Source organism: Eumetopias jubatus, unplaced genomic scaffold, assembly GCF_037043125.1.
Source record: "Eumetopias jubatus isolate StellerSeaLion01/CBP00866 unplaced genomic scaffold, mEumJub1_p1.0 scaffold_3, whole genome shotgun sequence".
NCBI lineage: Eukaryota > Metazoa > Chordata > Mammalia > Carnivora > Otariidae > Eumetopias > Eumetopias jubatus.
The window spans coordinates 192399276-192540167 of NW_028274809.1; the positions used below are offsets into that span (position 1 = coordinate 192399276).

At 50.7% G+C, this 140892-nt stretch overlaps 1 protein-coding gene across 5 annotated transcripts; it reads left to right on the forward strand.

Annotated features, from left to right (window-relative positions):
- Positions 1-11915: 11915 nt before the first annotated feature.
- Positions 11916-114585, forward strand: ARHGEF7 (Rho guanine nucleotide exchange factor 7). Of its 5 annotated transcripts, XM_028087301.2 has the most exons (22): positions 11916-11969; positions 12140-12226; positions 24855-24919; positions 39809-39893; positions 43823-43953; positions 53073-53274; positions 64062-64150; positions 76681-76775; positions 76991-77086; positions 79469-79591; positions 85212-85350; positions 86096-86155; positions 86763-86909; positions 88834-88920; positions 91320-91398; positions 91592-91731; positions 94197-94421; positions 96465-96558; positions 100928-101017; positions 112130-112229; positions 112417-112471; positions 113354-114585. In XM_028087301.2, exons 6-22 carry the CDS (start codon positions 53076-53078, stop codon positions 113474-113476), a joined length of 1941 nt encoding a protein of 646 aa, XP_027943102.1. In that variant the 5' UTR covers positions 11916-11969; positions 12140-12226; positions 24855-24919; positions 39809-39893; positions 43823-43953; positions 53073-53075; the 3' UTR covers positions 113477-114585. The 5 variants fall into 5 exon arrangements, with proteins under 5 accessions (XP_027943102.1, XP_027943103.1, XP_027943104.1 ...); XM_028087302.2 differs by lacking the exon at positions 24855-24919; XM_028087303.2 differs by lacking the exons at positions 11916-11969; positions 24855-24919 and adding an exon at positions 103815-103991 and having other exon boundaries at positions 11985-12226.
- Positions 114586-140892: the final 26307 nt, after the last annotated feature.

A 140892-nucleotide genomic window follows, 5' to 3' on the forward strand; every position in this document is an offset into this window, starting at 1 on the left:
TAATGTTCCGTGGAAGTCCTTAGTGCCCAAGTAGATCATGTAGCCTGCTAGACCATGATAAGTGCTTTGGAGAGAAGTAGCAGGATGAGGGGGTAGGGAGTGCCAGCAGTTAGGGCAGACATTACTGAGAAGTGGCACTTAAACAAAGGCTCCATGAATATGAACAAAGGAGTGATGTGAATGTCTGGGAGATGGGATTTCAGGCAAGGGGGATAGCCCGTGCAAAGGTCTTGAGGTAGGAGCCTTCCTGGCAAGGTCTGGGAAAAGCAGAGGCCAGTGTGAGCTAGGGGAGAGTAGCTGGCTGATGAGTTCAAGGAGGGAACAAGTGAGCAGATTGTGCAGGGCCTGCTCCAGCCATCATAAGGACTTTGGCTTAAAAAAAATTAAGAGGCCTTATTTTCTAGAGCAGTTTAGGTTTCTGGAAAACCAAGCAGAAAGTACTGAGAATTCCCATATACTCCCACTTTCCCCTATTAACATTTTGCATTTGTGTGGTGTACTTATTACAACGGATGAAACAATACTGATACATTATTAACAAGTCCACAGTGTACATCAGGGTTCACTTCCTTGTGCACTATGTGGGTTTGGACAAATGTCCACCATTACAGTGTCAAACAGAGTCGTTTCACTGCCCTGAAAATTCTCTGTGCTCTCTCTGTTCATTCTGCCAACCCCCGGCAACCACTGATCTACTGTCTCCGCAGTTTTGCCTTTTCTAGAATGCCATATAGTTGGAATCATACAGGATGTAGGCCTTTCAGATTTGCTTCTCTCCCTTAGAAATATGCGTTTAAGTTCCTTCTGTGTCTTTTATGGCTTAACAGATCATTTCTTTTTTATCACTGGTTTCCCACTGTCCGATGCACCACAGTCTATTTACACATTCATCACTAAAGGTCATCTTGATGACGTCCAGGTTTTGTCAAATAAACTGCTGTAGACATTTGTGTTCAGGTTTTCTCACAGTTGTGTTTTCAGCTCTTGGGTGAAGCAGATTCACCCAAAAAGCAAAATTGCTGGATCTTATGGTAAGAAGATGTTAAATTTGGTAAGAAACCACCAAACTGTTGTCCAAAGTGGCTGCGCCATTTTGCATCCCCACTAGCAGTGAATGAGGGTCCCTGTTGCTCCACATCCTCACCAGCAAATGGTGTTGCCAGTGTTGGATTCTGGCCATTCTAATAGGTGTGTAGTGGCTTCTCCTTGTTTTAATTTGCAGTTCCCTGATGACATGGTGTGAAGCATCTTTTCATATCTTTACTTGCCATCTGTATATCTTCCCTTGGTGAGGAGTCTATTCAGGTCTTTTGCCCATTTTTAAGTTGGCTTGTCTGTTTTCTTATTGTTGAGTTTTAGGAGTGCTTTGTATATTTTGGATACAAGTCCTTGATCGTATATATCTTATGTAAATACTTTCTCCTGGTCTGTGGCCTGTCTTCCATTCTCCTACAGGACTTTGGCTTTTACTCTGAGGAAACTGGGAGATTTTGGGGGTTCTGAGCAGAGGAGTCAGGCAACAGGCAGATTATAAATATGGAGGGAGATAGTCCAGTTATAGTAATATGGAAGAAATAAGAGTTCCTGAGTATATATTCGCAGCCTTATCTTTAATTAATGAAGGTCAGTTTTTCTGAGTTTTTGAAAACATTTCCCACCTACAGACACAACTCATCTTATTCACAGCTGCAGCCCATATACTCTGATACTTAAGAGTTTCAGGAGACAGCTAACGGTCTGTTTATCACCTCTTTATTATTCACAGTTAACAGGAAACTCTCAAGTGGCTGCAGAGTTCTGCAAGCATCCAGGCTGTGGTCCTCTCCTTCCCCTGGCCTTTCCCTTTAGAGAGGGTCTCAGCTGCTATTTATAGAGAAGCGCTCGCCAGTGCAGGTCCTCAGCTGTTTTCTATCCCTTTAGTCAGGTTTCTTCCTCTGATGAAGCCTCCTTTAGCTTCCCAGTTTCCAAAATCATCCAGCTCTCTCTGCATGCCTCAAACCTCCCACACTCTATCATGTGGATTAAAATAGAGTGTGTTCTCAGGTGGTCAGTGTCCAGTCTTCTGACTCTGAGGCTTTAACTTGCCTCAAATGCAGCTTCTCAAGCAGGTTGAAAATGAAAGACAGATTCCTTAGCTGAGAGGGAAGCGTCAGTGCCTTGCTCTGTAGCGCCCACCACGGCCCTTCGATTGCGCTGTGTGTGGGTAGGGGCATTCAGAAGGCTACTTCAGAAGCCAGGATGAGGGGCACCTGGATGGCTCAGTCGTTAAGCGTCTGCCTTCGGCTCAGGTCATGGTCCCAGGGTCCTGGGATCGAGCTCCGCATCGGGCTCCCTGCTCCGCGGGAAGCCTGCTTCTCCCTCTCCCACTCCCCCTGCGTGTGTTCCCTCTCTCACTGTGTCTCTCTCTGTCAGAAAATAAATACAATCTTTAAAAAAAAAAAAAAAAGCCAGGATGAGTAGCTAAGGTAAAATAAATGCGGAAGAGCAGGGCAAACATAAAAACCCTCTGGGGCATCTGAGAATATGGATTTAAGCAGTGGAATGCCATTGATGGCTGTAGGGATGGGAGAGGACATTCTAGCCTGAGGTGTCTTGGTCCAAGGTAGGGCTGAGGTTGAGGCAGCCCCATTCGGAGAGCAGAATGCATGGGCTCTCAGGGTGGGGAGTGGGGGGGGGGCGGGATTCCGCCTGTCCTAGCAGGTTTTCAGCCCTACTTGCTGCACTGATATTATAGGGATATACAGCAAGTCTTTGGATTTATTTAGCACCTTTCCATCAGAGATCACAAACCTCCTCCATAGGCTTTTCCACCGATGGACAACAATTAAAGGTATCACCAACCATTCTGAAATATGTTCAGCAAGAGAGGAAATGGAGGCCAAAGGGGCAGAAACAATATAGAAATGAAGCTGAAGAATAAAGCAAGCAGTGGCTTGGGTTTGCAAAATGCTGTGCCGTAATCCATGGGTTATTGTCAATAGATCACAAGCATGAGAATGAGAGAAAAAGAAAGATTCTTCCATATGAACCATTGAAAACTTGAGATAAGAAAAATCTCTGATGACAAGGCCCAGTTTGAGTTGTTTTCTGAATTTGTCCTTTTCTGTTTTCCTGTATCAAGATCCTTCAAAGGCATAAAAAAATGGCATCTGCTTCCAGGATGTAATGAGACATGAAATAACCATGGCCCATCCCATGCACTCGTTTCCCTGGTGTCCGAATCGCAGCCAGACCGAGCACATGCTGCCTCCCAGATCACTCTCACTTGACAATTAGTGCACACCCGCCTGTTTTGATCTAACATTGTTGAGGGAAGAAAATACAACTTCAGTGGAGAAATTTGTTCTAGGTTATCTGATGTATGTTTTATGTTCATTTTTTAAAGAATCCATTTTTGGCATTGGCATGAATTTTGGATGGTTGCCACCATCTCTGATGTCTAAAAATGTGCTTCTGAGTTTGTGGGAAGCAAGCCTCAGGGGACACACGAGTTAATTTAAGCCATGCCGTCTTGCTGGTCCTCTCCTTGACATTCCACATGTCTTGGCTATATGAATTTAGTTTGCAAACTGGAGATTTTGTACGTTCATATTTGTCTTTGCCTTTTATTTTGGCTGGTTCCATACTAATGGAGCACATTTTATTTTTTCCCAGATGACTGTAGCATCCGTACAAGAATTAGGCTTTGGGATATGTTGAAGGCGAGCAAAAGCAAAATATACTTTATTAAAGGCTTAATTTTTTCTTTCAGTAAGCTACTTCTAACCCTAGGCTATACATTTTTGGGAGATAATTTACTTATCGGGTATTTGGCAACCATGTCCTCAATTTCTACTGGATGGTTCTTTGTTTTCCAGTGGGTTTGGAGGAAGAGATGCCCAGTAGACTGCCAAGCGAGCTCTACCGACCTATATTCTCAATCCACTGAACATCATTCGCAGTAGAATGAGCACAGAGTGCTTTGGAAGAGCATAATCCCTGGTCAGGAGACAGCTGCAGTCTAATTATAATAAAATGGAGGCTACCAGGTAATTAGAGGACCCGTGAAGTGCTAATTAAGGTGACCTTAGGATTTTAACCATAGCATTGCATCTCCACATGGGGTGTGCGTGAGGGGGGGTTCTCCGAGGATCCCAACCCACCGGCAGCTGGGCTCTCCGAGGACTGTTTTGTAATGGGGAAGGCATCTTGGCCTGAGGGGAACGCTAGATTGGAGTGTTTTTCTTCCTCTTCTTTTAGAAAATGTATCTATTAGTAATACTTACGTGGTATAAAATTCACAGGGCACAAAAAAGTATAAAGTGAAAAGTTTCCCTTCTTCCCCTGCCCTCCAGGCCCCCGTTCCTTTCGCTGGAGGCAACCCCTGTTAAGGGGATCTGGCATGTGCTTCCAGAGAAATTTCATGCTTTTCTAAGCACCCATGTATATTTTTTCCTTGCCTTTTTTTTTTTTCTTTTTACAGTAAAGGTAGCATGTTACGTGTGCGTTCCCCGTGTTTCTTTTCCCTACTTAGTAGAACTAGGAGGTCGTAAGTGGTCGGTAATTAAAGCGGCCACCTTTTGAAAGGATCTGCTGGGTGGGGCTCTGTGGAAATACAGTCACTGTAATTGACTCCATCCTTTCTCTCAACGGTTTCCTCTCTGCTGCTGCGACACGAGTCCTATTTTTAACTGTCCCTCTAGAAAGTTCACTGGGTTAGGGTCCCAGCAGCAAACAGACGGCACACTGGGCAGAGGTGGCTCAAGAGTTTACTGCAGAGGGTACCGGCAGGGTGTGGGCAGGGGCGAGGACAGCCAGCAAGAGAAGCGGGGGCACCCCAGGAAGCCAGGAGCTCCCCTAGGCCTGGAGGAGACAGCGGGGCAAGTGGGTTACGGGAGCTCCCGCGCGGAGCTGTGCTCTGCGGTCACGAGCACAGCCAGCCGGCTGCTGGTAAAGGCGGAACCCTGGACTCCCTGTGGTCAGGAGCCCTGATTTGTAGCCTCTGCCCATTTCTGTGGTGTGAGTACTTGCACCACGGCCGGACCCGGCTACCCAGCTGGTGTTTCTGAACCCAGAGCTGGGGTGGGGAGCACGTGGTCAGTCCTTGGGAGCAGCTCCAGCACATCACTGTGACACCTGGTTCCTGCTCGGGCTTCCGACTGGCTGGCTGAACCCCCGAGAAGGGAGAGCAGGGGAGCCTGGTAGCTGCAGTTCTCAGAGGTCTGCCTCCCGGAGCAGGCTGGGGCCGTTCGCAGGTTGCAGGCATTTGGGCAGGTCACGTCTCCGCAGTCCCTGTTTCGTTGGTGAAGAACAGAACTGCCTCCAGTGTTCTTGGAGCCTTTCTGTGCTAAGGTCCCAGATCAGTGAGCTCAGTGACCTAAGCGGGCGGTATGCTGACCGGGTAATGGAAGATGCCCATGGGCCCCTGCACTCAGGAAGCTCATGTCTAACAGGGGAGATGAGGTGTGCACAAGCAAGGCTGGCTACAGGGTGGGGGCTCCATACCGAAGCTCCGATGTTCAGAGGAAGTGTTGCTCTTAGTAGCTGTGCTGATGAGGTTGTTGATGGGAGAGACCCAGAGACCTTTGTTCTGTGGTTCGGAATTCGATCTCTCAGTGGGGGAGAAACAGAACATTTCTCGATTGATAGTTCAGCCGGCATCTGCCACTAGTTCTCAGAGTATGGTCCTGGTACCTTCAGCATCTCCTGAGACGTCACCAGTCCACGGCCTTGGGTCCCACCACAGACCTAGGGATGAAACTCCGGCAGGGCGTAGTAATGTTACCCTGGGTGTTCTGCTGCTTGTGTTATGTTGGAGAAACACTGAGTTGTAGGATATCCGCTTTCCAGACTTGGCTGAAAGTCAGTCAAATGGGGAATTCCAGAGACCCCTGCCCCCAATTCTGGACTTTACCTCAAACCTACTCAGTCAGAATCTCTGGCAACGACGACCATGGGCAGTTACGTGTTTCCCAGATAGCCTGCCCTGTGGCAGTTTTCCATACTCTTGATCTCAGTTGTTGTGTGCATGGAACCTGCTTGAGTTAGCTGCGTTGCTGGAAGTGCCTGTTCTTTCCCGCGAAGTTTTGTAAACTCAGACTCTCTAGACACTTTTAGCGAAGGCAGCTAGCTGCCTCAGTTGGCACCCTGCTTGGACCGAGGGTGGCTAGCTGGTTGTTCCTAACATGGAGTGGGTGGTAGAGAAGAGTTGAGAGGGAGGAAATGGACAGCTGTGGAGGTCTCTGAAGTATGACCATAACATTGCTGGGATTTAGTTTATTGCAAATTCTCCAAACTCCTGACACATCCTTTATCAAATTGAGACAAAAGCTTATTCCCAAGGAAAATCACAATGGTTTTGGGACCGTCCGTGCTTTTGACTGATTAGAGTTCTTGATGGAAAAGCCTGGGGTTAATTACTGTGGGAAATTTGGAACAGGATTTCTGGGCTGTTGTTGGCCGCTGGAAAGTGGCCACTGGCGAGAGCAGAGGTGTGCTTGCCTTTGGGTTGTGGAGGCGTTGGTGATTATATGTAAAGATGCTGTGCACGTTCTTTTTGGGGGGGGAGGCAGAGGGAGAGAGAGAATTTTAAGCAGGCTCCACGCCCAGGGCAGAGCCCGACATGGGGCTCAATCTCAGAACCCTGAGATCATGCTTTGAGCCAAAAACAAGAGTTGGACGCCTAACCGACTGAGCCACCTGGGTGCCCCTGTGCACATTCTTATACACAGCTTTCTGTGGACGTGTTTTCATCTTTCTCCGGTAAATGCCTAGGGGAGGAATTGCTGGGACTTAGGTAAGTTTCACTTCTCAAGAGATTGCCAGTTTTCCACGTGTTTGCTTTCACACTCCCACCAGTCAGGTATTGGGCGCCAACGGCTTTCCATCCTTGACACTTGACAGTGTCCGCCTTTCCCATATTATCCATTCTGGTGGGTGCGTAGCGTTACCTGCGGTTTTGATTTGCATTTATCTGATGACTTGTTCATGTGCTCACTATTGCTCATATAGCTTCTTCGTTGAGGTATGCAGGGGGACTGGGGAATGTCTTCTTTTGCCTCATCTCTGATTTAGTTCTCCCCCTGCAGTCTCACCCATGACCTCAGTGGCCCTTGATTACTCACCATCCTCAAAAAACACCACTGGCTTCTCAAATGTCACACCTTTGAAATGCGGTTCCATCTGCCTCCACCTTTTCAGCTTCAACTCCGATGTCCTTTTTGTTGGTTAGGCCTCCGGCCCTCCCTTATGTCCACAGTATTTATGCTGCTTTTCTCTGTGCTTCCATGGTCCACTTGCCATGCTGTGTGTGATTCTTCCCTGCCTCATGGAGGGCAAGGCCCTTGTCTGTCTTCTTTGCAGTCATAGTGCTTATCACATGGTCTGGCATAGAGACAAGGTCCAGTATTGTTGAATTAGTTTATTATCCTCCCAACAGCTCTGTGAGAAAGGCTGAGCCTTAAATTGGGGATAATGGTGTAAACCCAGAGGGTCAAGTGACTTGTTGAAGGTCAGCATGTATGTTACAGGGTCAGGCAGTACTTACTATAGAGTTTTGACTCTTTTACATTACTGTTTTCCAAACAGGTGTGTTGTTTGAGGTACAGTATTCATGGAACAAGCTAGCTCCAGGCACCCTTGTGCACAAAGGTGGAGACTTTTAAAGGAGTTCTTGTCCAGTTGCTCAGCTTGCACATGCACTCACCTGTCTGCGAAGGTGCCTGAGATCAGGGATGGCGACAAGCTCACTGAGCTATCCCAACACCCCCTTCTCCCACTTCACGTAAAAAGGCAGACCCTTCACTCACTTGTTGTCTCCCTGAGGCATACTGCTGCAAGATGGAAAACCTCCCAGCCATGTAACCGACAGACAGATACCCATGGTGTTGAGAAGCAAAGGGCTTTAATGTCTGGAATTTTGCAGCTCAGGGGTTTCTACTTGCTCGCTTTCAGAGAGACTGCAGGAGACCCTAATCATGCTGTTAACTGATGCTTTCAAAATTTTACTTATGATTGATTAGATTGATTATATCTGGACTTGGGCTATGTAATTCAGAAGGCATCAAAGAATCAAGCTACAAAATAACAAAACTTCCATTTTTTATTTACTTATTTTTAGGAATGAGGCTTCTCAGTGTTTGCATAAAACCCCCCAAGACAGGAATACAATTAATGCTGGACTGTATTTATTTCTAGGAGTAAGTGATAGTTGTCCATGAGTAAATGAGCTAATTAAAAAAAAAAAAAACCCTCTACATCTCATTAAGATACACATTTCCAGGTAAAGTTTTACATTTTACATTTGATAATTTTCTTCAAAAACTGTAGTGTATTGTTCCCATTGTACTCATAATAGTTGTGCTACTTTAGAAGAAAAATTGTAATGATTAGATCTTTATGGCTTAATAATCTTAAAGGTAGAGCTGACTTTTGTGATTTGTGGTAGTTTGTGCTACAGTCACGGTGAACACTGAGCTAGCAACTCCTGAGCCACTGTTCCTGGGGGAAGTGCAGGGTTGGTTTCCTTGGAGCTCAGATCGCAATATTTTGTCCACCAGTGGACACATGATCTTGGTTTTCGATGTATTTCTGTGTGAAGATAGCTCGTTTCATATGTGCTCCTTACAAACAACTAGCTGTGTGCGGTGTTCCTTCATAGGGAAACACTGTCTCAGGGACAGCACCATGCAGTGCCTGCCTCCCCGGCTTAGTCGCACACATGGTGTGCAGGCGGCACACACACTATGCTGCACAGGACCGTCACACGCGAAAGCGTTACACAAAGATGAAACACTTGGGATCCTGTGAAAACATTAAGGAAAACCTTACTTGTGGTGTTTACACTGTGATGGGGCAGAGGGCAGAGTGGTTAAACCTCGTGACCTTGACTTGCACCCCCGGAAAACCAAAGGAGAGTGTGTGACTGACTTGGCCAAAGAGGAAGGCGTCAGTGAGGCTGGCATGTGAGACCTCGTGGTTCTACCCCAGGAGTCTGGCTTTCACAACTTGGTGATGGTGTCAGCAACGTTCCCTCCCGAACTGGCTTGAAAAATTCCTTCAGCCTTGTCTGCTTGGCTTTTCGCCTCAAATCTTTTAAGTGTTTCAGCGTAAGGGACGGATGCAGTGGAGGTCAGGCGCCTAAGCGTGAGGCTGTGTTCCAGCACAGGGTCACATTCTTCCATGTCATGGAAAATTTTTTCCAGGGCAGAATTCCATTCCGATATTTTGGCTGCTGTGAGAGGGACAATTCTTGGAGTCTTAGGCTGACTTTCGTCACCATCATCATCACTGACTCCAGTGCCACGCTTTGCCATCTCATCCAGGTCTTTCTTGGTGGGTTCTACTGCCATTTCTTCCAAAATTTCCTCCACATCTCCCTCCCTCATGTCTCTGAAGCCTTCTCCACTTATTTGCTGTGCAATATGCATTATGTTTTCGACACTGTTCTTTATATTTTCTGTAACACCTTCCAAGCCTTCAAAATGTTTCACGCAGTCTGGCCAAACATTTCCCCAACATTTATTAATAGTAGCCTGCTTGATGCTGTCCCAGGCTGTGCTGCTATAATCTATAATGTTGCGTATACCAACGGACTTCCAGTAGTCCATCATGGTGGTTTCCTCATTGGAAATGAAAGCATTGAAAACCTGCTCTTCCATATAACCCTTTTCATGTATAATGCTTAGCAGATACTTTTTAAATTCTTCTGCAGCTTCCTGATCTGCAGGACCTGCCTTGCCTGCAACTTTAACATTTTTCATGTGGTATCGCCTTTTGAACCGTGCAAGCCAGCCTGCACTAGCTGAGAAGGGTTTAACCTTTTCCTGACCCTGGGTAACATGACTGTAAATTTCCTTGGCTTTCAGCCTCCCAACAACACTGTCCACTGTGTTCTTTTTATTGGTTGTCATCTCCCGAATCCACAAATTTAGCCGCTTTTCCATCTTTTCCATAGCTGCATCACGCACAATCGATGTGACTTTAGCCCTTTCTGGAGCGGCCTCACGTACAGGTCGGCGAATGTCCTCTTTTTCTGGATGTACTGTATCGTTGATTCGTTGACATTGAATTCACGGCCAACAGCGCTATAACTTAGGCCTGAACGAAGCTTATCTAACACACGTATTTTCTCTGTAAGGCACATTACAGCCCTCTTGCGCTTCGGAGCATTAGATAGTACCTTAGCACTACGCTTGGGGGCCATTTAAAACAGCAAAATCAACAAAAGCACAATGTGAAAAATGTGGTGCCAGTAGACTGTGAAAAGGCCATCTGCTTATGTTAGCAGCTGAAATAAGACGGCAGAGCATGGCCTTGTGCAAGTTCAGCTAGGAATGTGTGCATAAAGGCTGTTCAAATTTCTCACCGCTCTGCACATGTCTATAAACGAGAAAGGGCCACAAGTACTGATTTGGGGTTACAAACAAACCTTATCAAGTAGGTGAATTTGCACAGAATCCACAAATGACGATGGACTATTTGTATGGGTCTCTTGCAAAAGTGTGATCAGTAAAATTTTTTAGTATAAGAATGTTTTACTTTAGGACACAGTTTTGTTGGGGGAAGTGGAATAGAAATGAGTTGGAGAAAAGGATGTAAAATTTCTGACTTTTAAATAAGAGCTTGTTGATAATTCTTTAAGACTGAGAATGGGTATTGTATTTCTCTTGTATTTGAAGTCTACTGGACATTTTTTAAAGGATATTTAGCAGTTTCAGAATGTCATCAGGACATCAGAAATTAAGGATTTTAACTACATATTTGGTACGTTTTCAAAATTCTTTACAGAGAAAGCAGATGGACTAGGAAGCAGCTCTGGTTTAGCTTGTTCACTGGAAAAAAATCTGTTCAATTGGGAGGAAATATGTTGGCAATTTCTTCTAAGAATTTTTAAATTGTAGAATTTTAAAATCAGAAAAGTCTGATTTTTGTCCTCTCTGCACCTCTCAATTCGCTGGTTCTTTCAAACTTTAAAAAGACCTTAGCTCCTTGAAATGAAACCAAAGTATTCCTGTGAGGCCTGATGGAATGTTGCGATTTCCCCCAAGGAGCACAAAAGTGCCTTGAATGTCCTCAAATGCGGGAGTTCTGGATGGTGCTTTAGAGTTAACTCCCCAAACTGAGACGTCTACATACGCATTAGAACGACGAAGGGTCCTTGTGATGTCCGGCTTCTTTCTCCCTTGACTGCTCTGTACTGTGGGTATCGCGCTCCGTTTTCTTGGCCTTTCTTGCCTGGGGAGGCTGTCGACAACACCTCACACGCGTGGCAGGTGGCCCTCACAGTTCTGTCTTGGACCGAAGCACCAGGCAGCCCGCCCAAGCCCTCCTCGCATCTCTCCGCCTGCGGTGGAGGCCGCATACGGTTTCTCCCCAGCTGACCTGCTCCCGACGTGTAAGTGGCTGTTTTGGTTAATCATTGATGAGGCACACGGCAGGTATGGGTGGGGGAGAACACACCGCACTTCAACCCCAACACGCATAATTCGTGTGTGCCAATTATTTTAAATCATCGTGATACAATACTAGTTCCACTCGCCCCAGCCGGTGGCAGGGACGAACTGAAGAAACACTGGGCTCCCTCCAGCCCCTTCGGGGTTTGCTCACCGCGGAGGCTGAGCTCTCCCGGGACCCGCTGGGAGGGCGGTGTCCACGGGACGAGGCCGAGGATCAGGTGCCGGGAAGAGGAGTCTGCGCGTGGGGCCAGGGGCGCCGTGTCCCAGGCCGAGGATCAGGTGTCAGGACTACGAGTCTGCGCCTGGGGCCCGGTGGGCCGCGTCCGCGGGCGAGAACCAGGTGCCGGGTGGGGAGAGGAGGCGGCGGCGGCTGCGGCCACGCGCGGGGCCAGGTCCGCGTGGGGAGGGCGAGGCCGGAAAGGGCCGCGCGCCGGGCGGCTGGGGCGCGGTCTGAAGACGTCACTTCCGGCGGCGGCCCACTTCCGGGAGAGGGTAGGGGCCGGAGATTGGTGCAGCCCAGGGGAAGGAAAGAGGGTGAGGAGAGGCGGCGGTCGAGCGGGCGGACGTCTGCGGCGGCCGGGGTCGCTCCGGGCCGCCGGGGCCGCCCGTCCGCGTCCTCTCGCCCGGGGCCAACTGCCGAGGCCGCCGTGGGTCGCGTCCGCGGCCTGCGCGCCGCCGCTCAGCGCCTGTGTTCTGTGTTGCAGGTTTACCCGGAGCCCCGGAGCGAGAGCGAGTGCCTGAGCAACATCCGCGAGTTCCTGCGAGGCTGCGGGGCCTCCCTGCGCCTGGAGGTGGGTGGGCAGCGGGCGCGGGGCGCGGCCCGGGAGGGGGCGGGCGGGCTGGGGGAAGGGCCCGCAGCGGTGGCGCTCGGAGGCCTGGCCCGCGGGCCGCCGCGGGGTGTGAACGCGCTCCCGGGGCGGGGAGGAGCCGCCGTGTGCAGCCCCCCGCCCGGCCTCGCTGCTGTAAGGAGAAGCCCCAGTGGCTCGTGGGCAGGTGTCCCGCGTTGGCGACAACCGGGTCGCAGCCTGATTCCTTGGTCCCCGCCTTCGCTTGAGCGCCGCGTTTAGGGGTTCCCTGGGGACCGGTGTTCAGGCCTGGGTCAGCCCCTCGGGGTTCTCAGCGGGCAATCAGGCCAGGCCGGGCAGTAATGAAAAGGGCCCGAAGGCCTCCCAGCCTCACTCCTTTCTTCAGCCAGAAATTAGGTGGCGTTTTTGCTTTAATTTTTAAATTTAAAATTTTTAATTTTTTAAATTTAAACATTTGGTGTTTAGGGTAGAGACAAGCTACGCTCTGTCTTGGGGAGCGTATTGGGCGGTGTGTCTTTTCTATGCTGGGTAAGGTTTTGTCACTGTGCTAAACACAATTTTTTGGTGGCAGCTCTCTGGAAACCTTTTTCAACTTAGTTTATTATATGATTTTTCTTGATCTTGGGGTAGTGCTTTAGATCCAGAAATCTATGCTGTTCTTTTATTTGGGAATTACAAGTCAGCGTGGTTGTGGTCAGTTCTGTGCCTAAGTCTTTCTCTGCCTGCGGTTTACCACCCTTAACCTTTGTTTCCTTATCCGAATTGAGGTGCGTTCTGCCAGGCTTGTAGAGAAGAGCGAATGAATGCATCTCCACCAACCTGTTATGTAGGATGATTCTGTAAAGGTTTCCCCTCCTAAAAGGACAGGCTTAGTGTAAGTTTCTTGGAGGAAAAAACGGAGAAACCTTCAGATCTATGAGGAAATGTTACACAGACAACTTATCTGCTAATTAGACAGGAATTAAGAGATCAAAATACCGTTCTTAGGCATGATTGTGAGCGTTAAGATATCATAGTAGTAGTAATTGATGTCTGTGATGAAGTCACTTACAGATAAGTTCAATGCTTTCTAGAGATTGCAGAGACCAGAGGGCTGTTGAGGAGGGGGCGACATTGCTTCAGAAAGCCGTTGTCATTTTACCCTTGCCTGCCTTATCAGGCTGCGAGAATATGCTTTGCTGGTCGCGATGTTTGCTTTTCCCTGACTTGTTGTGAGACTATTTTCTTGAAAGCAAGTTTTGTTTATTGTTACCGTAAATTTGAAATTCAGTTTGCACATTAGATTATAATCTCACACCTTCAGTGTGGGACTCTTCAAGAAGGTATTAAAGCTGAGTCTTAAAAATCCCTCATCCTTTGTTTTCCAGAGGTTGCTGTTGAAATTTCATCTTCCGACTATTCTTTAGAATAGTTTGAAGATGTGCTAGGAGAGGTCACTAACCTATCCTAAGCACCTAGAACGGTTCTTGGCATACAGTAGGCCTTCAATAACTTTGTAGTTGATAGTAATTTTTATTTACAAGGAAACTTGGGTGACTTCTTTTTAAAGAGTAAATTATTCTAATAAACAGGCACATTGTTAGTATTCTTCCAAGCTCAGTTGAAAGTCACACTTAAAACTCATAATTACCTGAGATAATTGAGAAAACAGCACATCAAAACTCTCAAATTGTCGTCCCCCCCCGCCCTGCGCCCGAAGTCACTCTGAGAAAGTTTTGGTGTGGTGTGAACCCAGCTTGGGCTTCCAGACTTGTTCTCAGCAGTTCATCAGTGGTGTGAAGGGGCTGGCCTGTTCCCGGAAACCTGGCCTCGCACACGGACCCTGTGCAGCGTTTCCCCAGGGGCTTTAAAGAAAATCATGTAGAAAGGGAACAGGCAGAGGAGGACCTTGCACTTTTGAGGTGTGTTCTGGGCTTTACAGGTTTCATTTTTATGACATTCTGAAAGATGAGAGAAACTGTCTGAAAGGACAACCCCAATTCTTAAAACTGAGCTTGAATTCCAGATTAGCTTTTGTTCTAGTACGTGTCAAGGTGCTTTTTCCCGAGAGTTCAGAGTGAAATGTGTTTATAATGGACTATTTTTGGTATATGTATTTTATCACCATTTTAAATTATGCTAAGATTTCTTGAAGAAAAGGGGGAATTGAGTATCAGGATTACTATATCAGTTATCTTAATTAGCTGTAGAAAACTAGGTATTTCCCCTAATAGGTGGTTCTGGTTATGAAGAGAGTTTTAATTTTAAAGGAACGTTGTATGGTTTGCATTTATTAAACCTTGAGAAGCAGTTTAGGTTTTAAGTTGGAAAACATTTTTAAACTTGGGGAAAAAAACAGCTGTAGGAAAACCACACATGTGGCTTGGGTGACCTTTTTGTTTTTCTCTTCGCTACGCATCTTGCACCTTATTTGAATCTCTCATTTCCTTGAAATAGTATGGAATTTGTTAAGAATTCAGGTTTTCCCCCATGTTCCTCCTGGTGTGGTGAGGTAAGATTTACTGAGAGATGCTCCTGTTTAGAACTGTTTGGGTAATTAAGGCTGATACTTAAACTTACTGACAGAAGGGGCCGGCCCTGTGGTTCTCCAGTTACTTTTGAGAACGTTGTTTTGAGAGCCCCTGGTTTGCCCAGTATATGTAGCAAGGACAGAGTTGTCCTAGACCTACATGCAACATGGTGAAAGCGAATCTTGTTCATGGGGACTAAGTGCTCTATTGTATAGTTTTCCGGAGTCTCCATTTGGTCTCTGGTTTCAGTTCTCAGTTGTGTCTTTATTTGTAACCTTTTCTAAAGGACTGCACATGTTGCATGTTCTACTCTGTCTTGACTTAGCACAGCTGTGGTCTGGCAGTGAGGAAGCCTAGCCCGGTGCGTCTGTTCTCAACACTTACCCGTGAAGCACTGTTGGGGCATCAGCATTAATCTTCAGGTAGGGCACTGCTAGGTTAAAGGTGTAGGGGCTTTTTACATGCTTTGAACACTTGCCACACTGTCCCCAGGGTCCTTCTCCCTTCCGCTTGCCAGCAGTCGTGGGCAGACATTCCTTGTACCTGTCGTGTGTTTTCTTTACCTCTGGAGGATAAAGAAGCTTCTTGGGATAAATGTTTGGGCTTTTTTTCTCCTATATCCTCCATGATGCCCCCATTTCTGGGTAGGTGGTAAAGCAGATGGGGGACACTGCAGATGTCCTGCATCGTGCGCTGGCCCGGGAGGACAAAGGTGCCAGACCTCACATGGGGCCCGTGTTTCCTCCTGGCCTCTTCGCGCTCCCCCGCTCGGCGGTGTCCGGGCCGGAGGGGCGGCTCTCTGCAGGACTGCGCTCCGGCTGCAGGAGCGTCTCCCCCTGCGAGGAAGGCACTTTCCCTGATGTCCAGGGAACAGAAGGGGGTCAGGCGGGCGCCCCGGCACTGGAGGCAGCGGGGGGTTTTGGAAGACATCGTCTTACGTGTCTCCAAAAACACTCTTCAAAAATACAGTGAGGGACAGATTATTCTATTACAGTAGTACGTATGGTGCTTGACGCTCTTCGAGATTTTTAGCCACGGGGTGGGGTTGAAACTTTGTCTAAAAGAATATTTAATAATAGGACCAAATTACGTAGAAAACTTGTTGACAAAGGTCCAAGAATCGATTGAGACCAAGTGCGCGTGCAGGCCTCTTCCTAGGGAGGGGGTGCCCCCGGCGGGTGTTGCTCTTGCCCTGGATGGAGACAGACGGATAGTTCAGCTGCTTACTGCAACTTTGTGCGAAGGTATACTCAAGGCCACGCGGCAGTATCTCCTTGACTAGTCCCTTCGTGTTGACCCAGTGCTGAGCCGGAAGTGCTTGGTCACCTCATAGCTCTGGCTTGTATTGATGAAACTCTGGAGGCTTCTGCACTACACCTTTGTCAGGTCTTGCCTTTTATTTAAGGAAGTTGAGTTAAATTTGGGAGGTGAGTATTCTCTGAACATCTTGTAGGTACTTAAAAGCAAAGTCAGATTCTACTCAAATATTATAGTTGTATTTAACTTTTCCGGGCAGAAAGTGTCCAAGTTGACCCTGTGTCTTAAGTCTTTGTGTCTTGCCAAATTATTTTGTGGGGTGAGCGATTAGTCACCTATGTATCCAGGCTGATTTTCCAGAGTAAACAACTAGGCTTTCCCCTCCACTTCGGCTCTGCAGGATAGCTCATTGTCTCGATAGTGCTGTCCAACAAATATAATGCGAACCACATTCATAGTTATGACACTTGGGGTAACTACATAAAGTAAAAAACATGAAGCTCATTTCAATAATCTCTTTAATCTAGGTTATCCGAAATGTTTCAACATACAGTTAACATAAAAGCATTGAGATCTTCTTTTCATGTTAAGTCTTTGAAATTTGGTTTGTATTTGTCACACTCACAGCTCTTCTCATTCCACTTCAGCCACGTTTCACATGCTCTACAGCCTGTGTGTGTGTGTGTGGGGGGGGGCAGTCTCTGTGTTGGGTGGCCTAAGTCTAAAGATCGGTTAAGAGGCTGCAGTCTTTGAAATTCAGTGGACTGACGTTTGTTGAATATAAGCCACGTGCCCATGCATTTCATATGTACTGTTTTGTTTACTCACAAATATCCTGCAGATGAAGAGCTAGATCCAGGGTGGCTGGCGGGTCTCCGGGCCCAGCCCAGCAGGCGAGTGTGCACAGGATTGGAGGAGTTAGTCACCAGGTGGCTGGCGGGTCTCAGGGCCCAACAGGATTTGTACTCTGGTCTGGTGGTTCCACTGAGCAGGCTCTTGCATGTGTGCGGCTGCCTGGAGTGCAAGAAGCTGAGCCGTGTCATGATGGCAAAGCCGTACTGTTGGACTGCTTCCTGGCAAGGGCCATAGGTATGTTCTGAGTTTAGCTGGTGGCAGGGCAAGCCTTGTGGGTATGGCCCCCGCCCCCGTAGTCACGTAGGGCTCTGTACTTGTCTTAATGTTGTGCTCGTACCATCGGAAATTCTAAAGAATTTTGAATCAGTAGGTCTGCATTTTGTTTGTGCTGGACCATACCTATTGGATGGTCTACCCTGGTGGTATGGTTCTTAGAGGTATACAATAGGTAACAGGAATAAGCTGTATTTGCTGAGTGCCGATTATGTTCTGGACCCTGTTGTAAAGTGTGTATTGACCCATTTGATCTTTAGGCAACTCTACTGGGTTGTATCTCTAGTGTTTCCACACTGTGGTTAGAAACCCAAGGCGCTGGGAGATAGGCACCTGCCCAGGGTCCAGTGCTGGTGATGGTGGAACCTCCCACTGTCCTCGTTCTCCAGAGGCCTCCTGAACAGTGACAATCCTTGTGCCCCTGTGGGGGCAGTGACCTGGAGCCAAGGGAGAGGTGACGGGGGCTCCCAGGCTGTGAATTCCTGTCCTGTGTCCTGTTGGCCTTAGGCCAGCTAAAGTCTCGTGCATGGGCCTGGCCGGTTGGGTAAGCCCAGAGTGCTGCACCCCTGACCCTGGTGAGAAGAGGCCCAATCCTGGACCTTGGCCCGTGTCTGCTGCACTGTGGGCAAGTGCCGCGAGGTGCTGCTTCAGCTGCAAAGTCAGGATCGCGTCCTCTCTGGTGCACTAACTGTCCCGGGGTCCACGGTGCCACCATCCCTGTCCGTGGGCGTAGCAGGACCCAGTATAGACCCAGGGTTTCGTTTTCCTGAAGGATCCTGTGGAGAAGGCAGTCCTCCAGTGTTGGGGTGGACGAGGGTGTGGGAGCTGGCGGGTGACGAGGGAGGAAGAGTCTCAGATTTGTATGTAAATTTTCAGTGCCTCCACAAAGGGGATTTTGCTAGATGCAGGGCATTGGGCCAGATACTCATGAGGTTCCTGCCAAGTCGGGATGGACGTTTTCAGTGTAGTATTCTGCCTCAACTAGCCACCAGTTCAGTGCTAGGACTTAGCCCAAGATGCTCCTCTCCCTTTTTTGGGCCCTTGACCGGGGGGCTGGGGGGTGGGGAGGTCCCTCAGGTCTGCTGCACCTCCTGGGACACCTAGTGAACGTCATTATGGTGTGGCTGGTCAGCTAGGCTCACCTGAGTTGTAGAACTGCCTCTTAACTAGTCAGTTAGCAAGGACTGGCGTTACTTAACACGTGATCCCACGAGAAGGCAGTTCTGCCTGACTTCACGTGAGCGCGCCACTCACGTTCTGCCGCCCCCAGCTGCGGGTGCACGCACCCATCTGCTACCCCTTGGCGGGGTGATGGGATTTGGCCTTCATTGGCCGTAGTCTTTTGAGCCAACTCACTATAGCCCGGGTGGAGGCAGAAAGCGGGGTGGGGTGGGCTGCTGTGAGGTTGCACTTGTGAGGTGTTGGAGCAGGAGGGGACATGCGGAGGTCACTGTGGTCTAGTCTCCCGTTTTAGAGCAGCCAGAGACCCAGAGATGCTTGTGGGACAATGCATATGTTCCCAGGAGACTCTGACAGAAGGGAGTTGGCTGTGCATCCCTCAGGTTTGCCTGGCTGGCTGGTGGGTGGAGGGAGGGCCCAGGACTGAGGAGGGAGCGGTGGACTGGCCCGAGAGCCTTAGCAGGTGAGCTGCTCCTGCCTCCGCTCCTCACCCCTCTCTGCCGGAGTGCCACACCGTTCCTCTTGGAACAGGTCCTCTCCACGCCTGCCGCCTGCTCTGGCCGCCAGCACCCACAGCGGCCCCGCGGCGATCGAGCCCCTCTCGTTCTTCCCCAGGCTGGTTTCTCTCAAATGCAAATCTGACTTTTGTCGTTTTCCCCTTGACTCCGATTCTGCTCTGGGTCTTAGGCTGAAACCCAGACTCTCTGGAAGTGAGTGGGAGCAGTACAGGGGACCAGGGCAGTGCTGGGCCAGAGGATGTGGAGGTCCTTGCAGTCACCCGAGGATGCTGGCCTGTCTTCAGTGATGTGGGGCTGCTGGAGCAGACCCGCTGGGTGATCTGACCAGGATCATCTTGGCTGCTGTGTGGGGTGTAGACTACAGGGAGTCAAGGGCAAAAGCAAGAAGACCAGAAGAGGTGATGGCAGAAGTCCAGGTAAGAGTTGATGGCCCTTGACCCACAGCGAGGGCAGCATCCGTGGCTGGAAGTGTGTATTCTCGTTTCATGCAGAAGGTAGGGATGACTTCCACATGGACTACATGGGGTTTGGAAGCAGAGTCTGAGAGGACCAGGCTCTGGCCTGAGCAGGAGAAACCATTGCCTTTGAGACCGGGATTCTGCTGGAGTCCTCTGTGGTGCTTAGCCTCAGACCTATTGCAGTAGAGATGTCAGTGATTTGTCGGTGGAGATCAGTGAGGTCTGACTCCCAACACAGCCTGGGCCGGGATGTCCACTTTTTGCGTGTGCATGCACAAACTGCTTTCACTGAGGGAAGCACCTCCTTTCTCAGACCGATTTTGGGAGGCCTTCTGATGAGGCCGGGTTAGGGGGGGTCTCCTCTGTGGCGGTGGGCAGTGCTGAGGTCGGCATGTGCTGGTGTGTGTGACCAGTGAGCGTGGAGGGCAGTCCCTGTGCACGGGGTCGTCTGTACTTAACATCCCCAGGGCTGGCAAATAGAAGGCTCTCGTTTCAGCTGCTGAATGTGTGAGACCAAGGAAGAATGGCGGGTGGTGATAAAGTTTAATTCACTAATGTTGAGCTTTATGCACCTAAACGACTGCTGGTTCCATCTTCTGTAGCTCCTGTCGCAGTGGCTGCTGGGCTGTTCGGACGCGCTTGGGGTGGCTGTGCTTCTGTAGGAGGCGTGCTCTCAGCTACAGTGTGCTGCTGGAGGGGGTCCGTGTGCAGGACCGTGACCATGTGCAGGACCGATGACTTTAGGACAGTGTGCTGCTGGAGGGGGTCCGTGTGCAGGACCGTGACCGTGTGCAGGACCAATGACTTAAGCACAGTGTGCTGCTGGAGGGGGTCCGTGTGCAGGACCGATGACTTTAGGACAGTGTGCTGCTGGAGGGGGTCTGTGTGCAGGACCGTGACCGTGTGCAGGACCGATGACTTTAGGACAGTGTGTTGCTGGAGGGGGTCCGTGTGCAGGACCAATGACTTAAGCACAGTGTGCTGCTGGAGGGGGTCCGTGTGCAGGATCGATGACTTTAGGACAGTGTGCTGCTGGAGGGGTCCATGTGCAGGACCGTGACCGTGTGCAGGACCGATGACTTTAGGACAGTGTGCTGCTGGAGGGGTCCGTGTGCAGGACCGTGACTGTGTGCAGGACCGATGACTTTAGGACAGTGTGCTGCTGGAGGGGGTCCGTGTGCAGGACTGATGACTTTAGGACACTGTGCTGCTGGAGGGGTCCATGTGCAGGACCGTGACCGTGTGCAGGACCGATGACTTTAGGACAGTGTGCTGCTGGAGGGGGTCCGTGTGCAGGACTGATGACTTTAGGACAGTGTGCTGCTGGAGGGGGTCTGTGTGCAGGACCGTGACCGTGTGCAGGACCGATGACTTTAGGACAGTGTGCTGCTGGAGGGGGTCCGTGTGCAGGACCGATGACTTTAGGACAGTGTGCTGCTGGAGGGGTCCATGTGCAGGACCGTGACCGTGTGCAGGACCGATGACTTTAGGACAGTGTGCTGCTGGAGGGGGTCCGTGTGCAGAACTGATGACTTTAGGACAGTGTGCTGCTGGAGGGGGTCCATGTGCAGGACCGTGACCGTGTGCAGGACCAATGACTTTAGGACAGCTCAGTTGTGCTTTGAGGGTGGACTTCCTCTCCCCTTGGGCCAGACCTCAATATGGGTGCCAGGGAATTGGGTGTATATGACACACCAGAAAGTGTGTGCGAAGGGTCAGCAGCGATGAAAGACACTCAGGCCCTTTGGGACTTGTTTTCTTTGGCAAAATACAGGGTTTGGAAAGGGTGACCCCCTAGGTCTTGGAATCTGTGTGGTCACAGAGGTAGAAGGTGGGATACTGCAGTATTTTTACATTTGACTGTGTTGATAATCTTAGCTGCTTGCTCTCAAAAGGCACTTATTTTTGAAATTCTAGTTGTTTGATCTGTTCATAGCTGTTGGGTTTTGTCAGAGCTCCCTCTTGGAGCTTCCTCATGAAAGGTGCTTATGTAAGAAGGGGAGGCTAGAGATTTTCCAGGGATGCGGCCAGGTCAGTTCAGACATGGGGCTTTTAAAGTGAGGACTTGCTTCGTTGAGTAGGAGCTGCAGGATAATGGCGTAGCAGTAGGTCCTGTTACCTTTCATTTGGTGACTTCAGTTGAGTCTGAAGATGGGTTCTGATCCATAATGTTTGTTACCCTGCATCATCTGGAAATGCATCTCCCATACTGTATTGTATACCCCCGGGGGCACTGCTGTGGCCAGCCCCGGCCTAGAGTGTAAGAGCCCACTGCTGACCTTCCTAAGCTCAGTGGGGAGAATTGATTTTAGAAGTACTTTTTCCAGAACAGCAAAAGCTGCTTATATAAGCTTTTTAAGAACAAGTTATATGTTTTCAAGATCAATAAAACTTAATTTCTGTTCGTTATAGTCTCCTGTGTTACACCAGATCTATCCACTGAAGTGAGAAATTCCTGTTTCTGCCAAAGGGAGAAATAACTTGGGTGTATAGATCTCGTAGAGAATTTTTGGTTTCAGCGAGTATATAGCTGTTTGGTAGAATTGATCTCCATCCTTGCATTTTCCCTGTAAGGTAGCCAGTGTAGTGTAGTGGCTTTGTCTTGTAGCCTAACAGATCAGCACAGATGTAAAAGCTTGGTAGCGCCGCAGCGAGGCCTGGGGTCTGGGGGGCTTGGCTGGGCTCTGTGCTCGGGGTCTCGCGGACAGAGTAGTGGCTGGCGGGGCGCTCCCGAGGTGGTCGGCATCTGTGCTCGGGGTCCCGCGGACAGACAGGGTAGTGGCTGGCTGGGCGCTCCTGAGGTGGTTGGCAGAGTTCACTCCTTAGTGCTTAGGACTCAGGAACCTGTTTCCTGGTGCTATTGGCTGGGCGTCCCTCTTCGCTCCTGGGGGCCGCTCTGGTCCTAGTCACAGGCCCTTCATCTTCCTACCAGCAGCGATGCACCTGTGTCCAGTCCTGCCGCACACCTCTGACTTTTCTCTCTGCTCCAAGCGGCAGGAGGCTGTTTGGAAGGGGCTCATAATTAGCGGGGACCCACCTAGCCTGCCTCCCTTTGAGTTCACTCAGGGTCAGCGGATTAGCATCCTGAGGCACATCTGCAGAATGCCATTTGCTGTGGCCTATGACAGCACTCCCAGGTGATGTCCTGGGCTTTGGGGTGGATTTGGAGGACCTGTTGGAATTCTGCCTTGGGTGGTACTGAGCTGCAGTATCTGGTGACCAGGGTGTAGTCCTCGCTCTGCACAGATAGATTGGTGGCCCTAGCCTCCTCTCCACCTTTAACCAAGCCTCGTGAAACAAAGTGGGGAGAATCGACTAGTAGCCTCCCCCAGCTGCGCTAAGGGATTAATTGAAGCAGGGTGCCTGAGATAACTGGTGTCCTTTCACAATTCTGGGGGTGTCTTGGTGCTGACGTGAGCATGACAGGGACGGCACTGGCTCGGGGGGGCCGTGAGGATGGGTAGAGACGGCAGGGAGTTGGTTGTGCCTCCGAGACAGAAAGAAGAGTTTGGCACGGCAGGAGAGTGGGGGCTTAGTCCTGAGCACTCCCAATGATGTCCCCCATTTTCTGACCGAGCCGGTGTAGCTGCGTTATGTATGGTTGGCTCATCATCCAGTCAGGTGAACCCACGGCATGCAGTGAACAGCACCTCAGGTCGGTCCTTCTCAGAATGACCCAACCAGGTGTGCTGTGATCCTGGGTTGTGGTCCCGGGGTGGGCAAGTGGGCAGAAATGCCTTCTCTCCTCTAGGGGCATGAGCTTGGAGGCAGCCAGGGGCATGTTGTCAGGTTGCATTTGGCTACTTTTACTCAAGTAAGACGTGTGCACAGCCTTCAGTTTGCTCTTGATTCCTCATTCTCACATTGTGCTGCCATCTATGGGATGGCCCAGGTAGCCTCCAGCCCAGTGTCCAGCCAGCCTGTCCTTACCACTGTTCATGCCACTGCCCTGCTGAAAAACACCCCTGAGCAGGTCCCCGTTACTCGGAGGCTTGTGTCCAGGAGCTTTACGTGGTGGGTGGGACTTCTCATGACTTGAGCCTGTCCGCTTCTCCTGTCTCTCCCTGCCCTTGGACTTTCTCTCCCAGGTATGTCGAACCACTTGCGATGTCCTGAGTAGCAGTTGCTGATTGGCTCGTCTGAACGGAGTGGTGTGTGTTGTGCCAGGTGTTGCGCCAGTGGCGTCATGTGTGTTGTTTACACGTAACGACTCCGGTGAGCTGAGAGCTGGAGCTAGAGAGGCTCAGGACCACGGCCGTGGCACTCGGCTGGTGCGTGCTGGGCCCGGGTCGTGCCTGATGTGCGCCCCGTGTGTGCTGGCGACCCCTTGTGCAGCCCTGTCCCTGCCGCTTCCATCTGGGGCACGGTGAATGCCACGTCCGTGCTTGTGAGTGTGAGGGCGGGTTGGGTGTTTGTTGGAGCTCCTGCTGTGTCTTGCTTTAGGGGTACAGAGTAGATGTTGGCGGAATTGGTAAAGAAAACCCCCTCGCGGAGCCCTGGCCAGACCGGCAGTGGAAGGGGCTCGACTTGTCTGTGGAGCCTGTCTGGTCTCCCTCGGCAGGACGCCCCCCGCCCCCAGCACCCCTGTTCACACCTTTCTGTCCGGTCAGTCCTTAAGGGTTCGTTTTATTCCTCTCAGGGCCTTGCTTCACTGAACTACTTGTAGCTGAAGTGCAGCCGGACAAGTAGCCTTTCTTCTTCCTGAAGAAGGTGGCGCTGATCCTGATGAGTGGGTGCTGGTCCTGCCTCTTCTTGGCCTGCTGGCTGCTGGCGGGGCCCGCTGGGGGAGGCTGGCTGGGGGCCTGGAGGTTCTGCTCTCCTGGGAAGCTCTTAAGTGTATTTACCACCAGGGAGTTTTAGAATCAGGACTGGGGCCTGGTCTGAAAGCCGAATTTGCCGAGTGTAGCTCTGCCGTGAGGAACGGTGAGGGTGTCCTGCAGACGGCAGCACCGAAGCTCCGTGCAGTGTCCAGACCGTTCTCCGCCTCTCCCTGTACAGAGACGGGAAGTTTCCTCAGGCCCCCCCTCCCCGCTGTGGAGACCTTAGGAGGGTCTGGGGGGTGGTGGGCATGTGTATGTTGAAGAAACTCTCTTGTTCCCTAACCTGGAAGGGGTCCAGGTTCTTTGTCGTGTTGCAAACCGGCCCTAGCCCTTTGGTGGTTTTGGGAACAGGTAGAGGCATCTGGTGGAGATGAGATGGCTTGGGTGTGCCTTCCGCCCACGTGTGGAGTGCAGGCAGAGCCGTGCTCGCTGAGGAGGAGGGCGGGCCTGCGGTGTGCTTGCAGCTGTCCCTGTCGGGGCTGCTGCTAGGAGGGGGGGCTTGTCTGGGCTAGCTCGGCTGACCGCACACCTGTCCTCGGTGTCACTGGGAAGGCTTCTCCTAGCCTCAGATGCATCCTCACTGGCCTAGACCCCTGGGAAAGGTGTTTCTGTGTATGAAACATGCATTCTCCTGAATAATACTAGGTTACATGTGTATTTTTTGCTTTGCAGTTGAATAGGATGGCCAGTGTTGGTCAATTGGTGGGAAATGTTTCATCGAGGGTCTGTTTCTTATTTTTCAGTAAGGCCTTGTGAAAAAACATCAGTCAGGACCGATGAGTGGGAGCAACATGAATCTGGAGCTCAGGCATGTATGGTCTGAAGAATCCCGAGAGATTTCTCTGCCCAGAGAAGATGCTATTCGCTTAGGGTGGTGCCTTCTGACCTCTTCTCCTTTCTCCCACCTTGTTTGAGATGCTCTGAATGTCTTAGTCCTCACTGCTCTACTTCTGTTTTAAAAACCTGTTGGCCTTCTGGGGTGGAGGGACCCTCTCTTCCTGACAGGTAGTTGCCCTGAAGCGGGTTGTGTCCCTGAGGAGCTCCCTTAGGTCCTGGGAACCAGCGAGAGGCTCAGTTCCCAGGGAGTGATGACAAAGCAAAACCAAACCCGAGGCCTCTCAGAACACATTTAGGTATGAAATTTGTCTTTAGTATGTTTTTTTAAAAAATAATTTTCTAGCCAGAATATGTATTTCCAACCTACTTGATATTAGTGTGTGCTGAGTGTGTTCTCGGGTAGTTGAGAGACACTCCCTGGTCTGTCCTTGACGTGGCAAGGCAGAACTTGCTGTGGCATTAGCGTTTCCCGCCTTCTTGAGGCTGAGGGCGTGCGTCCCCTTTCGTTCAGGGAGGACTGGCAGGTTAGAATGGGTAGTGTCCACTTGGGGTGCAGAGTGTGGAGCTTTAAAATACGGATTCCAGGGTTCCCCTGGAGAGTTTGACTTGGTTAGCGTGAGTCCCTCAAATTCGAGTTTGGTGAGGTCGGGAGAGATCTGGCTGGGAGAGGGGACTGTGGTGATTTTGCTTGTGCTTGCAGGAGACCCAAGGGTCCTGCCCAGCTTCGGATGGGCAGGGCGGGAAGTGCACTTTCTTCTGGACTTCTCCTTGCAGGACCCGGCCAGCCAAGCGCTTGGGGTGGGGGTGGGGGTGGGGGGAGGCAGCCATGGGGACCCTGCAGTGATGTGGGGCCTGTTGGGATTGTTCCTTTTGAGTCCTTGTGTGGATGGTGAGGGAATGCTTTTATTTTCTACTTAAAAGATTCTGGGGGTAGTTGGGGGTCCTCAGATGAACCTCCTAACCTATCCCCTGCCCTTTTCTTGGAAAAACTGAAGCTGACAGTGTGGAAGACTGGTGCCTTGACTCAGTTTACCATCTAGACACTTTGCCCCTTGGCTCTGAGTATTTAGGTACTTTTATTTTGGTAGTCATTTAAAGTGTGTAGTAGACCTCAAGATACTTGCCTCTGAATACTACCTAGCATGTCCATCTTTAAAATGAGAACCTTCTCCTTTAGTTTCCAGAACAGTCCTTCCACCTTTATCATTTATTAGGACTTGGAAATTTTTGAGGAGGCCGGGGTGGTTATCCTGTCACGTGCTCCATGGTCTGGGTGGGACCTGGTTCAGGTTAAACATTTTAGGTAAGAATTCTACACGAGTGGTGATCTGTATTTCCATGGGTCCTACTGGGAAGTGCTTAATGTGGACCCTTCATACTGCTGGGGCTAAGTTCTGTCACTTGGCTAAGGGGACACTTGCCGGGTCTCTGCACCCTAAAGGTGCCCTTTGCCTTTGTACTTAGTCTGTGATCTGTGGGTGGTGCTGCAGAGCCTTTCACCGAATGCTCTTAGCATCCCGTGGTGACCCTTCCTGAATTAAGTACTACCGTGGTGGCAGCCAGGTGGTCCTGGGCCTTTTGGCATGCGCTGCCTTTGGGACATCAGGTTCTGGTCAGGAGCATTGAGGGTGGTGTTTGGCATCTAAGACAGTTGTGTGTATTTTGGTCTGTGGAAGAGATTACCTCTGCGTTCAAGAATCTAAAGATGATACAGTATCGTTTGTGGATTTAGCCATTCACTTCTCAGCTCGGTATTACCTCTGTGCAGGCTTTCCATCCAGCTAGCCACTATCAGTCCCCGTTTCCTACTCGTGCCATGAGCTGCATTTTATCCATGTGGACTTCAGGAGTGAATGGGAAAGTTAATTGAAAAGGGAGAAACAAATACAGAGAAGACATGGTGTGTATGAGGAGGAATGTTAGAAATGCAGAGAGGTAGAAATAAGTGTTTAAAACTGCCTATCAGCAGCTCCATGGTAATGGTGACTGTTTGCTGAGTGGCTGCTAAGTGCCGGGACAGCCACAGCAGGATAGCCCTTGCACATGGAGGGGAAACCGAGCTGGATGGAGGGTCAGCAAGGTGCTCCACAGCTCATGTTTCCTCGGTGGTGGAGCTGGTATTTGAATCCAGATTTAGAGAGAGGCCAGAACTTCTAAGTTGAGAATTCCTGGTCACCTGAAACCAGGGAACGATGCAGGTGCAGGTGGTGGGTGCTCTATGCACGGGATGGTGAGGGGCCCTTCACGGAGACGTGCGAGGCAGTCTGCTTCTTAACCGCCTTCAGCTGGAGATGACCAGGCTGCACCGCGCAGCTGGGGGGCAGGATTGATGTGCGGTTTAGTAAGTTTAATCGCACAGTTTTAGCGTTCTGCATGTCCTCCCATCGTGTTTGGTATGATGTATAACTCAGTGTAGTGAGGGATTTATAACCTGGAAAAGACTTAGAACCAGCAGACCATTAGCAACTTTATTTAATGCTTGAATAAATGCCATTCTTGTTGGCATTTGCTAATTGTTTCTCAGTGGGGAGTTTATTAAATTGGCTATAGTGTAAAACTTTTTTTTTTGGTCATTGTCAGGAGTTTAAAAAACATTAGGGACTGAGACAAGGCCACTTAGGGGATGGGAAGCGTGTGTAGTGGGCCTCACATTGTCCCAACTTTGATATCTCTGCCAAGAGAAGACCTGGAAACTTACGTTCTTCTAAGATGAAACTTAACATGTTCAGGATGTCTTTCAGCATCTTGTTGGGGTCGCAGTGTAGAACTAGCCCCCGAAGAGAGTAGAGGGCAAGCCCTGTTGCTGGGGGTGTTCCTAGGGAGACTGCTATCCCGTTTAGGTAGAAGGAGATCCTTTGACCATTTATTGGATAGAATGGGTTCAAAGAAATTGAAGAGCAGGTTTGAATTTCATTGCAAGTGGAGAATGGGGAAGTGTTTCTTCAGGTGATAATTAGTGTGTACACAGTTGATGAGGGTGTTCTTGAGCTCTGCTTTGCCCTGAGGGGCGCACATGTGCATGGCATGCTTCTCTGCAGCCTCAGGAGCCTTGTGAAGCAAGTAAAGTGGATATGTGTACCTGGGATACAGGGCAGAGGCTGTAAGTCTTGTAAGAGGGGCAGCCGCATGAGGCTGGGATGTAGAGAGAGACCCTTCAGATGGCCAGGCTTGAGAAGGTGAGCAGGCAGAGACCTGGGTGGATAAAGCCTGCTGCAGCTTCCTGGCTGGCCTTGGTTGAGTTGAACCAGTGAGACATCCTGGATTTGATGAACTGTCCTAAAGAGGAATTAAGAGAGATCAGAATTGTGGCATTCTGGGTCTTCCTTTCTTGGGGTATGTGATAACCTTGAACTTGGACAAGTTTTAGTTGGAGATTATAATAGGCAGGGAAGGGTGCTCAGGCTAGACAGGTGCCCAGGCATTCTAGAACACATTGAGAATGGAGACCAGTAGATAAGAGTGTTCCAGGGAGGGAGTGCGCTGGCAGGCACATTGTCGTCCTGTCGTTGTGCTCATGTGAGCCGCCTTGGTACTTCTCTTGAGATCATCCTTATCTGAACATCTGTCTGGATGTTTTGATGGCGTCTATTCAAGTCTCATGTCAAGCACCAACTACTCTGTCTTTGCTGACCACTTAAAATTTCTCTTACCGGTGGAAGTTCTGTTTGCATAGCACTGAGCAGTTTATTTTTTATATTTTTAAAGATTTTATTTATTTGACAGAGACACAGCAAGAGAAGGAACACAAGCAGGGGGAGTGAGAGAGGGAAGCAGCAGGCTTCCCGCGGAGCAGGGAGCCCGACGCGGGGCTCGATCCCAGGACCCTGGGATCCTGACCTGAGCCGAAGGCAGACGCTTAACCGACTGAGCCACCCAGGCGCCCCTAGCACTGAGCAGTTTAGAGAGTACTTTGTCATTTGTCGTTGTAATAGCTGATTGTCCTGAAGCCCTTTGGATTTTCACCTAAAAGTCGTCTTCTGATCCAGTTCCTCCTCTGCCCCACTGGGGCTCCCTTCCTTTGGGTCCTCACAAAAGGGAAGGATTTAGTATATGCTTGCTCTTCCTCCTGGCTCCTTGCAATAGCTCTGTATCCCGGTTTTCACTAATTGTGTTGTCTGGTGATTAATTTTTCAGTACTTTTAAAAATGTAAATTTATCATCTTAGAGCCCACTCCTGTGCGTGACTCCACAGGACCTGAGGGGCAGGATGGAGAGAGGGGTACTTTGTTATAGCCGTGTGTGGTGGGATTGGCCACGTTCCCCCTTGGTGTTCAGTGGGCAGGGTTAGTGTCTAGAACTTTCCTGTCTGCTGCACTGCCCCTTTCCTGGTGCTCTGGCCAGAGAAGGCAAGCTTTTCTTGGGGCTGTTTTTTATACTCTTTGGCGCATCTGGGCTTGGGGCTTTTTGAAGTAAAACAAATCCCACAAAACCCAGACAACCCACTGCCATGTTTCTTGGGCCCCGAAGAAAGCCAGTCTGCTTCCCTCCAGCTCTGAGTTATCTTAACATTTCTTTTGTATGTAGTGCCCAGGGCTTTTAGCTGTACCTTGCTGGAGGAGTAGGGCAGTGTGTTTCATCTCCTTAGTGTTGTCTGTCTGTGGGTTCCTGTTCCTGTCCGTGGATAAAGGGCCCGTAGCTGACATGAATGTGCAGCTGTGTAGCTGAGAGAGAGACAGGCCCAGAATGGCTTCACTGCAGGGCTGAGGCTCGGAGCAGGTGGGAGAAATCTGGGGGGAAGGGTCTGGATGCCCTCCATGAGCAGGTAGAGGGATGCCTCTGTGTACCCCAGGTGTCCTATCTCCAGCTCGGGGTGATCTGGGCTTGAAATTGGTGCTGGAGCTCTTAGGGTATTTCATTTTGGGTAGAACTGCCTCCTTTTTCCTCTTCTGTGTCTGTTATGTGGGTCAAGTAGCACCTGGAGCTAGTCATTTGTTAGGGACCCAGGGTAGGCAGCTGGCTCTCCTTACTGGGGTCTTTCCTTCTAGCAGCTGCTGGAGGACGGGGCTACTTTCCTGTCCTGATGCTGCTGCACTGGCTGAGGTGCTCGGGGGAGGGGGGGTGCTTTCAAGTGTTGATTGGAACACCTGGCCTTCAGGAGCCCATCTACTTCCTGCTCTCAAGAATCCCCTGAAGCCTTCTCTAGATTGCGTATGGCCTTTAGCCATATAGCCGACAGCACTGTGATAGATTCCTTTATTACTTAAAGCCTCTTCTGTCATTTTGGTGGATTTACCATCTCTTGAGACCTATCTCAAAGTTTGAGTTTTGTAACTATTGGCTCTAAGTTTTTAATGCAGTGTACTCATTACCTTTGTGGCTCTAAAGTTTGCACCTAACTTATTTTAAGCTCTAGGAGGTCGTGCATCTGCCCAGACCCCTGTTTGGCAACTGGTGGAGGGCTGTACTTTGCAGGCCTGCCTCCTTGGCGCTGGCGGGCAGGTTAGGGGCCTGGCGTAGGCTTGGTGGGGTGCCGCGTCCGTGCAGTGTGTCTGAGACCACTGCCCCTTCCCACTGCCCTGCTTGCTGTGGACCTGCACACATGCATGCACGCCGCCGAGGAAAAATGCGGTGACTGATCTGCCTCCCATCTTTGTTCTCCTGGGACCTTTGTCACCCAGTCTCTTGGAGCCTGGGAGCCTTGTTTCCTTCCTTTGTAAAACGAAGTTGTCATGAGGTCTTCACAGCACCCAGGGGCCTCCCTGCCTGGAGGTGCTTCAGCCTCTCTGGTGGTTTCTGCTTGTGACCATTGCTCCTCCATGGAGGGTGAAGACTGATCAGTGCTTTCATTGTGCTGGTTATCTTCCTGCCCTCCTTAGGATTTTGTCACCCCCTTTCTCACTGCCCCCCTTCCTGGAAACTCCCTAAAAGATGTGTCTGGGGTTTCTTTTTACATGGGTGGTCCCTGTCCTTTTTCATGGTTGGGTGTTGATACAGTGGAAACCACAAAATCAAATATGCTGTAATTCTCATTTTAAAATGAAAAATCATTTGGGGGCATGTTGGGTGACCGCGGTATGTATTGATAGAATCCATCGTCAAACTTAATTTTATCCCTGGAGTGTAGGAGTAGGCAGAATTAAGAACAAAACCTACAGAAGCCAAGGAGGCAAAATCCCTGCTGCGTCCTGTTCTTCACATATCCCCATCAGTACGGACCATTTGCATTAAACTTAAATAGCATGACTTAAAGATTCTTCTCTACTCGTCTCATCACAAAATCAGATTCCTTTTGACAATGTGATAGGACAAAACTGTATTTTTAAACTTTGCGAACCACACTCCAGAACTGTGCCAAAAGTAAGTTTCTTGCATCACAAAAATAGCTTTCTCAGAAACACCCTGGAGGAGCCGACTCGGTGTGTTGAACATGCTTGGCCAGCCGCACCTGTGGGGCTCTCTCCGCTAGCCCTGAGACTGTAGAAAGCATTTCTTTCTATTCCCTAGTGTTTTCTTCTTGGGTCTAGCCAGGGGTGTCCTCAGTCAGTGGCATCTTTCAGGTGTGCGTGCCCTACTTCTTCAGGAGGGATCCTGGGCCCGAGGTGGTTGTGGGTGGTCTGTGATCAGGCTGAGTTTGAGTTGCTGCGGTTGTTGAGCCTCTGGGGAGGGTGTGGACAGTGGCCGAGGTAACCTAAAGACCACCACTGCCACGGCTTTCGGCATCCACCCCCCGGTTTGCATCTCTGCAGCCCGGGTGCTGTGTGGGGGGGACCCCTCGGGTTTGCCCTCGGTCTCTGTGCCGCTGTGCCTCTGTGGCTGTGGGTTTGGGACATGTGACTCCAGGCCAGCCACATGCCGCTCAGATGGCAGGCTTGTTGGCTGTGGCCTGGGGCTGCTTTCCCTCACCAGGAAGAATGTTCCCGAATCTGTAGCCCACACTGAGGGAAGGAGACTGAAAAGATGGCCCCAAGCTTCCAGTTTCTGAGCTGCGGCTCTTACTTTCTTGACTTGTTAGTTACACTAACTGGAGCTGTTGTAAGCCAGTTTGAGTTTCACTGGCAGTTGAAAGATTTGACTGATGACATCTGTGTTATGTGAGGTATAACACGATCTATTTTGTGCTGTAAAATTTGCCTCTTTATTCTGTGGAAGATAGTTCTGATTTTCAGTACTAGTACTTGCATGAATTCGGAAGCCCACCAGTGTGGGGGTGGGAGAGCCTTGCAGGTCTTACTAAATTGGTGACCTTATTAAGGGAACCCTGTCCCCTACTTTGTCAGGGGTGTCCTCACCCTGACAAGGATGGCCGTTAGAGCTGACCTGTCTGGTTAGAAGGTGTGGATCTGGCGAGAGAGGTCGCGCACAAGGGTAGGACTCCCGTGGTGGGTGGATGTGCTGGTGGTGTCCAGCACTGTTCTCCCTCCTAGAGGCGGGGCCGCTCTGGGGCCTCCTCACGGACGGTACGGCTGTGCGGGTGTGCAGTTGGGCAGTTCCTGAGTCTCAGGCACCGCGGTGTCCTCTCCATTGCGTGCTTGCGTCCCTCCTCTTCATCGGCCTCACTGCTGTGCAGACTTGAGGAGGGGCCGCCCTCCACAGCCATGGTTTGGACGCAGCCCCAGGGATGCCTTCAGGCCGCCTCTCTGAGAGACCAGAGCTGTATTGCCCCAGTGGGGCTGCTTGGAACTCCTGATGCCCACAACCTGTAAGGGAGCTGGTTTTAGCCTTGGGGGCTGAGTGACTTGTTTGTTGTGTAGACATGATGAGTAGTAGGGCACCTAGAGGTTAAGGTGGTGATGCCCTCTGGTGCCTCGTCGGGCACCTGGTCCAGGTTGTCTCTCTGTCCAGGGCGGGTGAGCAGGAACGAGCTTTCAGGCTGGCCGGCAGGTTGCTTCTCGGAGGCCGCCATAAAGCCTCTCCCTTTAGCACTGACGTGATGACCGTGCCCAGAGTTTGGGAAGGGAGGGAAACTGTGTTTCCTCTGGAATGAGTAGTACTGTGTGGGGAACAGTTGTTCCTATTTTGAGTAACGGAGAAGTCTGTGTCCCAGCCAGCTAAGAGGTTTCAGCGTTTACTCTTTAGTGTTGACATGGCCAGACTCTAAGTGACCTAACCACTTCCCTTAATATCTTTGTTGTTTTGTTTCTCTCCCCTTCAAGAATCACTTCCGCTGGGAGAAAATGTGGCATTTGGGTGCAGAGCCAGTTCTTGCCAGATAGTTAATCAACAGCCCCCACATCTCCAAGGCTTAGAACACCAGAGGTCTTGTCTACTGGTTACGGTTAGCTGCAGATAGGGTGTTGCTATGCTCTGAGGCTCCGCTTTCTCCCAGGATCCAGGCTGATGCAAGGCCCAAACGGGAGCTGCTACCATTCTCCTTGAAAGGAAAAGACCAGGGAGGTTGGTTGAAACACCCCAAAGCCGCCTCCAGCTTCTGCTTGGGGCTGGTGTGCATCGTCCTGCTCGGGGCTGGTGCGTGTCCATGTGCTCACATCTCGTTGGCCGGAGCCCATGGGAAGGCAAGACAGTGGGTGGGGAGTGAGTGGGGGAGCGTGTTCACACAGCAGCTGCAGTGACCTTGAGTTAGACAAGAAGTTGGAAAATAGTGTGATGAATGTGACAGTTCTCGATCGGGTCAGTATCTGCTCTTAGAACTTGTGCCTTTGAAACCTATCTATTTTATAACAGTATTCTGTTGGTTAAGGCTTTCCTGAAAACCATGGTGGCTCCTTCTCCTAAAACAGCCCTCCTTTATCTAGGTTGAGGTTTATGCATTTGGGTGTGCTCGCAGGTACACACAGGGGTCACCCTTCTGGCGCTGCCCTGCCACATGGATGCTGGTGACGCTTGGTTGACCTGTGTGCCACAACTCCATCTTCCCGAACGGTGAGCCTCCCTGATGTCTGGTGTTAGTTCAGGAGCTAAACTGGATATTAAGTATGACCAGATAAATAAGGAATAGGTCAAAGTAGAATATTTTTAGAGGACTAGCAAAAGTTAAGGCTGGGAAGGTGAATGTGGGCCAGATATTCAGGTCTTTGACGGCCTGTGTTGACCCTTCTGGTGATGATCACTGACAGTATTTCTGGGGGTGAGGGGTCAGGGTGGCAGGTGCTCTGAGGAGCTGGTTTCTCTGGGCCTCTGCCAGGCAGATCTGGGAGGGACGCTGGGCAGGTGGCCTCTTGGGCCAGATGGCATACTCCTGACCCAGATGGCGCACCTTCTCCCTGCTGCCTTCCGCCTACAGCTGAGTGTCCCCACATCTGAGAGCACACATGGCTTTCCCCCTCTTCCCGAGGCCCTTCTGCTCTCTGGTGGCAGGTGCTGCTGACCCAGAGCTGGCAGCATCGGCCTATTCTGCGGGCAGGCTGCAGCTCATGCGGGCGCGCTCGTGTGCTGTCCTGCCTTGCCCTTCGTCCTGGTTTGGATTGGGGGGCCATCTAGCCTGGTTTGTCTGTGGCGGTCCTGCTTTACATCTGCTCTCATGGACTGACTTCTGATCGAGCCCCTGTTAACCTCCGAGCGATGCGGCGTGGCCGGCGACTGTGTGCTGCAGCGACCGCCGCGCCCAGCGGGCTTGTGCTCTGCCTGTGCTCCACTTCATGTCTTGTCCGTGCTGCTTTGTTCAGAGCCCTTTGCATCAGTCTCCCCTTTCTTTCAAGGTTCTCTCCAAATTGTACCTTGTTCGGGGACATCCAGGGCTAGCTGGTGTTGGTAGAGAAACAACCTGGAACCTTCGTTGGTGGCTTTTGGTGTCAGCTGGCTTAGTGATGTGCTCTTTTGTTGAGGAAGCTAAGTTTAATCCCTCTGTGGGCTCCCCCAGCGGAGGTAGGGGTTTGGTCTGCGAGAGGAGCTGGAGGACACAGCCGCATCCATGCCGAGAGCCTGTCTCTGCCCTGCCCTCATTGCTTGGTCAGGAGGTGTCCCTGGAGGTGTCCACTGTCCCTGATGTCCTCTGCTGCCCGCCTATCCACCTGGGGGCGTTTGGCTAAGCCCAGGGGGGAAAGTATTATACATTTAGGAAGATTGTGGCAGTGCCCTGCTTTGATTGAATTGAATATGTTCTTGGCTAGTATCTTTCTGGTATTTGGCATCTTTCCCCTGATAAAGGAAGTCGCTAGTTTTGGGATGATTCTGTCATGCCTGTACGTGCATGTTTCTCTTCAGACCTCTCTGCCTGTAATTGTACGTGTGGAATACACTTTCATCAACTTGAATTTCGGAACATTTTATCTTAATTTTATCTTAATCTCCTGCTTTTTTTTGGCGGAGGTATTGGTGGAGAAAGCCACAGTCTTCGTTCCTTGGTGCGGTACTTGTTGGTAGATTTGTGGTCCTATCAGAGCTCATTCTGGAGGCTACAGCCGTAAGGGAACCCCATGTTCCTTGGGGCGTCTAGCAGATCCTGAGTTGGGGGCCCGCCATGATGTGGGAGAGCGCTGTGTGTAGCTGGCCTGCAGCTGCTGCCTCCACTGCGCCGGGTCCAGGGCGGGGACGGCTGGCCCTCTTCGGGCTGCAGACTGTGTCGGCGGGTTCCTAGCAGCCCCTTCTGGGCTGGGGAGGCGAGACCCCCAGCCCGAGAGTCTCAGATTTAATATCCTTTCCCTCCTGTTGCAAGGAGGTCTGTCTCCCCAGTCAGGACCTTTAGCAGGGTGGCGGCCTCGGGGCGCCGCACCCCCCTGCTGCTGGCAGTGGCAGTCTGCTCTGCAGGAGCCCCACTCACCGCAGCTGCCCTTGAGGCTCGCGCTGCCGACACTTCGCGCTTTGATCCCTGTGCTGCTTGGATTTTGTGATTGTTTCCCACTTTGTTAAAAATGGGCTGGGGTGGGTCTGCCGGGATTCCCACCCTGAGAGTTAATTGTGTGAAAAGGCTTTGAATAGTTGAATGTTGGGCAGACAGCGCAGGGAGTGATCGTTTTGTGGAAGCATTCGCAAATAGCGGTGGCTGTTCGGTGACAGTGAGGGTCCCCTGGCAGCAGGTGCAGCTCGCCCCAGCTGTGAGCAGACCCGAGCGCAGGCTGGGGGGCCATTCTTCCTCTTCCGTGCTGGTGTATTTCCCTCCAGGAGCCTTGGGGTGCTACGGTGTCCACACTGTCAAGGTGAAAAGGTGTGAGCAAGAGGGCTGGCTAGTCTGTCAGAGGCAGCAGCTTCAGGGGTGGGAATTCTGGATGGGAACCCAAGTACTTTGATGGGGTTGGGTCCTCTCCTGTGGGAGCTGGGAGCTGGGAGCTGGCTGGTGCAGAGCAGTGGAGGGCGGGGCCAGAGGGTGCATGGGGGCGCTGCGTGCTGCGTGCGGTGTGGACGCCTGCATTCCCTTTTCTGCCTGGTCTGTGAGGTCTCTGCCCCAGAGCACCCCCAGTTATCGAGGATGCTTTTTTCTTGGTAGCTGTGTTTTAGAAAACAATTTTCTTTGGTAAATGTAGTTACTGATACGTCACTTTTACAGGAAACCACAGGCTTGGTGTGCAGGATTCAGAGTTTTTAAATCTCGTACATTCTCCAACATACGAGACATTTGCATGTTGCTGCTTCCTGTCCTTGTCATCGCCAGCATATGTTCTTCCTTCCCATGCAAAGGACGAGGAACCGGAGGTGCTGAGGGCTTCCGTGCCTCCTGTAAACGGAGGCTCTACCAGGCAGGGAGCAACCTTCCAACTGAGAAGGGCAGGCAGCTCCCCTTGGTTAGTGCGTACGGAGGTGCTGTGGAGAGCACTTCGTGCCTCACTTGCAACTCTGCTCCCTTCTACCCGCCTTTCCCTGTGGTTTGTGTTTGCTCTGTGTCACTCTTGTGTTTCTTTTGACATTAAATTTACTGATATTTTTAAAAATATATTATTTTGGGGGGAAACTGGTAGGAAAATTTTACTTTGAGAATATTGGATTCTGCTATACATTTAATTCACTTAGATGTGAAAGTGAGGGTGAGTTTTTGGCAATATGCTTTTCCAAGATCTCTGGGATATTGAATGTTCCCTCCTTACTGTCTGTATGGTGATGGGGGTGAGCCTGCCTGGGGAGAAGATTCACACCTTCCTTGTCTCTCCAGGGGCATGTTTCTCCCACTGGCTGCTTGGAATTGCCTGGGGAGTGTTCACATTTTGATGGGCAGTTGCTCCTTGGAGATGCCGATTTAATTGGTCTGGGGTTTGGCCTGAGGATCTTGGTTTTCTAAATTCCTGGAGACCTACCATGCGGCCTCCCCTGAGACCACTGTTCCCAGTGCCACTTGAGGAAAGGCGGACCTTGGGGTTTGCTTCCTTCCCTCCTGCTGGCTCGTGACCCCAGCCAGGGTGGACGGGGGCTGCTCTTTGGGCAACACGGTTCGGCCACGAGGGTGGAGCGGGTGTGCTCAGGCACTGGGTGTCCCTGGATAATTTAGTGTGCTGAGTGCCACGAGGGTGGAGCGGGTGTGCTCGGCACTGGGTGTCCCTGGACAATTTAGTGTGCTGAGTGTCCTGCTCCTACAAGTGGGCTGACTTTTGCTGAGATCTTCCTGTAAGAGTCCTCATGAGTCTTTGCTCTTGTTCCCATAGGACAAACTATATACTTGAAGATTTTTCTGATTTTGGTTTTTGTTGAATAGATTCCTGATTCAGGAAATAGTTTGCTGTCTCTTTCTAGAGAAGGGTTTTAGTCAGAACATTTCACTGATCCAGAATGTGTGTCTTTCCTCAGTGGCAAGCGTTTGTCTCCTCTCATTGTGTAGTTTCCTGTTAAGAAATGTGGTGCATATGTGAATTCACTTAAGTTCTGATGTCACATTGAAGCCCATTGGCAGGCAGCTTCAGCCAACCAGACACTTCCTGGTATCCAAGTAAGAAAGATATATAGTTCTGGAATAACAGGAAACTTCAGTTTTCAACATCCTGTTTTTCTGGGTTTTGTGACTTGCTGCTGCCTCACCACAATGAAGGTTAGTAGACTTTTTATATAGAATTTTTCTCATAGAATGCCACACATTTAATTTTTCTATCTCTAAAATGAGAACTTTAGAGCTGAAAGACCTGCAGATTAGCTGCTCCTGCATTTCACAAGTGAGGGAATATTCATATTCTACATATAAGGAAGCTGGGGCCTATTGAGGTTAATACTAATACTCTTAATTCTCTAAAAAAACCAAAAAAAAAAAAACCCCAAAAATTAACATTAAAAAATGAAGGTGGATGTGTCAGCCTAGATCGCGCTTTCATTTGACTTGGAATTTCTTAAATATCACAACAAATGAATTACATTCTATGTTGTAGGAGCTGGTTCTAAAGACGCTCTGTTCTGAGGGATACCTTTTACAGGAAGGATCTGGCATGAAATCCGCCTTCTTGTGTATGTCCGCTGTGAGAGAAATAGCATCGGGACCTGTACAGAATGCGTCGATGCGGCCACACTTAACGCTAGGGCTCTGTTCAATTTCTTTCAGCGTTTAGAAAGGCAGGCTGTGTGTTCAGCTCCTCCCTTGACTCCATGATTTGATGGCCTCCTTTCTTGAAGTTTTTCAGTTTTTGGTTTTTCTTCTGGTTGCCCATGTTTAACTCGACCTCACGATTTTTACTCCTTTCAGAAATTAAATGCAAAGACTATTAACTGAAGACTTTTTGAGGGAGGCAGCAGTTAGATTTGGAATGGCTCCTCTTAGCGGCTCTTGACGTAGATGTCCCTTAGTGACATTTAGCAGCACAGGGTGAACGGGTGGATTGATTGGTACATTTTTCCATTCAGCAAGCATTAGAGTTTTTACTGTGTGCTGGCCGTTTTGCTAGATGTTAGGTGTTGCAAAATCTGGTTTATAGATTTTCCAGTGTAAGGCGGCATCCGCTCGTGGAACATAAAGTTGTCATTGTCATGAGTGTACTGGGAGAGCCTGGTTAGGGCACCTCACCAAGTGTGGTGGGGAAGCGTGGCCGGGAGAAGTCCTGTGAGAAAGAGTTGAGGGATGGGTGGCGGGAGGCAGGAAGAAGAGGGGGTGCCTGGCAGGATGTGTGAGGTGGAGGAAGAGGAGGTGGCAGGCAGCCTGGAGAGGAAGTTGGGGCCCTCCTCCTCCTGATACTCCTTCCTGGGATGACTGGTGATACTAGTGCGAGAAACTTGGAAGGCTGTTGACATGGTTTACGTTTGGGTATCCAAATACATGTTTGTTATCGACATCTCTGAAAGATATCTTTTCATCATTTTTCTGGCGCAGTTGTGGGTGATTTGACTAGAACTTTTTTGGGGGAGGTTCCTTGGTGGTCAGAAGCTATATGTCGTCTTCGGGCAGTATTTGGGAGTGAGATCTGTGTGCGCTGGTGCGTGCGCACACATCGTAGAGCAGCTGTGAGGTATCCAGGCAGGCTGTTTGTGCGTATGGGTGCGAGAGCGCCAGGACCGACTCTCCCGTGTGCCTGGTCTGTAGGCGCCCGCGGTTGGAGGAGGTGCAGACTTCCATAGTCCTGGTCTTGCCTGGGGTTTTCCATGGAGGATGGAGGTGTCCCCCCAGAGCTGTCCTCCTTCTGGAACCTGCTTCTGTTTTCCCTTCCTCGTGCGGTCAGTTCTGTGTTTCTCTTGCTGTGCTTAGCTGTGGAACGGACTGTGGCTGGGACGGGATGGCAAAGCCAGCTCAGCCCCACCGAGGGCCAGCAGCTGCAGCTCCCTAGCTGGGACGGCTCCTCCCCGGCTCGCCAAGGGGGTTTGGGGCCATGTGGGGAGTTGGCGGTTGTGAAGGCGGTCTCATGCCCTGTGTCCCGGATCAAAGCGTGCCTGAATGAGGGAACTCTGGTGGGGCCCCTGCCCCTCTGCTGGAAGTTGTGTTCACTGGTCTGCTCCTTCGGGTCAGCCTGCATCTTTAGGACTTGCTCAGCGAATCCTGCCATGGTCCTCTCACTGCTGGGAGAACTTCATTTATCCTGCACCCAACGTGTAAGACCCTACTAACTTGTTTAATTTTTCCTTTCAGACATTTGATGCAAATGATTTGTATCAGGGGCAGAATTTTAACAAGGTCCTCAGTTCCTTAGTGACTCTAAACAAAGTAACAGCAGGTAAGAATTTTTTATTGAACTTGAGGGGGTGGGAAGATAAAAGGGCAAAAACATTTGCTTTTTGGTTGGCAAGGCAAAAATGAACGTTATTGGATTGTAAAAATAAGCTATCACATTACATATTCGGTTGTAATTTTTGCTTTTTTTTTTTTTTTTTTTCTTATTCTATCAGTCATCCTCTTTGGGCCTCTGGTGGATAGTAGGTATTTTCCTTTCTGTGGGCAGAAAGATGTCTAGTTGAAACCATAAGCAGAGGAGAAACGTTTTTCATGTGGGCATACTCATGGGCTGTCTTGGAGATAGAAGCACTTTCTCTGGGTTTTTATTAAGTTTATGCTGATCAAAGCTCATGTCTCGGGAGCAGATCCAGGGACTGTTTTTGAGGTGTGGTCATGACCAGGGAGGTGGCCAGTGAATCGGCCCCTGAAATAAACCCCTACCTGGGCCAGGCCTCCTGAGGGTGATGAGGATGCCCAGACTATGTACTTTGCAGTGTTGTGAGCCTGGGTCATCCCTCAGTGGAGGGGGCTGAATGGAGCTGAGCTCCCAGACACTGTGAGGACAGGAGAGCTTCTGTGTAGATTTCTTGGGGGGAGGCCCCGCCTGCCCCCTGAGCACTGAGAAGCTCTATCTTTAGGGAGCTGTGTGGGTCTAAAAGGATTTAGTGGCTCTTGTGTTTTAAAGTCCTTTTTCTTTTTCCATTTACCTTTATACATTTTTAGGTTCAGCTTTATGGGAACAAGTTAGACCTTGAGATCTCTTGATAAAAAAACCTCAAGTGTATTTTGTGAGGGGCTCTTGTCATTTTCTTCCTGGCCCTTCAGATTGGGTGTGGGGGAACAGTCAGAACACTGTGGGCTGCAGTCCCAGCTTGGGGTGCGCAGTGCTCAGGGGCTCAGGTGCCCCTTCCTGGAACTTGTTTGCTGGGTGCCGTCTCCTGCCCACACAGAGGTGTAGGGTGGGGGGCCGGGGTTGGGGGGAGCACCACCCAGAGCCCCTGCCCCTGCCTGTCGTCCCCAGGCAGGACTTTTGATGCAGCTGTGTTTTCCCAGCTTGACTGTGTGGTTTAAAGCTGAAAATCTCCTAGGGCTTTTGAGGTGGAAGTATCTGGGGGAATTGGCTCAGTTGAAAAGTTAGTACCTTACGTGAGCAAGTGTGGGGAGGTCGGTGACGATCTAAATCCAGGAGGAGGGAGAGAGACCAGGATGGAGAAGGGAAAGGGGTATAAAGATGTACATAGTTAGAGTCATCCTACCACTTGAGGTTTAGCAGACAGAACTTTAGGACATTTTATAAGGTTGTTAGTCATTGAAGCTGCCTTCTTTATCCCACACTGTAATGGAGGTAGCTTTAATGTGAACAGCCAGACTAGGAAGAGACGTGTGTGACGGTGGGCGTAATGCAGCGACGGAAACCTTAGAGCAGATCATTGGAATTGAATGGAGAAACCGAGGCAGAGCGGGCACAGTTGCATTTCTTTGCCATGTGGGTCCTGCCTGTGAGCTGCTTTAACAGCCACCTGTGCCTCAGTTTTGTGGATGCGTCCTGGGACTGCTGGGGTTCTCCGTCGGACAGGGAGAGAGCAGCCGACACAGAGGCAGTCTGCCCCCGGGGCCGCCACCTCTGGTGGCTGCTCAGGAGGGAGGAGGACCGCCGCTTGCTCGGTCTCCGGGAAGATGGGGGGGGCGCCGTGGGGCAGCTTTGGTCCACGCCCTGGGGCGGGTGCCCCCATCACGAGCGTGGCCCCGACCTGACTCTCCTGGGCACGATACCGTTGTTTTTACCCCTTCTTGGGCACGAGTATTACTCCTGCACCCTTGAGAGCAGGGGACACTTAGAAGGTGTTCTTGACAGAGACCTGTTTGGAAAGCTGCAAAACAAACCTGATAAACTTGGTACCCTTCCTTTCAGTGTTGACACTGGAAGCCTCTCAGCTGGAAAGGGCTCCCCCCCTTATTTTATTTTATTCTTTTAGAGCGAGAGCGTGCCTGTGTGCAAGAGGAGAAAGGGGCAGTGGGAGAGGGGGAGAGAGAACCGCAGGCAGACTCTGCACTGTGTGTGGAGCCTGACGCAGGGCCCCGTCCCACGACCCTATGATCATGACCTGAGCGGAAATCGAGTTGGATGCCTAACTGAGCCACCCAGGTGCCCTAAGAACTTCTTGCTTTTATATTGAGCCATCTGCTCTTAAATTTTGTCCCTGAAGTCCGCGTGGTGGAAGTGACTCTGTCTTTTTAGATCTGACTTTTAAATGACTGAATAATAACACACTTGCAGCTGTTGGTTCCAGGTTTGTAGGCCTTTTTGAGAAAACCATGTTCGTGTTTTCCCTTTACTTCTGTCACTTAAAGACCCTTGTGTTTTTTGGGTATATCGATGAACACTTGCCTTTTAACTGGACAGAAGACCGTGGGAAATAAGGGATGTCTTGAGACCCTTCCATTACACTAAACGGTCCCTTGAAAGGTAGAATTAGGCGAGAACAGGGGGTACGGTGCGTCGCCACTGTGGGCGGAATCCCCAGGAAATGCCCCCAAGGAGCTGGTTTTGTACTTAAGATTCCTGAGGCCTGTGCCTTGCTGCAGTAGAAAGCACTGGCGATTACTACAGCCTGAAGCAGGACCTGAGGGTGGCAGCGGCCTGTTCGAGCTGCTCTGCTAGGGACTTAACGACCAGGCTTGCATGGCTGTTCAAGGACTGGGTTTCCAGACACTGGTGTCTGTAGAGCCCGGTGGGCATCAGGAAGGACAGACAGAGGCCCAGGCAAGTGAGCCCCTGCCCATGTGCGCAGGCCTGCTTGGCTCTCAGGGAATGTAGCCCCAGTGGTGCCAGAGCCTGTGTGCTTCAAGAACAGCTGCGGATCTGGGCTTTCCTCTGAGAACTTCAGACGTGCAGTTGACAACTAACTAGGTTTGTAAGACACGGTGTAAGCCAACCCCAGCAGGTCTGACAGAAAAATAGGAACTGGAGATGACCGGTTTAAGGATATTTTTATTTTATTATTTCTTTATTTATATTTTATTTATTTTTAGAGAGCGTGTGTGTGTGTGGGGGGGGTGGGGAGTGGGGAGGGGCAGAGGAAGAGAGAGAACCCCAAGCAGGCTCCACGCTCAGTGCGGAGCTGAAATCAAGAGTCAGCTGCTTAGCTGACTGAGCCACCCACGGCCCCAAGGATGTTTTTAAAGAAGGCTCCCCATACGTGTAGTAGTTTTAGGAAGTTGCTAGGTTTGTGGATCTTGGTATAGTGATTTCCCTGGAAAGTTTCTTCATGGCTTCATTGGTTGTTTTAGTCACCTCCCTTCTAAGAAATGGGTTGCTAACATTTACTTGGTTGGCCCAAGTGGAGTGTCTCTCTACTCATGAAGAGACTGAGGGAGTAAGCTGAGCACTTTCATACCTGTTTACTTCAGTCCTTCCAGCAACTTTGTGAAGTAAAGTGTGGCTGCTTTCGTTCCTGAGGAAGTAATCCTCAGAAGGGTCTCTAGCTAAAAGCTCTAAGGGGATTTTTCTCTTTAAGTAAGAGTCTTTTCCTTTTGTTGCAAATAATTCCTGCTGCTTATTGCATGAAGCTCAGTCCTGGAGAAGTGGTTGGGCAGGGACAGTGTGCTGGGAATCAGTACTGGGGGGATGCTCTGAATTTGAGAGGCTTGTGTTTTCCATGTGAAGGGGAAAATATTAAAAAGTTACAAAACCTTTAAGAAATTTGAAAATTATACTAAGGAACTGATGAATACTTCTGTCCAGTTAATTTCTGGAGAGCGTGCACGCCGTTTCTGCGGTGGGCAGTCAACTCTGCTGCACGCGTGGCCCACTTCGTTGCACCTTCCGTGTGTCCCCTGGGGGCTGCCCCCATTGAGAGTCCGGTGGGCTGCAAGGGTGTGCGCTTGCCAGCGTCTCAGCTCGCTCTTCTCTCTGCACGACCTTTTCAGACATCGGCCTGGGAAGTGACTCCGTGTGTGCCCGGCCCTCATCTCATCGGATAAAGTCTTTTGACTCCCTGGGAGCTCAGCCTTCACACAGTCGGACTTCAAAATTGTTCCAGGGCCAGTATCGAAGTTTGGTAAGTTTGAATTAATGATTGGAGTATGTTGGGGAGATGAGTGTGTGCAGGTATATCCAGGAAGGTGCGTGTGCCCCTGAACTGAGTGCTGCCCAGCTGGGGGGTGCTTTGGCTTTGTTCCCACGGTTCCTTTACTTGAGTATGGCGTTTGCTTATCACATTATCCACATGTTGTGCTTGACTGCTTTTGAGAAACTTGTATATTTTGGGGGCTATATTTTAAGACTCCTTAGATGTGTTAATCTAGAGAGATGGGTGCTTTAAAGTGTTTCCCAGATCTCTTGTACTTTATTTGCTTTGTGCAAATGTACAGAAGTATGGGAATAAGAAATTTAGTTGCGTAAGGAAGAAATGGCTAACAGCTAAAGAATCAAAAGGTGGTCTTTCTAAGCATGACTTAGAGTGCTTTCCTGAGTCAGGATGTGATTGGTGAAGGAGGGACTTCCTTCTAATGGCTGGTGGGGATGTGGAAAGGGAACTGAAGCGAATGGTTATCCTGGGAAGTGAAGAAAAATCCATGTCTGAGTTGTTAGGATACAGGCTGTGAGCAAAGAACATAGGGCGAAACCACGAAACTGGACAGAGATGAAGTACAGTGCTGAATGGGGACCGTGTGCTGAGAGGCCATCCCGCGGTCCTTGTACAAACATGCGGAGCCCTCTTTGGAGTTACTGGGTGATTGCCCTTAGTCGTGTGACTTCAATTCCATGTACCACTTTAATAAACCTGTGTTAGAGACAAATGGTCTTGCACACGAGTCTAAAGCGAACCCAACTCCTGAGTGTTTAGGGACCACAGCTACGTTGTCTGCTTCGACACAGAAAGGAAGATAGTTAAGTAAGCTAATGGTGACCCTAAAGAAAGAAATAGGTTAGAGTTGTATTTTGTGGAGGGAATTTGACTTTAATTCATGAAGGAGGATTGAAAAAGAAGCTATGGAAGGCAATGTAATTTTTACATGTTCCTGAACTTTTTGAACACAAGCTAACTCATGGTTACTGGTTTCTCCTTAGAGCGGCGCCATTACCGTTTCTGCTCTTGTGTATGCTGTGCTGTGTGCTGCTGTTCCAGGCACTGTCCCTGCACTGCTCAGTTAACCCTCCCAGTGACCCTGTGAGGCACAGGGTTTAACACTAGGTGAATTTTGCAGAGCACTATTGGGAGTATTTTGATTCCAAATTGGGGAAAAATACACAAACTACTTGAAAAACATTTTATTTATTTATTTGACAGAGAGAGACACAGCGAGAGAGGGAACACAAGCAGGGGGAGTGGGAGAGGGAGAAGCAGGCCTCCCGCCGAGCAGGGAGCCCGATGCGGGGCTCGATCCCAGGACCCTGGGATCATGACCTGAGCCGAAGGCAGACGCTCAACGACTGAGCCACCCAGGCGCCCCTTGAAAAACGTTTTAAGTTTAGCTTTTATAAAATTTCTGAGGGAAAATGTAAGAAAACAAAGTCAGCACATCTGGGTAAAGAAATACCTGTTGCCTCACCCATTTACCTGTGCTAACTTTAATATTTTAGAGCATGAATGCATGTGAGGTGGGGGGAGGGGCAGAGAGAGAATCCCAGGTAGGCTCCGTGCTGGGTGCTGGGCAGGGCTCAGTCCCATGACCCTGAGATCATGACCTGAGCCTAAACCAAGAGTCCAACGCTCCCAGGCACCACTACCCGTGTCCATTTTTAACTACTTGTTTTTGAGTACATGAAGACTAGATTGCAAATATATAATTTTCAAGTAAAATGCAGTTTAATGTTGAATAGTGAATGTTACTGGGATCACAATAAGCATAGGATTAATTTTTAATGAGCTGGAGAAGTTTTAAGTTACACCAGAAATAAAAGGCCCTCTGCCATCCCTCCTGTTTATGATTGGAAGAGACCCCATTAGCTGCTGGTGAGCAAGGAGCAGGGGCAAGGCTTCTCTTACCACGCTGCATGAGGATGACTTCTGCCTTTAGATTTTTATGCAGGTGTTCATAGTACTTTGAGGTAACTTTCTTGGATTAAAAATTACAAGGATGGCAAAATATTCAAAGCTGGGTGGTGGGCACGACAAAGAGAAATTGTTTTCTTAATTTCATTTGTAATTGTGCCAAAAAGAATAAAAAAGGAATAAACATAATCAAGGAGGTGAAAGACCTGTACTGTGAACACTACAAAACAGTGAAGGAGCTCGAAGACGACACCAACAAATGGAAAGATGCTCCTGGGTTAGAGGAGTCCATGCTGTTAACGTGCCCGTGGTCCCCAGATTAGTCTGCCGATTCGATGCAGCGCCTGCCAGAACCACAGTAGTACTGGCCCCAGAACTAGAACAAGTAGTACTACAGTTTGTGTGGAGCCACGGAAGGCCTGAGGTAGCCGGGGCAGCCTTGGGGAAGGGCAACGCTGGAGGGATCCTGAACCCCATTTCCAGGGCACACTGCAGAGCTGTGGCCGCCAGTACAGTGCGGGCAGAAGAGTAGACACAGACCAGTGGAACAGAACTGAGAGCCCAGAAATGAGCCTACAGCTGTGTGTCTAATAGAAATAAATATTATATGAATCTGTGGCAGAGGAGGCAAGCATATATAATGGGGAAAGACGGGGTCTCTTCGGACAAGGGTGTTGGGGAAAACTAGACCACTTTCTTACACCACGCACAAAAATAAACTCAAAATGGATTAAAGATCTAAATGTGAGACCTGAAATCATAAAACTCCTAGAAGAAAACAAAAGCAGTAATTTCTTTGACAACGGCCATAGAAGTCTATTTTTTGGTATGTCTCCTCAGGCAAGGGAAACAAAAAACTTAGGAGTGCACCAAAATAAAAAGCTTTATCACAGCAAAGGAGCCATCAACAAATGAAAAAGACAACTTGCTGAATGGAAGAAGTTATTTGGAAGTGACCTATCTGATAAGGGGTTAGTGTCTAAAAATATATTAAGAACTTACACAAGTGAACATCAAAAAATCCGATTAAAAATGGGCAGAGGACCTGAATAGACATTTTCCCAAAGACCTGCATGTGGTCCAAAGACCCATGAAAAGATGCTCCACATCACTAACCACCACAGACTTAATCTCAGAAGCACAGTGTGAGAGAACCCCTTATCTCAATCGGAATAGCTGGTATCGGGGAGATCATTAAGAGGTGTTGACGAGGATGTGGAGGAAGGGGAGCCCTCGGCACTGTTTTGGGAACGTCAGTTGGCGCAGCCGCTGTGGGAAACAATATCATGGTTCTTCAGGTTGCAAACAGAAATACCGTATGATCAGTAACTCCACTACTGAGCATTTGCCCAAAGGAAACAAACACTAATTTAAAAAGATACATGCACCTCTGTATTTATTGCAGCATTATTTGCAATAGCCAAGATAGAGAAGCAACCCAGGTGTCCAGACAGATGAGTAAAGGTGGTATATATTCACAATGAAATATTACTCAGCCATAAAGAACGAAATCTTGCCATTTGCAGTAACGTGGATGGACCTAGAGGGTCTAATGCTGAGTGAAATAAGTCAGAGAAGGACAAGTTCCACCTTAGTCCACTTGCATGTGTTAATCTGATAAAGGACATCAAAGGCAAAAACAAAACCCGTAGGGAACAAGCCGATGATTGCCAGAGGGGTTGGGGGTGGGCAGAGTGCGCAAGAGGGAGGAGAGCAGTAAGTCGGGGACAGGCGGGTCTCCAGCTCTACCCGTAACTTTCTGTTTTGTTGGAAATTTTCCATAATCTAAAATCAACCTGTGGCTTCCTGAACATAATTTTGTGATCTCTTGATTGTATACGGCACTGCCGTTCCCAAGGCAAGGATTGGTGTTTTCAGGGTGCTCTTTCAAAGCCCTTGGGCACACGTACTGACTCCGTGCTCGCACCTCTGGTTGGGCAGGTCTCTCCTGACCACCTTGGAGCTTGCTGTCTGCAGGATCCTGCTTCTGGGTCTCTGCATCCATCTGCTCCTGGACAGCTTTCCTGCTTGTGGTGCTGACATGTTTGAGCAGTTCTGATGTTTTGTTTGCACTCACCTGGAAATTTTAACTTCCTTACCTTGGCACTTCCCTGTTGCTTCCTCATTACTCTTTTCTTGGGGTGAGTTCTCCCCGCTCCCCACCAACAGCCTGTGCTGAGCTCTCTCCGTGCCCCTCTGCTGCACACTGGGCCCCTCCCCCAGAGGGAGGGCTCCGTAACTGCACTAGGGAGTGGGGGCCTCAGGCTGTGTCTTGGGTCTTGTTTTTCCTCCTGCCTGAGGCTGACTTCATCCTTTTTTATTGGGGAATAAACCGGTCCTGACTGCTTTGGGGATTCCTCCTGTCCCTCTCTACCCTGAGTTTTCATCCCTTAACTCCTGGTAAGTATGACCGTGGGCTCCCAAAGTCCCTCCCTCCCCCCCACGTCTGGGGAGAGTAGTCACCTGAGGAGAGGATGTGCTTGCTTCCTGTCGCCCTTCACTGGGGGGCGTCCTGATGTGAGCCCACAAAGTATTTCCTGTCCCTGTCCTTACTACCTCCTGGGACTGGGGCCAGCCCTGGTCACTGAGCTCCCAGAACGGTGTACAAGGCGTGCAAGACTCTGTATCTGTGTGTTCCTCATGGTTTAAATCTTCCCAGTTCCTCTGTCCAGCAAGCATGGAAATACTGGGCTGGTTCAATGTATTATATGTCATCAATTCTGAGAGCTCTTTAAAACCTTTTTACACATCTGAAAGTAACAAGTGTCTTAATGGCTGATGGTATGTACTGACAGCATTTGGAATACAAAGGGGGCATCGTCTGGTTGCTGGCATCTTCTTTTTGATGGAATACGTTCTGAGGAGACAAACTTAGAGAAGTCCTGTTTACACGAGGTCTCGAGACTGGGAAATACTAGCCATTAGAGTAGAAATTGGGTCTTCCCTTGACAGGCTTTTCTTCTTTCAGTGAAATTATGGGTACTTCCAGGGAACAGAGGATGGAGTTCACGTGAAGGCAGTGCTCTGGGATATCCTGGTTTTGGATTATTAGGATAACTTCAGAACATGGGATAAAAAAATTGCTTGGTGAAGATCTGGATGTGCATGGTATTGACAGGCAGGCCATTGTAGGCATCAGGAGGTGGCTTTTAAGAACAGATGTGGTGGGGACAGGTTCCTGCTCCCAGAGGAGGTACTGTACGTGTACTTCACAATTTCCTCCCCACACTGACCTGAAACCTACATCTAGAAAACAGCTGGATGAATTTTTACAAGTCACACAATCCCATGTAAGATGGAGAAGCAGAACCTGACCAGTGTCACCTTTGTTATGTTTGCCTTTCCCACAGGCATCTGCTGTCCTGATTTCTGACCGTAAAGATGAGCTTTACTTGTTTTGTATATGACATAAATGGAATTCCCCAGCATATACTCGCTCTGTGAGCGGCTGCTTGGGCTCAGCCCTTTATATTGTGGGCTGTCGTGGTGTGTCAGCTTTAACCCAGATACCTCATGAGCTTTAGTTGCAGGAGCACTTAGAAAAAGGGGAAGGAGAGAAATCCAGAATGAGATGGTGGTTAAATACGTCCTTGCGGTTTCCTGACCCCAGCAGCAGTGACTTGAGCACTCCTCGTCTGCGTCGGGACAGGAGGCCAGCGGCCGCCGTGTGGAGTCATTGTGGCATCCTGTCTGGTGCACCCCCTTGCTGCATCTTGCTCTCTTAGCAGCATTCCTCAGAACAGTGTCTTACATTTACGTCTCTAGTAGGTGCTGAACCAGTGGACATCTGTGGAATCAGAAATGCAGACCGATCTGGGCTGGCCCCCGTCCTTCTGTTGTGGAGTTTCTGAAGTGGAAGAAGTGTCTGTGGTGTTTGCCTAATGTGTGCCTGAGTGCAGAGAATTTGCAGCTTGGGGGAGAGAGTGTGGTTGACCTTATTTGTCCTGTTCTGGTCGCTGTGGCACCTGGTTGCTGAGCTGAGGTGGATGGGCTGGCTGTAGGGTGATTCCCGGGGGGGGGGGCAGTTTGAGCTCCGTGGGGCCCGCTCTGTGTGTGCTTGCTTACGTGTTGTGTTCCGTTGTGGAAGTTCATCACCAGGATTGGCTCTGTGCAGGTTTTATACCAAGCCAATTTGCCCAGGGTGGGTCACAGAAAGGAAGGTGTTGGTGGACGACCTATGCAGGATGACCGTGGTTTGCAGAGATGAGCTGACCCAGCGTGGCAGCCCGACGTGGCTTCCCTCCGCAGAGCGGGGACAGACGTGCCCTTTCTAGTGGGGGGCTTCAGCTGCCCCTCACTGTTCAAGTATGCCAGCAAGCATCACGTGTGAGATGAATGGTTGGCCAGAGCTTTGTCTTTCAGTGTTGCCAAATGCTCAAGAGATTTCCTTACTGAGCATTCTAAGCATTAAATATGCAGTAGGTGTGACGTGTTTAATTTACTAGATAAAACATTTAATGGATGTATCTAAACGAGTAAATTTTTGTAATTTATATTAATGTAAAGGACACAGGTAAGTATTAAATATTTGAGGAGCTGTCTGCCCCTCCTGAAGCCCTGTCCCACTGGGCTTTCTCTTTTTTTGTTTGGTGACACATGCACCTAGTTTGGAATCGGGTCCTTCAGGACTTGGTGCAGGAGGAACTGGGCAGCCCGCTACTTCCCATCTTCCCCGTTGTCTCAAGAAATGCCTGTGTGAAGCTTAATTTCTTAAACCTGCCGTGGAGTGGGGGTGTGGGGGTCTCATGCTGCACCCTGGGCCCGTACCTTCCTCTTGCCTGGGTTTCCCCCGTGGCTTCTGTTGGGTCCGGTCCGCATAACGTCACCATGTCCCAGACCCACAGCGTGGCCGGGGCATGTGCTGTGATGGTTCGTCCTTTCCTGACCATGTTTTGTTATCTAGAGTTAATAACTGCTGCCTGTTTGAGCTTTCTCTGCACCCTTGCAGACTGCAGCCCTGGTATTCTGCCTGTTTCTAAGAATCTCCTGTACTTTCAGACCTGCTTAGGATTTTTCACTTTTTCCCTGGGAACTCCCCTGCAGTCTTGTGGCCACTTGAGAGTCTCCTGGTTGTGGCCAGGCTCCTGCCAGCTTCCGTCTGAGCTGTCCTCCTACGTCACCCTCCCCTCCCTCTGACCCAAGCCCGTCCCTCCCTCCTCCGTAGACAAGACGTAGAGTCTTCTGGTTTTCCCTGGCTGATTCCCCTGTTTTGGAGGGGCACATCTTTCAGTAACTTGAGGAGAGAGTGCATGGGCCATGAAGTGTTTGAGAGCTTGCATAGCACCACATGCCTTTTTCATACTAATTCTAAGCTTTGCTTCAGTTTTCCATAGTTTAGTGACAACGTGACTTCGTTGGGGCTTCTTTGGGCTGCTTCTGCTTGGGGTTCATGCAGCTTCGGTACTCTGTAGGTTTGTGTCTTCTGCCAGGTTGGGGACATGTTTAGCTATGTTTCTCAAACCACCTTCCAGCACGGCTCTTTCTCCTCCATGACCCCGATGACACCAGTCTCAGGTCTTGTCATTTTCCACACGTCCCTGGGGCTCCCCACGTTTTCACCACGGTTTTGAGTAAATTTTGTAAGTTCTTTTTTCTTTTTTGAGATTCTCTGTTTCATTCCTCTATTTTGAGAGAACTTGTAATGGCTTTTGGGGCCTTTTGACGAAAGCCCTTTGTGATCCCAGCATCTGCTGCATATCAGTGCGGCCATCGGCGCCTTCACTGGTTCAGGCCGGGGTTGTCCTGGTTCTCTGAGCGGTGCTTTGCCTTGTATTCTTGACACTTGGGAGGAATTCAAGGAGATGCTGCATCCTACTTTTATGTCTGGTGTGTTTGCAGGCCGTGACCCTGACTGGGCTCGACATAATGGTCCTGGCCTGTGTTGGTAGGTTGTGCTTCCAGTGGTAGCTTAGTTCCCAGAGTCCTTGTGGGGGTGTGTGGTCAGCCTCACCCCCCTGGTACTGCTGGGGTTCCCTCTGGTCCCTGATGACCTTGCTGGATGGGAGAGGGGGACATGCTGGGCCTGGGCCCTCCCCTGAGGCTGGCTGGAGGACAGGGGACACCGGTGTAGGCACATGGGGCCATTGGCTGCCCCCTGGTGGGGGTGGAGGTGGGGACTCCCTGCCTGATCTTTGCTGATGTCTCCAGTGCAGGGGGAGTGCTGGTGCTCCGTGAGGTGTGGGACGACCTTTCCTGTCCCCGTGGACTCCCAGGTGCAGGCTGAGAGGGCGCACCCCTGCCAGTGGGTGAGTGGGCCTGCCCGCTGGCCCTCTTTGGCTCCTTTCACCAGGAGATCAGGCTTCCTTGGGGGGATGTGTTTAGTTTACTCCTGCTGGTAGTTTCTAGTGGCAAGCCTCTCCAGCACCCAGTCTGGGGTGGATGGGAATAAAAAGAAACTCTAGCCAGTCTGCCTCCCTCTTCCAGCCTTTCAGAGATAGGCACATATGCTGAATCCCTGAGGAGAAAAGGCAAATGAAAAGGAGATAGCATTTCTTGCCAGCAGTTGGGCACAAATAAAAATGCTGGGCAGTATTCAGTGCTGGTGAGTGTGCAGAGAGCCAGCTCTTCAATACTGCTGGGGGGAGTGTTGCTGGCTGTAAGTAGAACCTCTGGAGGGCAGTTTAGAAATTGGTACTAAAATTTAGAATGTGTCGTACATGTTTTCTGACCTGAACTTAATGTGTAGGCTTATTTACAGGTGTGTTCAGAGATGTGCAGATAGTTTTAATGCAAACTTTTTTTGCAGTAGAAAAACGGTAGCAATAACCTTAAATCCAGTAATGGAGAATGAGTTAATGGCATGGCCATACGGTTCAGTTGCATGGTTAGTTAAGACTAACGTAATTATGCTAGAAATGACCACACTGTGTTAACTTTTGATAAATTGTCAAGATGCTCCATATAATTTGATGTAAATGTATGTATGAAAGTGTGTAATGTTAACGTAGGCCTAACCTTGGCCAAAATAAGGCCTTTCAGACCATGAAGAGGGTTTCCTCCGGGGCTGGAACCAGGTGCCGGTGGTCAGGGTACGCTGTAGGAGGTCCCAGACCTGTTTCTGTACTTGAACGGGGGTTCTGTTGGAATGGGGCAGTTACGCTCTACTCATACCGGTCAAACATCATCTGGTTTTGTGTGAAGTAGACTCCGTGAAACTTTTCTCCCCCTTCTTCCCTTTTTAGGACATGACTGACAACAGCAACAACCAGCTGGTCGTGAGAGCCAAGTTCAACTTCCAGCAGACCAATGAAGACGAGCTCTCCTTTACGAAGGGAGATGTGATCCACGTCACGCGGGTGGAGGAAGGCGGCTGGTGGGAGGGCACGCACAACGGCAGGACCGGCTGGTTTCCCAGCAACTACGTGCGGGAGGTCAAGCCCAGCGGTGAGTGGGGCCCTGCCGGGCGGGCGGCTGGCTGTCCGGGCACGAAGCGCAGACAGAAGGGCGCGCGCTGCACGCGGGGAGCTCCTCTCCGGGTGGACCGGGCAGAGGAGTGCTGCTCTTGCCCCTTGCTTCTTCCAAGACGTGGTCCTTGCTTTCCTCCGCCTTGGGGCGCCGGCGCGAAGGGTCCCTCCTTACGAGGGGCATTGCGTTCGGTCATGGTCCCCGGTGAGAAGAAGGACTTGGGGTCTGCCCTGTCACACCGGCTGTTAATTTTTATCACTGCTGGGTGCTTTTGGCAATGATGTATAATTTGCTTTTCTTTTTATTTATGTTTGTATAGTATTTTAAAATGCAGCACTTTCCTTATGTTTTCTGTAATTAACATCACTGACTTCTAAAAAGTTATTCAGAGGCTTATATTATTTTGAAAGGGAATAGTTGTAGTCGGCACTTACGTCATTTGTGTTGTGCGATTCTTGAGGAAGAGAAGTTCTGAGGCTGGGGCTGTGCTTTCTGTCAGAAGGGTGTGGGTTTGACAGTCCTGTCCCCTGCACGTGCTGTCCTGCTTGGGGCAGTGCCGGCGGGGGGGGGCAGTGGCTGTCCTGAGCGCGCATCGCTTCGTGGCTCATGTCATGAGTCAGCGTTACGCGGTGTACAAAGACTGCTGGGTTTATGAGTGTGGCTGTGTTGTTCCTGACTTCACAGATTTCCTGCATACAGATGCCCCTTGAACAAGGTGGGCTTGGGTGCCGACCCCCCCGTGCAGCCCCAAGTCTCTGTGACTCTGACACCGCAGAACTTAACGGCTAGTAGCCTACCATTGACCAGAAGCCTTACTGGTGAAATAAAGTGTATTTTGTTTGTCGTCATACACCCTATCCTTAAAATAAAGTTGAAGGAGGCATTGCTAAAAAAAGCAGGAGAAATCGTGCATTTGCAGTACTACAGTGTATTGAAAATGGACCCCTGCAGTTACAGCCTGTGTTGTTCAGGAGTCCACCGTATAAAAACCCTTGTGCTTCTGTGGACTCGGCGCTAAGTGCCACCCTCCCAACCCTTCTGACACCAGGTGGGTGGTGTCAGAGCAATTCAGTGACCTCAGAACTCCCAGAACCCTGTTAATTTCCTGCGTCCCGAACCAGGGGGGCAGACCAACATTTTTTCTGTTTCAAAACCACATTTTGCTTATCCATTCATTTGTTGCTGGACATTTGGGTTTCCACCTTTTGCTGTTGTGAGTAGTGTTGTTGTGAACCTGGGTGAGGTTGCTTGAGTCCTCTCCGTTCTCTTGGCTGTGTGCCTAGGAGTGCAGTTGCTGGTTCCTGGGGTGACTGAGATTCCTGAGAAGCTGCCATGCTGCTCTCCCCAGCAGTACACGACGGTTCCAGTTTCTCCACGTCCTTGACGACACTTTTTTTTTTTTTTTTGATAGTAGTTTTTGGGTGTGAAATGGTACCTCACTGTTGCTATTTTTCTCTAGTTGATAACAGATACGGTATATTCATTCCAGTAAAGGTCACAGTAAATAAGTTTCTTGGTTGCTTCTGTTCTGGTTACTGTATGAAGTGCTGTTATGGTGGCCTCATTTAGTCCTCATCACGACCCCGGAAGACACGGATATTCAGGACCTAGGGCACAAATCCTCCTCCTAATGCATGCGGGTGTGGAGTCGGCCGAGCACGCAGCGCTGGTATCAGGCTGATAGGGATGGAAGTGTCGCCTTAATCTTACAGATACAGCTGCTGGGGCGGACTCGCCCATTGTCCCCGGTCAGGCCCCGGGAAGGGCTGAGTCTAGTCTCTGAGCCCAGCTCCTGGCCAGTCCTGTAGTCTGCTGGTCATCCTGGGCCCGAGAGTGCTGCCCTGGGCCAGGAACTGGGCTCCAGGATGCTAGAGCTGGGGAAGGGACAGGGGAGGGTGAGGTGGTCTTTGCCTTGACCAGTGAGGGCAAGGGGTCACAGAGCTGGTGCTGGGGCCCGCCATCAGAGTGGAACCTGACTGGGCCTATCTCTTTTGAATCCAGGCCTTGAATTCTGCTATGAATGACTCATTTATTTTCTGTTTATTTTATTTGTTTATTTATTTATTTATTTATTTATTTATTTATTTTTAAAGATTTTATTATCAAAGAGAGACAGAGGCAGGCAGAGGGAGAAGCAGGCTCCTTGCTCAGCAAGGAGCCTGATGTGGGATTCGATCCCAGGACCCTGGGATCATGACCTGAGCCGAAGGCAGACGCTTAACCGACTGAGCCACCCAGGCGTCCCTCTTCTGTTTATTTTTAAAGATTTTATTTATTTGAGAGAGAGCACGAAGGGGGGTGGGTGGCAGTGGGACGGGGAGAAGCAGACTCCCCGCTGAGCCGAAGGCAGACTCCCCCCAGGCGCCCCGGGAATGACTCGTTTTAATGGGAATCTTGGGCTGACTTTGAGTTGCCACAGGAAGAGTGCAGGTGAATTTTTACTTCTCAGGTATTTCTCCCCACGGAGTTTTGAGAGTTACCTGTTGACAATTACATGGAAAAGATAGTCCGTGGGTCTCAAAGTCCTCTTCAGGTGACTTTGGGAGTTGTTTCCTAAAGGACTGGGGCGTGTGCAGTGTTGCTGTTGGCAGTAGGTGGATTCACAGTGTGCTGTCACCCTGGTGAAGTCTGGCAGTGCCGCTCTAATGCCTTGCACCGCAGAGTGTGGGGACAGACAGCTGCTGGGGACAGATGGAGCTCGGACAGCTAGCCATTGCATGGGGGGTAGAGTTGACGTAAAAGTGAGGGGCACCTGGCTGCCTTGGTCAGTGGAACGTGTGACTCTTGATCTTGGGGTCGTGCATTTGAGCCCCATGTTGGGTATAGAGATTATTTAAAAATAAAATCTTTAAAAAAGAAAGCCATTACGTGTCTGTGTTTACTTATGTCAGGGGTAACTGCATCCTGTTGCACCAATTTTTACATCTTACCCTGTGTTTCCATGTGCACGCGCATGAGAGAGACCCTTTAAACACGTATGTAACCGCATTGGGTCACATGGAATCCCTGGTTTTTGTACTGAATGGAGACAAGTAACTTTGGAAAATTTCCTGTTTTTCTGTTTATTTTTTCAAGTATAAAGAACACGTTTGCTCCAGTTGGTGATCTCTCATGCTAAGTATTCTTTAGCTGACAGTTGGACTGAAGGAATAACCTTTTGGAAATAACTTCCCATGCTGTGTTCACAGATGATCTGAGTATATTTTAAGGAAACTTATCTCTGAGTTTAGTTGTGGGCATTTGAGACAAACGGGAAATACTATTTTTACTCTGTCACTTTACAGCGGTGGAGAATTTGAGGGTCACAATGACATGCTAGTATTGTAATTCCTCAGTTATTTCTGTGACTTTCTGATTTTGGATGAGGATTCCTTTTGGAAGGGTGTGTTTCAGATAAGCATTGTAATTCAGTGTAATTCTTCATTTTCTGTAAACAGAATGTGCCAGATCTAACTGGTAATCATGTAGGATCATTTCCTCGTAAGACAAAAATACGGACGTCCTCTAAGTTGTGAGTTTCTCCTTGTTACAATTCTGATTTACGAATCTCTTTCTTGAATGAACACACCCGAGGTCTACACCTCAGTGACCTCTTCTGGGCTGCCTGTCTCCAGGTAAGTGCTCAAGAACGTCCACTCGATCTGTCCCACTTCTTGGAAGTGTAAGTGACCCTGAGCATTTGCCCTCGTAGCTGCAGACTGCAGCCTTCCTGTGGGGCTTCACCCATGTAGGTGTGTGCCTTTGACCTGTGTGTGCTTGCTTGCTTTCTTTTTTAAATTTTATTTTGTTATGTTAATCACCATGCATTACATCATTAGTTTTTGATGTAGTGTCCATGATTCATTGTTTGCGTATAACACCCAGTGCTCCATGCAGAACGTGCCCTCCTTAATGCCCATCACCAGGCTAACCCATAGCTCTCTTTGAAGACTGGTGTCCCCCAAGAGTATGCCGGAGGGTATTTCCAAAGCTTGCTGCGAGTGTGCTTTTCTCCCTGAGTATGTACCCCCTTATGGCAGGTACCCCCATTATTTAGCGTTCATTTTCCATGCACGTTGTTTTGATATGTAAAAGCCATGGAGTTCTGCTTTTTGTACATACAAGGTATGTGTTTAATGTGCATTCTCTAAGGAATTTCTTAAATTGGAGACCCAAGGAGAGAAGCAACAAAGCGGGTAGTCCTGGGGGAGAGGGACATTGCTTGCTGCTACTGTTGAGTCGGTTGGTAGTAGTGGGCCTCGCTGCAGGTCATGTGCCCCTGGGGCTGGGGGGGTCATGCTTACTTTTGACAGGGAAAAGTGACCTAAAATGCAAACTGGGTTTTGGGTGCAGCGATTAATTTAGTTATAGAAGAACAGTGGTATGAATATGATCTGCAGGGAAAGGGACAGAGGTAACAAGCTTGTTTTTGTATTTCTGGAAGTAAGAGTGTGCGTGTGCGATGTTAGGTTTCTGAAGGTGCCCAGGATCAGGTGGTCCTGGAGGGTAGGCCTGCCTGCTCTTTCTTCCAGATGTAGATGCGGTAACAGGCGGGAAGAGTCATCCCACGTAAGAGTTGTACCTCTGAGGCACAAGTGGGGAACCTGGCATGACGTATGGTGGGGTCTGAGATACGAGGGTATGGAATTTTCCTGGAGTGTGGGAGTGAGTGTTCCTCTAGATTAACGCAGTGTGCGCTCCCCCAAACAGCTGTGTGTGCAGGTGCTGTAGGGGATGTTCTGGGCATGGGTGTGGCCGTGTTCCAGTGACTGTGATTGAACGTGCTGTTCCAGGGACATGTCCCCTAGGGTAGCTGGCATAATAGAGTAGTTTGGGGGTCAGAGTTGATAGTCCTCCAGTATTAGGGATGTTCTTTTAAAGTTTTGTGTTTGCTCATAAAACACTGTCAGTAGTACGAGCCTGTAAAGACCAAGCAAGGAGGACAGAAGCCCCCGGGGATGCAAGCGGAGGTCCTGCTCCGCCTGCCTCCACACCCAGCCCACAGCTGCCCTCCAGCTCCCGCCCACATGCTGGGACTTCTCTGGTGGATGTGTGTTCCCGAGATGCTCTCCCTAGGTGCGTAGTCTTCCCTTCCCTCTTCCTCGTAAGCTTGGGCTTTACGTTTTCTTCTCCTGTTGCTTTCCCTTCATTGGTAATGCTTGCCGGTAAACTTGGTGGGTGCTCGGCTGTGACTCGCTCTGTAACACGAGCGTCTGCCTCGACCTTTCTGCCTTTGGTTGGCCACGTTTTCCACGTTCCATCAGCAGGACTGTTAGGAGTACACTGGGTTCCAAAACCACAGGCCGCATCCGTTCAGCAGATACTTGAGTGAACTCTTAGGGGAACTGGGAGAGTAACCGTGACAAAACCGAAATGTCTTTCCAGAAATCATGAAGCTTACCCGAGACTCCCTGAATGGAAGGTGAGGTGGAGTAGACAGTCGAGAAGGTGAATGTCCCCCGGGCACTCTGCTGGCATTAAATAAAAGACTTAGAGGCGGAACGGGGCACGCGCCGTGTAGATCTTACCGGGTTCCCTGGGCGCAGTAAGCCAGCTACAGCAAGTCATTGTGGTGATGAGTTTGAGTCTAGGGAACTCCGACTACAACTGCATGTGAGAGGGTAGGGCCTCCTGGTTTTGTCCGCTGTGATAATGGCCTAGTGGTTGGGTTTTAAAGTCTGAGTCTGATGGATACTGTAAAGTACTGATGGTAAATTGCTAGTATCTGGGATCCTGTATAATGCTTCCAGAAAAGAAGAGGAGGGATCTAAGGGTTAACTGTTGAAGCTACAGAAGAGCGTAGATGTTACTCTCTCTCTCCTGTGTAAGTTTCTCTAATTCAGTTGCAGAAAAGCAGGGGCAGTGTAATCCTAGCGTGGAGGGTCCTGAGCGTTTACTCCTAGCGCGTTCTCGCTGAGAGAGCTGGGAGGACTCGGCACAAGATGCCGTCCAGGTCGAGGGCGCCGTGGCAGCGAGGAGGCTGCTGGCGGTAGAATGAACCTGCACAGAGTGAGTGACGTGAGCCGGCGTGGGGACTCGTAGCTGAGGTGACCGCTGTCGTGCAGAAGAGAGGAAGAGGAGTGGGAATTAGCTGTTCTCAGGGCTGCCTGCCCGCTCTGTTGGTCACTTCCATCACGGACGAAGGGGCAGCCGTGGAGGTGGAGCTTTCAGACCGGTTATTCCTAATCGTCCCTTCCGTAAGTGTTCTTACCCCAGAACAGTCACAGAAGGAAGCCTGTGATAGCTGAGTCATGTGCCGTGCCTGTGTCTGGCCACCTTTGCCCACAGCCGGGGCGGGCGCTGCTGTGTTTGGAGCGCCCCCTCGTTTGCGGGTCCGCGTTTCGTGGTCTGTTCCCTCTGGTCAGCCGAGGTCCGGAAGCAGGGGTGTGTGCTGGGAGGTGAGTGGTAGCCTGACACGCTGTCACTCAGCTTACTTCTCAGGGGGCGTTTTATCCCTTTACGTCCTCACCTCACTGGGTGAGCACAGGACAGGTGACTATTGTTAGGGATTTCGTTAATCTCTTCCTGGGCCTTACCAGTTAAACTTTATCATAGGTCTGTACATAGGGGAAAAATTGTGGCATGGGTAGGGTTCGGTATTCTTAGTTTCGGGCATTTCCCGGGGTCTTGGAACCTAGGTCTCACCGGTAAGGGGCGGGGGTCTCCTGTATGGGCCTCCCCAAGTGTCCCTACCTTCCGTGCTGCTTAGAGGCGCCATGCCCTCCATCCAGGCATGGTTCTGATTCTGGAAAGCATCTTCTCCTGCTCGTTGCTTTTGCTTTCTCCTGAAAATCCTATTAGATAGGGTGGGGGGATGGGTTAGCCTGGTGATGGGTATTAAAGAGGGCACGTTCTGCGTGGAGCACTGGGTGTTATGCACAAACAATGAATCATGGAACACTACATCAAGAACTAATGATGTAATGTATGGTGATTAACATAACAATAAAAAATCCTATTAGATAGCTTATTTTGCCCTCTGTAGCTCTTTAAAAAATTTTTTTGTTATGTTAATCACCATACATTACATCATTAGTTTTTGATGCAGTGTTCCATGATTCATTGTTTGTGCACAACACCCAGTGCTCCACGCAGAACGTGCCCTCTTTAATACCCATCACCAGGCTAACCCATCCCCCCACCCCCTCCCCTCTAGAACCTCAGTGTGTTTCTCAGAGTCCATCGTCTCTCATGGTTCGTCCCCCCTCTGATTTACCCCCTTCCTTCTTCCCCTCCTGCTATCTTTTTTTTTTTCCTTAACATATTTTGCATTATTTGTTTCAGAGGTACAGGTCTGTGATTCAACAGTCTTACACAATTCACAGCGCTCACCATAGCACATACCCTCCCCAGTGTCTATCACCCAGCCACCCCATCCCTCCCACCCCCCACCACTCCAGCAACCCTCGGTTTGTTTCCTGAGATTAAGAATTCCTCATATCAGTGAGGTCATATGATACATGTCTTTCTCTGATTGACTTATTTTGCTCAGCATAATGCCCTCTGTAGCTTTTAATCTGTTTTTCGTATGTTTTGTTTTTCTGGGCTTCATTCGTTTGGAGTCCACTCCTCAGATGTTTGTGTTCACCAGTCTCCCCTCACCAGTGATGGTAGCTGTCCATTGAGTTCCATTTTAGTGACCACAGTGTTCACTTCCAGGAATTGTTTCATTATTTTCCAGGTGTGTTTTCATTTCCGTGTTGCCTTTATTCTTCATTATGGTTCTTTTTTTCCAGGCGTTTTAAACATACTTACTCTGTAGTTGCCTAGGTTGCCCCATGTCCAGGTCTTGAGTACTAATTTCCCTTGCATGTCCTATCTGTTTACACTCTTGGCTCAGTTCTTCATGAGCTCATACTTTCTTGTTACAGATCTGTCTTTGGGGGTTCATTTGGGAGGGGGTGCCTGTGTACCCTGGCTTGCAGAAGTATTCCTACAGAGCGGAGGAACATTTGCTTCCTGAGGGGCTCCCGGAGTTTTTCTTGCCCCAGGCAAATCCTGGTGGGCCTTTGGGGCTTGTTGTGGATTTGGACCACATACCATACAGCAGGGTTAGGCTCCGGGTTTTGATTTCTCACAGGCTGCGTCTCCCATCACTGAGTAGCCAGCCCACGTCCTTGCTGTTTCTCTGGATTGGTGGGCAGGAGCTTTAGGCTTCTGTCAGCCCTAAGGGTCACCAAGAGATCCTCCTGTTTGAGTCTGTCTGGCCCCAGCCTCAGCCCCCAGGGACCCTCATTGTCAATGCCACTAGGGATTCCCCACCCCCTTTACTCATTTAGCACATTTATGTTTAAATTTTCTTGTTTTTGGCGGTTTTAGTTCATTGCAAGAAAGGGAAGATCTGCATCCTCTGGCCCCTGGAAGGGCAGCATGAAATTACATTCTCATAGTTTCCCTGCCTCTCAGTCACAGTGGATTGTGTCCATTCTTAGCTATCAGTTGGGCCAAAAAATGGGTTGTTTTTTTTTTTTTAAGGGTACTGGGAAGGCGGAGTATTTTCTAATGTTTCCTGTGCACGTTTTTTGTTACGACTGGCCATAACTGTATGTAGGTTTTGTTCTTGTTTTTTTTGAGGGTGGGGGAGTAGGGGAGAAAGTGCTAGAAGGTTCCCTAAGGCTGCACAGGAGTTCCTACGGTAAACCTGGGAACCTAGGCCCCTGTCGCTGTTCCATTGGGGTAGTGTCACCTCCGGGCATGACTGTCCTGAGTCCAGTCACTGGGATGAGTGCGGGGCGGGCTCTCGTGTGGCTGTTAGCGGGGATCCTGCCAAGCCTTCTGCCTCAGGCTCGCGGTGTGAGCTGGTCGATCGGGGGCAGAAGCCTCTTGCAAGCCATGTGTCGGGTGTCCGTGGCAGACAGGCTTCCTTACGCGGGGGCGCCTTCAGTTGGCGGCACTGCAAGCCTGCACAGCTGGCTCCTCTGTGAGGCCGCTCAGGACTGGCCCTTCTTACCTTAGGGCCCTCTGTTGAGAACGGTACACAAGTTTTGGGGAGATGTTTGCAAGCCCTCCCATCCCAGTAAGTTCCACGCAGCAGCCAGCAAAGCTGTGGACTCCTTTTTGTGAAGGGAGGAAAGACCCACCCAGGGTTCGGACTCTGACTATGTTGTCTGGCTTTCTTCTGCCTACCCTTTGTTTGGATACAGTGTTGGTGGCCTGAAACTTCTTTTAAAAAAGCTTTTTCCCTGAGGGTTCTAGAGGGGAGCGGGGTGGGGGGATGGGTTAGCCCGGTGATGGGCATTAAGGAGGGCACGTTCTGCATGGAGCACTGGGTGTTATATACAAACAATGAATCATGGAACACTACATCAAGAACTAATGCTGTAATGTATGGTGATTAACATAATAAAATAAAATAAATAAAAAAGCTTTTCCCTTGTAATTGTCCTAGTAAGTTAATTGAATACTATTATCTATGGTGTTGGGAGGTGTGTCTTAAATGAGGCATTTGGCAAATTATTTGCTTTTAAAATTTAAAGCAGAATCAAGGTAGTAGCATGCACGTTGGTATTTGTGGTCTCGACGGCTGCCATTGAGGCTCCAGTGCTCTCCCCTTTTATATGTATTTGTCCCCTAAATTATGGGTTTTAAAGATGAAAAGGCATTGGTGGGGTGAAAGCATGTCAGTATTTTCTTCCGTAGTTGCACACCTAGCTACACATGTGAGATTGTTCTAGCTACCACACTTTCCTTCCCAGACTGGTATTTCTTAGGTGTTCAGAAGTAACTCTTTTCCTCACGGAGTTCTCTTTTCCATCCTGTGGGCAGAGAGCAGAATTCTTTCAACTGGAATAACACCCGTTTTGTTCTTCATTTTCAGCCATTTGGAAGAGCTTTACAGTGAGGCATTGAAGGCAGGTTTAGGTGGACAGTTGCACAGGGAGGGGAGGGCCCACAGTGGGTGTATTTTAGGCATTTGGAGTTTCTGTTGCTAGGAAGATAATGGCAGTACTGGGCAGGCAGTTGGAATTAGGGGCCTGAAGCTTTGGGAATGTTTGTGGAAGTGTTTGTGGACAGGCAGGTGGAAGGATGCTGAGCACACAGCACAGGACAGCAGAGGGACAAAATGTTGATTTATACAGGGAAGGTGGGTGGGGATGCTGCGAACTACATCCCTTAGGACGCGCTCCGCAGAATTTCTCCTTGCCCTTGCTCCCCACCAGCCCCGGGAGCCTTGGAGGAGGACCGGTGGGTGACGTGCACATCCCCCCGAGAGCCGTGTTCTCAGTTAGCAGACGCTGCTTTCATACCGGTTGCACTGAATTGAAGCTAGACCCCGTACAAACACTCGCCTCTTTGCAGCCATCACAGTTGGCTCCCTTCGTCTCAGGTGCAGAGGTTTTCTGTCCCTGCTTGGCGTGGCTTTCCTTCTTCTTTGCTTGTCACTTGGAGCCAGATCCTACTTGTTTAGAGAGATTAGTGCGTTCTCAGTGCTCTGGATTCCTGAGGTGTAGTCCTGACCGGGGGTTGCCGGCATCTGGTTCTGTTCCGCTAGTATTTTATCTTTCCTATGCTCCTGAGTTGTGTGGGTGTAGCTCTGCGGTCGGTAATGGAGCACAGTCTGTCAGATACTGAGCCTGCACAGGGGGTATGGGCCGGGGGCACGCTGGCTCCCTGACCTCAGGGAGCTGAGTGTAAGGGGCAGAGACGTGGGTCTCTGTTCAGCTTCCCTTTTTGGTTGGTGGTTTCCGTGGAGGCCCCTGGACCAGCAGCTCTGGGCCGTGTGGGGCTGGCGTGTTCGGGGGTCTCAAGTGCTGGTCAGTAAAACTGTGTTAACGTTTTCATTTCAGAGAAGCCTGTGTCACCCAAGTCAGGAGCACTGAAGAGCCCTCCCAAAGGATTTGACACTGCTGCCGTTAACAAAAGCTACTACAACGTGGTGAGTAACTGCACAACCTGTTTTAGGAGTAACTTGGGTTTGTTTTTGGAGGTCTCTAAAACTCTGCAATGGAGAAGATAGGTAAACTACATAGAACATGGAGAAGGATATAAAAATCATCCCATTACTGGCTGCACAGTTATAACAACCATTAATGTTCTGGTGTATTTTTTTCTCATCTGTTTTACAGTCTTATAATTTCTTTCCAGTATTTATGCAGCATTGTGCCATTTTTGTCACATAATGTGGTGTTCCCTCAGACCATTTCAGGTCTTCAAAGATGAGACTGTAAAGAGGCGCATGATGTGATGTAAAACCATTACAGGCATCAGGTGCATTTTACTTGTACTCAGAGTAGATTGTAAGTACTTTAGATCAATTACTGTTTCTGGTTTACTTGATCTTAACAGAGTCTTTCCTGGGATTGATGTACATATATATCAGAAAGCATGGAATCACAGGAGAGTGTCTACACGTACATAGTAAAGATGAGTGTTTTAGGATCTAAAACTGCATTTTGAAACTTAGGAGCAATTTGTGAACTTAAAAAATAACCTGTGAAGTCTAGTCTAAACCATTGCATATACTGCAGGAATAGGAAATGATACTCTTCATTTGGATAACCTTTTAAATTGCTGGCATGTATCAGTGAGATAAACCAGCAAAGTGAACCTTGTAAATGTGGCTTGGTCTTATTCCGTGGAAAATCTGCATTTTGGGTTTCTTCCCCGCTCTGAGTCTTCCAGAGAAAGTTTCCTGATCGCGGTTGTCCATCTGAGTGTGTGAGGCTGTGCGTCTTTGCCGTGGAGCGGCTCCGGGCTGGTGCTGCTGTGAGCAGGGCTCAGGGTTTTCCTAACTCTGTGCTGCTGGTGGGCGAGAGGGTGAGGCCGCGTGACACTCCGCCATGCTGACCTGCTGCCGCGGCCTCTGCCGTGCGTCTGCATTCTCAGCGCACTGTGCATTCACTCACCATCAGCCCCACATCTTACAGAGTGGGGTGAGCTCGGGGGGGGGGGGTTTGTTGTCCTCCTTGCGTCGGTTCGGTTACGTGCCCTGCAGTGGGCCCAGGTGGGGGCAGTGGGTTGTAGCAGTGCCAGAAATGAGGCCAGCCCCTGTTCTCCTGTGTGAATGCGGTTCATTGCTTCCTCTCCCTACCTTCCCTGCCATGTCCACGCTGCCCCTGCCTGCTTTCCCTTCCTCCCTTCTTGTCCCGTGGCCTCCGTGCGATGCCCTAGCCGTCTCAGATTGGTTTTCTTCATGTTCCCCGACGCCAGGCCCCTCTTCCTACGCAGTCCTTCGCTTGAGTCTCAGCCTCCGCTTCTCCCACTTCCTGTTCTTTTCCCAGTCTCCTCTGCTTCCTCCAAGCGCGGGCTTCCACGCCAGTTCTGCACTGAGAGAGTGCCAGGCTCCCCAGCACAGCCTGTACTGGGGCCACGCACCTTTCCTGGTTGTGCTCTGCCCTCCACGTCCTGTTTGGTTCTTTGTCGGAGGTTTGTTCCTGGAACATGGCTCTACCGAGGTCGTTGGTTCTTAGTGTATATTGTGCTATGTGCGTGGCTCCGTGCCACAGTAAGAGTCGTCTTGTTGTTCTTCAGGGTTTCACAGTGCGAGAACTTGTGGAGCTGCCTTTCCTCTTGTGTTCTTATGTGGGATGTTGGTTTCTTTCCAGGGGAAGGCTTCATGTGGGGAGTGTCAGCTTGTCTGTGTACCGATGTTCTGAAGGAGCTTGCTTCTCTTAGAGGTTAGAGGAAGCAGGTTAGCGCCCTGTAAACCGGTACCAGCTGCATCTCTCCTGTCTCTCTAGTAATCTTGCTCCCATTAGGGATTTTTGTCAAAGTAGGCAACCGTGCTTTTCTAGAAGTCCTGGCAGGTTGTTTTCCTTTGCATTTTATACGCGCACACAGACACACTTAAAGATTTATTTGCTTATTTTAGAGGAAGGGAGGGAGAGAGAGAGAATCCCAAGCAGATTCCCCGCTGAGCGCGGAGTCCGGCGTGAGGCTTGATCTCACAACCCTGAGATAATAAACTGAGCTGAAATCAAGTCAGACGCTTAACTGACTGAGCTCCCTCCCCAGGTGCCCCTTCCTTTGCATTATAACTTCTGTAGTCCTCTTCAGCTTGAAGCATAATCAGTGCCTTTTTAGATTTCTTTTAACTGTGCTTGTACAGGGTAGAGAGCCTTCATATCACACGTGCTATTCTGAGTCAGCTACTCTTTAATTCAGAATGCAGGAAAACACCTTGACCTCAGAATCACGTCGGAATTGTTGTTTACATAACGCTGTGTTAGTAAATAGCGTGTGTGAAAATTGCAGTTGTTGTTATGGACTTAACTCAGAACTCATAGGAATCACCTTTTAGGATAGCACTCCCATTTTATAGGGGAGAACACCAAAAGCTCTAGAGGTTAAAGCACTTGTCCGAGGTCACACACTGGTTAGTGACTAAGTCAGGAATAAATTCCTCTTCTTTGAAGTTTGTATTTATAAATGACGTAAAGTAAAATATAGAACAGAATACCACATGCAGAGCAAAGTAGAATAGATTATGCATTCGGCATTTTCACACTGCCTTGGGTGGTTTCATTTTCTTTTTTTTTTTAAGATTTTATTTATTTGACAGAGAGCAAGAGCAGGAACACAAGCAAGGGGAGTGGCAGAGGGAGAAGCAGGCTTCCCGCAGAGCAGGGAGCCTGATGCAGGGCTCGATACCAGGACCCTGGAAACTAGGTATTTCACAGGAAGTATAGGTATTTTTAACCCCACTGATTGGAGAAGGTTCTCCAAGAGGAAAGACTGTTCATGAAAGACTGGGTCTCTGCGTAGGCCCAGCGGAGAGCAGTGAGGAGAGCTGTAGGTGGAGGTACAAGCGTATTGAAATTAAGACAGGAGACAGGCATGAATGGGTTGGATCTGTAACCTGTTTCTCCTGTATGATGGTCAAGACAAGCCCAAAACACTGGGGGGTTCAAAGTGATTCTTGGTGACTTAAGACCGTCACAGGACATTCATCATGTTTCCTCTTCATGGGACTCCCACTGCGCACACGTTCATTGTGATGGTGCCCATGGGTCTCTGAGGTGCTGTTAATGTTTCTTTGTTTCTTTCTGTTCTTCAGACTGAAAAATCTCTATTGTCCTTTTTGTTGGCAGATTCTTTTGCATTTCAGATCTAATGTTGAGCCCCTCTAGTGAATTTTTCACTTTATCACACCTTTCAGTTCATAATTTCCATTTGAGTTTGTTCAAATTTTCCATTTTTTTAAAAAAAAGATTTATTTATTTGAGCGAGCGTGCAAGTATGTGTAGGGCAGGGGCAGAGGGAGAGGGAGAATCTGAAGCAGACTGCCTGCTGAGTGTGGAGCCCGACACACGGGGCTTGATCATGACCTGAGCTGAAACCAAGAGTTGGATGCTTAACTGACTGAGCCTCCCATGTGCCCTCATTTCGTTATTTTTATAGTCAAATACACACTGTATTTGAGTCATCATTTGACTTGCCTATTTTAGAACAGTTTTAGGCTCACAGTAAAGTGGGGAGGGTGATGGAGGTTTCCCATGGACCTCCTGCCTCCAAATGTGCATGGCGACCCCCTGTGATCAGCGTCTCCGGTGGCCTGATGGTGCTCATTTTAGTGCAGGATAGTAACCCACTGTCTGGATGGGCCAGTTTATCCGTCACCTACTGGGGGACATCGCGCTTCCTTCCAAGTGCTGGAAACTATGAATAAAGCTGCTGTAAACTTGCGTGCGCAGGTTTTTGTGTGGACGTGTTTTCAGCTCCTTTGGGTAAGTGCCAAGGAGTGCTATTGTTGGGTTGTGTGGTAGGAGTACGTTTCGTCCGTAAGGAGCCACCACACTGTCTTCCAGAGGAGGGTTCTCGTGGGACGGCCTCTCCGCGTCTGGTGGTGCCCGCGGTTTGGGTTTCGCTGAGGTGCTAGGTGTGCGGTGCTGTCTCCCTGTTGTAATTGGCACTCACCCTGCTGACGAAGGATGTGGAGCATCTTTTCACATGCTTATTTGCCATTTGTGTACTTTCTTTTGTAAGGTATCTGTTCAGTTCTTCTGTCCATTTTTAAAGTTGGGTTCTCTTACTGAGTTGTAAGGGTTCTTTGTACATTTTGGTCTTTGACCAGATGTGTTACTTTTTCCCTTTAACTTTGTAGTTTGAGGATAATATGCATGGATATAGCTTTTTTGGCATTTATCCTGCTGGGTGTGCTCTAGGCTTCCTGGGATCTGTGGCTTTGGTGTCTGACATTAATTAGGGGAAATTCTCAGTCATCATTTTTCAGTCTCCTGTTCCTTCTCCTCCCGGGATTCCCATTATGTGTATGTTACACCTGGTGCCGTCCCACAGTCTTTGGATATTCTCCTGTGTTTTCTTGTGTCTTTTTGGTCCTCAAGGATTCCTTTAGGTGTTGGAGCGTGTGGTTCTTTCTTCAGCGTGTCCCGTCTGCTCATGAGACCGTCACAGGAGTTCTTTTCTGTTAGTGCTTCTCTATCAGTTTGCAGTTCCTAAGATTTCCATCTCCTTGCCAGCTTCCCTTGCATGTGGCCTGCTTTATCTGCCAAATCCTTTAGCACATTAATCATAGTTGTTTTCAGTTTCTGGTGGGATCATTCCAGCATTCCTGCCATGTCTGTCGAGCTCTGGTGCTTGGTCTCCTCAGATTGTGTCTTGCCTTTTGGTGTACCTTGTAAATTTTTCTTGATGGCTGGACATGCTGTGTCAGGTAAAAGGAAGTGCTATAAATAAGCCTGCCATGAAATGAGATGAGATGAGGTGTTGGCGGGAGGGGAAGTGCTCTCTAGTCCTGGGATTGCCGCTCTATCTGAGCGGGTGTTTTTACATACCACCCCTGCCCCCACCACAAGATGGGATGGCTGCGGTGAGCTGGGGCTGGGTGTCTCCCTTCCCCAGGTCTTTGAAGCAGGTTGGGCTCTGGCTAACTCCCTCCCCTGAGGGCAGTTCTCATTAAGAACAGAGGCACAGGGGGCCTGGGTGGCTCAGATGGTTAAGCCTCTGCGTTCGGCTCGGGTCGTGATCCCAGGGTCCTGGGATCGAGTCCCACATCGGGCTCCTTGCTCGGCGGGGAGTCTGCTTCTCCCTCTCCCTCTGCCTCTCCCCCTGCTTGTTCGCTCTCTGTCTCTCTCGCAAATGAATAAAAAAAAAAAAATCTTTAAAAAAAAAAAAACAGGGCACAGCATATTTCAGAACGTTTCTTTTCCGTTTCTCTGCTGGAAACCCAGGGGCATTTTCCTCTGATACTTTGGGAACCTCCTCAAACTCCTGGACTTCAATTTCCCAGTGTTGTGAGGGCTTCTCTACAACTGGGTCTCCTCCCAGAGTTGTTAATTCTCAGCTTGTCTGCGCTGAACCTCCAGCCATCCGTCAGTTCTAGTACCTGTTTTCCAACCCTGTTGCCGGCTCTCGGGCTGGTTTCTGCCGGCCCCCCCAGGCTCTGATGAGTAGGACTTCCAGTGTTTGCAGCCTCGCCAGTCTTGGGGTTGGGGGTCTGCCTTGTGTCCTGACCTCTCTCCCACCTGGATCCAGGACACGCTGATTTTTCAATCTGTTCAGCTTTTTACCTGGTAGGATGGAGTGATGATTTCCACACAGAAACGGGCAGAATGGGAAGGCCCTGTTTGAACATGTTGATAGCAGCTGTTATGAAGCTTTAACCTGCTGAGCCCAGCTTCGGGGCCCCTCAGCCCATTTCCATGGAGTGCCTGGTTTTTGTGCATGGGTGACATGTTCTGGGTTCTTCGTGTACGTTGTACATTTTCACTAAAAATTGGACACTTTAGATTTAGTAATTCTGGGTTCTGAACTCTCCTGCTCCCAGGATTGGTTGTTACTTTTGTTTACTGACTGACTTTGACTAACTCTGCAGTTTATCTCCCCCACAGCCACTGAGGGCTTCCTAGTATTCATACTCAGAGCTGCAGAGCTTAGTATGTAGCCAATGATTGCTCAAAGATTGTGCTTAAACGGGCTTCCATTCTCTGCCAGCGGATCTGTATGTGGTCAGTTAATGCGTTGGGGTGAGAGGAGGCTTTCTAGAATATAAAAGCAATGAATGAAAACAAAAGAAAATACTGAAATTGATTAGGCTTCATGAAAGTTTTATAAATTCTTTGCCTTCAAAAAATGGAAACCAAATTACAAGTTAATTGGAACATTTGTAACAGTTATAACAACACAAGAGTATCCTTAATGACTGAGGAGCTCATTAATGCACATACATTACGATTAGTGGATAAATACGAGAGGATGTGAGCGGTATAAAACTGGAGATGTTGGAATCGTTTGGGCCACCGTAACAGCGCCGCAGAGTGGGTGGACTCCTCCCAGTTCTGGAGGCCGGGAGTCTGAGATTAGGGTGCCAGCTGCTTGGGGTTTGGCTGACTTCCCTCTTCCTGGTTGACAGAGGGCTGCCTTTGGTCACGTCTTCACATGGCTGAGAGAGCCGGCCTCTTCATCCCCTTACGTGTACTGCCCGAAGGCCTCATCTCCAAGGGCCACCACACTGGGGATTTCGGGATGCCCAAAACATGCGTTTTGGGAGGACACGAACATTATCTATAGCACTCTGATAGTATGGTTAAGTTTTGCATAAAAATTCTGATAGCAACCGCTTACAGATCTGGTGTGCAAAGATTTAAAGAGAGTCTTCACTCTGATAGTGGTGGAAATGTAAATCCATAGTGCTTCTCAAAAGTAATGTGGCCACTGTGTATAGAATTCTGCAAATGGTCAAGCCCTGTAATCTAGTAGTTCTAGAGGAATTACCTAAAATGTGTTCAGTGATGTTTGTGCAAAGGTGGTTTTATTTATTTATTTTTTTTAGGATTTATTTTAGAGAGAGAGAGCAGGGGGGAGGGGCAGAGGGAGAAAGAGTTCCGAGCAGACTCCCTGCTGAGTGGGGAGCCCCAACATGGGGCTGGATCCCACAACCTTGAGATCACGACCTGAGCCAAAATCAAGAGTCAGACGCTTGACTGACTGAGCCCCCCAGGGGCCCCTGTGCAGAGGTGTTTCGATGGGATTATAGTGATAAATTGCAAGCAACCTAAGTATGTAGCAGCTCAAGAACGATTAAGGAACCGGTGGCACGTACATTCATAATTAGGAAAAATGCACATGAAGCTTTAAAAAAATACCTAAAATGCATGTTTACGTGCAGTATAAGCAGAACACGAAATTCTAAAGGCCGCAGGATTTAATGATGCAAAACCGTGGGCCTGGGAAGTAAAAGTGTGCAGGAGAGCGTGGCTTCTCGGGAGTGGCAGACTTCGTCACTCGATCACGCGAGCCACGGTGGCTCGCGACTCTGGCGCCAGAGGCCAGACTGTCGGAGCCAGAAGCAGGGCGTCAGACTTGAGAGCTGCAGTGGAGGAAGTTTCAGGTACTGGAAATACGGAGTTGATCGTTTTCTGTGACAAAGCCAGCCACCACTGTTAAGTCTGTTTTCAAATGGGAAAACAGAAAGTTTTCTGTGTCCTAGATCAGTGCCTGATCTGGAGAGCCCTTGTTGTGGGTGGCGGAGCTGGGGGGGTACAGGCCCGCGGGTCGTGTGTGTGTGCCCGTCCGTGGGGTGGGCTGGCCTGGGGGAAGCCCCCTCGCTGCCTGCACAGGGACTTCATTGTTAGATGAGCTTGCTAGTGTTGGCCTTGGCCTGGCGTGTTGGCTTTAGGGAGCCTGATGAGGTGCTTGGCCTTGAGGAGGTTTTCAGGGCTGTGAGGGAGAGCATGTAGAAGCACTTGGCGCATTAGGCATCATTGGGGTCACCATGCTGTTGTGTCTGCAAACAGGCATCCCCTTGAGGGTTACCTGGGAGAGAGCTACAGTCAGGGGTGACAGGAAGCTGTAATGAAATGTGTCTGTGGCTTGCCTAAGCTTGGGGGATTTTAGCAGGGAAAGCACGTGAGCTGCACCTGCAGGATCGTTCAGACCTCTTTCCAGCAGAGCTGAGAGAAGCTCCCGGAGAGAGGGAAAGCTCTGGAGATTGGTCCTTTAGGGGGTGAGGAGTTTCCTCAGTCATCATTAGAGAAGGAGATTTCTTAAATATGTCCCATCTATGGAGACAGGTCCTCATGACCTTACATGTTCAGTGGTACTGGCTCATTCTTCAGGTTCTGTCGAACGCTTTTATTGAGGACATTATGTCGGTATTCTTTATGTACAGGAACAGTGAGTAGAGAACTACTTCTCATGCCAGGGGTCGTGAAAAGGCAGGGTAGCTTTTGCTTTTGAAACATTGCAGTTACGGCAGGTGGCAATCACCAGCTTTAATAAATGTACGGTTATAGGTGTGCTTTTTTTCATAAAACGCTGTAGCAACTTCCATGGACCTTTACTGTGCTCTTGGTGCCTTGTGTCGCTTGGAGCCCCTGCATCTGGTCCAGGGGAGACCGGAGACCGCTGGCCCAGCATCTTAGGCTCCCGTAGACCAGCACTGACCCCAGGCCCTCGTTTTGCTGCTTCTCCTTTTCCTTTTGCTTCCTGAGATTAACCAACACCTTAACCAAGATGGCTTTTCAGTTCTTCTCTCCTGATACTGGAGTCATGTAACAAGTAGCACCACATGGGAGTCCAGGTTTGGGTTGGAAGGCTGCAGTACCTGGTTTGTAAGATTTCTTCTACCTTAAGTCAGGGAAATACTTGATATTGATACTCGAGTGTCACAACCCTGTAAAATCGGGACGCTCCCCGCCCCACCTCCACCATACTGCCTTTCTTAAACAGACCCATAGATGTGTGCAGTCCCAGGTAGGTTGTGGCAGAGCCAGGAATTGCACCCAGGTCTGCTGGGCGCCCAAGGTTGGCTCTTCACTCATCCCTGTTTGCTAAGCCTGGCTTCTTGCCCCGACCTGTATCGTCATTGACCCAGAGCTTTTGCTGTAGCTATTGCATCATAAACCTTTAGTGTTTGGAAGAAATCTATCCTAAGACCTTATGAATCCCCAAATTTAGAAATACAGTAATATAATGTCTTTCAAAAGGCACAATAACGTTAAACTTTTATCTGGCCCCTCCGGACTCTTTTGAGAGTTGGTTACTAAGAATATGCAGACATGAGCAAGCTCCGTTCAATCAGTAATTTCCAGTGCGAGTGGGTGGGGTTGGGCTTCTGTGTCCTTAGGGCTGAGGGTGTGGAGCTGGGGGAAGGGGGTTTGGGATTGCTTCCTCCAGCAGCGCGGCCAGGCTGTTCCTTCCTCTGCTTTCCCCAGAGGCTCACGTCCTGTCTTACAATCTGTTTTTTGAAAATGTAAGTACAGTTTAATAGACTGGGTTGGGAGGAAACAGGCAGGGATAATGTTTTCCTTGTGTGGTGGGGCCAGTGAGGGTGGGGGTGGTTATTTCCTACTGTCTGATTTGTTACTGTCCCAGGGGCATGCTTAAGAACAAACCAGGGTTATGTTTCTATAAGTAGGTTTTAGTTTATGATGATCTTTCATCTTGATCAACTCTCTAAGAAAATGTTATGCTTCTTAGGTAAATTAGTTATTTATTTTTAAAGGACTCAGTGACTTAAAGTATGAAACCTACCAAAATTTGCGGTGAAAGTCGCAACTCATTTGTAAAATCAATGGTACTAAGTGTTCCTTGAACGGTGCTGGTAATAAAGTGAGTTTCTGTGTGTCTGCAAGGTAGTGAAGTCAGTCTTTGTTTTGCTCTGCTGTAGCGGCCGAAGCTCAGGGATTGTCTTTGTGGCCTGATGTCCTCCTCCTGTGTGGGCCCATTGTCTGCTGGGCCGGGGCTCTCCACGCCTCATGCCTGAGGGAGAGCTGACGCTGGCGGAGCCCCGCCGTCCTTTCGCGGCTGTGGAACGCAGGCCACTCCTGCTGTGAACCCTGCCCGCGCTCTCTCGGGCCAGCCTTCGTGTGATGGAGCTCTGCAGCGCGGCTGGGAAGTCACATGGGGTCCTGCAGCAGCCAGAGCGTGCAGAAGCCCAGAAGGGGGAGACAGGTGCTGATGAGCTGGGGGGGGGGGTTGGGGGGGGTGGCATGTGCGGCTCCTGGCCTCAGCGGGACTCAGGCAAGTCTGGTGGGAAAGCTGAGTGTAACTTGGATTGTTTGGGTGGGAGGGTTATAGAACTTGTCTTTAGCACTTACTTGAAAAGCATGTTTGTGACTGCTAGTTGACATTAACCAGCTTAACTGCCTTACTATAGTTTTTTGGTAGAGGATTCTTTGGCATTGTTTCTGGTACATTCTTAGGGGAGGCTTTTATATCTGCATACTATGATTTAATGCTGTGATGGAGGAAATGCCATTTTATCCGACTCACACTCATCCTAGTGATGTTTTCTTGTACTTACTGCCTCTCATTTTATAAAAGGTGCATGGGTTTTCAAGCACTCTCTAAGCAGCACTGCTAATAGTTCGTAGTATTTGTAACCAACACATGAAATCACAGTTTAATTTTTGTTGGAACATTGAAGACTTTCCATCTTCTGCATCGGTGACAGATTAAATTTTTGATTTTTTTTTTTCAGTTCAAGGACTATTCTACTTGGATTCATGTTACTTTTAAAGGATAAGGTCTGGTGTAAAGTATAATTTTCTGATGCAATGGCTGGTGTCACAGTATGTTCTCTGTCCACCGTTCCTTTGACATTTGTGTCTAGTGACCATTTCTTCGAAGGGAGACCTTGTAATCCTGGGACCAGCACCCAGATTTTCCCACAAAGGAATGAACTCCCAGAGCAGCCCCTCCGCCCTCCGGCTCGCTCCCCCACTCTTGCATGAATAGACCCATTCAGGGGCGAAACCAGAGCCCAGTGTCACAGTGAAAGCGACTGATTCTCTTCATCTTAGATAGCGTAGCATGTAAGTTACTTTATCAGGTTTACATTTACTTATGAAGGACTGTGCTCTCCCGAGGACACAGAAAACAGTGAACAGACTAAGAATCCATGTAGCGTGCATGTTACTGATGTTGAAATCTAAATTTAGCTGAATGATTACTTTTTTCTTTAATGTTTAAGCATATATATTTTAATTATCAAACTGGGGAGAAGACTGAGTGTATTTGTATTCTATACAACTTTGTGCGTGATTGAGGATGGTTGGTTTCGGAAGAGAAGTAGCACATCTTAGTGCATTTTGTGGACACTCTGAAGCGCACGGGACGTGATTTTCTCATTGAGGAAGGTGCTGGGCTGCTGACAGAGCGGGAAGGAAAAGGGATTGAGGAAGGGATTTGCTCGCGTTCCTTACTTACATCGGGTCTCCTGGGAGCCCAGATTCTTGCACTCAGCCTGGCAGCCAGAGAGGGGGCACAGAGGGGGCCGGGCTGTGTCCAGTCCAGGTGCACACGCCCCACGCGGGCTCTGCTCCTCACTAGCGCTTTGATTCTGGAGGATCCTTCCGGAGGACAAGACCGAAGCAGAGAGGGTAAGAGGGATACAGCTTTTCTGAGGAGGAGAGAGCTGCTGGCCTTGGCACCGCCCTGCCCTGCCCTGCCCTGCCCTGGGAGGGGCCTGTGCTCCTGGCCATTGTGATGGGAAGAGGCTTACTTTTTAGTTCAGCTGTTCTGCACTTTTTTTTTTTTTAAGATTTTATTTACTCATTTGAGAGAGACAACAGAGATCATGAACAGAGAGAGGGAGAAGCAAGCTCCCCACTGAGCCGGGAGCCTGACGCGGGACTCGATCCCAGGACCCTGAGATCATGACCTGAGCCGAAGGCAGATGTTTAACCGACTGAGCCACCCAGGCGCCCCGTGTTTTGCACTTTTTATCTAACATAGGGTATCAGGAAATATTTTAAGGTTGATTTATCATTCTTTAAAGTAGTGGCTATTTAAGGGCTTTATACTGGTGGACTTTTAATTTTTAATGTGTATAGCATGATCTGAGACCATCATTCTCTAATGAAATTGATTTATATTTGCTAGGCTCAATCTAAAGAGTAAACTTGATTTTATTATTAGTTGAAGTATACTTTGCGTATGTTAAAATGCATGGATTTTAAGGGTACAATTCAGTGAGTTTTGACAAGTGTATTTATTTGTAACAACTACTCAGATTATGATATAGAACATATCTGTCACCCTAGAAACCTAGGCCCCTTCCCCATTGTCACTTCTCCCCCCTTCTGCTTTCTGCCCTCAACAGATTAGTTTTGCCTGTTCTGGGACTCACTGTAAATGGGATGGGCATGGCATCCTTTTGTGAATGGCTGGCTTCTCCTGCACGACACCGTGTTGGGGATTGATCTGTGTGTGCGTGCTGTTGTGATGTGAGCAGATGGGGCATCACTTCTCTGATGATGGAATTCATCCCAGCCTCGTTCTACGTGTTACCTGTCCCACGTGTGCTTGGCAGTGAGAGGAAGTGAATTGTGTCACTGTGGGAAGAATCTGTTACACAGGTTTTCATGGTTAACGGTCACAGAGAGGGGTAGCAAACACCTTGGTATTCTGTAGAAGCAACACTATCCTGAGTTTGGATAGCGATGAAATTCCCAAAGCTGCTAAATCTTAACGGCGAATAATGCGATTTGTCATTTGTTGTAGGTGCTACAGAATATTTTGGAAACAGAAAATGAATATTCTAAAGAACTTCAGACTGTGCTTGCAACCTATCTCCGGCCTTTGCAGACCAGTGAGAAGTAAGTTGGATGATAAATTGTATTAACTGCAACATAGTCGACACCTAGACTGTTTGCTCATGTTCTCTGAGAATGGAGGATAAAATGCTGGTACAATCTGGTGTACCAGTTTGTTTTAGATGTGGGGGTTTTTAGTGGGTGGAGCCTCTGGGCATTGGGAGGGGAGAGGAGAGTGAAACTGTACGTACTTTCACTATTATTTTTCTCGGTTCTAGGTTAAGTTCAGCAAACACTTCATATTTAATGGGAAATCTAGAAGAAATATGTTCTTTCCAGCAAATGCTTGTACAATCTTTAGAAGAATGCACCAAGTAAGTAAGACCCTAAAAATCTGCAAAATTCAGGTTCTAGTACAACTGGTATTTAAAGAATCAAGTTTAATGTAATTTTAGAAATCACATTTCTCATGATGGAAACTGTTACTTTGAATCTTTTTGCTGTATCAACTTTTATAGTAAAAGTTGTGTTTTTGACTGTCCAGTGTTTATAGTAGGGGCCTCTACTGACTGTAGAGAAAGGAAAGAGACTTGCCAGGAGTAGGAATTTTTAAGGGAGGAAGATCCCGTGCCGGTGGGCTCCTTCTGCACGTGTTCCGGGCTCTCTGGAAGCGGGGGGATCGTAAAGCACCATGTCTATAATGCGATTACCATGCTTTGTTTTACCTTTTCCATGGTATTTTGTGGGAAGTGGGGAGGCATGTTCTGAATGATTGACCATCTACTTGACTTTTTTTTTTTTTTTCCTGTGTGACTGTTTTGTTCTTGGTCAACATCAGACACAGCGAAGGGTGTTTACTAAGTGCCTGCTGGGCTTTGGAAGACTTGAAGTCATAATGCACATGAACACACTTTTCTCGGCTGTAGGTTTCCAGGTGGTACTCAGTGTTGATTTACCTGTGGTTTTGGTAGAGGAAGGAGATCCTTCTTATTTTTAAATTCTGTTTCTGTGTCAGCAGGACCAGGAAACTTTTTCTCTTGGAATCTGGTTGGTCTCTGGTTTTTCCTTCCTGTAGCGTTTTGTCTTTCTCCGTCTTGGAGGTGGTGAGGGGTGTTCTGCCCTCTGTGCCCCAGGCCGACAGTTGGCCAGGCTCAAAGTAGGTTCCAGGTTTCCTCCAGGCTCTTGATCCTGGAAGGTGTGACAGGGAAGCTGAAGGACACAGGAAGTACTGACTTTCAGACAGAAATTCACATTGTGTTTCCTTTTGTAGCATTTTTAGTTTGTATAAAGTGGCATTAATTACCGGGCATGAAAAGAGTAGTTTGAGAATCGCTTTGCTTTCCTTTTGGTGAATGGCAGTCATTTGCCAGCAATGTGGGGCCTTCGCAAGAGTCCAGCCTCCATGTGTCTGCCCCTGCTTTTCCCAGTGGCCTTGGATAACGTGGACTAAATACTATTTGTGGAGTGCACTTGTAGCACCTCCTTGGGCCTTCCCTCAGGCTTCTGTGCACCGCACATGTATGGGTCTGAACCCTGAAATTCAGGGAGGGCACAGAGGGGACGAGGTCCAACATCTCGTCAGACTGTAGGCGTTGGCGTCATCTCGGACCTCGGTGTGACCTAGGTAGCGTTTTGGTCAAATTCCTCAAGGGCATGGTGCGGTTGGTGTTAGCTGTTGGATTTTCGATGGTGGAACGGAAGGTTTGAGCCTAGCTTTCCTTATCAACCGTTCCTCTTTTCTCCTATCATGAATATTCTGAAAGTTTGCAGAGATTGGTATAGAACTCAGGTGCGCAGTCCTAGGATTTCCCCGCAAAGTCCCAGCAGCTCAGGTTGAACCAAACTGTGCCGTTTGCTCTTGGGGCTTAGCTGTCCCACGTGGTCCAGCCTTGGCCACCATTGGCCCCAGAGCATAGAGAACTGTGTCCTTTCCTTCTCCAGCTGCAGTCGTCTCCAGAACCTTCCTCTCTGGCCGTCTGCTGCCTTCAGACAGTTGGTTTTATCTTTTGTCCGAAGTTTGTGTACCTGCAGGAGAGTCCGTTTGATAGGATAAGGTGGCTGTAACCTGAAGGGGAGCCACCTCCATGCTAGAAGCCAGCTGAGGGCATGGCCTTGAGCTTGGAGTCTGATGGGCCTCCCAAGTAAGGACCACTCGTCATCTGTTGCTGTTCTTCCACAGTTGGTGCTGACCATCTCCCCTTCTGTTCTTTTTGTTCTTGAGAGTTTATGCCTGTTTGAGGCTCAGCAGCTGTCACAGCCTAGATTTGAGAAGGGAGAAAGGGGGCCTGTAGGGCGCTGGGCCTCCAGCTTTCACCTAAATGGAAGGAGGGCTGTGGTGTTTCGTGGTGTGTGTGTGGGGGGCGCCTGTCTCGATGCTACCTCAGTAGCAAACCTCGCCAGCCAAGTGATTTTATAATTCCCCTCTTATACAGAGCTGAAGGATTCATGACGTCTATTTCTCTCACTGCTCAAAGCCTCGCTCTGTGGGCTTGTTAGCTGTGTCCAGGTGGGTCATGGCAGCCGGATGCTGGAGGAAAGAAAGGCGCTTAGTTTGCTGCTTTATAGCAGGAGCTTTCAAGGCTGGCACTTGCTAGATTGCTGGTATGAACACGCGTTCTGGGATATGTGTATTTGGCTTTCGTAGTGGTGGTATACAAGGAGGTCTTCCTCACTCAAATTTTCTGTGTTTATTACTTGGCAATTTCCCTTCTTTCTGTAAAATTTAGGGTGATTTCCCTTGTGTTGCATATCTCTAGGTTGCCAGAAGCTCAGCAGAGAGTTGGAGGATGCTTTTTAAATCTGATGCCACAAATGAAAACCTTGTACCTTGCGTATTGTGCCAACCACCCATCTGCAGTGAATGTTCTCACAGAGCACAGGTATGCTCCCTCAGACACCCTCCCCTGAGGGGAAGGACCTCGTGGGGTGTGCTCCACGTCAGCTCGTTTTGACCACGCATTACATGAAACGCAGTGCGGATATCCACTTGTCTGTTGAATGGTTATGGTGTCTTTAGTCTCCTCTTGAGTTGAATGCCCAAGAGGCACTGGTAAGGGGGTCTCTGAGGTGCTGAGTAGCATTTTTGGAGTAGAAAAAGAATGTTTCTGTGAAGTCTCCCTTCAGCCTGGAGCCCTTGGGATGGTGGGTTGGGGGAAGTGTTAGGATTCTGGAATGTAGTTGTGAGCTAACTCCAGGCTGCTGGAATCCTGTTTCTCTGAGTTCATCGAACTGGAAGCAGGAGGGATGGAATTAGATTTGCTGTAAGAGAAAATGCTACTTTTAAAAACTGGGGCTGGGTTTTCTAGGTAAAAGTGAAAGTTGGGGATAATTAGCTTCGGGTTCTCAACCTGAAACCGAACTAAAAGAAGTGAAGCGGAAGGCACAGATCTGCCACTTGTTTGGTGAGGCCCGGGAGGCGGAAGGAGGCAGAGGAGCAGCTCTGTGGCCGGGGGGGTGCTGCTCAGTGGAGTACAGGGGCTCTGTTTCTGCTTCTCAGAGGGGAACCAAGCTTTACTCTGTGTGCTAGGAAGATTGTCATGGTTACTTTTGAAAAGAGCCATTTAAAAATCTTTTAAACCGTGAATGAAAAAATTGTTCCAGTAGCATTAAGGATAAGTTACAGTTAAATATTTAAATATTTGAACTTAAGAACTCTTGGTAAGCAAGCATGTTTGAGCTATTTATAAATTGAGCTGAGGCTCAAGTGTAGTGTCCCTGTGAGTGGGGCTGGATTGTGGGGCTGTGGAGGGAGGGCCTCTGGCTCACTTGACTTGGTTTGAGCCCCAGCTCCACTCAGCTGGTGAGCCTTGGGTAAGTCGTCTTGCTTCTCTGGGCTTTATTCTCTTCTCTGAAAGTGCCGACTTGATGGGATTATTGTAAGCATTAAGCAAAACATATGTGAGCAGACCGGAACTGAGTGAGCGTGGCGGGTCTTCTCCGTGCCCCTCCGCCAGGAGACCCTGTGCATTCACTGCTGCTCAGTGTGCTGAGACACAGTAGGACAGCCTCTCCAGTCCTGAAACGAGGCAGCAGCCTCTGCTGGGTGACAGAAGGAAAGGGAGGTCAGGGTGTATGGTGTCCACAGAAATGGAATCCAGAGAACCCCCGCCCTCTCGCCCCTAAACTCTTCCTCTTTGCCTTTCTGGGACGGCGGCTGTGTCCACACATACCTTCCGTTACGTGCTCTGCCATCCCCTCCTGGGCGTTAGAATTTCCATAAAAGTTGAATGTGCAAGGATTACATTTATATTTCTGAGAACTCCACAGGAATTCTTGACGTGGCAGTAGGGGAGACAAACAGAAAGCAAATAGGATGTTAGGGTTAAAACTGTCCTTTAAAATTTTTGTTCTCCTTCCTTTTTGGGGGTTGGGGGTTGATCCTCTAGGGTTGGGCTGGAAGTCTAGAGAGGGTGGGGTGGGCACTTCTGGGGACCGATTCTAACTAGATATTTTTCCCCATGGAAGTGAGGATCTGTCCTGAAGATGGCATTTAAAGTGATTCAGATTGTTTACGAAAATGTTCAGACTTTGAAGGGAAATGCTTGCGAGTATGTGATGTTTATTCCCTCTTCTGTGCTATTACTTCAATGATTGTTTGTGTCCTAGCTGAAACTTAAGTGCAGCGTTTTCCCAAAATAACAGGGAAGGAATACAGACAAGTTTGAGCGGGGAGCCTCTGTACCGCCTCCATGTGGCATGTCCTTGGGGTGGAAGGGTCACGGTCCTGCTCTGGCAGGGTGAGCTGTGAGAGCGGGCGCAACTCAGGCTGCCGGGATGCGCTGCCTGTGTGCCCTCCTGAGGTCTCTGGGCAGCGAGGGGCCCCGCCCTGCCCACCTGTCTGACCCTGCTCCGCAAGCGTAAGTTGGTGAATTGAGACAGGGCTGCAGTTGGCCGGGAGCTTCTGTTCGTGTTCACCACATTTTATTCTGGCCTCTTAACCTGTAAACTCTTCCCTGCTTCCTTTGCATTTGTTGGGAGTCTTAAAGCTGCCACACTTACAGGTTGATTCACCTATTTTTATGCTGGAATATACTTTTTAAGGATTGATTCAAGTGTACTGATGAGAAGTTTTAAAGGCTTTATTTGCAATTGTGTGATTGCTCATTGTGTTGAAATTCTGAGTGTGAATCTTGGGAATGCATAGACAGCGATGCCCGTTGTGTAGAGTCAGAGCTGAGAGGTTCCTTTTGCATTTTCATGATAGTAGACATAGGTTCCTGGCTGCCTATTTTAAATGAGTTATGTGTTTCATAATTCAGTCTGTAAATGGGTTTATTTCTTCCCCAGCACTGTAATTGTTGCTTTCTGCTTGGCTTACGTGATGGTTCTCTGTATGAGTGTCCTTTTGTTGGAGCCCACAGTGTCATTTCAGTAACTCCAGAGGAGATCTTCTGTATAAAGGTTGCTAGCATCAGTAGAAAGTAAGCTGAAAGAGCCATTGTTTTGTCACAATGGCCGTAACCAGCTGTTTTCTCTTGTACTCAATTTAAAAAACTAAAATGAAATATGATCTATAAAGACCTAACTGTGTACATGTTCTGGCATTCTGAGATCACGGATGTTAAAAGAAGTTGCTTTTGTTTGCAGAAATGTCATTTTAAATTCTTAGTTTTAGGGTGTTTCTGGAGGGGGCGAGGAGTGGAACTTGCTTAGTTCTGTTACTTTTTCTCTGCCATTACTACAGTTAGGAAACTTCATATCCAGAAATATATATATATAAAAAAAAGACCATTCCGAATGGACTTTCTTGTGTTTTTTCTTGTGGTAGGAAAGGCTCCGCATGGATCATGTTTGAAGGAGTTGTGAAATACACTTTTAGTGCCATAAGTTCCGCTTTTGTGGGTGGGACTGTGCCTGATCGGTTGTTCAACTTAGAGAAGTGCTGCTCATAATACACCTTCCTCCTTCTCAAGTCCGTCCCTTTCACTCCACTGCCTTAGGGGTGGGTGGATGGGGTAGTGGAAGAGACGGGCATCTGAGGAAGAAGGTGTGCGGGGCCGGCAGCATGTGTGTGAGACACAGAGGAGTACAGCAGGGTCAGAAGGACCACACCAGCCGCTCGGGTCCAGCGTGGGCCTCGGAGCCCTCCTCGGGTTCAGCCACCCTGCTAGCAAGGGGGATGGGGGCCTCCGTCCTCGCAGGGTGTCTTCCTCTGTAAATGTGCATAATAACGACACCTGTGTGGCAAGCTCGGGGACGTGCTGGGGATTATGTACAGAAGCCTCTCAGGTGCCGAGCAGAGTGCTTGTCCAAAAGTGGGTCATCCCCTTCCCTCTCTCCTTCCTGCTGCATTCTCCTGGCTACAGCTCTCCCTTCCACCCAAGTTGAGCAGAAGAAGGGAGTGGCTGGGAGAAAGCCGGCCTGGGAGCACTCCTCAGTTACCCACCCCATCTTAGTGGGGAGAAGTCGATGTCGAAGAAGGGAGGAGGCAAAATGGTGATGCAAACAGGTGCTCGGGGTGCTGCTCCTGGCCCTGAGACCCCCCCACAGTGTCAGGGCTAGACACTGGACCAGTGCGTGGCAAGGTTGCAAAACCCTGCTGTGCCGGGCTTCCTGCCGTCAGGGGCTTGTCCAGAGAAAACCAGTCTCTGAAAGCGTGTTAGATACACACACACCCACACATACCTCGAGAGAAAGCTCAGCAGCTGCTTTGATGATTTAAGTCGCATCACCATGAAGGGCTGTCTTATGGGAATAAAATCATGAAGGCTTAATCTTACAGAAATGAGAAAACGTTATGTGTGATAAGTTTTTATAGCTAGGATTATGTGAAACCTTCCCCTTTTTAATGATTTGCCTTGACTTTGATAGTACTCCAAAATGTGTATATATAAATTTATTTGAAAGGTTGATTTTAAGAAATGGAGCAGTCGGTACAGATGAGTGGATAGGCAGGCAGATGGCAGGCACTATTCACCGCCTTAGTCCTGTATTGTTTACACGGCCCAGGCGCGCGCTCTGGCTTCAGTGAGTGCCCCTTGCTTAACCAGGCCACCTCCTTTTCATAAACCCGACTTTAGGTAGAAGTAGCTGTCTAAGGAAGTCTTCGTGCTTAAGAAGTGTAAGACTGGTTTCATAATGATCGATTCCTTTGTTTTCAACCTGAAATGTGAAACCTTTTATTTCTAAGTTGGTTTAGTTAAGTGAACTGCTTTCCCCGTGGACGCGTGAGACCAGTCGCGGTTGGGTAAGAGGTAGGTTGTGCCCACGCCGATTCTTGTCCTCGCGCATTTCCAAGTGAAGTCCTTTTAGTTGAACTATAGGAGACGGTTGTACTCAGTACTTTGGAACTAGCCGTCTCAAAGGGTATACATTTTCACCAGGAGCCTTTAGTGTGGCTGGTGCTCCCAAGGAGCTTGGGCAGTGGGCAGGTGTAGCTGAGTTGGGGCTGAGGGGGACAGAGGAGGTGAGGCAGTGGTTGGGGGCCCCTGGGGTCAGATCAGGTCACCCGCACTGTTACAACTGCTCAGTTATTCTTCAGGGTTTTCATATTTTTTGGCTTCGCTTAGTGTTCTTCCCAGTAGGTGACAGGGGGGGCTCAGCACCTGAGCTGGTGTGTCCTCTCCCCCAGCTTGTCTGACCCTCCCGTCCCCATGCCTGGAGTGATGGAAGGGGCAACAGTGAGGAGAACAGGGCAGGGGTGCAGGAGAGGCACAGGTGGACAGGTCCGGTCTCCGGCGTGAGTCCTGACGTGTGTGTCGCTGACCGAGCTCATGCCCACCGCTGCACTCCTGGCCTGCTTGGCTCATTCCAGACGATATAGCTGTTGAACTGAAACACTCAGGGCAGACCCAGCGTGCTGGTCGTGGAAGTTAGAAGAGAAATAGAATGAAGGTGACAGGAGCGCGGAAAGTATGCGGGCTTTCAGCTCCTTTAATTTCTGAGTACGTGCTCAGTGTCCTCATCTCAAACACGGGCGACATTCTTTATATATCGTGAGGGCTGAGTGAAGTGATGATGGAACAGTGCTTTTGAAATTGTAAAGCCCAAGTGGATCAGTTACTTGATTGTGCTGTTGTCTCGGGCTCGTTCCTCACAGGATGCTTCAGGGGCTGTTGTCTAGACCGGTAGGCGCCTAGAGTGTTCGTGCCCTGGTTCAGTGCATGGTAGCACCTAAGCGTCTTCTACCTTCTTTTTTTTTTTAAACCACCTCGAGGTACCTAGATAATGGAAATCCGTTCTAGCTTGGAGAACGCTTGCTGGAATTTGGACGCTCCTGTGTGAACTTGCGGGAGTGGCCTTTCATGAATGGAATCGCCTGTGTTCGCTTAGGCGCGGCTGTTCTTGCTCATAACCAGAGCAGTAATAGCACGAACCCCCTGGGGTTGTCCCCTTTGGTGTTCCAGTGTAGCCAGCACCCGTGTGGCTAAGTGTGAAGTGTTAGAGCCCCCGTTACCTCACAGGCTGGTGCTGCCGGTGGGCAGAGTGTGGTCCCCTGCCTCTGTGCACGCGCTAACTGCCGCGCCGTCTGCTCTCCCCACGTGGCCGCCGGCCGTGCAGCGAGCAGCTGGGAGAGTTCATGGAGACCAGAGGCGCAAGCAGCCCGGGGATCCTGGTGCTGACCACCGGCCTCAGCAGACCGTTCATGCGCCTGGACAAGTACCCCACGCTGCTCAAGGAGCTGGAGAGACACATGGAGGTACTGTGTGCTGCGGGCCGGTCGCTCGGGATCCGATACCCTGTCAGAAAAACTCCCAGTCCACTTCGGAGGCCAGGACCAACCAGCGTGCTTTAAGGGGTTTGATTTAATGGAGTTTCAGGAATGGTTCTGTGAAATACTAAGTTTTCTGCTTATCCCAGCTCCATAAAAAACATGTCGTCCTTCATCTCCTCTGTCACCCACTGCTGCTGTTAGAAAAATCTCCAAAAACTAGAGAATGTTAATCTCGGTTTTGAGTAGCACTGAGGTGCCCTATTAGGGACACTTAGCCACAGGTGGTGGCTGTACGGTAGTAATAGTAAAGAGAGTCCGTCAGTTTCTGATCCAGATGTGTCTTCCTTTTGAGTAATAGGCTGTAGGCCTGGCAGACACATGTGTCCCAAGTTGCCGTCTGGGGGAGGGTTGGCACACTCTCCCTGTGAAGGGAGGGCCCTGCGGCCCCTGCCCCGGCGCCCACCTCCACTCAGAGCCGCAGGGGCCCTGTGTGAGGCCGGGTGGAGGGGGGTGGGTGCAGACTCCTGCCTCGGGCTTCTCTCTTCTTACACTGTTCTTTCCCCAGAGTCCAGTGGCTCTGTGAGAACAAGAATGGCACTTTAATGCTGAGAAAATAAGATCTGCTGTGGGTTGAAAAGTGTTGGGAAAGTTTCAAGCTAGTCTGTAGAGTGCCTTTTAAAGAGAAAAAACTTTACATTATGAAAGCTAATAGTGTTTCTTCTATTCAAAGGATTATCATCCAGATAGACAAGATATTCAGAAATCCATGACTGCCTTCAAAAATCTCTCGGTAAGTGATTAAGCCAAATGTTATGGCTTTATCCCCCAGGCATTATTATGACAAGGGAATGTAGAAAAAATTTTTGTCACCTAAAAGTGTCCGATGATAAAAGATACTGAGAGCTAGAATTTGGGTGTACTCAAGTAAAAATGAACATGGTAGTTTATTTACCATGGTGGTAAATTCACATGCTTTCCTGGGCTGTGGACACCAGGAAAGTTACAAGTAGTTTACCCTTCAAAAAGGCACCGCATCTCTCATCTATAGTTACTTATAAAGGTCCTCCTCCACGGGCAGTGCCTTTGGCGAGGATGAGTTCAGTCCCGCTCTGTCACCGTGCTGCCACATCCCCTATGTTTCTGGAATGTGCCTCACAGCATTTGCTCTTGGTCCCCTGCTCAGCCTTTGCACTAGCAGAGACCAATAAAACCAGAAAATTCCAGTTTAAAACCAGTCCAGAGTGCCATGGGTGTTGTCCCTCTTAATTCCGTGCTCTTGAATTCAGCGCATCCTCATTCAGTGGACTATCTGTCTCAAGAAGAAACAAAATAATATGGCCAATACTTGAGGTTCTGGAAGCTTCTGTGTCTTCTAACAGTGGTGTTCTGTGTCTCAGGCCCAGTGTCAGGAAGTACGGAAAAGGAAGGAACTAGAATTGCAGATTCTGACGGAGGCCATCCGGAGCTGGGAGGGAGATGACATTACGACCCTGGGCAGCGTTGTGTACATGTCCCAGGTCATGGTTCAGTGCGCTGGGAGTGAGGTATGCAGGGCCCGAGTGCCGTGGCGCCGTGCCCCCCTCTGCAGAGCGGTGGGAATGGAGTGGAGGGACGAGGTGGCTGTTGGACTGGTGGCGGTCCTGTTCCCATCTCCAGAGTGTCTTTCTTGAAACAATTTAAGATGCCTTGGGGAAAAATGGACTTGAGAGCTGAACATAATTTGTATTCAGTATAATTTGTTTTCTAAAGGCTTTCTCAGATTCCTCAGTGACAGTCAAGAATGTAAATACTTTAGAATATTATGCTTTTATGATCGCATAATAAGAGATTTTAAAGGAATGTCAAATTTAATAGGACTCTCGTATCCTAATTTGGTATCTGCCTTTTGTCCTTGTGTGACATAAAAGTGGCTTCTGCTGTTAGGGAGGCTCAGCTCACAGTGGACCACTTGACCAGTGTAAGTCAGCCAGGATGAGTGATGATCAGCCTGTGTCACCTGAAGGGTGGCATCCAGACAGGACCTGTGTCTCAGGTGTCTGTTGCAGAGCAGGATGTATGTCCCCACCTGCCTGGGCCTTCCTGCCAATGCGATCACTCTAGGTAGTCTGTCTTCGATGGTTTAGATCATTCAGCCTGTGTGTCCTCTCTCCTGGTTGGCAGTTGTGGAAATCCAATACCTGGTGGGTTTGGTTTAAGTGAGAGATGAGTGTAGACTGTTGTATCACCACCCAGGGAAACCATGATTTGCTTCCCTGTGTGTGAGTTCCATTCACTTGCTCACCAAGCAAGTGTCTCTTCTGGAGTTTTGTCCTACCTTTGTGTGTTTCAAAACAAAACAAACCAAGAACAGTAATTAACCTGACCAAAATATGCTAAAGACCCACTTGCAAACTTGAAACTCTGAGGACAGTAAGAGAACTGAAACTAACGTCAGTTTGGGGACTGTAGGAAATCGTGATTTCTAGTCTACTACATTGACCGAAAGACCCCCAGCCTTTCCAGAAAGTCTTTTAATCATGCACTTTTAAACGTTGGGAAATGTTTACTTTGTAAGCAATGTTTTCTTTATAATGTGAGATGTATGAAACATGAATAGGTGTGCTCAGACAGTGGTTCCAAGCCGTGACTGGGAAGATGGTGGTGGGTCGGACAGGTTTCTTGATGAGGGGGGCCTCTCAGGGCCTGGGCTCTGAGGACTCCTGCCACGCGTTGCACACCTCTGTGCACGGCATGTAGGAAGTGCTATCACACAAGTTTGAAGTGCGCAACCTGTTTTCAAGGCCCGTGGCACGTGACTGGCATCGGAGGACTGCGGAGGACCCGGCTTCTGGACCCCTCGGCGTTTGCGGGCCGTGTGGAAATGGCCGCTCGTGGAAAGGGCTGTCTGCATTCTTTACATTCCCAGGAATCTGTCCTTTCGTTGTGGTCTCTCTGGGGCTTTTTTTAAAAAAAAACCTTTTTGAAGCAAGTGGTTTTTAATAGAAATGCTTTTAAGTCTTTCATGTAAACTAGGTAAGGTTTGTAGCGTGGATGAAAACAACACTGAAATTGATGCATCAGGCTTTAAGACAAGTGCCAGGAATTATTCATAGACTCAAGTTGATTTTAACGTTTTATCCTGTCGTCCTTTAGCTTGAAAGGTCCACCTATTCTCCACCACAACCCCCAAACGTTATGAGTTCTTTATTTTCTCTGAAACCTAAAAAAAATTTTAGACTAATTAAAGAGTTAACGGCAGAGCTGAACTCCTTAACCAGGTTTTTTTTTTTTTTTTGAAAGACGCTACAGGGGCTACTTGTAAGTCTAAGAGTTTATCGTAATTTTGTTTCCATTTATTTTAGCTGATAGAATTTGGTGGAAACAAGGAAATATGGTACATGTTTCATAAGATCTAATGTAGATACTTGTCCTCACATCTGTATGTTTTAAAAACAAAATTACTTGGATTTTTTTGTTCTTTTACATTAGGAAAAGAATGAGAGATACCTTCTGCTCTTCCCAAATATTTTGCTAATGTTGTCTGCCAGTCCTAGGATGAGTGGTTTCATCTATCAGGTAAAATGCATTTTAAGTTTGTGTTTCCTTGTTCGCTGTGGCCTGAGAGCCTGTCGCAGGCGCCGTTTGCGGCTCTGGGTGAAGCCCTCCGTGTCTGTGCCGCGTTCTGCCCGCGCTGCCGGGCGCTCGGCGCCCCTCCGCTCCGCGCGCACACAGCTCCTGGCCGCGCCGCCGTGCAGCCGGCGCCTCGCGGTCACGGAAGCACGATTGGGAGGAGACCAGCGCCGTTCACGGGCTGCCTCCTGAGGATGTGGGCTGCCTGAGGTGCCCGGCGGCTGTGTCACCGCCTGAGGTCCCGTCTCGGAGCTCCTGCCTTCTGGGCCACCGTGGGGCGGCGGCAGCGGCGGGCTGGGCTAGTGGGGGGGGGGGCGCGGGGGGCGCGGGCTGGGAGATCCCGGAAGCCGCTGGCGCTGCAGGGGACCGGCCGGGGCAGCCGGGGCGAGGAGCAGCAAGGGACCACTTCACCTTCCTGCTCGTAGTCGTCTTGCTGACGCTCTCTGAGAGGAGGGGTGAGCCGGTTTAAGAAGAAGATGCAAGGGGGTGGGGGAGATGCTTTGTTTCCGTACAGAAATTTAAAATGGGGTATTACGTAGCTGTTTTCTGTCTGGTAGGTGCTCCTGGCTTCCCAGCCTCTTTTCTGTGTGCTCACAGAAGGTCGGGTCCTTCCCGCCGCTCACTCCCGGGTCCTGCTTCCGCAGGAGTCAGCCCTCTGTTTGCCGAGTTTCTTCAGACGTAGTATGCTTTCTGTCGGGGACACGAACGCAGGTGACCTGGAGTTGAGGCACCCGTGGCGTGTTTCTGCCTCCTCAGAAAGCTTTGCCGCCCGAAGAGGGGCAGTTGTCGCACACTTACTCCAGAGAGAGCACTTTGAAATGATAAAGCTGCCATGTGCAGGTAAACCCAGAAAGTCAGCTCCTCTTACTTTGTCAGCGTGCTGTGGAGCAGGCGTCCGTGGCCGACATGCCCCTGCCCCAGGTCCCCCCACACGGGCAGCTGCACCTTGTCAGGCAGCCCCAGTAAACGTGCCAGCCGAGTCCTTCCCACCGGCCTGCTCCCGCTTCATGTCTCATACCCCGAGAGGCTGAGGATGGGCCCTGCTCGGACCCGAGGGAGCAGAGGTTGCCGTTCGGGGCGGGCTCAGGCCCCTGGCGATGAGGCTGGCGTCCACGCCACGTTTGCCCTGGATGTTGGCATTGACGTGCCACTGGAGGCCTCACGCCCCCAACGGGACCCCACCTTGCCGTTCTGTGCAGAGTGTCCTGGGCAGGGTGTCTGAGTGCTGTGACCCATGCTGTGTGCACCGTCAGGACCCATTTCTGGCTCTCGGGGACAGAGGGAAGCTTGCCAGTGCAGTGCAGGAACGTGCTGCCTGCTGGAGTCGGTGCTGGGCTCAACCCGGGCCCGCACCTTCATCTTCCGTAGCACTTCCCCAAGCCGTCCTCACACTGCCGTGTGCAGCGTAGAGCGGTTTTCAAGTCTCTCCGCCCCTGGAAGTGCCAAGCACGGTCCAGTGTGCTACCGGGTGAGCTTCCGGACAGGCTCCGCTTGTGCGTGTGTTGGGGGGGGGGGGGCGGGGGACCACCGTGGGTGCTGGAGGGTGCTGGACAGCTCCTCGGCAAGTCGGGAGGGCCCAGCCAGCCGTGGTACTGCCGCTGTCCCTCTCGGGCCCCCTCCCTTGCGGAGAACCACTGCTTTGGGAGCCGCAGAGTGTCCTGCCCCCCTGGGAAAGCATCAACAGACTTTTCCTTAAGTCTCTGTCACTGTGTGCCGTGGAAATAACGTTTTGTTTTTAGCCCTCTGCCCTTGCTGATGCTTCGTTTGCGGCCCCATTCTAATGGTGTCTGTCCACTGACCTTTCCCGTTCTGGTTCCCAGCCGTTTTCTGCATTCTGTGCAGTGCTCGGCTTAACTACTGACTTCTTCGGTGGACAATCAGGTGTAACTCCTGTGCAGTTCCTTTTGCTCCAACTTCCCTGTTTTTGCCTTCCAACTCAGAACTTCCTCTGAATTTCTTTGTGAGGCAAATCAGTGCCTCCTTTGCATACTGCATCTGAAATATAACTACTGTAGACTCTTGTTTTTTTGTTCTAATAGGGCCCGTGTTCTTGTGTCCTGGTGTTTATGTTTAGAGGAACACATCAGACGGAATTTGTTTTTGTTCTGGTTGCTGCTCTGTACCTTACTGCTGGCTCCATTTTTTTTTTTTTTTTATTACAGTGTTACGATTTCTTACTTTGACCTAGAGATCTTGTAATATAAATGCATATGGCACAAAGAGCTTTTTTGGTTTACACAGTTCCTCTGCCATTTCTAAAATCATTTAATACTTATTTTGATAATGGTACCTTCTTTACTAGAAAAGCACTAATTGTTTTTTTTTGTGGGGGGGGTCTTTTTTAGGGAAAGCTACCAACGACAGGAATGACAATCACAAAGCTTGAGGACAGTGAAAATCATAGAAATGCATTTGAAATATCAGGTGATAGGCACAGACTTTGTGGATACTCTCTGTCACGGTGATGAGAGGCAGCTTTCCATTTGTGTGCAGATTCTTGCTGGACTGTCCAGAGGGCTGATGGTTAAGCGCTGTTCAATTCTACTCTGGGTGTGTGTGTGCCTGTGTGTGCTTTCTACCTGTTTTCCCATTTCAGCCTGTGTCTTCTCGCTTCCAGGGAGCATGATTGAGCGGATCTTAGTGTCCTGCAACAACCAGCAGGATCTCCATGAGTGGGTGGACCACCTACAGAAGCAGACGAAGGTCACCTCTGTTGGCAACCCCACCATCAAGCCGCATTCTGTGCCGTCTCACACCGTAAGGATCCCTGTACTTCTGCCTCCACACCGGGGGGTCAGCCTTTGGTGGGTTGTCCGCGAGTCAGCAAGCACAATGAAGCATGATCGATATTTGGACCAAGAGCACAAATACGGGCCTGGATTTCCCTGAGGGGTACTGGCGTGTCCGTGTGGCATCTGATTGCCTCACACTGCTTGCTCCTAGGCTCTGCCTCCCTGCACGTGGTTTGCTGGCATCGGCTCCGAGGGGGACCTGGGAGACCAGATTATGGGGGTTTTCGCCTGAAACCTCAAGAGCCAGCAGCCCTTGGATTTTGTTTTGTTTTGTTTTGTTTTTTACTGAGAATCTTACTGTTTTGATTTTAAGAAATCCATTCATCTTCTACTTAGAAGAGCTCACCAGCTCTTTGACTTTTTAAATACTTAAACGTTTCAAAGTATCTCAGCACAAAGTGTCCCGTGTTTAAAACCCCTCTTTCCTGGTATTTTATGCTTAAGATACTGGTATCAAGTCCTTGTAACCTCCCTCATCTTTCTCCCACAATATTGAAGCATGCACACCTTTTCACAGGTGACCTGTGAATGCACAGTATTTCCAGGTGGTCAGTTTTCCTCGAATCCCTATTAGATGGTTGTGATCTTTATTTGGACTTTCTACCATGTGGTTCGTTTCTACATTCAGTATCCTTAGCAGTCAAGTTTTTGCTCAGGAAGAGTGGCTGTAGTGTAACATCTTTTTTTTTTTTTTTTTTAAATAAAGATTGATTTGAGAGAGCACGCACTTGTGTAAGCGGGGGGAGGGGCAGAGGGAGAGAGAGAATCCTCAAGCGGACTCCCCACTGAGCAGGGAGCTGGATGCGGGGCTCGATCCCAGGACCCTGAAATCATGACCTGAACCAAAATCAAGAGTCGGACGCTCAACCAGTTGAGCCACCCAGGTGCCCCTGTAGCGTAACATTCAGCTCAGTTTTATCTTACTTGGTTTCTCTTGACAGTTTGGAGGTTGAGACTACTTGTTTGCTTTAGCTAATGTTTCATTTTGAATGGCTCTGCCATTTATAACTTCTCCATACTTAAAAAAAAAAAAATACTAAAGATGCTTAGCTTACATGGAACTAAATTTGTTCCAAAGGTATTGTATGTACACGTGAATGTTTATAAAGAAAAATGGAAGTGCTTCTTCATATTGTCAGCAACACCTTGAAACCAAGCAGAGGGATTTCACACCAGATAAAACTTTGTTCTCTGAACCCTGGCGGTGTTTCTCACAAACAGGCATTTGAAATGTTAAATATTCTTCCTAGAGAATTTCCTCTTTGAGGTATTATGTATTCTCCCTGTGACCTAGCTGTGTCCAGCTGGAATATTCTCATTTTAGCATAGACCATTCCCTCGTTTGACTTTTTAAGGAGAAACAAATCCAAATACTATTTACTATGATGTTACTGCTAGAAGAGATATTCTACATAATTTCTCTGTGTGAATTATGTAGTTTCAAAAAACTGTTATGCAGTGGTTGTATTGCCTGTTACAAGACACACGCACACACACATACACACGCGTACGCGACCAGGACGGGCCTGTGGTTACTGTGGGAAGTTTCTTGCTCTTGCCCTGGGGTGCAGTGGCATTAGCCACTGCCAGGCTTCTCATTAAGTGTGTGTTTCAAATAGGCAGTTCTTTTGAATGATGATCTCACCCTGATTTCCAGCTCATAGAACACTTCGCTCTTTTATTAAGAAGCATGCCTTATTGTTTTGGGTAATTTGAGGTCATTGGCTGATTTTGAGTATTATTTTATTGAACATTTTTGCATTTAATTGTCACTGTAATGGAATATTTTGGGGTTTTCCAGGCATATGAGCCCCATTATCTTTCTGAGAAACTATATTTTATATAACTTTATTTTGATTAAAGCTGGTTTTCCTGAGAAAATAACTTGTTTTACCCTAGGGATTGGCAAAATTTTTCTGCAAAGAGACCGTAAAATATTTTTAGTTTTACAGGCAGTATGGTTTTATACTTTGGTTTTATAGCCATCAACAGGAATGGGCCTGGCTATGTCTTGGGAAAACTTTTTAAATGAAAACAGGCATTTATCCCACTCCTAAATCACCAGGCAGTAAATTATGTGACTGGGGAGAATTACCCTCCCCCATAACCACATTCTCAGTACAAGAAATGCCTGTTCTTTTACAAAATTCTGATCTAGGCTAAATGGAACACCTTGTTGCAGATGCTCCTCCGTGGCAAATAAAGGTGGCAGTGGGGTGCTTGGGTCTGGGCCTCCGCATCCTGCTGCCTGCTCCCCCAAGCTGCCCTGACGCAGAGTAGACGGGTGGCCCAGAAGCCGACTGCTTGGGGTTGGAGATTAAAGAAATGATGACAATCTGGGAGTGTTTTAGAAATAGGCAGAACCTCGTGGGTCTGGTTGAGGGGACCCCTGATGGCAGCTGTGGTGTTTCACGCTCTCTTCCCCCGTAGCTCCCCTCCCATCCGATCGCCCCATCCAGCAAGCACGCGGACAGCAAGCCGGTACCCCTGACGCCTGCCTACCACACGCTGCCCCACCCCTCCCACCACGGCACTCCGCACACCACCATCAACTGGGGGCCCCTGGAGCCTCCGAAGACCCCCAAGCCGTGGAGCCTGAGCTGCCTGCGACCCGCACCTCCCCTGCGGCCCTCGGCTGCGCTCTGCTACAAGGAGGTGAGGTCTGAGCGCAGGCGAGTGCGAACTTGACATCTCGGTGGTGTTAGGTTGTCTGTTCTCTGCTTCGTTCTGTGTTTCTGTCTGTGATTCTGTGACGTAAGACAAATACAGACTCGCTTCAGAACTGTGAAGGTCTGCCTTGGTTCTTCTGTCCTTCCCTTCTGCTTTGGCTAGCATTAGATGCTCTGTGCCCCTCGCGGACAGGCCTTGCTTCCTGCCGCCGGGAGCCTGGAGCGGGGGGCTTCTCTGGGCCCCGCCTCCGGGGAGCCTGAGTTAACTTTGCGCACCTAAATCCATGGTGGGTCTTGCCGAGGCTTTCTGACCCTTCTCCAGGTGCGAGTGAGGGCCGCCCTGGAACCCTGCGTTGGTCACCGGGAGCTATTTGAGAGGAAGAGAGCATGCACAGATGGAAGTGGGAGCGCACGGCTCTGCAGCTGTGTGTTGGAGAGCTGTGTCTGCGACAGGGTCCGTCCTGCACGGTCACACCAGGCTGCTGACGCTGCACCTGCGTTCAGGACACGAACTACCTTAACTACCCGAGAAATACTTGCACTTGAGGAAGCTCATGACTGAAGTGCTGGGTGTGGTCATGAGCGTGAGTAGGCGTGCACAGCCTGAGTGCGAGTCTGAGCGCAGAGCGTGAGGTGGCACGTCTTGGTGCACTTCTCGTCCATCCTAGGTCGCGTTTGCCTGCGGCCCTGGAACCTCCCCCATCCTTGCCAGCGGCCCTACGTGTTTTACGACCCACAGAAGTATTACATAGGTGATGATCTGTCCTTGACGTGTTTTTGTTAACGAATTTTGCTGTTCAGGACCTCTGTCTCGCTGGTGATCACACGCCCAAGTCCGAGGTTGCTTTGCCGTGGGCGGTTATGTGACACGTGGGGTTCTGTTACCCATTTAGCCTGTGCACATGGTGTCGGCTGTGCCGGTGGGGGTCTCCCTGCTGTCGAGGAAGGGTGGGCGGAGAGTGTCCAGTCATGGAGCACAAAGCATGAGGGGAGAGGTGTGGCCGTGAACCTGAGCTTCTGGTTTTGCTGTCTGGGCTACACCTGCTTTGCTGGACCCAGTGCTGGGGTATCTGTGGCCTTGTGTCCTTGAGCCCCTCCAGACCCTTCGTGCAAGTCTTGGGCCCACGGGTGGGCGGACGTGGCCTGCGTGAGCATGGCGTGCTGCCCGGGGCTGTAGAACACATGCTGTAGTTACTTCTCTGGGCACTGATTTCTGCCACATTTTTAAAAGCCTGTACAGTTTAGCAGAAGAGATTTTGAAGAGCTACCTTCCAAAACCAAGCTGTGTTCCTTCTGTGCTTTTGGTCTGATTCCTCTCATAGCCCCTGTCACGTTGGCTTCCTGTCGTAAGACTCACAAATGGTTTGTGTGACTTCAGTGATGCAGCATTAAGACCTTATCGGTATTTCATACATGCTTGGCCGCTGGAGCCTGGCCTGTCCCTGCGGACCTTCTCTGTGGTCTTTAGTCACTGTGTTTGAGAGGGAAGGGGCGGATCGTTGCATCGTGACTCCGCCATGAGCTCATGTGCCCATGCCAGGGTCCATGCCAGTGCTCTGTTGTCTGCATGCGTCTGCACTCAGGGCCCACGGGCAGATATTCTTCCCTTTTCTCCTCTCTGGAGGCTTCTACTTTTCCTCGAAAAATGGCCCTAGTTTTCCTGATCTCTTTCTGGTTCTCTGCAGCAGATGGGTCTGCTCCAGAATTTGCAGCACGCGTGCATCTGTGCCTGTGTCAGCTAGCTTGCCTGCGAGCCTGCAGCACCTCTGCACTCTGTTATCACAGTGCCGACGGGTCCAAGGGACACCAGGGTTTTCATCAGAGCCTGCGCCCTCTTGCTTTTGCTTTTATTATATCAATGCTCAGCAGCTGGCCAAGGAAGCCCAGCATGGAGTAAAGTAGGAAGTTCTTTACCTTGAACGGCTGTAGAAACTTCTATTTCATGCTGTCAGTGACTGTCACTGACACGTCAGGAAAAATTCCTGCCTTTGGAATATGTCAGCACTTTTTCCCCTTTTTCTTTCTCCAGGATCTTAGTAAGAGTCCCAAGACCATGAAAAAGTTGCTACCTAAGCGCAAGCCTGAGCGGAAGCCTTCCGATGAAGAGTTTGCATTGCGGAAAAGTGAGTACACACCACGTGTGGCTGAGGACACGGGCCCGTCTCAGGCGCAGTGCTCACGGCGTAGAGAGAGGGCTGGTGGCTTTCCGGAGGCGTCAGCTGTCGGGATCTGAGCCTTAATGTCTTGTCTAAAGGACACTGAGGAGCAAGGGCAGTGAACCCTTCCAGCGGTGACACCCACGAGCAGGAGAGCTGCCTCGTGCTGAAGCACATGCGTGGTTTTCCCCTTGATGGAACCGCTTGCGGTCTCTTGGCCTCTGTGATCACTTGTTCTGGGGACCCAGGCCAGGGGTGTGCAGGGTAGCCCTGGGACCACCTATTCTGTCTGGCCCCCTCCTTGGCCTGGGCTGTACCAGGTGTCTCTACGTGTCCGGGGGACACTCCTCCACTGATAGTGTGTGAGCAAGAAGAGCTGTTTTGAGAAGTGACTGGAGAGATTGTGTGTGCACGTGCCCACCTGCTGCTTCCCACTGCCGAGCTGGTTTCCCAGTGCCACAGGCAGGAGGGGTTCCATGGCCGCAGACGGCTGTGGGACTGTCTGCACTGCAGGAGGACCTCAAGGGGGAGACGGCCCAGGCAGTGGCAGCCTCAGGGAAGGGGTGGGCTCTGCCTCCTTGCCCCTGTGCTCCCGGGACCTGTCACGGGTCTTCCTGACTTTGTGGAGCATTGCTCTTCTTTTTTGCTGTATTTATTTGGGACCTTTCAGGGATTCATTTATAAAAGAAGACTCGTGGGAGAGATGTTTGTAGTCAGAACGTGAGCGTGGCTGATGTCACCCCAGGGAAGGGGGCTGCTTGGTTCGGGGCCTCTGCAGGATCCCTGGAGTCCAGGTGGCCTGCACGCGGGCCTCCTCCCCTACTCATCTTGATATGGCTGATAAGCTGGAAGTGGTAGATGCAGGGAGGGGCCTAGAGGCTGCTCCATGAACGTGAGCGCTTACACCGCTCGGCACTGCAGCGGGCACGTCGTCGCTTGCCATCATGGCGGTCCTTCTGCCAGATCCTGAGCATGCAGGGCAGGGTTGCACTCCCTGGACACTAATGAAATGGGTGAGGAGACAGTCCTGCCTTGGGGGCTCTGGAGCCAGTGCCTGGGCTGCTTTCTCCACGTGGTGCCCTCTCCCCACCTCCCAGTGCGCCCTCTAAAGTGGCCCCAACGCCCCTCCCTCCCCCACCCTTTGCACCAGCACACTATCTGCCTCTTGAGTCTTCTGTCTATTTTTACTGAAAGGTAGCTCCATGGGCACAGCAAGGACCCCGTGGGGCTCACGTGGGAGGTGGCGGGGTTGGTAGTGAGAGCTGATTCTCAGAGGCGCCCTGAGCAGATGGGCCGCTGCAGTCCTGCTGTGAGCGGAGTGTGTGATGGGCCTTGGTTTGAACACGATCGCTGACTGCTGTGTTGAGTTCAGGCAAGCAGAGGTGGGAGGAGGCAGGCCAGGTAGGAGGTGAACTGATCCAGGTGAGGAAGATAGGATGGTGGCTGGACCAGGTGATGACGGTGTAGTGGGCCAACGTGGACAGAGTTCAGATTTCTTTGAAGAGGGAGCCTGCAGGCTGTGGTTTCTCAGCCGGGGGTGACTTTGCTCCCTCTGGAGGTACTCCCGTCTAGAGGCCTTTTTGGCGGTTACAGTTGGGTGTGTGGGCACTGCTGCCTTACAGTGAGTAGGGGCTAGGGATGCTGCTAGACGTCCTAGAGCCCACGGGACCTGTCGTACCCGCCCCCCCCAGCCCCGCTGTGCAGTCTTGCCGAGGCTGGGAAGGGGTCCTGCAGGAGGAATCCCAGGCCCGAGGCCGGTGGAAAGGCGGGTGGTGAGGATTCGGAGCTGCTTGCGTGCTGACACGGCTGCGCAGGCCATGAGATGCGATGCGAGGAGAAAGACAAGGTCAGGCCTGGGGAGCTGAGGAGCCAGCGGAGGGAACTTGGAGGGACCGGGGGCTGAAAGAGAACCAGGGATTCCATGTGGGTTGGAGGAGAGATGTCAGCCTTGCGACCTCTTTGTAAGGGGGGCCTGTACATCTCTCGTGCTCCCTGAGCACCTGCTCTAAAGTCACACGGTGCTTTCCCAAGTTCTTTTAGTCTTGCTTACATTCAGAATCCTGAAAGTTTTTGTGGGCCAGCCTGTGCCACATAGGGGCTGCGAGGAAAGCAAGCTCGGTGATAGCCATAAACTCCGTCGTGGGGAGGCTGGTGAGCGTCCTTTCTGGTGTCCGTGCTGTCTCTGGGCGTTAGGTGTTGCGTGCATACCGACTCGCCTCTGACATAGCTGTCCAATCCTATCATCTGGACAGGTAGTCCCAGGCACAGATCGCGGTCCCCTGGGCAGAGGTGGAACGACGTGCCTGTGAAGTTGCCATATTCAGCAGGTCCTGAAATGAAGTGAGGAAGACCCTCTCTTACTCCCGAGGGAGGAGCTTGTCATGTACATGATGGGCTCCAGTCAGTGGCACTAAGTCCATTTTCCAATAGCTCTTCAACTCTGGGTACTGAAATTTGTGTTTTCTTTGTAAATTTTATTTGAGTGTAGTTGACCCACAACATTATGTTAGTTTGGGGCGTTACCCCATGGTGGTTTGATGTTTGGATGCTCTGCGCTGCTCAGCACCCGTGCGGCCCCCGTGTGTGACCACACAGCGCATCCCACCATTGACTGTACACCCCGTGCTGGGCCTCCCATCCCTGGGGCTTACTCATGCCTTAACTGGAAGCCTCGGTCCCCCGCGACTCCTCATCTGTTCTGTTTACCTAACCCCAAGCCGTCAGTTCTCTGTATTTACCAGTCTAATGCTGCTGTTTGTTCGTTCGTTTGTTTTTATTGTAGATTCCACATATGAGTGAAATCATGGTATTTGTGTTTTTTAGTCTGACTTACTTCACTTAGTGTAATATACTCTTGGTCCGTCCATGTTGTCACAAATGGCACGATCTCATCCCTTTATGGATGCATAATACTCCTGTGTGTGTGTGTGTGTGTGTGTGTGTGTGTGTGTGTACACCACCTTCCTTGTCCATTCATCTATTGGCGGACACTCGGGTTGGCTGCTTCCATAACTTGGCTGTTGTAGACTATGCTGCAGTAAACATACGGGTGCATGTATCCTTTCAAATTAATGTTTTTGTTTCCTCTGGGTAAATACCCAGTAGTATTACTGGATCATATGGTATCTTAAGAAAAACAAAGCCGGAGATATCATAATTCCAGATTTCAAGATACACTACAAAACTGTACTAATCAAAATAGCATGGTAGGTACAAAAATAAACACATATGCCAGTGGAACAGACTAGAGCCCCAAACCCATAACAAAAGAGGCAAGAATATATCATGGGAAACAGAACAGTCTCTTCAAACAATGGTGTTGGGAAAACTGGACCACTTTCTTACAGCATACATGGAAATAAACTCAAAGCGGATTATAAAGACCTAAATGTGAGACCTGGAATCCTAAAAATCCTAGAAGATACTGTTATTTATTTTTAGTACAGTATATTCGATTTGTCTTGTATATGTATCTTACTATCATAAAATGTTGAGGCTTTATATAGCTTCTACTTAAGCTTTCAGTTCTTCCACATTTTTATTAGAGTAGGTGAACCTCTTAAAATACATACCCAAGTGTAATATCTTAGAAAATACAAAAAAATATAGAAAATGGAGTAAAACAGAGAAGAGGAATAGTTCACCCCCATAGGATCATGTGAAGTCTGCTATGCGCGAGGCACCGAGTCCGGGACTGACGGCACTCGATGTTGTTGGTCTGGAAGCTTCTCTCCTCCTCCATGCGTGTGGTCTGAGTACATGAAGCCAGCGTCTGGAGGGATCCATGGTTGGACAGTGCTGGAGGAACACTGTCAAGGTCTCGGTAGTGCTTTGTGACCATCTGGGGTGAGGATGGCATGAAATCTCTCGTACAGACGGGGGGTCAGAGGAAGTGCTCTTTCTGGAGCTCTCCAGGATCTTCGTGCTGCCCCATAGCACTGGGGATTGTCAGAATTCCTTATGTTTGTCAGGCCAGTGGGTGAAAACCTGAGGCTTTGTTTTGTTACTTAGCAAGAAGAAGCCTCTTAAGGTTTTTTTGTGTGACTTGCTTGTTCCTTGCCCTTTTTTCAATCCCAGCATGGGAGGGTACCGCCTTTCCTACGGACTAGTAAGACCGCTGCTGCATATTTAGGGCACTGGCCTTTTGCCAGGTATGGGGTAGGTATAGTTGCACAAACTAGGTAGGTATGTTGCGCATAAAAAATATTCTAAAAACATAGAGCTGTTTTATAAATGTTAGGAAACCGTTCTCTGATAAAAGAGAAGTTGTTTTTTAGATCGTGACCTGTTCTACTTGTTACTTTTAGCTTGATTGTGGCGTGTCGTGTCTTGACAGGCACGGCCGCTCTGGAGGAAGATGCGCAGATTCTGAAGGTCATCGAGGCTTACTGCACGAGCGCCAAAACGCGGCAAACGCTCAACTCAAGTAAGTCTCACCGTCTCGGACTGCGCACTGCAGCGCCTCGGTGGGGTTAGGGTCCCCATCCGAGGGGCCTGTGCTGGGCCCTGTGTGTGGCTGTCACTGAAGGACACCTGGCTGGCCCGCCCGGCGTCCCTGAGGCCCCACAGAGGGGCTGAGCTGCCAGGAAGAGGACGCATTTCTACCAGACGTTCTGCTGGGGAACTTGAAGTAGGAGGTGCTGCCAGGGTGTAGAAAGCTTTTGCTTAGTAAGAAGATGGGCTTGGAAGACAGAAGATGCGTTCAGTTATTTTTAAGCTCTTTAAGCTATTGGTAGTGGGACTTTTTTCCTTAAGATTCGTAGAATTGTCAAAAATATAAACCTAGAGCAAGTCTTTTTTAGCAGCCCCCCACCCCCCGCTTTTCTAAATGATGCATTTATAAACATTTTTGGAAGTGGACCCCAACTAATTTATGTGGTGGATTTCAGCACCACTGAGTTTCCTGTATCTTTATGCACAAGGTCTCAGTTGAGGAACCTTAATCTGTCGGGACAGGAAAAGGTGGGCTCTTTTTGTCTTTAACTTCCCAGCGTTTGAAGGTGGAGTGCAGCGCGGGGGTGCAGACGCAGTGGAATGCGTGGTTTGTTCAGGAGAAAGGGTCGCCTTCCCCTTCCCTGGGGCCAGGACCACAGGCACCACAGGGTGTCCTGCACGGTCCTTTCTAGGTGGGCTTTTTGGGGTTTGGTTTGGTTTTGTTCGAGAACTGGTTTACGTATTCTGGCTTAGAAACTGGTTTCTGTTGGATCGTGTGTCTTGGATTCCCTTTCTACCCTGACTTTGGGCACATTGCTGATCACTGCTTCATTCCCACCACCTCTACTTTGGTGGTTCAGATCTGCATCCTGGCTTGTGTCAGACTAATTCTGATAAAAAGGACGGGGGAAAGGGAATTTTCACCCGCTTTAGCTTTTGTTAAAGATGGTGACAGTTAAAAAGGGCTGGCAGGATTGAACCCCAGGGGCAGTCTGCAGATCACCTAGAAACTTCCCTGTGGCCGGTGTTTTAAGCGTCTGGTGTGCGCATCGAGACTCTTGTTTGTCCTTGTCCTGTGAGAACACACGTTCATAGTAACTGGTCAGCAGAATGGGGGAGACATGGAAAGTCCTGGAAGTGGGGTGTGCATCAAGTCAAACGGTCATTTGTAAATACAGTTTGTCTTTTGATACTGATTTCATAGATTTGGTAAGAAACCATTTTAGGTTTTAGGTTATATAAAATGTGGCCATAGTGTTTTGGGTTTTGAATTGGAAATTTTGAAGAATTCTCTCAAATTACTTGAAATAAAATTGTAATGTGGTAGTCTCAGGTAAACAGACCAGGTAACATGAGCTTTGTGTGTGTGTTCGTGAGAGCTTCGTCTGTTCATCGGGGAGACGGTGCCTCATGTTGTCCCTGTGGCCTCGCTGCTTTGGTTGCCTGGAGGGGACGGCCCGTAGACCATGCGGGTTATCTGTCATCTGTGTCATGTGTCTCCAGTTCTCCTGTGTCAGAGAAGTTTGCACGATACATGGATTTTTATTTTCAGCTGATGCTATGGGCTAAGCACTCTGGGGCCTCGTGTGTCCAGTCCTAGATGGCTGTAACCCTCATACTCTTAGGACCAGATAGGATAGGGGAAATGGATCCTTGATGCTGGAAGGGTAGTGTGGGATTACAATGGAAGCAGCTCTTTTCGTATTACATTGCTTAGTAAAAACAGGGTAATATACTTTACCTAAAATCCACCTCCTTTCAGTGTATGTTTGGGGGCCAAGAAGACATTTATAAAGCCAGACACCTTTGGTTATCGATTTCTGTCCCAAGGAAGTAGTGACCTTCATTAGACTCCAGGGGTTTAGTTGAAGGATCCGAACCGGCCCACTGCTTGTTCTTGTTGTGGTTTGGGAATGGAATGCCGTTGGGGCGGCAGCAGGCGCTGCGGGGCGCCCCGTCTGTCGCGCAGCGCCCCTGCATGCCTCCCGCCCGGCGGCCTGGCCGGTGCCCTTGCCCCCAGCTGCTGACTGCTCTCCCATCTTGTGCCCGCTTTTGTCTGTCGCCCTGCTGTTAACACAGTGGCTCTCGGCTCATCGTGTCTCTTGTCCTGCCGGTAAAAGGGTGTGCATCGGGGCGGAGAGCGTTTGAACAGGCCTCCCACTTTTTCTCTCCCCTGGCCGAGCTCTGGGGTACAGCGGCAGGAAGGGGGTCCCAGAGGGACCCAGACCCTGTGTAACCCTTTTCTCCGCTCTGAAGTTTTTACAGTGGTGGTAGTTTGATAAGGTAAGTTTAGACCCCACCATTAAGATGACTTCTGGGGAGTTCTGGTCTGGCAGAGGGAGAGCTGAAGAAGTCAGTCCAAAAAGCCTCTGAAGCTCTCCTGCTTCAGCATGTCCACTTAAGAGTGAGACACCGTTCCTAATGAAATGCGTAAATGGCTTCTCTTACAAACGTCCTGAACGAGGCTCACGGTTAGCAGACTGGGATCGAGTTGTTGGCCTGGGAAGTGTCCGTGGAAGTATCTGTGGACATGGGCTTATGTGAGGGACCGTTTGGGAACAGTATTGTGACTTAGGTTTACTTAAATGATCCTGTTTTACTCTGAGGGTTGTGCTATTAAAACCCACCGTAAGTAAGGAGAAATGAACATTGTTGCCAGTTTTTAACAATATTTTCTCTCTTCCTTCTCTTCCCATCACCTTTTGCTTTTGTTTTCATGTTTTTGGTTGTGGCTCTTCCTGTCCATCCCCTCCCACCTCTGCCTGTCACTCCATCCCTCCCCGTCGTAGCATGGCAAGGCACTGACCTGATGCATAATCACGTCTTGGCTGACGACGACCAATCAAGTCTAGACTCCTTGGGTCGTCGCAGCAGCCTTTCCCGTCTGGAGCCTTCAGACCTCTCGGAAGACTCTGACTATGACAGTATATGGACAGCCCATAGTTACAGAATGGGTTCTACATCTCGTAAGAGCTGTTGCTCATATATCTCTCACCAGAACTAATGCACTTCTGAGCTTTTCTTAACAAATGCTTGTTGTATCGCAGCCTGCTTTTCTTAGATGTTTTCTTGCTGTTCCTTGTCTTTTATGTGATATTTTAACAACTTTTGAGAGCATTGCTGATATTTCCCATTGTACTGTGTGGAGGCCCACTTGCCGGTTCGACCGTCTGCTCGAGCTGCCGCGGTGGAAGGAGACGGTGCGCTCACGGGGCCGCGCCCGAGGGTCCTTTCCTCCGTGGGTGGTGGTGGCTCTCCAGCTCTGAATGGTCTGGGTTCCTGTTCTCAGTGTAGCACCTGTCTCATTTCTTTGTGAATACAGCTGTGTGAACACTTTCCCATTTTATACGAGACCATACAGGTTTGTGATCTAAGTGCCAGCACCACAGAGGCGACTCTGGCCTTACACAGGGGTCTCAGTGTTCTGTGTGCAACAGCCCCACTGGTGAACGAGCTGTGGAGAGAGGCCAAGGAAACGCGCACTGAGAGGGTGGGGTCAGTTCAGAGGCTGTGTTCTGAGGGCCCCACAGGGTGCTTGGCCGCCACGCAGGGCTGTGTGTGGGTGTGGCTAGCGTGGGCTATGGCTCATCAGGGCGCCTCAGACGGCCGTCCCACGTCCCCGTTTGCCTGGGGTGGGGGTGGGGGGTGGGAGTTCTCCGAGGGCCAGGTTACTGTCAGAGCTCAGACCCTCCCCCACATCGTCACACCCGACTCTCCTTATTTGGAGCAATCGCTCTTAACTGGCGCTTAGCACGCCCGCGCCGCTCCACTGAAGATTCAGGCCAAACTCGGAAGCACTCGGCCTCTGAAGGTGTATATGCGACTCCGTTCAGAGCCAGGTGAGTGCTTGGCTTCAGTCCCAGCCTGGCTGTACCCCACATCCCTGTCACGCTGCCTGCGACAGACACGGGGTTTCTTTTCAGCAGCTATCTGCCGTGAAACTCCGTTTGCAGCAGCCCGTCCTCTGTGACCCCCATTCCTGATTGTCACGGGGACATCTGAGTCCATTGAAGACCTCGGTTGCCAGGTCACTCACTTACAAGAACGTCTCAGATTTGGAGGGAACTCCCCCACTTGCCTGGGATTTGTTGTAAGGAGATTTCACTGGCCTCTCTCAGACGAATTTCTGCTTCAGAAAGAACTGAATGTGACCTGTTACTTTGAGTTGTGGCATCCAGATCCACATCTGGTCATTGTTCTCTCCCGTGCATGCTGTACTTGGTGTTAAAATGGAACCTCAGGGTTGTGTTTTAAGTATTCATTGAAACCAGCTTCAGAAAACAAGATGCCATAATACGTTGGGAATAACCCGTTTTCCTCTCCTCAGGGTGACTGTAGTTCCGGGTGGCTGTGATCTCTCTCCTCCCCCGGCCCCCAGCGAAGCCCTGTAGCCAGTGTGTGTTTTGCTTGCGCAGAGACAGCCGGGCTGCAGCGCGCCCTAGTTGGCTGGGCGCCGGTGAACCCTGGCGGCGGCGTGTTGCTTAGAGGGTCACACGCCTTCAGTACTGCATGTGGTGAGGTCCTGAGGAAAACCAAGAATTCCAAATAGGTCTCTGTTGCCACACAGCTATTGAGCTGCTCACGCCATCTGGAGATTTCATACTTTTATATCAATTAATATAAGTAAGAAAGTTGAGGAGCAATCTTAAAATTAGTTAGAGCCCAGTATTAACCCACAGTAGAGATGGGGTTTATATGTATTCAGCCAAATAGTGGAAGTTTGGGAGAAGTAGGACTACGAAGTTCATGCAGTGAACTTAGCAGCAGTTGTTTTATTTTGTATGTGTACAGTAGTCACCTTTTCTGACGCTAATAGTAGAATGTCTGTCTGTCTGCTTTGAGGCTGCCGTTGGTGAGTTGGCGTAGCCGCCTTTGCCAAGAAGCCTCAGTAAGCGCGGGGGCCCGTGTCGCGCGTGCCACAGCACTGCGATACTTCCTTATCACCAAGTGTCGTTTGGGTCGTCCTCCGGAGACCTCACGTTCTGTCCACCAAGGTCTGACACTGTCCCCCAGTCCTTTGGTACCAGTTAAAGCCACGTGCGCGGTGATTTTGCTGATGCTGGGATCACTGTATCACACCGCCCTGGCTTCTGGTTGTTTGGGCTTGTTTCGAATGTCTGGCACCATTTGCTCTTGTGACCTGGTTGGAAGTGTTAGTGCCACGGGCCTGGAAGTGGTCCCTGGGGGGCAGTGGCAGTGTGGCACCAGAGGGCGGGGGACACTCCATCCGTGGAGCTCCGGTCACGCCGAAACGGAGTCTGCTTGGTGCAGCTCTGTCCTGGCCGTGTGCACAGTTAGCGCCGTCGTGTGTGGGTGCAGACCCTGAACCTGAAGGTAGGTGGAAGCCGTCCCGGGCCTTCCGCGGGGCCCTACGTGGTGTTGACCTTGAATTTACCCTTGCCACAGTATATAAGCTATATTAATTATGTGTTTTGCGTAAAATTGCCAAAACACAGTAATGTGTATATAGTGGTATAAGACCTTGAAAAAAAACTTCTATATTGTGTTTTTTCTCTGTGAATGGGAAAGCCATTTTTAGTGGGTGACGGCCATTTGAAGACTCAGTTGGATGTACACCTGAATGTTGCATTGTATTGTACAGTATGCATACTGTTTGTGGTTGCATATGGCAAATGAAGTGTTTGTTTTATAAAAAAAAAAAAAAGACATCTGTTATGTACAGTTGAAATAAATTTTGCATTTGCTAGCCTGTGGCTTTTAATATTTGTTACCTGGGGGGCGGGGGAGTAGCATAGCTTGCAACTGAATATGATTTGGCTGTTCTCCTGTATGTTGTCTTCCAGAGGAAGGCCAGGCAATGGGACACTTTCTGTCTGCTTTGGTAGAGAGACATGCATTTCCTTAGAATAAATACATTCTAGACAATACAGGGTGACTCCTGACACACTTTTATTTCCTTTCTCCCTCTTTTTTTAAAGAAGTTTTCGGTCACTGAAAGGCTTGTCTTCAGAAAGAAGCACTCTTGGTTTTGTTGTGCATAAATGGGGGAAAAAAAAAAGCCTATAACTAATAGATTTTTTATTTTTTTAAGACTAAGGTCAGTTTTAATCTTTGTTTTATAAAGTGCATGCCCAGCTGGCTGAGAAGTGAAAAGGAGTGTCCGCGTGGGGCTAGGGCAAGGTGCAAACGGTAAACGGATGCAGATGGTTCCCTAAGGAGATTCCTCACATTTTCCTAAGAAAAAAATTAGAATCCTATGATAGCCATAAATAACAAATGACCTTTGGGAGAGGTTTTATTAAATAGATTTCTTTTAAAAGTTGTAATATTTTCCTTCATTCTGAAAGTTCGGTTTCGCTTGAGTATAATTAGGTGCAAATTTTAGAAAGATGATGAATTTAAGAATCTATGGAGTTCTGCCACAAATGTACTCGACTGCTGGTCAGATGAGCAGATGATCTTTCCTGAAAAACACCATGTTTAGGCTTCTGATGCAGGCTGACTCTGTCACGCATACACACGCACATGCCCACATGCACACGCTAGCCCTTGTGTGCCCTGGAGTTGACTGAGCCATGTGTCCTGTCGGTGTGTCCGGTCAGGTGGCAGTCTAACCACGGAGAGGCGCCCGGGCTTTGAGTCCCCTGCTCTGTGCTGCTCAGGCAAGGCCTCTGTGCGGTACCGGCCCTCGCTAGATGCGTGTGTCTCCAAGACCCACAGTGCTCTGAGAGGCTGCAGGTGTTGTAGGGGGCAGGGCTCCACGTGTCTCCAGCTCGTAGATCACACCTCTGAGGGCACAGGCTCGCCTTCCCGTCTCCCGCTGTGTGGCAGTGTGCAGCTACCATGGCGTGTCCGCCCGTGGCCTCCGCAGCCAGATTCTGCGGGCATGTTCTCTGGAGTCCTCCAGTTGGAGAAATGCTGGATTGGTGCTACGTGTCGATTACAGTTCCATTGTAGTCACCCCCGTACCGAACAGCAAATCCAGCCAGTACTTGTGTGCATGTCCTTGTAGACGCAGACAGGCTTCTAGGCTAGTCCAACACCCCTTTTAAACCGTGACACACACAACTGTGGAATGTTGCTGAAAGGAGGCGCGGCACTCAGGTGACTTGAGGAAATGCCGAATTAAAGTAAGTGGGTATTTCTACTACACACCCGGTGAAAACCGTCAGCGTGCCCCGTGTGCACTGTGGACCTTCCAGAAGTGGCCGTAGCCGTCGGCATTTTCCAAAGCAATGTGGTGCAGAACCCCTGCGTTAGAAGGTGGAGGGACAGCAAAATACCCCCAAACCGAGAAGGCACTTTGAGGCAGGAAAAGGAAGCAGGCGACACCATACGGCTTACACAGCGTTATTCTGGGGGGCACCCCCTTACTGATGGGGGGTCAGGTGGGCGATGATCCAGGTGCTGCACGGCTACTCTCCAGGAAGTGCAGACCTGAGTCCCCAGATGGTGTAGACGAGAGGGCTGCGCAGCAGAGGCTGCTGTGGGGGGCCAGCGTCCGTGTGCCAGGGGTGGGAGGGGAGAGACGTCTCTCTGCTAGCTGTGTGAATGACTTCAGGCACGTTCCAGATGAGCGCTTCGGGTCAGGGCACACACTCCCTCCCTGGGGCCTGGAGCAGTAGCCCCCCAGGGAGGTCACCGCATGAACGCCCGCAAGATGGAGTACTGACAGTGCTCGTACCCCATTACCTCCTGGAAACGCAGACCTTGAATGTGCTGGACCATCATGAACCCATTTCTCTGTGTCTCAGCCCCTCTTAGAGGATTTTAAATAAAGTGACAGAACATTCTTGGCGGGTTCTGTTGTTTTGCCAAACAAAGTAATTCAGGGAAAACATGCTGTGATCCCTCTAAAAATACCCAAGTGATCTTTGAGATAACTTGTTAAATCTACTTTGTAAGACTTGGCTATTTCTGTAAGAACAGACTTACTTATAAACCTGGCTGGAGAACATCTCTCTATTTAATTTTCTGAAAAACCCAAGTTTTCTGTCCTCGTAGAAACACATTCCACTGAAACTAGGCGCATTACTAGCATCGTATGGATTTCTCTGCAGGCTAGTAAATATTCATTTTCCACACCAGCATCTTTCAGGAATCAAGCCGTTAAGTCCGTACATTCTACCTATAACATTCTCAAATTGAAGTTTGTATAATAAATTCTGGTATGCTTTCAGTGTATTTCCAAAAATAACCGTCACGTGTATGCTACTCGTGTACCAGTTCTCACGGGCTTTTCATCCTCTGATGTCCCGTTACGTGACGGGATTGAAGGCTTTCGTTTTGTGACTTTACCTCGTAAAAGATACTCAATGTGATTCTTAAATTCTCAGAGCAGCTCTGCAGAGTTGGTAGCTCCGTTCTGCTTTACGAGCCCTGGGCCTCCCTACTCGTGCAGACGGGACAGCGCCTGCTGTCTGACCCTTGTCCTTATGGCACAGGTGTCCCTCGTTTCTCCTGCTGCTTGAAGCTGGGAGCGCCTCGCGTCAGCGGGCAGCCCAGGAAGCTACAAGGTGTGAAAATAACCGGAGAGAGATGCGAGGAAGCCCATCTTCCCACAGCGCTGCCCGGCGAACTTCTCATCCTGTCGAGTCCTCACATGGATGAGCTAATGAGACGTCGTATTTCCAGCCGGGGGTGATGGACTCACAGCTGGGGCCTGTTCTGATCTGACCATAACACAGAGTGGGTGGCAGGGGCGGGGGCACTTAGGAGCCGACTAAGTTGACTCATGACCTCTCTTCATGGCGAAAATTCACTGAAACCGTTTTGTCCTACACATGTGGTATACACATTTGAATTTTTATGTGAATGCCTTTGTTTCTCTGGGGAAAACAGCACATGAGCAAACTAACTCTCCTGATGAAAACGGAGGTAACGTTGTGTGTCTTGGAAGCACGGGATGTTCCACGGCCTTCAGAATTCTCACCTCAGCTGGTACCACTGAGCTTTCCCTTATTTGTCCCACGTACCAGTTTCCTTCCTAAGCAGTATTTTCCGGTGTGGCCCAGAAGCCCCCAAAGGATCTAGAAGATGACGTGCCTGCAGTCCCTCGCAGAGCCGTGGCAGCTGGAGCCGGCGATACTCCAGGAGGCCGATTGTCAGCGTACTGATGTCTTAAGAAACCTGTCCCTCTCAGGAGCTGTGTCTTGAAGGATGTTGCCCTCTGTCTGAAGAGTAATTCCCCTTGGGGATGGGTGACTGTGACGGCGTGGGGTGCTGCCCCTTAGCGAGGGGTACCGCAGAGTGACACGTCCCAGTCCCTGGCAGCGACGGGGCCGGACAGGAGAGCGGCAGTGTGCTGACGTGCGCCCATACACCGGCTGTTGGGGCTTGTGACAGAATCCTAAGTGCCCCATCCGATCAGAGCACTAAAGTTACTGATGCCCCGAGGGGCCCTTCCTTCCTTGGGCTGGAGGCATATGTATGTGCCGAAGCGTGCGCCGTGGGACACATAATGGCACTTGCTTGCCCAGAGTTTAATCTTCTCATGCTTGGGACGGCACAGCAGGAGGTGGTCCACATCCTAGCTTTGTGCAGTTCCTGCCGTTACGTTTCATGGTACGCTTGGATCTGACGTCCTTCCCAGGCTGTGTGACGGGAACAGAGCAGGTCTTGAAGTTGTCCAGGTGGCAGCAGGGAGAGTCGAGGCCAAGGCCCTGTGGCCAGCGAACTCCAGTCCTCTGCCCTGTGGTGTGCAGCCGTGGAAACAATGGAGCCCTGTGGCCGTCAAGCTTTGATGGTAATTGTTAGTCCTGTTGAGAGGGGATTAAGCTGACACTGAAGTGCTGGTGAAACTATTCTTAAAACCCTGTCTTTAAGAAAATTGGTGTCCTGCTGAATGTCCCCATGACGCAAGGAGGCACAGCCATCTTAGAGTTTGGCAAACTTTGCGGAAGGCGGACTAAAGGTAAACCAGGAGACAGTGAGTTGTACCAGCATCTCTGTAATCCGTTAGCAGCTGTCAAACACCAGTTGTATTTGTTTAATGGAGAAATGTTTATCAAAATACCACTTGCAGGTGTTTACATTCTGTGGTAGATTCTTCCCTCAAATTTGCATCTGATACTTTTCAAAAGTAGAAGTTTTGTAGTGTTGTATAACCTTTTAAGAAAGTACTACCTCATTTTCTTTTTTGTGTCCTTAAAAAAGATTTGAGTCTCCTTTCTTACCTGTGAGATATTTGGGTTTCCCGGTTTCTTTTTTTTTTTTTTTTTTTTTTTTTAAGATTTTATATATTTATTTGAGAGAGAGAATGAGAGCTAGAGAGCACATGAGAGGGGGGAGGGTCAGAGGGAGAAGCAGACTCCCTGCCGAGCAGGGAGCCCGATGCGGGACTCGATCCCGGGACTCCAGGATCATGACCTGAGCCGAAGGCAGTCGCTTAACCAACTGAGCCACCCAGGCGCCCTGGGTTTCCCGGTTTCTAAAGTACCCATCCCACAGCGCGTGTTCCTCGGGACAGGGCCCAGGCAGGCTGCAGCGCGGGCCCCGGAGAAATGGTGCACGCCTCCCTCCGACATCGTCAGCACTTTACCGCCTTCCGCTGGGAAAATGTGTATGTTCCAGGGAATGTCAAATGACGTTTTCACGAAAGAAGTAATAAATCTCAGTTTTTCTAAACCACGTGTCTCAACCTTTATTTTTACTTGTTGCTCTAAAGTTAAGCGTTTCGTCAGCTGTTTGCATTTATGAGCACCCTGTGCGCGCCACTGTCTGGCCCACCTTTCTAAAATGCCCGGAATGATTGGTCTCAACGTTTGATTCAGATGTTCCCCCCAATTTTTTTGGTATTTATTCCAAAACATCCAGGGCACTGGGGTCAGGACCTTGCTACCTGTGGAAGATTTCAGGATTTGATCCCGATTCATGAAGGAACCGAAGCTTAATAAATCACCAAAAGGCTGGTGCTTCCTTTCGTCTAGATGCTTTAGGCATGAGAAGGACTGAGTTCGCTAGGCAGAAGTGGAGAAAATTGGTAAAAAGCTGCCCTCCCTGTGTTGTATCTAGAGAGTTTCCTAACGCACGATCCCCGGGATTTAATAGTGATGTTTAAGTCGTGTTCTTGAGTCCGGTTTTCACTTCCACCATGGCATTCACCTGTGGCTTTGTTTGTGTTTCTGTTGTTTTAATGACATAGGTTCACGCAAAGAGTCTGCTCCACAAGTTTTGCTTCCAGAGGAAGAGAAGATGATAGTTGAAGAAACCAAGAGTAATGGTCAGACGGTGATCGAGGAGAAGTAAGCGACCCCCAGCGTTTCAGGGCAGGGAGGTGGGGGTGGGCGCTAGCCTTCACTGGGCTGCTGCACGGCCTGTGCAGTGGGACGGGTAGCGGGCGGGCCACAGTTGTGCCCCCTGGTGGAGTGCTTCCGGGCGGCGTCCTCACTCCCATCCCGGTTCAGGTGTTTGTCCCATTTTCTGTTTCAGGAGCCTTGTTGACACGGTCTATGCATTAAAGGATGAAGTCCAGGAGTTGAGACAGGTGAGTCCTAACCACCTCTTTAATCTTGTAATGGGGTCAGAGGAAAGCACCGTGTGAAAAGCGAGGCCATCTGTCCCTACGCACGCTAGCACCGAGGGGACAGCCTTTCTCTCTGCTCCAGGGCCAGTTTGGTCCCCTGTGAATGGGACAGACCAGGAAATGAATTCTTAAAGTGACCTGTTCAACCTTTGTACTGTACTGTCGGCATTATAAATCATCTCAGGTCCCGTTGGAATCATCATTTAAAACATCCAAAGATCCTGCTGGGATGTTCCACCACTTGCTGGTGGAATGCACGGTTCTTGTTCTTAAGAAGTCAGGTGAACTTGGCTAAGTGACCGAGTATATTTTGCGTATTTTGGGTAAAGTACGTTGCACACCAGCTCGTGTCTCCGAGGAATGCGTGGTGAGCCCTGCATGTGAGGCAGGGGGGTTGGGGTGTGGCGCGATCTGGGCCTGGACGCGCACTCGGCCGACCTTGCTGCGTCCTCGCGGCTTCCACGTGCTTCTCTTCCGGGTTTGAAGGGACCCTCAGCAGTGGGTACAGGTCTGCACGCCTCGGGGCGATCGGGTTGAAGTGTGGGAAGGCAGGCTTGTGTAGCCTTTCAGCTGCTGCTACCGTTTTTCTATAAGAAGATTGTAGGATTTTCGCAGATGTGGAAGGATGCACGCAGTTCCTTTTGTAACTTTCATTCATCCTCTAGTGAGTTATGCGGAGATTCTCTCGCTCGATAGTTAGGGCTGTTCTTCCATCTGTGATTGGTCCTGCTCATAGGAGCATCTGTGTGAATATGGCGGATTCTAGCCCGGGATCACTCCTGGGAAACAAGTCCTCTTCTGTGCCCAAGACACTCAGCTTCCTGTGGTCTGCTTCGTTTACAGGATAACAAAAAGATGAAGAAATCTCTGGAGGAGGAGCAGAGAGCCCGCAAAGACCTGGAAAAGCTGGTGAGGAAAGTTCTCAAGAACATGAACGACCCTGCTTGGGATGAGACCAACCTCTGAGGAGTGTCGTTGCTTCTTCCTCCGAGACCAGCTGGAGACCAAGCCAGGAGCCCCACCCTAGCCGGGGGTGACCTTCAGGGCCACGGGGCAGGGCTGGACAAAAGTCATCTTGCTTTCTGGGCATGGAAAAGCCGGAGTTTATCCACAAATAGAAACGGTCACATTGTTCCTGAAGAATCCGAACATGAGGTGTGGACCCTGGGGGCTGAACTGCATTAATTTTACTCTGTTAACATCTCAATTACCTCATTTTGCAATAAGCGCAGTGACTACAAATCCTGGTGTTTCAGGCTCTTATGGATCTATATAAATAATTATATATACACGTTTCTTGTAAATAGTCCATTTTGAATGCATATCCGTGATTGTTGTATCTGGGCTGACCACCCGTGCTAGAATTCCCTTTCCACTAACCTTTCTGGTCCCACAAACAGCAAGTTGTGCTCACGTGCTTGTGGGAAGCAGAGGCGCGAGGGTGCCTGGACGCATTGCTAGACGCCTGGTTGGTTCTCCACTGTAGCCCCCATGTGCTCTGGAAGGACCCCCCACTTTGGTAGGCCCACGTAGCCTTGTTGGTACCTGCAGAGATACCTTAATAGCCTTGAAAGTCTTCTGTTGAAGCAGTGTTGCTGTCACCCTGAGTGGGTGTCCTGGCTCAGTGAGGGAGACTCTGGCTTCAGCCTCCAACCCCGGAAGTCCCCCGAGCACCACCGTGTCCGGCTGCCGGCGTCTGCGATTGCCTGCTGCGTGTGAACGGCGGCTCGTCGGCGTGCATTCTGTGCCCGGTGGGAGAGCAGACTTGTCTATATAGGCTGGTTTAATAACGTGACAAAACGCACCGTTTGTCCCCCCCTCCCCCCCCACCGAGAAAGCTCCACCAGAACCTGTAAATAAACTGCATTATTTATTCCGTATCACTGAGGCCAATGAAGGCACACCAAGGATACCGTGAGTGGACATGGCAAGCGCCAGGTGGGAGTCCTTGTCAGGCCTCTGTGAACTCCGACCTCTGTACCACCAGCGTGCAACAAGCCTTCTGTGCTCACTGGGAAAAAGAAAGGTTTCCCTCCTTCAGTGAGAATAAAGCAATAGAAATTCTGCCTAAAGTACTCAGTTTAAATGCCGGTCTGTTTCCCCCCCCCCCCCCCATACCTGAACGGCACTGGGGGCAGGGAGGAAGCCTGCCTGAGCCCAGCCCCGCTGACCTCTCTGGGCCGGGGAGGTGGGAACCTCAGAGCCCTGGGGCAGGAGCCTCAGCCATGGAGCCAGCTCGTTCCGCCTCGTGGGCAGGACACCGTGTCCCAGGAGCTGCTCTGCTGCTCTCCTCCGAAGAGGTCGGCTTCCAGTGGAGAGAATCTGGTCCCTAGAACGAGTGTTCTGTCTTTAAAACAAACCAGCACTACAGACTTCCCAGAAACAGCCGTGTGGCACCAGGTGGGACTTGGGCCTTGCGGTCTGTGGGGTCAAGCGACCCTTTAACTGCATGGGGATCTTCTGACGCCTTGGAACGGGGCGGCTCTGGGACTCCTTGGCTTTCTGCTTGCTGGTGGCTCCTGTCCAGGTCGGGGCTGAGCACTCGGCCCACCCGTCTGCGGCTGGCGGGCAGTTGCTGGAGCTGGGCCCTCCTGGCTGCGTGCCCAGCAGGTGTGTGCGCGGCTCTGCATCCGCCTGCCCTTGTGTGGCCTTTCTGGTAGAATTCTCAGCTTTCTGCACTTCACGTTTTGTTTACTAGCGCTAGGACTAGAAAAGAGCCTTTGCGGGGAGAAGCCTTACTTTACAGTGCTTTTTGGTGATGCAGAAGACCTTGCCATAGAAAACACTTTGGAGTGTGCCGAAGTTTGTGGTCTTGCACTCAGGGACGGCCTTCACCCCTGATCTCTCCACCTCTCTCTGACGGGGGATGTTGCCAGCTGCCTCCCAGGACGGGCCTCCTCAACCTGCCTTACCTTGACTGCAGCATTGAGGGGGAATGCACGTTTCTCCCCGTCCCCGCGCTGATGGGACCGTTGGGACTCTGCTGGGGCGCCTGGCAGTTCCACTGTCTCACTAAGCTGCTTAGGGAGCAGAGTCTGAGAGCTGTTCTGTCTACGAACCCGCGGACCGCTTCCGTTTCCCTGACCTTCCCAGGGGCTGGGGGCTGGCGGCTGGCGGCTGGCGGCGGTGGGTGGAAGGGGCCCCGTTTACCCCGAGGGCGAGGAGATAACGCACTTGCGCTTCTGCTCAATGTTGAGATTTGATGGCGGAGACTGTCCTTGGGGCTCCCGCTGTGTGCGTCGCATGCGTGCCAGGCCCTGGGACGGGGGCGCCTCAGGGTTTCTGACCCTTCCCGCTGCCCCCGCGCTGGGTCCCTAGGCCGCCCTCACGGCATCCCTGTTGACAGTTGTGGGGCCTGTCACGTGAATGCCACAGGCTGTCCTGGTCTTGACTGAGCCTGTTCCGTCGTTGTCATTAAACAGACTTTCCTTACCTTACGACGTTGCTGTATCTTCTGTGACGTGCTGGGGTTTGGTGCATGTTACCTCTATGCTTTCTTCTGACTTAAATCTTGAAAAGTTCTGGTGTAGATTTTTGATGTTGGAAAAATCACATTTGCCTTTAAAATCTAGGGTTTGGGAATAACTGAAGATACGTCGGATTAGAAAAAGGAGGTTTGTAGGGAAGGAGGGGGAAGGCGTGGCCGGCGCTGTGGGGCACAGCCCCTTGGCCGGCTGTAGAATAAGGACTTCCATCCTGGAGGATGCTCGGTCACCCGTCTTGCGGGTGCAATGAGGGAAAGCGTCCTTCAGGATTTCTGAGGGCCTTCTAGGACAGATGTGACAGCAGCAGGTTGCCTGAGCGTGAGCCTTGCCCTTCCCTGCGGGCACTCCCTGCCGGTGACCGCCCCGTCCCGCTGAGCGGCTGCAACCCATGTGCTCCTGCCCGCGCAGAGCTCCGGCCCTTCAGCTGAGGAGCCGAGCGGTGCACCTCACAGGCACTGGGGTCTAAGAAAACCTTGTCACGTGACTTGGTAACCCCTATTTTGTCCTCTTTCTCCGAGATTTTAGGGAGACCAGTGATGGCGCACGGATCCTGAGGAGAGACCAGTCTTGCTCGGTGCCGTGTGACCTGCATCCGCGGGGTGGCTCACATTTGCCGTGGCCCCGTACTGTCCCCTGACCCTCCAGAGGGCAGGCCATCCCCACAGCCACGCACCTGGAAGCCCGGCCGTGCGCCCTGGACACGGGGTGGCGGGCCGTCTCTGGAAGGGGGCCGCGAGGCCTGGATGACATAGCCACTGCCCAGAGTGCCCTCGGGCCCGGCCCTGCGCATAGCCATGCCGGCCGCCCGGCCGCCAGGAACCCCAGTGCAGCTGGTGACCGGAGTTGGGAGGGTTTCTGTTACTTGCGGCTGGAAGGAGTCCTTCGGGAAGGCCCTTGTGTTGATCTGCGTTGTGAATGGAATGGGCGCTCCGTCGGGCCTTTCTCTTCCGGTTGTTCGACTTATGGGGGGCAGTTTAGGCATTTGTGTTTTTCACGCTAGTCTCCACAGTAATACCTGCTTGTAGGGAAGATGCGCAGGGACGTCAGGTGAGGAGCACGTATCCCCTCTCCCAATAGCCTCTCCTGCTTCCACGAGAGTAACGACCGGGGTGACGGGTCTTGTGTTTCCCTCACTACTTTCAAGCAAATGCAAACACATGTCTGTGTGATTTTATTCCCCACAAACAAGAGCATACTGACCGTAAAAAAAAAAAAAAAAAAAGCACACTGACTGTGTTCTTCTGTAACTGGCCTTTCTCTTAAGTGTCCCTGTGGGAATAGTGGGCCGCCGTGCCACATCATAACAAATCCGCGGTGGGTCGAAGACCTGGATGGGAAGAACAGAACTTGACAGGGTCCGAATACGGTCTTATCATGCTGCACTGTGTTCCCGTGCAGGGGCGTGTAGGCTGCCTCCTTGTCTGGCAGCTGCACGAATACCCCGCTGATGGAATGTGCTGGTTCATTCCAGGGACCTCTTAGGAGGTGATTGGGAGGGGCGGTGAATGTCCCTCTGTGTGCAAGCAGGTGAGTATTACAGCGATAGCATTAATTTGTTGGAAACATTGTGTCTTTTAATTTTGAGAAAATTTGCCAGATTCCTAGAAGGCGTTTTAGAAATGACATTCTTGACTTTGCACTTCTAGTTTTTCAAAAAAGGGAGTTGAGGTCTGAATGCCGTCCACAGCCTTTTCTCCGCTGTTGGTGTGTTGGCCTCCGTGCCGTGGAGTCCCCGGGGAACACGCTGCTCAGAAAGGAGGCTAAGGCAGCGTACACCCACCAGCCCAATACTCCCTCCATAAAGCAAGTGAAACTGGTCTCAGCGACCTCCCAAGACCTCCTCTCTGGCCCTGCCTCTCCCCCTGTAGGTCCTCCGGGCACAGGGTGCTTCGGCCAGGCCGGGTTGGGCAGGCGGCCTTCCTCTCTGGTGGCTGGGTGCTGCTGGCCGGTGTCCGGCCCAGCACCAGGTAGACGGAACAATTGCTACAGCTGTGATCCGGACCCGGCCAGGGCTCCGAGGGCCCAGCGTCCGGGGGTGAGGGGGGCCCGCAGGCTGGCGGGCTCGTGCGCGGTTCCGTGGGTGACTGCGTCTGTTTCATGTCCCGTAGCCGTGGGAGGACTTCCAGCTGGCCCGGCTGTCTCTGCGGCCCAGTGCCGTTCGTCGTGGGACACTGTGTGCCGTGCCCCTGAGGCTTTTTTGTACGGGGAACGTGGAGCCTGTGCAAGGAGAATACATGGTCGTGGTCCCCCAGGGCTGATTCCCATTCCCGGCACTGTGGCCCCTGGCATCGCGGCGCCTGTCACCATGTCAGGGAACGGTCGGGAGGAGAGGCCAGGGGCCCCTCACTTCTGGTCCCTCAGTTACCAGGGAAGCCCTGGTTTCCTCTCGAAACACAGCAGATCACGTCCTTTGGCTTTCACATGTGGTTTTACAAAGCCACGATTCTGCGGCTTCCCCTTCGGCCACAACCTGTTTCTTTCCTCCTGAGCAGATCGACCCCTCTGGAGACTTGTCCGTTTCCTCCCCGCTGGGCTTCTGCCCTGCCCCCCCCATCCTTGGGGAGATTCCCGGAGCACCCCAGGCCCACCCAGCCAGGCCGACGTGGACCCTGCCCTGCCCACAGCGCCGCAGGCTTCCACGGACGGACTGTGAGCTTGCCGGTTCCCTGACCCCGGGCCCTGCGCCCCCCATGTCAGCAAAATCCCTTTACGGTGCTAGTAAACGGTTAGGAGTTGGAATTCTTGGCGGTTGTCGTGGGTCCTGGTGGTACTTTATTTCAGAAAACCCGTGGCAACACCTACTCCCCCTGGGAAGTCCTCACAGTTGACAAGAGCAAATGTCTGTCATCTCCTCCCTCCTCTCCCACTCTTCTGTCAACGAAAATGAAATGTGTTCAGTGCAGTCGCTAGTCCTCACTGGGGAGCGGGGCTCAGGGCTCACAGACTAACTCCGACCACGTTGGCTGCTCCCTTGGTGGCCACAGAGAGGAAGCAAGGCAAATGTCCGGCCCCCAGAGGAGCCGGGCGCCGACACCCCTGCCCTGTGGACGAAGCCGGACACCGGAGACCGCACACCCCGTGCTTCTAGTGATGGGCGTGCTGAGCGCGGCGGGCCTTGCTGGCTGGAGGTGCACCATGGGTAGCAGGGCAGGGGCGAGGCCCTGCTCATGGGTGCGGGGTTTCTTCCTGGGCTGTTGGAGACGTTCTGCAATGGGTTGTGAATGCTGCAGACTCTGCAAGTGCCCCGAACCCACTGACTGGTGCACTTCCCGTGGGTGAAGCGTTTGGCCTGTGAATTGCAATGCAGTGGGCGCCAGGCTAGCGCATGGGGCTGTCAGAAGCCCTCGGGGTGTGGGTGCTACCACGGAGCGGGTACTGTGTCGTCACCCTCCTGTTACAGTAAAGGAAACCGTGGCGCCGAGGCCAGGTGCTACGATTGGTGATGAGGGGCACTGAAGCCCGCTTCCTTGTGGCGTGAGCCGTGGGAGGGACAGGCACTGCCAGATCCGCGGGCTCAACACCGCACCCCAAACTTGCCAGGCTGCTCTCACTGGGGGCCCGTCTCCCACACACCCCACCGTGGGCCGCCCTGGCTGCCCTTGCGGCCCTCTCCCCTCTCGCCTGCACCCTCTGCTCCTCTCTGGCCTGGTTGTCACGGTTTGCCTTCCCCCACGTCTCCCTGGGGCCCCGCTCTTGGGGTCGCAATGACACAGGTCCCAGCACAAGGCTACCCTGATTCCCGCCCCACCAGCTGTTGCTCGCTGCCCTGGGCTCAGCCTCTGGCAGCAATGCAGCTCCTGAACCCCGCGGGCTGGCCGTTCATGGCCCCCACAGCCCTCCTGCCATGTCCTGTGGCCTCCGTCCCACCTGCAGTCGGCCAGCACTCAGCCCTCCCCTATAGGTCCCTGCTCTTTGCCCCAGCGGCCCAGGCGTGGGAGAGGGATGGTCACCGGGCACCTGGACCTCCTCACTGCTCCCATACCCTTCTCTGGGCTGGGCACGGGCCTCCCTCCTCTCCCACTCTTCTGGAGCTCCTGCCCCCCAGGCCTGCCTCATGCAGATTCTGTGGCCCCAGCAGGCTACTTCCCCAAGGCACACAGATGGCTTTCCAGCCCACCGGCTGCTTGTCACGCCCTTGGGACCTCAGCCCTGGCCAGACCGGTCCCCTCAATCCTCAGGTCTCCCAAGTGTGCAGCCTCTTGGTTTCTCAAGATTGGCCAGGCCTGGCTGACCCCAGGGCCTTTGCACTTGCCGCTGCTTCAGGCTTGCATGCTTTCCCTCACTTCCTCCCCACACTGCTCAGCCAGCCTGAGGCCGCCGGCTTACCCCACGTAAGCAGGGAATCAGTCCCAGCTCCGTGCTCTGCTTCTCCCCTGCAGCACGTGCCTGACCTGACGTGGTCTGTCTCCTTCTGTGGGGCTACATGTCCCTGAGGGCGAGGGGTTTGTCTGTTTTGCTCACTGTTGCGTCCCAGCAAACGTGGACACCCCAAGAAGGACGACCCAGGAGCGAGCGCAGGACGTGAAGCCAGGCCTGGACATCCTGCAGAAAAGGGTCTTGGGCGGGGGGTTCGTGGCCCCCCTTCCACTCGCCCTCGGTGCTGTGGGCATTCCCGCCACTGGGCCCCCCGTGTGATGTCATGGGCTTGTGTGACGTCACAGTGGACAGGGCGGGCTTGCAGTCGGCTCCAGTCTCCACTGGGAGCCCTGGAGGGAGGAGGTGCCGGTTTCTTGTTTGATCCAAAGTTGTCCACTTGGAGTGTAACGGCTACGCGGCTGAGGGGGCTTGGCTGGGGACGTGGTCGCCGGGTGAGACCTGGGCCCGTGCTGCCTGGCCCCCTGTCCCTGCCCGCCCCCCCAGCCCGTGAGGTCCCACCGGTGCTAACCCCTTCTCTCCCCCAGGTTCCCTTGACCCTCTCGTCTGCCCTTCGACTGCTACAATGCGATATGCACCAGAGTTCAAAAAGTCCCCCTCGCATCTCCTGAAGAAATTTGCAGGTAACTGGGAAGGCCCGCCGCGGGGGCCTGTTCCACCCCACGGTGGTGGCGGTTACTCACCAGGCCGAGCCAGGGACGGGGGGCAGTGGGATGCAGGAAGATGCTGTGAAGCCTTCGTTTTCTTGCAAGTGTCCGTAGAGACGTCTGAGCCGGAGGTGTTCAGCTGGCTCGCGGGGCCCCAGGGTCAAAGACGTTTCCTTGTGACGAGCCACATGGATGCTTCCATCTCAAAACGTTTGTTGCAAGAGCGACTTTCTCTTGAAGAGAACATGTTTCTCAGCAGGAAAGCCCACCTCCCCCATCCTGGGTGCCCGGGGTCTGCGGTCGGACACTCGTACTGGGAGCCAGGGGAAACCAGGGCTATGGGGCCCGCGAGGCTGCCGGTCCGAGTGTGCACACATCTGCGCGCGGCCACGGAGAACCACACGAGGTGCCCTGCGCGGGAAGGAGGGAGGGGCCGTTCCCACCGTGCACGCTCTGCCGTGTGACTCAATTTTTCTTCTCAGGGGAGCTTGTCTGTGTGCACTGTGTGATAAAAGATAAGAAAATGGAAAAGAAATTTGGTTTCTTCCTTTTTTTTTTTTCTTTCTTTGGCTTGGAGCCTGGACTGGCGGGGAGGGTTCTGGGCTGGCCAGGCTTCGGTGAGACAGTTTTCCTGTCGCTGGGGCTCACTCGCTCGGACGCCCTTCCTGGGGCCAGTCTGTGGGGCTCCATCACACAGGGCAGCCGGGACACGGAGGTCAGTGGGTCTGGCTCCAAGGCAGGCCGCGGGGGGCCCACTGGAGGAGCTGTGGTTTCCCATCCACAAGGCCCAGGGCAGAGGAGCAGGCTGGCCTGGAGTTGCCCCTCGAGTCTCCTGGCGGAAGCACCCACATGGGGGACAGTGTGTTCTTAGGCCCCGGGAGTGGACAGCCTCTCTCGCCTCTACTTCAGGGCTGTGGGACTGGCGGCCCCGTTGCGGTGGGGATGGAGAGCGGTGCCCACCCCCTTCTCCAGGTGTGGGCTGGGGCAGGTTGGTCACTCAGGTGTAGCGAGGCAAGCTGGGGTCCCACCTGTGCTAACCTGCTTGGGGCGGGAGGTCGTCTTCCCTGTGCTCACTGACCCACAGAGGGCCCCGCTCTCCTGGCTCACAGTGACCCACCTGCACTTTGACCCTAAGCCGCTATTCCTCCAAGTTTGCGGTGGGGGGTGAATGAGGGCATGTGACAGTACATCTCTGTCACCCTCTGTAGGCATCCATGTGGCTGTTACATGTTTTTTACTCTGGGACTCGTTGCTAAACCGTTAGATGACAGCTGTTTTGTCAGCACCTGCCGGCAGCCTTCCTGGGGCCAGATGTGCTTCTGTTGTTGCAGGCTGCCTCTGCTGGGCACTGGCCACTGTGGCCTGGGCAGGGGCGGGGGAGGGCAGGTGTGGGGGCTGGGCAGGTGGAAGGAGGTGGGCAGGTAGAGGGGGGGCAGGGGGAGGGGGAGGGGAGGTGTGGCAGGCGGCCGGGTGGAGGGGGAGGGAGGGCGTAGGGACGGGGCAGGTAGAGGAGGCTGGGCAGGTGGGGGGGGCGTAGGCTTGTTAGAGGCGGCCTGGATGCTGGTGGACCAGAGTTCAGAGCAGAGCCCAGGTCAGCCAGCTGTGCCCGTTGGTTCAGACCTTCATCCCCACCCTGGCTGGGGCTCCCCCTCCACCCTCCAGGATGCAGCCTTGGGAGGGCGTGCCTGACCCTCCTTTACGGACTTCCAAGGGTGCTGTCAAGCCCTGAGGGCAGGTGCTGACTCTGTGCGGGGGACCCCGCCCCGCCCCGGAAGCGCTGCCTGCCCGGTGTTCCTGTCCTCAGGTGTGCGGCTTTAGCTCCCCGACGTCTGGGCTATCCTCCTGCCTGCCACTGCTGGCAGGGATGGCGTGGCTCACGTGGTGCCACTGAAGGCTTGCACGGCCTCGGGGCACCAGCCTGGGACTGAACATACAGATGAAGGAACGAGGGAGGGTTGTCGAGATGACAGGCAGCCTCCTAAAGAGGGACTGGCCGCGGTGGGGGGCGGGATTGGCCATCTTCATCTCTGCCCACCATACTCCAGCTTGCCATGCCTGGCAGGTGCTCACCAGGTGGGTGTGGGGAGACAGAGGGGTGCACCCAGCCTCTAGGGGCTGGGGGGCACATCTCAGCTCCACCTAGCCAAGCAGGGTGCCGGCCTGGGGCTCAGTCGCACTCCGTTCAGACGGTGTCCTGTCGAGGGCAGAGGGCGAGCCAGCGGGTCCCCCACCCCACACGGGGCAGCCTGTGAGTTGCACCCTTACCGCATGGTTCTGCGCGCCGGGCACTCTGCCCGCCCTGAGGGTGGAAGACCTACGCTGGATCTCGTGGCAGAGCGACGGCCAGGGTGTGCTTGCCAAGCTCGGGACTCCAGCCGTCCTTCATCAGCAGAGCTAACCTCGGGCCAGCCCCAGCCCCAGGCGGTGAGCTCTCTCCGAGGCTCTACGGCACTTGGTCCTTCCAGAGCCCCACCGCTGAGACCATCCCGTCCCTGTCCCGTCCCCATTGTAGAGAAGACGCGGCTCTGCCAGGTCACGCGGCCGGCAGTGGGGGAGGGAACTTGAGTGCAGGGACCTGGCGTGTGGCCTGTGCCCTTAGCCCTTGTGGATGGATCACGTAGCCTCTAAAACCAGCGTCCTTTTCCTCATGAGGTGCCGTGGCGTTGAAAGTCGTTCCAGTGCCCGTGCCTTGTAAACTGTAAAGTGCCTTACAAGTGCCGTTTATGTTACGTCTGTGGAGTGGCCGGAAGGAAAACATGGGACTCAGCAGCGGGGCGGTCTGTGGTCCTTTCCTCCCACAACCACTGTCCCCTCGTCTGAACCCTCCTGTCTCCACCCTGCGGACGGTCAGCTGGGCGCTGTCCAGACCCCAGCTCCGAAGGGGTCACGCCAGGGATGGAGAAGTAGACGAGATTCTTCTGGAGGCAACTTTCCAGAAACGCAGCAAGACCGCGGGGGAGGTCCAGGCAGATAAAACAGTCCTGGGGAGGAGGTGGGGGGGGCGCGGAGATCTCAGATGTGCTGGGAGACTGACCTCTGCACAGGTGCTCTGGGGACCAGCTGCTCTCCCAGACTGTTCCATGAAAGCAGCCGGACTGGGAAATCACCGACCCACATGTTCTCATGTGAGGAGTGATGTTGAAAGAGAACAATCGTTATGAACAAAATTATGCCTCAACAGCTGGTTTTCTGCCCGTGCTCTTTGCTGAAATAATCCTCTGCCATCATGGAGCACCTTGGAGAACCCTTGGTCCTCCGGCTCCATGAAGACAGTTGGGGTGGTAGGGACGCCAGCTCTCCTGGTCAGCTGTGTGCTCTTGGGTTTCCTGGAACTTTCTGGACAAGGTGGAGGGGGCTGAGCACACCTGTGTTTGCCACCATGCTGGCTGTCATCCTGTGGGGCCCCCGCTCTGAATTGTGTGGGAGTTGCCCACGAGTGCGGTGGTGGCCGTGCTCCCCATGTCGCCATCGTGAGGGTCTGGGCGGGCTCCCTGCAGCCTGGACCCCGTCAGAGGCGAAGCTGGGCACGGCTGGCATGCCTTTAAACGGATGACCCACCTTGCAGGGCGACTGAGCACTCGGTGACCCCGGGCAGCGGGGGAGGCCGGCCCTACCCGGCCAGCTAGCCGGGCTCTGGGAGAGGGCGGTGGTGCAGGGGGTGACGCGGGCTTCTCCGTCCCCTGAGGCCGCCCAGCCTGGCTGCTGGAATGGGCAGTGGCAGTCCAGTTGCACGCCTCGGGAAGGAGCGGGAGGGACAGTGGGTTTCTCTGGAGCCCCCACCCGCGCGCTGGGAGACCCCAGCAGGGTTTGGGCAGACACTGCTGCCTGCCCCTGAGGGGACTCACGGGTGCCCGAGGCTGGAAGCGCATCAGCATTCGGCGCTGAGCGGCGCTGAGATGCATCCCCCGCCGTCTGCGCCGCTGGGCCCACGGCCCGGATACCAGCTTGCTTGCTTTTGGTCAAAGCTGACATTTTACGTTCTGCCCTTTTCAACCAACTTTTAAACTCTGGAATAATCTTCAGCCTGAGTTGATAATTTTAGCTCACTGTGTGCTCCCCTGTGAATTAATCACACGTTGTGCCTGCGACCCCGATGTCCGTTGTATCCGATCTTCGTTTTCCGTTTCCTTTGCAGAGCGCCGGTCCTGGCGCTGCTGAGATGCACTTTGTCCTCAATCATTACAGGACCCCGCATCAGTGCCTGCAGTTAACTTGACATTATTTTGTTCAGAAACCGGATTCATCCTAGATCTTGGGACAGAGATTTGTATGATGCATAATTAAACACGTCACCCCCCCAGCACCAGCCTTGGAGCGCCCCCAGCCATGGGCTGGGGCTCCTGGCAGCGCTGTGTGTCTGCTTTGCAGTGTGCGACATTCCTCTGTACGACATCTGTGACTACAACATCACCAGGGACCGCTGCAAGGAGCTCGGCTGCTGCTTTTATAAGGGCGTATGCTACGAGAAAGCCGTCCCCGGTAAGCATCCGTGGCCCCCGCCCTGTGCCGAGCAGCCACTGAGCCCCACAGGCTTCATGCCCTCGCGGCCTCCGCTGCACCCCGGTTCCATCACTCTGGCGAGTTAGCGGGGCGAAAGGAAGTTCACTCCTGGATGGAACTGAGCTGATACAAGAAGGGTCCCGGGAAGACCCTGGGCATGCGGGGAGGGGGCAGAAGCAGCTGGCTCGAGGTGGGGCTGGCCACCGGCCGTGCCCAAGGTCAGACCCCACGGGGCTTCTCCACAGCCCTGTCACGGTCAGCATAAAACCAGACCCCACTGAGTGCACCCTGACCCCGGGAGTCCAGGATGCACCTGGGATGGCGGGGCCAGCAGGGAGTCCCGATCCGGGGAGGCTGTGGGAGCGGGGAGAGGCCACCCCCCCCCCCCCCCAGAGCAGGGCCTGCTTCCGCTGGGGCTGAGGGATTCACGGTTGAGTGGGAGAGTTAGGGTGCGGGGCAGGATACAAGCCGGGGTGCCCTGGGGGAAGGGGTCTTCTAGTTACACTGTCTGGGGCTTTGCTCACACGTCAGAGCTTTGGGCTTCTCAGCCTCTAGAATTTTCTCAATCAGTATCTCCAAACCCTCACAGAATTCACTAGATGACTGATGTGTTTTCTTGCCCTGTTTGCGGCCCTTTTAGAAATGAGGGTGCTTGGCTCTAGGAGTATTGGGAGAGGAATGGTGTGTGCGGCGGGGTGGCCTACACAAGATCTTGCCAGAGAGGAGGAAGGTGCCCCACAGACCGAAGCTGGCACGGGCCGCGGACGCTCGGCAGCTCCCATGCTGTGGGAGAACGTGTCCCGGGCCCTCCCTGTCCCAGGCCGCTCCCGTCCGTCCTCACCTCCCCAGTGGGTAAAGGCATGCTTGTGCCGGGAGACTGGAAAGGTTTCTTCTCTCCTCTGAGCCCCAGGTAGGCTGAGCCCTCGGAGGTGAGACGCAGAGTGACATCTCCCATTCCCGGACATGGGAAGGCCTAGGAAGTCAGAAACCTTCATGACTCATAACTGTTCCCAAGGAGGGACTCATGGGGCTGCCTGATCCCACAGACCCCAAACGCGAAGCCAGCTCCTTGTTCAAGAAGGAAGTGACATTCTGCGTAAAGGGATCAAAGAATCCAAAGCATCCGCAGGATCCTGGCTCGCCAAGGGGGTGCATCTGTCTTGCTTTACGGTGAAGATTTGGCACTTAGGGCAAAAGAGGAGGAAGTTTGGCTTCTCAGAAGGAGGTGAAAGCAGAGGCCATAAGAAATGCCATGAAGATTTTCTGATGACAATTTCTCATCCAGATCTTGAGTTGGAAGACTTGGGACCAGACTCTCCTTACTTCTCTCTGCCTCTGGGAGACCCGAGCAACCCTAGGATCCCACACCTTTCCCTGTACCTGTAGATAGAAACAGCTGGAAGTTACCTCTTTTTTGGTTATTTTTATTGAGATAAAATTCTCATACCATACAACTTACCCCTTTAAATAAAGTGTACAATTCAGTGGTTTTTAGTGTATTCACAAAATTGGGCAACCATCACCACTATCACTTCCAGAACATTTGTATTAGCCCCAAAGAAGCCCTGTACTCATCAACTGGACAATCCCCATTCCCCCCCGCCCCCACCTCCAGCCCCTGGCGACCGCTGATCTGGACATGTCACATTAATGGAATCATGCAATATGTGACCTTGTGTGTCTGGCTCCTTTCACATGTTTTCAGAACTCATGCGTGTGGGAGCAGGTGTTAGCACTGTGTTCCTGTTTATGGCTGAGTAATATTCCATTGTAGGGACAGACCACATTTGGTTTATCCCTGTGTTAGCTGATGGAAATTTGGGTTGTCCCCACTTGTTAGCTACTGGGAACACACGTGTGTATAAGTTTTTGCATGAACATATGTTTTCACTTCTCTTGGGTATTTACCCAGAAGTGGAATTTCTGGATCATTTATTAAATATACTTAAAATGTTTAAAGAACTGCCAAACTATTTTCCACAGTAGCTGCACTGTTTGACAGTCTCAGCATGATTACCTGAGTTCCAGTTTCTCTGGATCCTCACCAACACTAGTTGTCTGTCTTTCTGATGATAGCCGCCATGATGGATATGAAGCTGTGTCCACTGTGGTTTGGATTGTATTTCTCCGATGAGTAATGATGTTGAGTACCTTTGCATGTGCATTTGGCCATTTGTGTGTCCTCTCTGAAGAAGTCTATTCACATTTCTGGCCCAGTTTTTAACTGGGTTAACTGGGTTAATTCTTTTTATTGTGGTGTTGTAAGAGCTCTGTATCTCTTCTGGATAGTAGACCCTTATCAGATATGTGATTTGCAACTACTTTCTCCCAATCTGTTGGTCATCTTTTCACTTTCTTGATAGTGTCTCTTTGAAGCACAACATTTTTTAGTTTTGATGATATCTCGTTTATCTATTTGTTCTGTGGTTGCTTGGGCTTTTGGTGTCATAGCTAAGAAACCATTGTCTAATCCGAGGTCACAAAGATTTACATCTCTGTTATTTTTCTTTTTTTTTTTTTTTTTTTTTTTTTTACATCTCTGTTATTTTCTAAGAGTTTTATGGTTTTAGCTTATACATTTATGGCTTTGGTCCATTTTTTTTTTAATAATTGATGGAGCATTTATTATGCAACAGACACTGTAAGATATCATTTGCAATCCTTACAACAACCCTACAAGATAAGGAAAATGAGATTCTGAGGCTTTAACTGACTTGTTCAGGCTCTAACGACTATCCGTAGCTGAGCTAGGATCTGATGGCCCCAGCAGTCACATCAAATGTAAGTACGGTTGTGTTCCACGCATCCAGTGACAGGAACCATCTCTGTGGCCCACCTCTGAGGAAGTAGAATGATCTCTGGCCCACTTTAGGGATGGGGAGATATCAGGGCAGACCTCCAGCAGCTCTTGGCCAAAGGATGATGGAATTTTGAGGCTGACGGTCTTCAATAGAGGAGACTGTAACTTTGGAGAATCCATTTGAGCTGTGCTCTTTTTCTCTGCTTCCATGGGTCATCTCTTTCCTTTTGGTTCAGTGAGTCTCTTCTTAGATCTGAGCTCCCTCCTTCTGGTTGACTTTGGGTCTGACTTTACTCAGGATCTGGTTTTTTGTTGTTGTCATTTTTATGAAGGCGTTGTCCTTCCTGGTGAGTACTCTTCTGCTTTCTGAACCTCTGGTTTTGAGTAATGGTATCCCAATCTGTTAAAATTCCTCAGGGGGGGGTCCTCCTTCTGGGACCCTGGCTGGTTTTACATTTAAAAATTACAGTTCCTTGTGCTATGGTGAGCACTGTGAATTGTGCAAGACTGTTGAATCACAGATCTGTACCTCTTCCAGAAAGTGGTCGCTTTTCTGTTCAGAGAGTTGCTGCCATTCTTTTCTTGGATCTCCTGTTGAGTTCATAGGTGTTCAGAATGGTTTGATCCCTATCTAGCTGAATTCCTGGGACCAGACAAGATTTAGGTCTCCTACTCCTCTGCCATTTGCTCCTCCTCTGGCTTTGGTCCATTTTGACTCAATTTTTTTTTTTCCACGGTGTGAGGCAGGGATCCAATTTCATTCTTTTGCATCTAGATATCCAGGTATTCTAGCAGCATTTGTTGAAAAGACTATGCTTTCTCCATTGAATTGCTTTGCCATCCTTGTCTAAAATCAATTGCCCATAAATGTGAGGGTTTATTTCTGGGCTCTCAGTTTTATTCCACTAAGCCAGTACCACACCACTTTGATTACTATAGTTTTAGGATAAATGTTGAAATTGAAAAGCATGACTTCTCCAATTTTGTTCTTCTTTTTCAAGATTGTTTTGGTTACTATGGGTTCTTTGCATTTCCATATTAATTTAGGACCAGCTTGTCAATTTCTGGAAAAAAAAAATGCCATCTGGGATGTTGATAGGGATTGTGTTGAATCTATAGATAACTTGGGGGTGGGATATTGCCATTTTAATAATGTTAAGTATTCCAACCCATGAACAAGGGATATCTGTCCATTTATTTAGGTCATCTTTAATTTCTCTCTGCAATATTTTGTAGTTTTCCATGTACCAATCTTGCCTTTCTTTTGTTAAATTTATTCCTAAGTATTTTATTCTCTCCTGATGTTATTATAAATGGGTATATTTCCTTAATTTGATTTTCAGATTGTATATAGAATCTTAGGTATAGACACAAGAGAATTGAAAGGTTGCTAGAATACAGAAATGCAATTGATTTTTGTATTGTGATCTTGTATCCTGCCACCTTCTTGGACTTGTGTGTTAGTTCTTCTCATTTATAGTTGATTACTTAGGATTTTCTGGATACAAGAGTGTATCATCTGCAAATAGAGATTTTTTTACTTCTTTCTTTCCAATATAGTTGGTTCGATTTCATTTTCTTGCTTAATTGCCCTGGCCGGAAACTCTAGTACATGCGGAATAGAACCAATGAGAATGGACATCCTCATCTGGTTCCTGATCTTAGGGGGATGTTTTCAGTGTTTCATCCATAAGTATGATGGTAGCTATGGGTTTTACCAAAGGTCAGGTTGAGTAGGTTCCCTTCTCTTCCTAGTTTCTTGAGTGTTTTTATTATGAAGGGATGTTGGATTTTATCAAATTCTTTTTCTGCATCTATTGGGTACCTTAGTGATGCTCTTTACTACTCATGTGGATTTGAGTTACTGTCTAGTATCCTACCCTTTCATCCTGAAGGGACTCCCTTTTAGTATTTCTTGTAAGGCAGGTCTGCTAGTGATGAATGCTCTCAGTTTCTGTTTGGGAATGTCTTAATTTGTCCATTTTTGGAGGATAGAGTCACAGTATATAAAATTCCTGATTAGCAGTCTCTTTCTGTCAACACTTTGAATATTTCATCATCTTGCCTTCTGGCCTCCATGGTTTCTGATGGGGAATCTGCTGTTAATCTTTAGGTTTCTTTATATGTATCATGTTGCTTCTCTTCTGTTTTCCAGATTCTCTGTCTTTTGACTGTTTATTATGTATCTAGGGGTGGATCTCTTTGAGTCTATCCTAATCATCAAATTTAGGAAGCTTTTGCCATTTCTTCCGATACTCTTCTCCTTTCTCTCCACTACCCCTGGGACTCCCGCTGTGCATGTTGGTCCACTCCATGGTACCTCTCAGGTCTCTGAGGCTCTGTTAACTTTGCTTGATTCTATTTTCTGTTGCTCAGATAGTCTCAACTGATTTATCTTCAAGTTTGCAGATTCTTCCTTTTGCCTGCTCAAATCTATTGAACTCCTCTAGTGATATTTTCATTTTTGTTACACTCTCAACTCCAGAATTTCTATTTTGTTCTTTAAAAAAATAATTTCTGTGTCTGTAATTGGTACTCTCTATTTGGTGAGATATCATTCTCCTAATTTACCTCTTCCGACATCATTTCCTTTAGTTTTTTGACCATATTTAAGGTAGCTAATTTAAAATCTTTGCCTAGTGAGCCAACATCTGGTCATCCTCAGGGACAATTTCTGGCTTGTGTGTGTGTGTGTGTGTGTGTGTGTGTGTGTGTGCGTGTGTGTTCGTACTTTCTTGTTTCTTTGCATATCTAATATTTTTTTTTATTGAAAACTAGACATTTAAAAATGCGTGGCAACTCTGAAAATCATGTTCGCCTGCCTTGCCAAAGTTGTTGTTAGCATCGTTTAATGACCTTTCTGAACTAACTCTGTAAAGTCTGTATTGTTTGTGGTTTGTGACCATTGAAGACTCGGCTTGGTTAGCTTACTGGTCAGCTAATGACTGGAAAATCTGCTTAGATTCTTGGAGACAAAAAGTCTCAGTCTTCGTGTAGGGGCTTTCTGTGTGTGTTGAGGCACACCTTCAACAGTCAGCCAGATAGTTTCCAACTGTGCCTTAATCTTTACTTCATGCTTACACAGAGATTCAAGGCAGCCAGAAGTGAGAGTTTAGGGCCTTCTCAGCTATTTCCTAAGTATGTGCACAGCCTTGGGCATGCCCATTGCCTTCTGGATCCCAAGGAATATGTCACAGCTTTTCAGACCTCCCTACAGACAGATAATTCCCCAGATTTTCCTTTTAAACTTTTTGGTCAACCTGTTATCTACCCCCAACTGCTATCAGCCACTTTAGCCGTCATGATTTTCAACATTTGCCTCTGATTGTTTTCAACAAATGCCTGAGAAGAAGCTGTTCACACTAAATTAGCTCCAAGTCAGGTCAAATAAAGACAACCTTGCAAGTGAGATCTAGCGAAGTACCGGTTGGATCAAATAATGACGGTTCTTTGGGACTGGACTTTGAAGAAGCTCCAGCCCTGTTCTGCCCCCTTCAGAGATGCCAGGCTGCTAGTGGTCACCATGATTGTGGGCTGTTGGTTGAAGACTACCATGGAACTGGAGGTGAGCAGAAGTAGAAATAGCACCAGTTAAAATGTCCACATTTCACTGTTCTTACTGACACTTACCTGTGCATCTGCAAACTTTTGATTGATTAATTTTCAGAGTTCTGAAAACGTTTATTCTAATGAATGTTGCCAGTGTTCTCACTGGTTTTATGGAGGAGGGATTGGGGCGGGGGACTCCTTTTCTACACTTTTTTTTTCCTGATGTCACACTGAAAATTCCAGACTTTAATGAACCTCAGGTCCAGTTGCACACAATTGGGTAGTGAAAGCTGCAATGAGACACAGCACTTTGTCTTTAAATTTGTTTATTGTCCTCTACTTCTCTCATTGTAAAACCTACAACCTGTAGCCGGAATCTCACCTGAAAGATGCTCTAGAGCCCAGGTCTGCCCGTGTGGAATGGCCTATCATCCAGCAGCTTGTTCTCCGGGGTACGTGACAGCTATTCCTCAGTTGAGGTCATGGCACTGGGTGGTGGTTTGGCCATAATTTGCTGCTTTTTGCACTTGTCATCTTTTTGTCATTTTGTGGCATTGGTGGTTTGACACACATCTCACTGTTGGAGGGCAACAGACGAGCCCATCGTGGAGCTTTACCTCTTGGCTCCCGTGTCCTAAGCACTTATGTATCTTAGTTTTTTGTTTACCATTTGGGGCTTCTAAAAGCAGGAAACATTCACATCCAAAGGGCATTTGGATTCGTTCTTTCAGTCTTGCACATAGGAAGATGCGGAAGACATTCAGTTCCTAAGTCAGGTCTCACACGGGGTCATAGTCTTTGGCTGTCCCTCCGGTTCCCTCATGTCCCAGTGAAACGGCCCCAGCAGCGTAAGGTGGTGAGATGGAACCTGGAAGGCAGCTCGTGGCTAGCAAGGGCGCACAGATTCAAGCTGCTGCCACTCCTTTTCCCATCTGTCCCTCCCCTGAATGTCTTCTCATGAGAATTTTATGAGAGAGTTAGCCATTTTGCTCATATTAATATGTAATCCAAGCATATCGTGCATTAATATTATTACCTTATGCCTGTAACTCATTTGAAAGATGAGCCTTATTCTTTATAAGCACCTTACGTATTGGTGTCTGTGAGGAACCCAGAAAAGAACACGGACTCTCAGGAATTTTCTGTCCGGGAAGGGGGTTCACTGTTCCACAAGGAGTTACGTCATTTCTGCGTGGAGGCCAATGTTAATCCTCTTTCCACCCTTTCAGTTTTAATAAATGAGTTGTGTGGGCTATAGGCTTTTTCTTAACTTCTGACTTCTTTCAAGCTTGAGAGGTTGGGCCATCTGTGGGAAGAGTCTGGGCAGTGAGCCTTACATTTGGGTTTTCACTGTGCCCTCAAATTATTTTTCATTTCCTTGACATCTTTCTCATTCAAGACGGCAAGTGAACCTCTGTGCTGTGTAAGTTGTAGTATTCAGTGACAGGGTATTATGAGTTCTTTGTGCACATAATTCCATGTTATGAAAACCTTTCACCAACTTCTTAAATTGGCTGGTTTGAAGTGCACATTGTGTTACGGCATAATCTGTATTATTAAGAATATGAACTTGGGGAATTAGCATCAGATCTTTGAGAAAGAATTGGGAGTTCAGAGAGAATGACTTGCCTTCACCCTTCAGTCTTGATTCAGGGCACATCATTTAACATGTCACTTCTTCTAAGTGTTTGACTTCTGTTTCTTCATGGGACGCGCTGAGATGATTTCAAAACTTTTAACTGTATCGGGGGGTGAAATTACCGAGAGATTCCTTAAAGAAAATAATGCTTTCTTCAGTTGTTGCTATTTTTCAGTGACCAATCATGATATATGGCTTATTATAAACCACATATATTGTTGATAGCAAATCATGTGCTGGCCAGGTCCTGCGCAGACAGGATCACAGAGACTCAGTCTCTGCCTCCAAGAACTTGACACCAAAGACTGAAAGTACTTGCATGTGTAAAGATTTGGAAGATATACTGACAATCGGATATTCCAACGTGGTCCATGTGTATGTCTCTTTCACTGCTTAAATTCTAAATTTCCTCCATGAACCAGGACACAAAATCACACTAAGGAACATACATGTCCTGGAATTCGAGAATTTGAGGGCTCCCTTCCTGTCCCTTAAAAGCTCCTGGTTTGATCATTTCCATTCAGTTCATTCAGCGTCATTTAAGTGCACTTTCTCTGTGCCATGCCCTTTGCCACACCCTCATATTAGTTACTTATGCTGTGTAACGAGCTACCCAGAACTTAGTGGACTAAAGCGACACCTTAGAGTCTTGGCTGGGTGGTGTGGGCTTGGCAACTCGTGAGGTGGCAGTCATCTGAGGGCCGGACCGGGGCTGCAGGGCCTGCTCTGAGACGGCTTGCTTCGCTGGCGAGTGGTACTAAGGGTTAACAGGAAGCCTTTTTCCGTGCCATGAGACCTGCTTGCCTGTCCTTACGACGTGGTGATGGCCTCTTCCCAGAGCGGGTGGCCCGAGAAAGTCAGGTAGAGGCCACAATGACTCTGACCTAGCCCCGGCAGTTACACCCTGCCCAGTGCCCTTGGTTCAGAGGTCAGCCCTATGCAGTGTGGAAGTGTCTACACCGGGGTGCAAATACCAGGAGGCAAGCATCCCTGCAGGCCATCCTGGGGGCTGGTTATTGCAGCCCTAGAGATGGAAAGATGAACTGAGGTGAACATGTTTCCACGGGAAACGCATCATTGAAGGAAAGAAACCAGCTGATTAGAACAGAGCCTTCAACAAGCAGCTCGCTGCTTGGTTCATTGCTGTGGTGTGCTGGCCACCCCTGGCCAGGTGCCACTGCCTCCTCCACCCTCTCCCTGAGGGACTCTCGACCATGGGGTGCCCATCGTATGTATGGCTGGCCACCACTTACTGAGCTCGGATCAGTAGGGAAAAAGGAAGCATTTGGGCTGCTATCACTGAACGGTTTGGCTTCAACCCCCTTCAGCTTTCTGACTTCAGCCCCCATGTTAAGGATCCTGGAGGCCCTGTCCGTTCTCAGAGACACTCTGGGTTAGTCCAGAGAATGCGGTTCCCGCTGGAATCGCCCTTCCATGCCTGTGAGGCAGCTTTCTCTGCAGCTACTGCTTACCTTCTGTTGGGGGTTGAATTTTGTCCGCTGCCCCACCCCCCGCCATCGATGCACTGAAGGCCAAACCTCCGGTACCTGTGAATGTGACCTTAGTTAGAAACACGGTCTTTGCAGATGTGATTAGTTAAGTTGAAGTCACACCGGACTACTGTGGGCCCCTTACAAGAGGAGACCTAGAGATGCCCAGAGCACGCACAGAGGGGAGCGCCCCATGAAGACGGTGTCCCAGAGGGAAACTGCCACGTGCTGACTGAGAGCCAGGTGAGGGGTCCCCAAGCCGAGGACACCAAGGAGCCCCGGGACCGGCAGGAGCCAGAGAGGCAGAAAGGAGGCCCCAGAGCCTTACGGGGGCGCCCCCGTGGACTTGTCCCTGCACAGCTGTGAGACAGACGACCTTCCTGTCGTCTGAAGCCACGCACTGGTGGCACTTTGTTACGTCAGCCTCAGCACATGAATGAACCTCCAGGGACGCGGCATCTAATAGTGTTACTGCTGGTTAAGGACGGGTGGAAACGGTTTAGAGGAGGAAGTAAGAGAACTGGAGCAAACCCTGTTGCTCGAGGTAGGGGTGTGCAAAGAAGTCAGTCTCTGCCCTTTGAAAGAGTGAAAAGCTGTGCGAGGTGAGGCACGATGGTAGTAAGACAATAGGGACACTGTGCACCAACTGCGTGCCCGGCGCCCCTTTGGGAGCTCCACGTGCGTCCCGTCCAGTCCCGACCTCCGCCCAGTGAGAGGGTGCTGGTCGCAGGGCTTCCGCTGAGCACGCTCACGGGGGCTGCCTGGGCACGAGGGCCCCAGCACACGGCCCCTCGCTCTGCCTGAGCCCAGGAGCCATGGACCCCAAACGTCAGGCCCAACGGGAGAGGTGCCTGCGATGGAGGGCCCCCACGGGAAGGCTTCCCTTGGGGGTGGGGGAAGGGGCCCAGAACGTTCCCACAGCTAGAAGCACGGGAATAGGGGCCGCCGCCCAAGAGTCACCCTGGAGGCCCAGGTTCTTCTGTTGGGGCGAGTCTAGAGAAGACGGGGGGACAGTGGAAGGCCCTCCTTAATACAGAGACGCTCAGCCGGTGGAATGTGGCTATCAGCCAAGAGGCATTCTCCTTCTATTCAGCCTTGGGACAGCTCACCCTAATGTTGAGGAACCGTTTCTGGGGAGTTGGGGTGGGGGGCCCCGCTCATGGGTGGCAGAGGGGCTTTTCTGGAGAAGAGTCGAGGGCGCTGCCTGCACCACTGTCCCCACGGGCAGCCCTCGGCTGTCCTCTGCGTGGCCCACGTGGAGCCTCACGCGTCTGTGGGGACGTCGAGCCCTCGGCAGTGGCCCCAGGGGGGAGGTGGTGGAGGAGAGGCCACGGGCAGCAGGGGCAGGGCGCCACCTGCCTCGGGCGGGAGGCCCGACTTCCGTAACGGACACTGTTTTCCAGTCTATGTGCAGGTGTTCTCTGTCTTGATCGTGATCATCGCCGGGGCCTTCATCATCACTATCATTTACAGGTCAGTCGCTCCTCCACTGAACGCACCTGCAGAAGGTGCGGGACTCAGGGTGGCGAGGAGTGGGCGGGGCTGTCGCGGTCGGAGGGGCCCAGCGGCTCCCCCAGAGCTCCTGATGACGCCCCCCAGCAGTTAAGGAGCTCCCACATGGTCCGCGTTCTGCTCGCCCCCCTCCGCCCATGAGCGGGCCCGGGGCTCCCCGCCCGGTGTGTCTGCAGGGTGCTCAGCGCTGTGAGCCACAGCGTAGACGTGCTCCAGGCAGGAATCTCCCCTCTCGTTTCGGTGACGAGGACGCAAGGCCATGGCAGCTGGCGGCTGCCCACGGTCAGAGCCTGGATTCATCGTTGCCACCCGGGGCCGAGTGCCCCCACCACAAGCCCCCTTACGACACAGATAGGAGCCCCGGAGACTAGCACGTCACTTTGTCCAGCAGCAAAGAAAACCACTCCCCTGCTCTGAGTGGTGCCAGGTGACGTCTTGAGTGACCTGCCTGCACACTCACCCCGTCCCTGCTCTGTTCTCGCCCTCGGGCATCTGGACGCCGAGCACGACTGCGTGTGTGGTGCGCCTATCAGGAGCTGAAGTGGGCACGGCTAAGGCAAAGCATGTGTCCCCTGTTTTAGGGAGACGGCCTGGTGAAGGACCGGACGGCCCATCGAGTTGTCCACCTTCAATTTCTCTCTTCCCATCAGAGTCGTTCAAGAGAACAGGAGAGAAAAGGAAGTGCCCACGGACGTACCTCTTTCTCCTAAGTCCAGCGAGAAAGCAGAGGCAGCCCCATCCGGCGGGCAGGTGGCCTCCCAGCCCGCGAGTATGGAGCCACTGAGCAAGAGTGAGAGCATCAGGGAGGGGGACGGTAAGACGGCAGGTCGTCCAGGCACAGGGCGCAGCTTGGCTCCTCCAGAGACCCCGTCCGGGACAGGCACGCCCCGGGGCGGGCAGGGCAGGGAGGCGCGCGGGCGGCCCCGGGGCTGGGCGAGTCGGCACCCGCCGAGCGAATCGGGTGCTTCCTGGCGGGGGTGCGGAGACGCGTGGCCCAAGGGCTGGGAGCAGCCCCTCAGGACCCGGCACCTGTGTTTTTGTGTATTTATTAACTGTCTCCAGAGGGCAGGGCTTTGGCGGGTTGCTTGTTGCTCTTCACAGGTGAGCACCTGGCCAGCTTAGAGCAGGAAGCACCCCAAACCCTCAGCTCTACCTCAGGCTGTGTGGGTGCGTGCTCTCTGGGCCTCTTGTTCCCCACTAGCTGCGAAGACTCGGTTTCACCGTAGCTACGGGGCAGAGAAAAGGCCTACGCAGACATCTTGTAGGGTCTGGACGCCTGCCCCTGCCGAGCTGTCTGAGCCGCGGTACTTTCCCTCAGGGCAGGACGTGCACCCCCTTCTCGGGGGCTTCCGCAGAGTGAGGCCACGAGAAGTGGAGACGCTTCTCCTTTGCTGACAGGGAGCCGGGGCAGACAGACTGTTGACCAGACTTGTCTTTGACTAGATCATGGCCATGTAGATGGGTTCGCAGACCTGATGACGTGTCCTTGGGACTGCTGAGCCTTCCATGCAGCAAACCCGCCCTTTGTTTGATCTTCGATCCAGCTTCCTTGACAATAACGGAAGAGGAAGAGACTGAGGACTGAGGGGACGACGAAGCCCAAGTGAAGATCGGCGGAGACGCCCACCGAGCGGGCCCAGCCGCTGAGCCGCCGTGAAGTGTGTGATGCAAAGAGCCACAATGAGAAAACAGTAAAGGCATTTTCAGTGCTTCCTGTCGCGTGCTGTCGTAGTCACTGCGGCCTTTCCATCTTCGGGCAGACCCAGCCTGTGGGAGCGAGGACGCTGAGTGGAAGCTCTCGGCGGCCAGCTGTGCCGCTTGTGACCGCTGCTGGAGCCCCGCAAAGCCGCCACGCCACTTCTCGGAACACAGGCTGCACCTGCGTGGGGTGGGCGTGTCGATACGACTCGCGGGGAGGCTCAGGACCTGCCCAGCAGCGAGCTGTGCGAGGAGAGGCCCGGCATCGGCCTCTGGGAGGCCCCAGGCCAGCTGCTGCAGCTTCCTTGCGGCCCCTCTTCCAGGGCGGAACACGCCTAGGTTCCAGAGTGACGGGCAAGCGCTAACTGGCGGGGGGATGCAGCCCAGGGAGCCCCTTGGTCTTGGAGAATCTCTGCCTTCCACCTTGAAAACTTGTGTTCTCCAGAGCAGCTGTGGCTCAGGCATCCATACATGGCAGGCTTAATATATACATATGTGGGTGTGCATACGTGCATATATATATATGGCGGTTCACTTATGTACACACACACGTGCACATGTACCTGCATGCGTGTGCCTGTGTACGTACATGTGTGTGCATGCACGTTTATGTGTGGCTGCGCATGCATGCACGTATGTTTGTATGTGCACACACGTGGACGTGCATGCATGTATGCACACACGTGTAAGCACACAGTGCATGTATACAGTACACATGCACATGCATGTACGTGTGTACATGTGTGTGTTTGTGTGTGTGTACATATAAACAATCCAGTTGAACAGACACATACTCTGCTTAAAGGGGTGACTGCTCAACACTGACGGTCAGGGCAACAGGTCAAGCCCGGCGGGCAAGTGGGCAGGACCCGGCTCTGGGGGCCCGAGGGCAGCTCCCCTGGTTCCTGCTTTCAGGGCTTCCTTGTCAGAGCTGTCAGTGGGCCGAAGTTCATCGGTTCCCGTCAGCCTCAGAGTTATGGAGGGACCGGAAGGGAAGGATCGGTGCCCCGAGGAGGAGCTTATTATGGCTTCTGTGGGCTGGAGCAAATCTGCACACCGTGAACAGAAGGGGCATGAGCCATGTGGGCCGTTTTGCATTGTTTTGAAAAGTAAAATAGATGAAATGAAGTGAAGTAGTACATTCTGTTCAACCCAATGTATCCGAAATCTGTCCTCCACAGTCAGGATAGAAACACGAGGAACATGATGCTTACTGTGTCCTTTTATGAATCTCTGTGTGTTTTACACTTTGAGAGTGTCTCAGCCCTGATGAGCCCCGTTTTCAAGGCCTAATGTGGCCAGGGGCTGCGTGTTGGACGGTGTAGCTCTGGAGGCAGGAAAGGGGCTGGGGGACCCGAGGGCAGCCCACCCCCCTTGCTCACAGTCCCAGGGCGGTCATGGGCGCAGCAGGCGGCCGTGAGACTCGCTGCGTGGCGCTGGGTTGGCCTAACCCCTTCTCTGTGGGGCACCCTCCTGCCCGGTGCCGCCTCCTGCCCTTTGTGGAGTGGCTGGTTTAACCCTCACCTGGGTTGGGAAGGAGCATCAGCCAGTCGAAACTGAGTAGAATAGACTCCATTTGTGGGACTCTATGGCTTCTTACGTTCTTACCTCCTCCTTACAAAATCCTATTACAGAAGATGTGAAAAATCCAGAAAAGAAGATAGAAATATGTTGCCTGTGTCCCTACGACTGCGAATGACCACAGTTAGTACTTGATCACACGCTGTTTGCTCCTTCTCTGACCCCACAGTATGGTGAGGCCAGCCTGTCCCTCAGGACAGTGGTAGACACTGATCTTTGGTCCTGGTGATGGTTCATTTTAGGTATCAACCTGGCTCAGATATTTACACGAGCGTAATTCTGGGTGTGTCTGGGAAGATATTTCTGGATGAGCTTAGCACGACAGCTCAACCTAGTGTCGGTGGGCCTCATCCAATCAGTCGAAGGCCTGAATAGAACAATAAGGCTGATCGTCCTGTGAGTAGGAGAGAATTCTTCCTGCCTGATTGCCTTTTCAACTGAGACACTGGCTTTTCCCTGCCTTTGATCCAAACTGAAAGATGGGTTCTCCTGGCCTTGAGCCTGCCAGACTTCAGACTGGCACTTAAAGCCTTGGCTCTCCTCTCCTCCAGCTTGCTGACGGCACATCTGGGGACCTGTCAGCCTCCGTGACTGCATGAGCCAATTCTTTAGAACCAATCGATCTCCTGTGGGCTCTGTTTCTCTGGAGAACCCCGACCAACAACCCCAGTGTAATGAAGACGTTGGCCTTGGCCCGAGGAGAGGTCTGGTCTTTGTCGCTGGTGCCTGGGACGTGATCTCTGTCCCTTGGTGTTTCTCGAGGGCTAGACGTGTGTCTGTGATTCAGGGCGGGCCCCCAGACAGTTGATGCTAACAGGAGGACTCAGGGTGGAGTTGGCTGCACCAGAGACACTGACCACGGGACGTCAGCCCACCCTCCGGGAGGGAAGAGGGCTGGAGATTGAGTTCAACCACATGGGCAACAATGCAGTCAATCGTGTCTATATAACGTAGCCCCGCTAAACACGGGACACTGGGCTGGGCTGAGCGCCCCTGGTCGCTGACCGTCCTGGATGTGGTGGGAAGGTGATGCACCCTGTGGGACCCTCCACCTTGTCCTATGCATCTCTCCCTTTGGCTGCTTCTGATTTGCACCCTTTTGTCATA

Bases quoted from the DNA above. Each gene is read 5' to 3' on its own strand.
- ARHGEF7 (XM_028087303.2), top strand. From the start codon at position 53,076: ATGACTGACAACAGCAACAACCAGCTGGTCGTGAGAGCCAAGTTCAAC. The intron at 86,910-88,833 runs GTATGCAGGGCC...CTTTTACATTAG, and splicing joins TTCAGTGCGCTGGGAGTGAG to GAAAAGAATGAGAGATACCT. The intron at 88,921-91,319 runs GTAAAATGCATT...GGTCTTTTTTAG, and splicing joins TGAGTGGTTTCATCTATCAG to GGAAAGCTACCAACGACAGG.